The following is a 144,179-nucleotide window of genomic DNA, read 5'->3' on the forward strand; positions in this document are numbered from 1 at the left end:
TTACAGTAACGGTCAGTCAGTTTGAGATTCTCTAAGTGCCCCTCTGCATAGTCATTATTTTACTTGGTTTCCTTATTCAATTGCACTTATTCTCATGTGCTTTCTTGATTTAAAATATTGCACTGTGAAAAAAAAACATTTTCCTTTTAGCACTTTGCCTCATTCAGTCTCGTTTTGAGATCAAAAAATCCGCGTGGGGTCATTTACAGCTTTGTCACCATTCCAAGCAAATTAATTTTAGAGGCTGCCTGCCGAGCAAGCTTCTGACAAATTTGACCATGAGCAAGGCAAAGAGGAGTCAAAAATTTAATCTGCCAGAATAACGAAATAAAACACCTGTGTGGGTGTCCAAGGTCTTAAATCACAACCCTTTGTTAAGGAATGCTAGAATTAATGTTAACCTTAATTTTAAAGGCCTACTCCCACACACTGGCTAGAGGCATTTCAGTTTGATATTTTTTCTTGTATTTAATATAAAAATATCTCGCTGTTCCTCTTTTATTGCACGTACTATTGTTTAATATATTGGAAAGGTCTCGTGCACATTTGGTTGTTGCAGGTGGTCTTTGAGTTAAAATCAATGTTTTGATTCCTTTATATTTTGTTTCACGAGTCCTTACATCGACTCAGTTCTGACATAATCGAAAATAACACTGAGTTTACATTCCCTGATGAGTCTTTTAGAACCTGATTGTGTAAGAAGAGGTGCATTGAGTACAGGTAAGTAGGCAGCTATTGTTCTAAAATGATTATTTGTGGGATGGAATTTGTATATCAAACAGAAAATCTATCACATGCATAAAGAAAAGCTGTCGCACCTGTATGATTGATCTTTTGACACAAACTGAAAAAGTAGAAATCAAACCCTCTATTATCTCACTTTAGTCTCTCCAAAGTTCACTCTTTTTTTTTTTTACACGCTGCAGTGAAAGCAGGGCAAATAATAATCATATCCAAAGCCCAGATGGTTTGCTGCAGATAAAAAAAAACCAAACTCTTGAATAATACACGTTAAGAAGTGGATATATGGAGACATTTCCACCAAATGATAATGAACAGTGAAGCCTTCAAATTCAATAAGATGCTCAAAATGAATTGTTTGGTAGTCAAATATTTCTACAGACAAAAATAATTTTCTTTTCTTTTATTAATCTTTTTATTATCAGCAAATCCCACGAGAAAACATAATTGACGAGCACACAAGCCATTCCGTGCTGCAGATCAAAGTGATAGAAAATCACTGAAAAAGAAAGCACGTTATAATTGTGTCACACCATGTTACATATCCTCAATTGAAAGGGTTTTTTTTTTTGTATATAATGAGAGAAAGTCTAAGGGAACAAACAGTGTGTAACATGATAAAATGTGAAAAAATGTGAAACCACCACATCGTCCTGTGTGCTGCCAAGTTGCAGAAACACCAAAGACTTGTTAACAAATCTTGAAGTTTGGAGAAGAATAAATATTCCACTCCCGTACTGACTTGCTGGGAGCCTATTGATATCTCAGAATCTTACATTTGTGATTGTTTATATCCCTACATGTCAGAAGTACAACAATGTTGCTCATTGATCTGTTTGTACAAGTTTTTGGACAACAATTGAGTTCTGTGACACAGAGGAATACGATTTTTTCACCTTTCCTGTTGGATCTTTTTTTTTTTTTTTAGTTTTCAGTTTATTTTCTCATTTTGGCCAAAAATCTTTTTTCCATTCTAGTAAATTCGTATTGCATTGCATCATGTGTATGTCATCTGTAAATACGGACTGATCGCAAATGACCATGATGACAGGAAGTCGCCTCACGTGTGAAGGGGATATTTATCTGTGTGCAAGCAAGAATAAATGCCTTTTATCGCTTTGACTAATGGGAACGGAATCTACCGGCAGCCCTTTAAATGTCACTAATTATCTACCGTCGTTGCAACTTGTATTTAACTCACACAAAAACAGTCGTACCTCGAGAAATGACTGTTGGCAGTGACTTCCTGCACCAAGGAACAAACAAGGAAGACATTTAACCTGCAACCTGCATCATCTGCACTAACATCCACTTATCACCCCGACCGGATACTTCAGTTGGAAATCATTTTCTTCCTTTTGTTGCTTGGATTCATTATTTAGCAACTCAGTGCCATTTTTTTTTTGTTGTTTACAGCTTTAACAATGAAGTCTTAACTCTCTTGGTTTTTAAATAAATGTGAGACATCATACATTATGCAGCAGTAACTGGATCTCTACAGCTGTTCGACATCACCCCGGACACCGAGACCTCCACATAATTAATATGAAATCCTCCTTCCATTATGAATGAGGGCCATGTGTGCCTCATTAAATCTTGGTTTTCTATCTAAACAAAAAACAAAAAACAGAACACCCACACACAGATAGCACAGATACACAGCATGTCAGGTATAATGTGAAACATGTCGTGCCCTGTCGTAGCTGTTGACAGGTACTGAGAGAGGGAAGGTGGGAACTCAATGGGACTTATAACATCAGGAACAGCCACTGCATTCACAGTGGAGGACTCGTTCTTGGACGTTAATTATTACTCGCTAACTACGCGACTTAAAGACGCCGATTTGATCCTAGCTAGAGCGTAGCGAGATATTCGAGGGAACGATGTCAAATCATGTAGCACACCTTGACGTATCACAGTGAAGATAAAACAGTCCATTAGATGCAACGCCATTCACGTCAGGTCTGTCATCCTCCCTGCTGTTCTATATTTGCTCTCTACCCAGCTGCTTTATTTGTGGTAGGCACGAGTCTGTCACACGGAGTGCACCAGGACATATTGTTCATTGTCTGTCTTTCCATCTGGAAGAGCAAATTTCGATATCACTGGTGGGACCTTCACTGACAGAAGCCAGACAATTTGGGGGATGATTCAAAGCACAGCTGTTTGATTCCTCTGGAGTGGCTGACTGAGCTGTGGGAATGCAGCTCCTGCTCTCGTAACCCTCCATCTGTCATCCCATGAGGAACCACTTCAGAGAGATGTCCGTGGTCCCGCTGCGAGTCCGGTTGCCCTGCTTTTCCTGGTTCCCTTCCCTCTGGCCCCAGGGCCACATCTGAAGCTGTCAGGCCAACCCCCTCAGTGGCACAGGGCCAGTCGCACTGCTGGGATCGCAGCTGAAAATAGTCCACCAATTCATCATACGGGCTCGCCAACAGCATTTGTGCTGCATATGCACTTTTCTTAATTTTTGGGATCTGTTTCAGAGTGACCGGAGAGACCGCTGACAACTTCAGTTATTCCATTATTCGATGCCATAGCTGCTAGACCACCGTCAGGACACTTACTATAAAAGCTTCTGCATCTGTAGATGCCGGTGGTCTTAACTAACAAGTACATCAGGATAGAGCCATTAGCATCTGCAGTCAGGGTGATGGGTGATATTTGAGCAGGGCCTAAATCTTATGCTCAAGGTCGGGAATTTAGGACAACCTCAATAGCCTTCCAGACAGCTGCATCAGCCTGACACTAGCCTTTTTCTCACCTCCTGCGCCACAAACTACCTGGCTTTACCTGCATCAGCATTAATTCATCCAAGCTTGGGACTCAACGTATAATCAATCAACTCACATGAATTAAGAGGGGGAAAATGTTTTTAAAAAGTACATAAAGAGAACATAATTTGACATGGTTTTAGCTAAAAATAAAATCCTTAAGGATTTATGAAACTAGTCTGTTCCTACATCAAGAGATCTGTTGTGTGTACAATATGTAAGGTCTAATACTGTCATCACAGACTCCATTACTTCTCTCAAGTTAATGAGCTGTCTGCCTCGAAACAACAGCTGGCCTACTGATATGTCTGGAAAGAAGCAAATACGGGAAGGGATGAAGACGTCCAACCAAGCGGAGTCAGGTTATTCACATACACACAGAACATATACACAAAAGGTTGGAACAACACACTTTCCAGGAACAGAAGGTCAAGACCAAGTCTTTATTCTGCAGAGGTCCAGTATGTTTGCATGAGCATGAATGTAAGAGAGTAGCAAGGATGAACCGCCTTGAACAGACAGAAACCTAGAGCATCCAAGACTCAAGGTTGGTGATAGATGGAAAAAGGAGAGGATATATGTGGAAAGAGAGGGAGCAAGGACAGGAACACAGATATGTGTAAAAATAACAGTTACAACTGAAAGACCACAGTTTTACAGTCTTAAAAGTACTGTTAGACTGTAGATACAGCGAATGATCTACAGTAAATAAGCCATAAAAACATAAAATAAAGACTGATAATGAATTTTGCATTTGTAAATGATTAGTCTCCTTTCAAGAATGAGAGAGACTTCAGGAACACCACAAGACAGAAAGACAACTGATGACTAAACAAAAAATAAAATACATATGTGATTAATAAGATTCGAACCCTCCAGGGATGTTTGAGATGATTCACACCGAGTATTACCCTATGCTACTAAAGTGACTATTGCTAAATCATCATCTGTCAGTGTGTTACCTATTATTTGAATGGTTTTAGTTTTCTTGCCTCTTGGAGAGACTCAAACTGCGACACCCGGTACATCTTTTCGATATATACCACATTAGTCTGTTGAGAATGTATCAGATCAGCAGCTAAGACACAAAAGCCCTGTGTGTGTTAAGTATAAAAGCCCAAAGCTCTTTTGTCTCTAGGCTGGTTTGTACTGCAGTAGGTGGATTTTCAGCACTGAATTGGCAGGATTGTGTTATTAAGATTTGGCAACCCTGGTGAAAAGAGGCAGCCAAAACAACACAGATGTAGTACAAATCTATCTGCAGGACTTTTTGAGACAATGCAAGATTTAGAAGAAAAAAAAAAGGCTGAAGAATCCAAAGATGTGTACTTCAGAAGAAAACATCTAAGAGTAGAAGTTACCAGAAAGTCTGAAAGAAAAATCATAGGGTTTTAAGGTGGAGGATTGTGAATCGTATCCATCCATTCATGGTAGCTTGAAGAAATTTTTAAAAAGTATATATTTTTTTAAAAATTAGCAAACTCTTGTTTTTTCTGTCATAATAAATTCTGTAACATCTTGCTCGACTGTTTCAGAATTTCTTCTGCAATTTGGAAATAAAGTAGTAATTATTACAATAACAAATACTACATTTTGTCATTCTAACTAAAGTGGCCAATACATTTAAAAAAAAGGCCCGATGACGAAAATGCAATATAATTGTGCGCCAGGCTGGAACTGTGCTCAAATTCTAATAAACATTTATTCAGAAGTTGGTGTTATTTCAACCTTGTACATTAAAAAGGAGGACACCTTGTTTATATTCTTCTTTATTCATGCCTCAGCTCTCCTATTGAATGTTGAAAGCACTCATGTGAACTGATTCAGATGTGAATGAGTCATTGTAAAGTGTATTGCCACTATGTCTCACTGTATTATCATTATTTCTATCATTCTGTTTTCAACTGTTCATATTATTTCTATTATTATTATAAGGCCATCTCAAAGTGACATCAAAATACATATTTGTGTCACTCGTAGGATTGCAATAGGAGTGGAAGTCCATCACGTCGTCTACACTACTCTACTCAAATGTTTGCAGCGTTAATACCATGAAACAAGTACAGTAAGTACTGCAACCCACAGAAAAACAGATGTAGAATCAATGAGTATGAAGTGCAACTATATTAATATTTCATGATGTTTAAAGATAAATAAGCCAGAGAACCTACACTCTTATTATATATTATGAAACCATTTGCACTCAAAACTTGTGTCGGCTGCACCCCACCCCTCCTAGTATCATCCGGGATGGACTATAGTATAAAAACATGCATTGCAATTTAAAAACACCTCGGATGAAGTACAGTAAATGAATAAATAAATAAAAAATGTATTTTTTGTGATGTCAGAAAATCAGTTTATTATTGAAATTACCTTCTAGAGTACCCCCACCCTAAGCAAATACAGTGGCTACATGTATTATACTTAACAAGTGCAACACACCTGTGTGGGCAAATTTTGTGCTGATGCTAATGCACTTTCATTGATGTGGAAAAAGGATCATCATAATACAGACAAAAGCACTGTGTGATCTCACGCCAGAGAGTAAGGTATGTGGATCTGTGCTACGAGGGAAAGGTCATCCAGTCTTTATTAAGGTGTCATCCAGATTTTTATCAGAATAGAGAGCACTAAAGGCTTCTACTGTGAAAAGATTGGACTGGATGGTGTAGGGGGCATCAATAGGCAGGCTGGGTGAAAAATTGCACAATAGACTTCTTGTGAAAAGGGGATGGCAATGGTGAAGGCTGTAGTAAGGACGCCTTCCAAATGGTATCGGTAATATAATGATACATTAATGAGGCTTGATAGAATCATAATAGCCTATTCAATGTTGCCGCCTTATTAATCTCAGACTTTGCACAAGATAAAACCCAAACCTTTGTGGTGCTCATTAATTTGACCTTTTATTTCTAGTGTCACTCAATCAAGAACATTTACTGTCTGTGTCTAAAGTTGTTCAGCTGGTGAGATCGCAACAAGGAAATGTTGTGCTATAGAATTTGCTATCTGAAATGTACATGCTTTTATAATCAACAGTCACCAATTTTGTAAAGAATTTTAAATAATTGCCAAATCTGTTGAGGTGACCAAATTACACAAGAAAAGCTACACAAACTTGCACACAAAATTTGCCTTTTTAAAAAAAACTCTGTTGTAATTGTTGTTTGAGTGGGTAGCAGGCTTCAGGGAAGTAAAAGACACAGCAATCACAGTACCTTTTTTAATCCTTGACATTTCCTCAACTTGCTATTGTCACAGAAGTCAACCCCCCCCCCCATCATGGCGAGATACAGTGCTTTCATGTTACGTTGACACTTTTGTCATTTTTGAGACAAACCATAGTATTTCATCCCAGAACCAAACTTTTCTTGTTAAAATGACATACAAACTTTGAAAAGGTTTGTCAGGATAATGAGTTGGAATGTTATTGTACCAAGAAACTTTAACTTTTAAGTCAAAGAGAAACAAAATGCCGGTGAGATTTTGAATTTGTATGATAGTTTGCAATCTGTACAGGGTAAATAGTCGATGGTTAGATCTTCAAACGAGACAGCAAATGCTCAGATTGCGAACTAAAAATGCACAAATTATGCAAGGCAACAATAATCTTCAGCATCTAAATAGATGCAGAAACTCTCCAACAACTTTTTACCATAAAAACCAGGAGGACAAAGCTGAACTAATAATTTTAGACCAAATTACAAAGTTTCCACAAGATTGACAGTCAAAATTATGATCTCATGCTAAACCTAATTAGACCTCAATCATAGCATTTCTATTTCTAGAGATTTGTGAGGATTTTGGAAGGCACAGCCAGAATATTTCATGCCAATAGAAGCCGCAAACCAAACAACACTTTGCTGTGTGGTTCCAGCTGGCATCAAATAATGGTGTATTTTGTCATGTCACACTGTAAAGTACAAAATAAGGAAACTTTAATAACGTGGAGTTGCCACTATTCCACTTTATGCACTGCAGTAATATTTTGTCAGAGCTTCGGACAAATATTTCATTCAATTCTTGTTTCTCCCTTGTTTGGCCCTGACTTTCCAGCCTTGTTACCTAACTTTGTTTTGACCCCTATTCTGATCCTGTCTGATCTCCAGACCCTGCCTTTTGCCTGCCCCTTGTCTGATCTGTCTGCCTGGTTCGACCAGTTCATGTGTCTAACCCTGCCTGAATCCTTGACCTGTTTGTCTGCCTCTCGTCTAATTTGGCTGCCTGTTGGACCGATTCACCTGCTACCTGAACCTTGTTTGCCTGATTAAACTTTCCGAGACTCTCGACCCACCTGTTTGTCTGCCGTGCTTTTGGGTTCTCGCTGCCAGTCTTTCTGGGTCCGTGACAGAACAATCTGGCGGGGAACTGTCGACTAAGCAGGGTATATAAAGGGTGTAGACTGATTAAGGAGTGGCTGCAGGTGAGTGGAGAGAAGGCAGGTGAAAGGAATAAGCTGATAGCAAAAAGGTCAGGGCAGGACGGCGTCTGAAATTACAGCATATGTTAGATGAAGGGGAAACGAGAAATGAATGGAAAAAATGAATAGAAACATGTCATGAATGGAAGTTTTTGTCTTTGTCTTTTTATTTTACAAAAGAACAGGTTTTAAGAAAGAAATCAGAACGCATTTGAGCAGGACGGTCACGGACCATGGAGCAGTTCATTACATTTTAGGAGTGACTTCAATCATCATCCGGTTACAGAGGAGAAATATCATTTTTGGATGTGAGACACAGGCAATTACAAGATGCAAACTCCAGGTATAATGCCTGTAAAAAAGTTAAAATGATGGCATCCCTGAACCTACTGTACCACTGATCAAAGTTTGCTCTGGTAAAATCCAGAATGTTTAAAGGTATAATGTTCGAGATAACAAAAACGCTGTTATATAGAATCAGTTAAGTGTCATATTTGACATCTTCAAATGGTTCATTTAGAAGAAAACTGTACATTACAAAGGGTAAATTATCATGAGACTGTTACTTTTAGATGTAATGACATAATGGGGTAGTGTAACTTCCTCCTTTGGGAGGTTTGCAATCACCGAGTTTCTGCCTTGATTTGTTCATTTTTATAAACCAGTTGATGGATTACTGTGGAACTGGGTTGAAGGATGGGGGCATTTGCCAAGAACAAAACCATCAAATTCTGGAGTGCATCCAAGAAAAAAAAATGGTGGATCCATTCTTTCAGTGGCTTTGACTACTTTTGAGTTTGTTTTCTTTGCTTCAAGGAGTCAAATGTACGTGAAATAAGTACACTAGCTAGGAATAAAATGCCACGAGTGACCTGCAGAAGGTAGGAGTCTGGGCTTGAAGCTGGGTCCGTGCAACTCAAACTAAATCATATCAAGGATCATCAAACTGACACAAACTGAAACATGGATCTTTGTTTGACAAACTTTTGTCTCAGGGTCCACATCTGCTGTGAATTTTTAAGTTTTTAGAAGTTGTATTAAACTACAGAAAGTGCACTCAGTAAGTTACAGGGAACATCAATGATTCCCTGTTTTGCTGGAGAGCCTTGGGAACACCTGAAGTTCCCCCTTGGGGGTCTTTGGATTCCACTTTGAAAACCACTGATTGGTGTATGTTTTATTTAGGACACAGCGAGGGATGTTATGGTCCAGAAGCTTGACACAGATTCAGTCTCTGTTGGATTTCTGTCACATCTGCTGTGGATGCAGAATTCATTCGAGGAATCTTCTTGGGTTTTTTTGTTACCTAGTGATGTAGGTACATGGGACATAAGATACTAGAAAATGGTTTGAAATCAGGAACCAGATCTAAAGTAATTATTGTCAAAGCAGCTTTTATTGCCATAATATATGAGACAAAACTACGGCACTAGCATACGCTTAAAGTTGGAGCACACACATATGTTTGGGTGACGATTAATAGCTGTTTTTAATTTATTTATATGCCTGCATATGTAATATATTATGTGACATGCTTCACATTAAGTGCTTTCACATTTAAATATGTGAATTAGTAGAATTCCATAATTCAACATCTCACTCTGTCATGGTAATAAAGTGGGTAAATGACAGGGGAAAGGTAAGCCCCAGAGCTTTTGCCCCTTGGAAGAAAATTACACAAGAAAATTACACAATTTTCTTGTGTAATTTATATTAAATTTTTCCACTTATTACTAATAATCATGAGCAAAAAGGTAAGCAGCTGTGGTTCAGCGAGAAGATGCGTGATGAATGACGACTGTCTGTTCTAACCTTTACGCAATTACAGTGTGCAGAACATCAGCCATTAGAACCGGTTAACCCCCATAAAACCCTGTTTCTCTAAGTGCCCTTTTCATAAATGGCGCTTAGCGATGGCATCAGCCTGCGCATTTTTGCCAGCCATAAATTCAAATACTATAAGTTGTAGTATATAAGCTCTGCATGGGGGAAGCACTGATCCTATGTGGGATCTGCATCGAGCTCTTAAAGAGACTTGATCTGACCTTATGGTTCAGGATTGATCTGTGGTAAAAGGATTTTTTATAGTTATCTCAAATTTGACTGAGTCAAGCCATCTGTATCATATTTTCAAAATGAGACCGCTGTATTCCTCCACCTTTTAACTGTTACCGCCTCATTCTGTTATTTGGACGTCGTATTGACCCAGACGATATTTAAAACTTGAGAGTGGCTCTGCCATCAGCACAAACCAAGAAGGGACTCAATCACTGCTTTCAAAGCGATATCGGGTTAGGCTTTAGTCTTTTTTTTCCCCTTTTTCTATGCACCGATGCTGTGCAGATAATCCATCTGTAGACGTCCCCATCATCCTGGCGTTCGTTTGATATTCACATCACAAGAGATGAGTTTAGATATGCATGGGTGATCCTTTAAATATTTTGAAATATTCTTTTAAACCCCACCACCCCACCCCAGACTTTTTTTTGTAAACCCAAAGCAAGATGAAATATTCATGCTGTAATATTGAGTCAGAAATACACACCTCCAATGTACGTACAGTATATGTGGGATGATGATGATGATGATGATGATGCTTCTTTGCATCATTCGCAGGCAGGCCTTGGGAGTATTTTACAACCGTGCCAGGAAAAATCTACCGCAACAATAAATCAGATGGGTTACCCAACAATTGTTGTCTGTGCTCTCTTACGAGGGATTGAAGGATTTCACTCGGGGAACGTCTTCTCGTTGGACCAGACAGTTTTAACCCTTATAATAGACAAGCGATCAGAACGCTGAATGTTGCTTTAATGGGTGTGATTGGGGCTCACGGCACACGCTTCCTCCCCAGCTGTAAATTAACTTCAGCGTGCAACTCAAGGACATAAGGGCTCGACACGTGATGAGTTACCCCGAGAGTGACGTCTGAAGCAAACGGTGAGTGTGAAAAGCAACATCTGTCTATCGTTATAACCTGCTGGGACCCCTTCTTCATCCTCAGCTGCATATTTCTGCATTTAAATGTGATGTTGTCTAAATAGTATTAACACCCTTGCGCCCTGGTGAAGTGTGGCCTGTGGTGTCTTTGTAATAAACAGTAATGGCACTTAATAATGCTATTTGCATTTATAGGAAGTCGTAAGACCTCAGCCAAGGTCATCATGGGATATGATATTGCTTGAGAGAAATTTCCCTGGCGAAGTCTAGCATAAACAACACAGTTTCATACCTTAGTCTCTTTGTTCACTATAGTGCAACACAATGGTGTAGGTTTACTTCCAGACTTAGCTTCTCTCAGCCATAGCTGGAAAACATGATTCAAACATCAATGAGCATCCATTTTTTGTCTATTCTCTTTGTGTTTCCTGAAATGGGAAAAAAAATGCAGCAAGGCGGAAAAAGCCTCCTGGACACAGAGCGACTTGACACCAGGAGTATGAGAGGAATTCAGTTCAGCCGAGTCTGATATCATCCATCGGTATCGCTGTGTAGGACTTTTTACCTCATTCCGAAAGGTGATTCCAAATATTCCGCCGTGATCACCGTGAATGGAAAAGCACGGGAATTCACCCATTCACGCTTTGAAGATATACTGTACACGAAAATGTGCATGCCATGAGAGGAAATATGTGACAAGAGAGTGATGATGACTAACACACTTCACCGCTTTTAACCTTTCTATTTAACACAGAATGGAATGCAATAAATGTTGCATACGAATGCTGAAAGTCATTTGATTCCCTGTGTTTTGGTAAACAAATTTGTTTTGTTCGATAAAGTTCTGTCTGAATGACTCTTTTCAAGGGTTAAAATGTGCCAACGCTGCCAAAAACTTAATTGTGCTGCTACGTTGCCCTGGGGGGTAAAAAATATGCAGCTGGACCCCAATTAACCGTCTTTTCTTTAACATTATTAGCATGTCACGTTATGTTAGTAGAAGGTATTGCCTGTGAATTTGTGTATTGAGGGAATTTTTTTGCAAATGGCGTCCTCATTAGGGCTATAAACAAGAATTTCCTCTGATCGTGACTACTGAATATATCTGAACCAATTAGCAAATTATTTACAGCTACACTCTAATAATGATCAGATTCTGCAATAGTACATTCCAAACAACAAATCTTACCCGGATATTAACGTCATCGCCGCTTACCTTTATAAATGATTGGAATAATTATCCGGTTGTCTTCCAGGCAGCATAAAGCAAATTAAAACAAACTGCAATCTTTCCGCTGAGATAATGGCCTCCTTTAAAATCCTTTTAGAGCCAACGGCCTCCCAAAAAGTAAATAGATGTGGAAAATCTGGGGTCACAGTGGTGCAATGTTAGAGACTGTTGCATTCCGGGAAATCAACCGCTGCCAAAGCTACACTGAAAACCAGTGGTGCTCATCTTGTCAGCTAACAACAGCTCACTCTTCTAATTTTTTTCTTCATCGTCATCAAACAGCCTAACGGCTTTCTCTCAGAATCATCCTCCACATATCAGCAAAGAGTCTGACGTAAAATATCTGATTGCAAGGCTGCACAAGTTTGTTCGTGATTGTGTTGTGATGAATTCAGTTTCTACTGAAAGACCATTAGTTCAGATGATGTCAGCCACTGAAAGCTACAACGAATAACCTAAAACCACAGAATGAGAAAGATGCTTCGGATTTGTTATAATTGTTTTACAATTTGTTAAAGTGGTAGAACATTATCCTTCGTTTTTAGTCATTAATGATATTTGTGGCTTTTGTTCTTGTTTTTGTTTTCTTTGTTTTTCTCCAGAAGATGATAGTGGACTTTTTGGTACCGTTTTACAACTGATTTAAAAACTAAAACAGAACTCAACTTCATCTCTGCCACTTTTATTCTCTTAAATGTTTTCCATTTATGGTGTCTCCAATATCTTGCTCTACTTTTAATGCAACAAAAGGAATTATTATGAGAAAGATGTAGAGATTTATCTTTCTGGGGTTTTCTTCGGGATATATAAACTAGATCATTTTGTACAGTTGTTCATATGAGGGTACTGAAGAGCTCATTGTTTTTTATGAACCTCTGCATCACAGATAGCAGTGCTTATAAACGCTACTCTGTGCTCGGCCTACTCTGACAGCAGGGTGACACAGGTTGTATTTCAAATTGCTTCTCGGGGACAGAGCAGGTGGAGTGAGTAGTGTAATGTTTCTCTCTTTTGGAGGTGATGAAGCATTGTTGCATTCACTCCTGCATACCAGGAGCATCACAACACTATTTTTCACTTCAAACAAAAGAAAGAATGAATGTCTGGCTGTCTTCATTACACCCTACTTTTATCCTGCAACAGGTTATTCACCGGCAATGTCTCTCCTCTGGAGTGAAGCGGCATTTATTTGATTTGCAGCAGTTAAACTTGGGATATGAGGAAGCCGTAGCCCTTTCCAACTAATTTATCTGAAGTCTGTGATAAATAAGCACCGAACCCAGCCGTGCCGTCTACTTCTTCGTTCCCCTCCTTAGCCATTTAGGAAGGGCAGAAATGTTATTGCTATGTCAGTTTTATCTCACATTACCTGAGCTGCAGGATGCCACCGCTGTGGCAGAGTCTCATCTCTGGTTCTGGGAGGCCGGCCAGTTTTCAGCAGTATAGAGCCGCTAATGTCTGCTGCGCTTAGACACATTTACTTTTCTTAAAGGGTTGTCTCAGTCTGCATTGCATCACTGCATGAATCCCATCAGACTCACTATTTGTCTGGGACGGTTACATATTATGGCATAGCTGTGAACAATTTTTTTTTTTACATATATCAGATGCAATTCTGCAACCTAAAGAGAGGCTATGACAGGAAATTATGAGAGCAAAAAAAAATAAAATCAAAATAAATTCTAGAAGGAGGCTAAAAATTGCTAAACTTACCTTCTATGAAACAAATACTTCCAAGAAAACATTGTGAAAACCAACAATTGGAAAAAATTTACACCGCTACATAACAAGCTCTCAGCAGCTGTAGCAATGAGCTGCAGTCTGCAGGCTGGAGGAGGATAATTAATGTCAAAACAGCGCGGTGGTACAAACAGGCTTTGGCTTCGCTCTGGGGCCTGACATGGCTATACAACGCACCAGCAGGCTTCATAGCCCTTCCAGTATTTTTCGCTGGAGACACATTCCAGAAGACTGCACTGTTACATCCCTCCTCTGACTTGGCCCCCCCTAATGAGGTTGGTGACTGTCAACAGATTTCTTAGCCGTATTTCTACACTATAGCCAAGGTGTTTGCTCCTTACCCGCTTATAACCTGCTTCCCCTCTGGGGTTGCCACAGACTTTTACATTGGCTGCACCGATTAATTAAATGGAGTGGGGGTGGTGGGGCCTTCTGCGGCTCACTTTTAATTTTTTGAAGACTGGCCTTGAGAAGTGGTTTTGGCAATTGTAATAATTGGGATCTCTGCTGGCCTTGTTAGCAAGGCTAAAATAGGGTGGCGAATGAGCTCCGGTGCCATAATTAAATATCTGGAGAAGCAGCAGTGGGTTGGGTGTTTTTTTTTTAATATCACATGCTGATTCTGGACATGTTTGACATCAAGATACACCTTTTTCTTTGCAAACCTGTCTCAGTTGTCATTCATTACAGACCAGTCTACAGCCTTCTAGTCACACTCAGACCCTGAATACTGAGAGAATATTAAACTACTTCTAAATGCCAGAATGAAAACTGTACTACAGGGCTTTTGTAATCCATATTGACTGCTTTAGATCTGAATTGTATCCATATCTTTATAGTAATTTATGTTACACAGTCGATTCCATCCATGATTTAAGAGCACACTGTCCTCTGTTTCAGTTATACGAAACCAACCGAGCAACTGGCAATTAAATTTGAAGTGCTTGGCAATATAAGAACAGACTTTTTTTTTTTTGCTTCAAGTGACCACGAACTGTACAAATATAAATATAAAAAGAAAAATCCAATTAGTCCATATGAGCAGATGCGTCCAGTCTCATATCGCGTGGGCACACCAAATTCAATCTCATGAAACCAGGATGCAGTCTGTGTCAAGGTTTGTGTTCACCGTTAAAAACAGATCTATCACAAAAAGAGTTCAACCCAGTTTGTGTTTTTCTTTTTTGCTTTTTTCATGCCTCTCTGGGGAAAAGTCTACCGGGACCCTGAGATAATATTTTTGCATCTTTCCTGCAACAAAAAAAATAAAAAATGGTGGAGTATTCTTTTTTTTCTTTTTCTTTTGTAAATCAGCATTGTGCACCAGAAGCATTTTAAAAATACCAGAGAAGATGCATGGAAAAAAAATAAAGAAAAACATCTGCTGGCTAACAATTTATCTCTAAAGTGCAATGCAACCCTTAACTTAAGCGGTGATAATGATTGATCTGTTAATTTCAAAGAAAAGGGCGGAATAGCAGCCAGATTTCCCCCCTCTGGAGTTCAAGGAGACTTGAACAGAGCACCAAGAGAGTGGATATTAGAGAGGAGATTGGGCAGACATTCACCAGTATGTTATTATATACTTATATAATTATTTCATGACTCCGGCCTGAATGATTAACTGTCGTGCATCACTATAATCATTCCCATGTTCAGATTTCAAAAACTCCAAACCAGTTTGGCATTTAGAACGGGAATATAAAAAACATCTTGAGTTCACCGATTTGGCAGAAATGTCAATGTTACATTTTTGACTCATTTTATTCAAAGCCACATTTCAATCAAAATGTTTGGTGGGATTTTTGTTATTTGCTTGAAAAATTTTCTTTTCTTTCTTTTTTTTAAAAAAACTCTTCAGCAGCCTAAGCTTTTATGGCCAAATATAGACATGACAACAACAAAAAAACAATATATTTTTTGTTTCCGTGGAAATCTGAAGTATTCAATAATTGCATGGTGACAAAATCTTGCATTTAAACAGTTTGCTTTAAATTATTTTCATTGCATCTCAACTGTTGTGCGTGACAGTGAATAAGGGTTACATCTGATGGAGTATAGCAACTTAAAAATTGTATACTCAGAATTAAATGAATCTGAAAGTACACCACCAAACTAAGCAAGTGGCCCATGTTTTCACAAACACAGTGTGAAAGGAAGTTTTAAGATTTCTGCTGGTCCAATCAGAACCTTAAAATTCTCTCAGTTTTTCTGAGGCTCAACAACAAATGGATGAAAAGACACAACAGATCTGTAAAGACAATCTAAAATACTTAAATATTAGAGAACACAAGCATCGCCAAACACAATTGGAACCATTTGTGGTCCAAAAAGTTATGCTGAATTTATTTCTCTCATCATCTGATGATGGATGTAAGAGCTTTAAAAGTACCTTTCTGGCAGTTGCCATGTAAGAGGCGCTTTCTTTGATTTAGTTGATAACCTTCATGTTCCAGACAGCATCCGTAAAAGCAGTCGGAAGCATGAGTTGCATATTTGCTCCTAAACCAATACCAAAACTAGAAGGGTGGAGGGAGGATGGGGGGTCGAGGGGTGGGGGTGTTGGCGGCAGATGGTGTGAGGTGCGAGATTAGACTGGCATTGACACATGGCAGGAGGCTGCGCTGGTGTGAAGTTTCGGGTGAGAGTGAAGTTCAGGGATCTTCTCCGTGGGAATTAGCGCTAGCGTTGAGGAGGAGTGGATTTACATACATGTCTGCGCTCAGCTTCAGACAGTGTTTATACAGCACCTCGGGGGAGGAATGTTAAATGCAATATTTTTTTTTCTCTTAAAAGAATCTTAGCAGTCAGCACAGAGTACTATATGGTTTTTTTATTCACCGTCTCTCCCTATGGACTGAACTGAGTGCCAGAAGTTTATATATAACAGGATGAATTACTAAGTAATCACTGACCAGCTCTATTTTGCATACGGCTGCACAGGGAAAAATAGACTCCCTTTTTTGTTATTGCGACCATAAAGTAAATGATACTGCTGCTGGAGTCCATGAATTACATCCCCAGCCCATAACTTCATGAAATATGATTTGTTTTATACATTCAGGAGCACATCGGAACAACTGGGGGTTTTTTTGTTTTTTTTACTAGGGCAATTAAGGGTAAAGAACCTTGCTCAAGGGTATAGGTATGAGTGGCTCTTGGATTCATCTCCCCCAGTGTTAAATCACTAGGTTATTGACCCCGTGTAATACCCCTTGCTGACATAGTCGAAAAAAGGGACTTTAATTATATATTCAAGAGAAATGGTGGGGGAAAATAATGGGATACCCCTGTAGCAAGGAGATCTCAAAGTCAAAGTGAGCTTAAAAAGAATATGGAATTAAAAGCATCACACTGAGAGCTCCGCCAATCCTTCTGTGGGCAGGTGTTAAATAATTATACACGAGGAATTTGACCAGATGGACGCTGACTGTAATATTTTATTTTATTTATTTATTTATTTATTAACTTGAGTACTAGTTTCAGCTGTGTAGGACAAATTCAGCCAGAGGATGGCGACTGATGCAAGAAATATGACGGAAACACAGGGTTTTTCCAAAATATGTAATTCTTTAGACAACCAACAGAGGGCAGCAGAGTACAACTTTTAGCAGAGAACTTCTGTTTGGGGAGGGGGGCTGCTTTTTAATTCAATGAATCAATCTGTGACAGTCACCGACCTCTGAGGAGACATCTGAGATTATCTTTTCTCTACAATTCACCTTTATATTCCCATTATATTCGAAGGATAAGGTGATGTTTGACCGAGAAGACTGCTAAACATCACTTATCTCACTGCAGACAGCAGGGAGGGCCGATACACATCGACTAATCAAGTCTCCCTTCCTGTCAGAGCAGACAAATCCTTTCATCAGAAAAATGGTCGACATTAAACCTCAGGAAAGAAAAAGAGGAAAAAGTTAATTATCATCTGAAGTAATTGCATTAAATGTAGAACATTGGTGAAATAATTTGTCTCAGTTGTATTTTTGAGTCTTATTGGAGTTCTTATTTGTTTGGTGGTATTTTATTAAGTTTATTTCACGCCATATTTCATCTGATTTTTCATCACACAATGTCCCCGCTACAAGGTTTATTCAGAGATAGGGATGCTTCTGCCATCTTTTGGAGTCTACTGCTGTGTTCACATCAACCGGTGCGCACATTTTCATTGCAGTCACTCTGGGAACATTTGATTTGACTCATGCCAATCCTGCAAGCAACACTGCATTCAAAACAAAAATGTGTCAGCACAAAATTAAAAGTAAGATTCGCAGTAAAATTTGCCCTTTTTGAATGTAATAGGCCAATAATGTAATAACTTCCCTATAACGTTAACCAATAATGTAATAATGTCTGACTAAGGGTTAGGATTTTTTTTTACCAGGCTAATAATGTAATGACCAACTAACAACTTAATAAATTAGAATGTTAGTAGCCAAAAAATATGATGTTATCAGTATAGAGAAAGGGCATAGAGCAAGTTAAGGATTGAGTTAGAGGAGGTTAACATTAGGTACAGAAGGATTAAGGGTATGGTTAAAGAAAGTTAGGGTTAGGCGTTAAGATTATAGAATTTTAGGGTAGGGGTTAGTATTTAGGCTCAAGTTAGGTTTTAGGGCTGGAGAAGAATAACCCTCTGCAAGGTGACACTGCCAATCGCTGCAATGCATATCGCTAAATACTTGTCCATTAAAATCTTGTAGCTTTTATTGATCTTGTTTGTTTAGAGGAAAAGTGCACATTGTTTGCCAAACATTTAGAAACTTCATTAAATGGTGTATGCTTGGATTCAAAATTCAACTTTCGATTGGTACAAACATCTTGGACGCCTCTGTCGATTAGTAAGTGAAATGAACCTGCTCTTAATTCTTCATTTAAAACTGATATGCAGATATGATTAGAAAACGAATCCAGCCAATAATAGCTGTGGAAGAGTTATAACTGATAAATTTTTGTAATCAACCAAATATTCAGTATGTGCACTGGAGCGGTAAATAAGCAGACACAAACATGGTTAGAGTATTCTATACAACAACAAAAAAAGATTAGATAGGAGGTTTTGAGGAGCGGGGTGAGGGGGGACTTCATCAGATCCTCATCTAAACACAAAGAGACGAGACAAAAACTCGATTACCGGGAAACGCAGGTTCTCCCTGCCTTGTGACAGTGACAGTGTTTTGGAGGGAGGGGGCTGTGACTACGAGATGATACCATCAAAGTCCTCCTTCCTTTTGCCTGATGAGGAAGAGATGCCACACGCCCCCGGGGGTACGGTGATGTCATTCTCCTGTTAGACGTGATGACAGGAAGTCTGTCTGCAGCTGGGAGTCGGGCGGAGATGAACGATTGGACGGTGGATTCATCAGCTGCAGTGAAGCTGGTCAAACGGTGATAATGGACAGAGGATGCATCAGCCTTTTCCCGGACGCTGGAGTTGATCTGTGATAAGATATATATCCTGAGATCTGTGCTGTCTTTAGTGAATAGACATTGCTTTTCATTAGTGCTGGTGTGATTTCATTTGGAATTCATATCGCTGCGTCTGAAGATTCCCTTCAGTGCGTCTGAGGGGGGTGGGGGGTTGGGGGTTGGTGGGGTTGTTCATCACCGATGCCCCACCCTTGATCCTCTGAGACACAAAAGACAAGCAACTCATTCAGAGTATTTTTGGAAGCTCATGCAAATGAATGTGTGTGTGTGTGTGTGTGTGTGTGTGTGTGTGTGTGTGTGTGTGTGTGTGTGTGTGTGTGTGTGTGTGTGTGTGTGTGTGTGTGTGTGTGTGTGTCCATTGAGGACTTTGTTGCACAGATAGATTTATCAGCAAGGTCTTTTGTGACCGTCCCTTTAGTACTTTAATACCTTTCGCTCCAGCGCAGGGACCGAGACTTTCATACGTGGTCCTGAATCATCAAACCTCACACCGGTGACAGGCACACACACACACGCACACACACACACACACACACACACACACGCACACGCACACGCACACGCACACACACACTCCTTGAACCAAACTAAAAGATAAGATATGCTAATGCTTCTCCAATATGTAACTACATTCAAATTCCAGATAGTTTTTTGAAATGCAAGGAGACTGGAAATACATTTCCTGACTTCTTGTGTCTCCATGGCAACTAAAAAAAAAAGCCATCTCTTTTAGTGCTGGTAAATTTTTATTCCCTCATTTTCTGTCTTTTCTGTTCGAAATAGTTTTTATTGATGATTCAAGTTAAATTCACTTCGAACAATGAGCTGCTAATGATGTGAAGGACTAAACTGATTTTACCAATGCAGGACATGATTGTACTTGTTAGGAAAAAAGAGGACTAATGAATCAGATGTATGCAGCAGGATGGTGAAAAGAAGACACCATGAGGTGAGGTCATTAAAAGAGCGCTAGCAGTAAAGGGCGAGGGAGGGTTTGGGGGGGGGGAGGGTCTTGTTGGAGTGTCTGGCTCCCCGCCGACACCAACATGTCCCACTCTGTTCTCTGTCAAAGTGACATCAAGCAGACCTGAATCACTACCACTGGTCTCCTGACGGCGCCTCTGTGAACCCCCCCCCCCATAGATCAGATCATGTGTCCACATCAGACGTGTAACAAGATCCAGGATGTGTCTTCCTGCAAACATGGACACAGGAATTAAGGGGCTGTTGCACGAGAGCTCGCTGCAGACACCAACTCACCCAAACAAAGTCTTGACGATGAGCCCAGCTCTGAACATATAAAATCATAAATTTGGAAAACTGTAACTTCATGGGATCTCCATGTGGAAGTATTTGAAGACCAGGTCTTATTTGTACAGTGGTACCTCTACTTAAGAAATTAATTGGTTCTGGAAGAAATTTCGTAAGTAGAAAATTTCGTAAGTAGAGACGCGTTTTCCATGCAAATGCCCTAATCTGTTCCAAGCCCCCCCAAAATTCCGACATAAATGTTTTGTAAAGCATAAAAATGCATCAAAACATTTAACAAGTACATGTTACGATTAGATTATTACACAATAAATGAGAGTTGTGCATAACGTAAAAAACAAAGAATAGAATAAATAATAATAATGACGGTCATTTACCTTTTAACTGCTGTCCTCATTGTTTTTTTGCCCTCTTTGGTTCATGCGCTCCTGTCTCACCATGAAAAACAGAGTCAATTCCAGTCCTCCTTCTGAACTTCTCCAAACACCAATGCGATGCCTTAAACTCCGTAAACTTCCTTTTGCTTTAATAACGTGGTGATTGTAGATGCATTACGGCCATATTCTATGGTGAGATCAACCAAACGCATCCCTTTTTCATGCTTTTCTATGGTCTCTTCCTTTGTTTGTACGGACAAACAAACTCTTCTCTTCGTCTTTTCTTTTCCTCTTTTCTCCGTCACTTTCTTGGGGTCCATAGTGAATACTCTAAAAGTTAATAAATTTACTTAAAACTATCAGAACCCGTCACGGGTCGAGGGCCAAATTGACGAAGACGCTGCATAGACACCGACCTAGCTCCACACAGAGGTCCCTCTTAGCCAATGGGATGCCAGGAAGATGCCAGGTAATACCCAATGGCAGAGCAGCTATAAGAATGTTGTGTTCAGGAACCTTTGGGAGCTGAGAGTATCAGCCCATACTGTATTTTTACCTTTCGTATCCTGAAATTTCTCTCGTAACAAGAGGCAATATTTTCCTGTTGAGGCGTTTTGTAACTTGAAAATTTCGTATGAAGAGACATTCGTAAGTAGAGGTACCACTGTATTTTATAAACATATATAGCCCAGAAATAATTATTTGATATCCTCCCATGTACTCCAGAATGAAATGTGTTCTTCCCTCCCTTCTTTTTTTTTTTCAAATCATGTAGGGCAACAAACAACATGATCTCCTCTACAGAGGTAATATGTTGCACACTTGGACGTAAATAAACGGACTTCCAGGCGTGCATGAGTTTTTACGTTCTTTTTACTTGAAATATGCTGAAACACACAGACACATGCACATCAGCCTCTTCTCTGTGCGCCGCAGGCTGTCCATATACACAATATGGAATAGCTAATCACCCCGCAACTACTTGAAACATTCCCAATATTCTGTACATTCATGCCAGTTGTATTTTGTTCAGAAGGCAACACATTCATACGCAAATTATACATCCACATCCTTACTTTAATGTACTTTTGCCTACCTGAAACACACAGACACATGCACATCAGCCTCTTCTCTGTGCGCCGCAGGCTGTCCATATACACAATATGGAATAGCTGCACGCGCCTTCCTAAGGACCCCTAAGGCCACCTGGCTGCCCAAAGTGCCTGTGTGAACTCTGCTCATTGTACCCATGCATTCGTGACTAAAATACTAAATTTGACATTGCACCTGAACAGAATATGAGCCCACAAAATCATAAACTGAAATAATAAAAATTACAAAAATAATACAGGGTGATAGGGGGTGCTTAGTGTCTTAACATGTGTCCCACACTCTCCCCTCCAAAATGAATGTCGTCTCGACATTAGAAATTGTCCAGAGTCTTCTGTCGTTAACATATGAGTTGCAGATGTAGGTTTTCTGGGAGGCAGTCTTTTGAGATACGTCCTGTACATCAACCGTCTTCAACATGACACATATCTCCCTTTTTGCGTCATGTGTCAGCAACAGACACCACTGGCCAGGTGATATCTGAAATGCTACTCCGCCACTTATGCGGGTCATGTATCTCATACTGAAGGGTTCTGAACCCGCTTCTACCCCACAACCCATTACACAGACCCACATGCATAACTGTGCTTCACAAACATTCCAGTTTCTTCTATGTGTTAGTAGTCTGAACTCTGGTACTTTCCTTCCCAATAAAGATAAATCACTGCAACAATTTCCGTCTAACTGTAACTATAAATGCTCCTATGAATTATTTTTCTTTCTCTTTTACAACAATAAATTCAACACGTGACTATGAACTTCTTTCCTTAATTTTGAACTGTAACTATCACTTGTGTCTGTATGCGACAGATGGCTGACCTAATGTGTCATATGTAAGTACCTCTGGTGGATTTCTTTTTCTGAAAGGATACCTTCGTGGAGGTGGTTGCAGCGACTCAGGGTCCCTTTCATCTGCCTCATCAGATGATGACGCCTGCTCAGAATGTGGCTTGCTTGCTTCATCAGATGACGCCTCTAGCTCTACCCTTGCCGGATCTCTGCTCTCCACCTCTGGCTCCATTCTGTCTTCATCCTCCTCAGGACACTCCTCTTTGTCACCACCTTGCTCCACTTCTTTTTCAGCTGTTAGTGGCTGGAATTCCTCCGCCTCCACTCTCAGCTGGCTTCTGGTCTGGTTGAATGGCTCTGGTGGTCGTGCGATGATGACTCTCCAGTCACTTTCATCCTCCGAACTATTATCCAGATCTCTCTCCTGTTTTGCCTGTCTTTTCTTCTTCGTGTCCGTCATCAGGTTTCTCTTTTTCAGTGTCTTTTTCTCCTGCTTGTCTTCTTCAACAGGCAAGAAGTCACATGGCAGTAACAAATTCCTGTGCAGAACTCTGGTCCTTCCTAGGCCTGTCTCAGGTTGTACTTCATACACGGGGCTGTCCTTGTGCTTCCTCTTGGTCACGACATGAACTTTCTCCTCCCAGTACGATCTGAGCTTTCCTGGTCCTCCTTTGTCTCTGAAGTTCCGCACAAGTACTCTACAACCTGGCTGTAGTTCTGCTCCATATGTCTTCTGGTCATAGTGCTTCTTGGCTCTACTTTGTGCCTTCTCTACACTCTCTGATGCTAGTCTGTATGCTTCTTGCATCCGCCTTCTCCACCTGCTGGCGTAATCTTTCTGAGAAGCGCTCCGGTCACATGGCTTTAGCCCAAACATTATATCGATAGGAAGTCGGGGATTTCTACCATAGAGGAGGTAATATGGGGCATACCCTGTCGCCTCACTGCGTGTACAGTTATATGCATGAACAACTTTGGCTAGGGAGCTCTTCCAATCTGATTTAGCTTCTACAGTCAGGTTTCTAAGCATGGAAAGGAGTGTTCGATTGAATCTCTCTGCTTGACCATTTCCAGCTGCGTGGTAGGGTGTTGTGCGTGAACCTTGGATTCCACTGTATTCTTCCAGCTTTGAAAACAGTTTGTTTTCAAACTCTTTGCCCTGATCGTGATGTAACTTGGCCGGAAATCCAAACTTGAGCACAAAATCCCCAAAGATCTTTTCAGCTGCAGTTTTTGCTGACTTGTTGGTACATGCATATGCCTGAGCAAAGCGCGTGAAGTGGTCTATCACCACCAAGATGTACTCATATCCTCCTTTACAACTTTCCAGATGCAGGAAATCTATTGAAACCATCTCAAAGGGGTATGTGGTCACTATATTAACCAGTGGTGCCCTAGTTGGCTTGTTCGGACGCTTCCGTTTCAGGCAGCTACACACCTTGGTCACATAATGGTCCACATCTCTCTGCATGTGAGGCCAATAGAATCGATCACGAATCAAGCTGAGTGTCCGCTCCACTCCGAGGTGGCCCATTTCCTCATGCAGTTCTCGGTAGATTAGCTGGTGGAATGTTTTAGGTAGCAACAGTTGAACTCGAGCCAATGACTTTCTGTACAGGACACCTTCTTCGTTGACAAACAGCTTGTTTCTCTCTCTTACAAGAACAGAGATGTCATCCCGCCAGTCTCTTCCTCCCAGACGAGGCCATTGTCCTTTCATGACATACTCTCTTACTTTGCCAATGACTGGATCATTGATTTGTGCTTTCTTTAGGGTCTCCATGGAGATTTCTGCCACTGGGGATGCCACTCGTTCCTGTACTACGTCAGCACATGCTGCATTGATAGTGGCTGGACACATCCAGGGCTCATGTTCAAGGGACTGGAGTTGGAGTGACTGTGTAATAGTTGTTATCACTTCTGGCTCCATTTCACCTATGCATGTGTGCATGTATCGCTCCATGTCAAGCGGCATTCGTGACAAGCCATCCGCATCTCCATTCACTTTCCCCGGCCGATATTTAATTGAGAACTGAAAGTCTGCAAGCTCAGCAATCCACCTGTGTGTTGTGGCGTTCAGCTTCGCTGTGGTCAGGACATAAGTCAGGGGATTATTGTCGGTGTACACCGTAAAGGACGGTGCATAATACAAATAATCGCGAAACCTTTCACAGATTGCCCACTTCATTGCTAAAAACTCTAGCTTGCCAGAATGGAGGTGGTAATTCTTTTCTGGGGCAGTTAGTGTTCTTGACCCATACCCGATGACAACCAGCTTGCCTTCTTGCTTCTGGTACAAAACTGCACCAAGTCCTTCCTGAGAGGCATCACAATGCAACACAAATGACTTCTCAAAGTCGGGGTAACCTAAGAGTGGTGGACACAACAGGTACTCCAAAAGCTCGCAAAGCACCTCCTGGTGTTGTCCCGTCCAGGTGATCGGCTGACTAGAGGATAGCTGATCTGACTTTTTATGTTTCCCCTTACTCTTCCTGGTACTTGATTGTTGAGCCCCGCCCCCCAGAGTTTTCTCCATGGCTAACAAACTGTACAGTGGCTTGGCAATGCGTGAAAAGTTCGGTATATATTGGCGGTAATATGACAGGAACCCTAACATTTTCCTCAACTCGCCGACTGTCTTGGGTTTGCGGTCTTTGAGTGCTTGTACGGGTGCTATCTCAGCAGGGTCCATGCAGTAACCGTCTTTAGATACAATCTTCCCTAGGAATTTCACCTTGTCTTTAATCACTTCACATTTCTTTGCTGTCAGTTTTACTCCATGTGCTTGATAGCGACGTAACACCTCTCTCATATCACTTAAATGGTTCTCAAACGTTCTGCTGTGGACGAGATTGTCATCCAAATAAGGCTGTGATGTCTCATCTCGCAACCCTGCAAGGCACTCCTCCATACTGCGCTGGAATTCTGCTGGAGCCGAGGACAGGCCAAAAGGGATCCGCACCCACTCATATAAACCCCAAGGTGTTATGAAGGCTGTAAGTGGTCTGCTACTCTCCTCCAGGAAACCCTGATGATATGCCTTTCCCTGGTCCAGTACAGAAAACCATACACTTCCACTCAAGCTGTTGAGCATATCCTGCACTCGGGGGATGGGGTGGCGATCTGGGATGGATTTCTGGTTCAGTTCACGATAATCCACACATAGACGTAAACTCCCATCTTTCTTACGAACACAGACTATTGGTGATGAGTATGGGGACCGGGACTTTTGAATCCATCCTCTGTTCAGTAGATCCTCCAAATACTCCTTCACCTCCTTGTGTAGCGGCTTAGGTACTGAGGTGTAAGTGCGTCTTACTGGAGTTGTGTCACTAAGCCTAATCTTCAACTGTAAGGATGGAATGCATCCTACATCATTCTCATCTCTTGAAAATGCAGCACATTCTTCTCTGAGCATTTGCCTCACCTTCTGTTGCTGGTCTACATTCAAGTGATCAACTGACACAGGAGGGTCCCATGAATCATGTGCGCAGTCTAGCTGTCTACATTCTTCTTTGAGCTTTTCAGGGGTACTAGTTATGTTAGCTGTAGGCTCGCCCCCCGTGTATGTTTTGGTCGTGTTTTCAATAGTACTCGCTGGTCTTACATCTACCGGGTAAATAGCCTTAACTTGCTGGAGCTGTCCTAACACTGTGCGAGGGGTGAGGGTGATGTCATGGTTGCTGTCATTAGTGACCGGGATAGTCACCCGAGACCAGTTTCCTTTCTGCAGGCATATAGCGGTTTCATGAATGTCCAACCCCTCTGGCCAGTTTGGAACCTCATCTGGTTCAAAAAGGACTTCTTGTTTTGTGGAGAGGGGACCTGTCCTCACACTACACTTAACCTCCTTAGTCTGTCCTGCAGGGATTACTGTTGCTAGCCTCCCCACCTTTACCACACCCTCTCTGTCATTCTGGTCACAGCCCTGCACGATGTGGATCAGCACCTTTGCTTTTTTACAGTCAATGGAGAAAGCGTCTCTTACTAGAGCAGATGTAACTTCTGGGTGCTTCTCCATTCCTTTCATCACCATATTCTCAATCACATTATAGCCGATAATTGGTGGCTCTGCTACACCAGGTTCATTAGAGACTAGCACTGGTACCGTTATCTCTGACTGTGGGCTTCCATTGGATTTAAGCTTGAACTTCAGCTCAACCCAACCCGAAAAGGGGATGACGGTCTGGTTTGCTGCTCTGCCAACAAGGGTCTCATCTTCCCTCAAGAGCTCATTCAACCTACGTAACCGAACGTGTGGGAAACAGGACTTTCTCCAGCTTTCATTAATGATTGTGACCTGTGAACCCGTATCCCACAGCGCTTGAGTGGCTACTCCCTCAAAAAAACAATCTACCATGCACTTTTTACCGATAAGGGCATTCAGCTTAGCTTGGCGATGTAAAGAGAGATGACTGGCATAGGTAGCACCCACAATCTGTTCAGCCCTCTCACTTTTCTCTAACTCCGCCTCTAGCTGCCTAATTCTATCACAGAGAAGCTCATGCCCCTTGTCATCTGGTTCAGCTTGTCTTGAGGCTGAAGAATTTGGGGGCCCACCTGTCTGAATTACCACCTTCATGCCGTCAGGTTTCCCAGGCAGCCTCCTTTGTCCTCTGCAGCCCCTTGAGAAGTGCCCAGACAGTCCACATTTGAAACAGTGTTCACACTGGTCACCTATTCCCTGTTCCTGGCACACTTTACATCCTTTCTTAACACTCGTTCTCGCTTGGTGGCTGGACCCTGGAGTGTTAGTTATACTTTTCCTTATTTCAGCCATTTCTTCTCTCAACAACCTGATAGTCTCACAAAAGTCAGAGTCTCTTGAACTGGCAACAGCAGGTGTTTTGCGACTTTTAAGCTTAACTTCAGCGGCCTGTTCCTGAACACCCACCCTGGCTTCAGCTGTATACTGACTCTGCTGACTGGTCTGTCTTTCTGTCTGCATTTCATTTACTTTAGGGACTCTGCTGCTTGCACTTTTCTTTTGTTTCGATTGTCTTTCCGATTCAACACTAGCTGCTTCATTCATTCTGTCAATGAGTACTTCATCTGTCACTCTCTGATCATCCAGGTAAGGCTTGAGCTGAAACTTAATATGATCACTTAACAACCCAGTACTTACTGACCTCAAGAATTTCTTCTGTATGAGCTCAGGACTGTACTGTTCATCAGATCCCACTTCTCTTGAAGCAAGCAACAGTCTCTCTTTTAACTCAATTGCTCTGAAGAGAAAGTTCTGAGGGGACTCACGACTGTCTTGCGTTATGTTTACTAACTTGTGATACAGGTCTGTTGAGCTGTCCTCTTTGAAATGTCCCTTTAATATTGTCTTCAATTGGGGGAGGGTCAGGTCACTTTTTATCTCCAGCATATCACGAATACTCAAACCTGGACTAATTGACTTGATCACAGCTTCCACAACCTCAGCCTCACTGTGTCCTTTATTCAGACCTCTCTCAATCTGATGCATCAGGTTTGTATAGGAGAGTCTGTCTTTTTGTCCCTTCTCCCCAATTTGACCACATATCTTGAATTCTCGTCTTATTGTTACTTCCGGGACGCGATTCACGGCTGCAGGAGTCATATTCTGTGGGGCTGAAACTTGGCTTGATGATGCATTGTTCACTTTTTCACTCAGCCGCCTCACTTCATCCTGCAATGCTAGACTGTTTAGCTGGAGCTGTGAGTACTTTTCTGCTAAACTACTTTCGTCAGTTGTGTTTTCAGCGGTTGGTGCTGTGCTCTCTGTATTTACTTCACTGGTCCTATTGTCTGTAACTTGCTCAACATATTTCAGTAAAGTCTCCAGATGATGTATTGCAATATCCGGTTCTTCATCATTAATTACATTGTCCATATTATCTGTAATTTTCCTGATTAACGCTCGCCTCGTGATGACATTTCCACTCGGGATTTTAACCTCTGCACATACCACTTTGAGCTGGTCCAGGTGCAGCATCCATAGTTTCTCGGACACGGTCTCTGCTAACGCCTCCAGATCCATTGCGTTGTGTGTCCGCGCTCCCGATGCTGCGCACCCGTCGTCAATTAAGGTACTCCCGCTTCTCGTCTTTTTTCACATTGACCGCGACGTTAACCATCCCAGCGGTGCCTCCAATTTTTGTTGCACACTTGGACGTAAATAAACGGACTTCCAGGCGTGCATGAGTTTTTACGTTCTTTTTACTTGAAATATGCTGAAACACACAGACACATGCACATCAGCCTCTTCTCTGTGCGCCGCAGGCTGTCCATATACACAATATGGAATAGCTAATCACCCCGCAACTACTTGAAACATTCCCAATATTCTGTACATTCATGCCAGTTGTATTTTGTTCAGAAGGCAACACATTCATACGCAAATTATACATCCACATCCTTACTTTAATGTACTTTTGCCTACCTGAAACACACAGACACATGCACATCAGCCTCTTCTCTGTGCGCCGCAGGCTGTCCATATACACAATATGGAATAGCTGCACGCGCCTTCCTAAGGACCCCTAAGGCCACCTGGCTGCCCAAAGTGCCTGTGTGAACTCTGCTCATTGTACCCATGCATTCGTGACTAAAATACTAAATTTGACATTGCACCTGAACAGAATATGAGCCCACAAAATCATAAACTGAAATAATAAAAATTACAAAAATAATACAGGGTGATAGGGGGTGCTTAGTGTCTTAACATGTGTCCCACAAATAACTGAGACTTACGCTGCTATCAAAGCTGTTTTAAATCAGTTAAAAAACACCAATTTTTATGAAATGGAGACAACTCTCTAATTTGCATTTTTTTCCCCCCTCTGTTCTCATTGCCCCCGCTGACTGCTTCAAGCAGGTTGGAAACTGATAGCAGTGGCATGTGGCGATGTTTCCGATTTCCAGACAAGGATCGTGGTTCTGAAAAGGTAGACACAGAGCTAATGATATAATTAAATTCCTTTCCTTGTCTCTTGTCACATTTAATAATGCCACAATAAAGCAGAGTTCATTATCTAGTAATATCTCATGCAAATGTATTCATATAGCTGCTATTCTTAATTAGGCAATAATCCTATATTCTGTCTTCACACCATATAAAATTCACTTATAATCACGGCAGATTATGGGAGATTTCATTTTGATTAATTGGGAAAACTGACTCACGTTCTGCGTATTAAAGAGAAACAAAAAACCGTGAAGACAGAAGAAAATGTGAAGAATTATTTCTATTGATTTCTATTGTTTCTCTTTAATTAGCTCCAGGTTTGACTCTTGATTCCATCGGATTGTGGATCTAAAGTTATTGATTTGTTGTGTCGACTCCTTTAAAGCCACTCTGCGGGGTTATTAACAATTCCTCACGGTCCCCCTGTGGGCAGCGTTTGCCCTTCTTCTAAAACATGTAACCACCCCCTCAAATGACTCCCAAAGAAGACTTAATTGTAACAGACAAAATAACACCCCCTGTAATCCCTTGGGCCACATTCTATTACCTTCGTCTGCACCTCCCACACTTGGTGCACCGTTCACATCTTATGTGGGAATGATAATTCAGCCTCCAGGTGCAGGTCAGAGCGTGAGAAATACAATCCTATTGCAAAAATAAATAAATAAATAAACGCTGCTGTATGACATTCTCCTTATCAACAAACGGATGATGTTGTTTATCCTCAATAGGCAATCCCACAATAATGAATTAATATACAAACACCGCCGTGTGTAAAATGTGTGTTCCTGAAGATCTGATACAGCCGTGCCTGTCAACATATCTTCCTAAGTATGAGTGGAAAGGCAATTATTTGCATGATCACACAGCCATTGTGTTACAACCAACCACACAGAAATTTAATTATCTAATGGTAAATTCTTTCAGAGTAGTGGGGGGTGTGTGTGTGTGTGTGGATGGAGGACTCGGCCTCATCTTCTCACGGCGCAGCGGGGTTAGTTGAATTGTCGAGGCTTGTGGGTAAAGATAAGCGGTTCCACGTGAAAGTGTCTGGAAGCATCTTGACTCTGTGGTCTTTATCCTGAGGATGTTCACAGCTTCTCTAGCGCTGACTACACACACACACACACACACACACACACACACACACACACACATGCACATCTCCTCCTTTGTTAAGTGATTGACGGCTTTTTACCACCAGTCTCATATCTCAGCTCAGATTTCCTACAGCTGTAATATTTGGATTGCTATGGAAACAGTTTTCCTACTGTTACACCCCCCCCCTCACACACACACACACACTGCTGAACCCACCTCTAAACAGACACTGGGGTATCTCCCAGCTTTTATTAGGTGAAGTGGATGCTCCTTGTCGCTTTCATAAAGAGTAAATGATTCCACGAAAGCCAGAAGATGAAGCTCTGCCAGCAGAGCGGTGCCCTCATCTCTGGGGAGGGAGGTGGGGAAGGGGGGGTGGGGGGCACACACAAACCAGTCTGCTCCAGGAAAAAAACGCCCTCTCCCAACCTGCTGCTGATATTAATTACGAATCGAGAGCTGTGGCGGCGCCTGGGGTGCTTCCTGTGTGAAGCTGGGACGGCCTACGAGGATGCTCGACAGGAGCCAAAGGGGAGCTGCTGATGTTTCTCACACATTTTTTTGCAGCAGACGCTGGGTCCTGTAGAACACTGCTTTGTATAATAGTCAGATTATTTTTTCTAGGAGCATGGCCAATGGAGGTCTGACAAAAAAAAAAAAAAAACCCTACGTGCAGCAGATGATAGTCGTCCTCCTCGGCCACATAGCATGTGATCAGTCAGTGATTCTCATGGGTCGACCCCCCATCGTTCCTGTAACATAACCTACATCATGCTAGAAGATTTAAAAGAAAGCAAAGCGGTATCATTCAGCACCCCCGGTGTCTGGAAGTAAAAATTACACATTGATAAATTATGTTTTTACAAAAGCAGATACCGAACCGATGTAACCCGAATGCTTTTATTGTTATCATTATTATTATCCTCTATGTAGGGACTCAGTGGTATAATAGGATTGTGGGATTGGATCCGCTACTTCTTCATTACTATAATAATAGCCAAACAATGTGGGAAACACTTACTTGTATGAGTGAGCCGAGACAGAAGCCAGATCCACATCTGTGGGTGTATTTGGTTTAGGATTAATAATGAAATATTGGAAAGTATAGCTTACTATCCCATAATATGTCACAGTGTATCTAGTTTTGTTGAAATTTTACGCAATAGTTTAACAAATCGGGAGTAATTTTTAAGAAATGACATTTTATAAATGGGAAGATGAATAAAAATTATATATATATGACCAAGATTTATGATTAAAGTTAGCCATGGCTAATCCCGCCCTAATGTTAGCTCTGCACAGAAATATTCTAATGGCCTGATTGTGTATTATTTTATAACTAAGATCCACTGATTGAACACCGTTTAACCGGATTGAGTCTTGTGTTGGGTTTATTGTGCGTTTTCCCCCTTTGTGTCGTTCACTTCCCTGCACAGGCTGCATTACACCGAAACAACCCACCAACTGTGCCAGAAGAAAAAAAAACAACTGATGGAGTGACTGATTCATATCACTAGACCCCCCCCTCCCCAGCCTTAAAGGGTTTTCTTCATTGATATGAGAAACACATGTTAACTATATGGCATTACACTAGAAAATCCAATATAATACATTGAATCCCCCCAACCGTCGTACTCCATGAAAATAAATACCAGCAGCGAGTGTGAAAGGATATAAAACATAATTCTCTCAATGAAAATGAATGTACATGTAAAGTACTTTGAATTCTGCTTTAGATAAATAAAACACTGAAGCTTTCTTAGGGGCTTTTTGGCGGGACAATCCATCTTAATTTTTGATGAAAGCCTATGGGCTGACTGGTATAGAGAAGCAAACAGCACACTGCCTGCATATTTACTTCCAGCTCATTTATTCTCATTATGCTGCCCTGCAGACGTCAATGAGGGGATTTCTACCCCACAGTGATATTCCTCGATACAGACGAATAGTGAGACAGTGATGGGGGGGGGGACACACACACACAGATCAAGACAGAAAAAAAACAACAAAAAAACACAAGACGGAAGAGGGACGATGGGGGGGTGCATTACTTCATTCATGCTCTGTCAGTGAACTTTGACACCTCTGACAACGTAGGGTCTGTTTTCAAAGCTCACTTTGACGGCACCAGCTCATTCTTTTCCCCCTCGCTCAGTCTCCATTGGAAATTTCAAATTCTGTGCCACATAATGAGACCCAGCCTGTCTAGCTGGGGAGGTGCCATGATTTCATATGTTAGTTTTACTTCCGTCTAGAAATTATGATTTATGGCAGCAACATGTCACCCAAGAACCGGACGTGTGCCATATCTGAGATTGTACTCTTTTTTTTTTGCGTAGGATCAGAGTTTTTGGCCGGAACTTCTTCAGAGTTAGCCGAGACGTGAGCCTGAGCCCTTTCTATCACATTTACCCCTTATAGATGAGCTAGTTCCTGTTTGAAAATGAGGAAGCAGATGTTCCGACCAGATCTAATTCGATTTGATCGAGGCACTCGCTACACCATGCACCTCACCAAGATATCTCGTTACACCTCTCTCTCAGTCAAGTCATTGTCGAAATCCATTCAGTGCAGTTATGATACTCTAAATCAGGTTATTTGGAGTCAAGTCAGTCTGTTCATTTCCCTTCTTTGTGTAACAAAGAGGTCTCAGTCTTTCCTTTGTGGTGCATGTTGAATGAAGGCGAGCCGAGCCGCAGACAGAGCGGGGTGATGTCCCGGTTCAGAATGCTGCGTCAAACAACCCTGTCCTGTTTTGACCTGCACATAGGAAGGATGGATCCAAAATCTTCTTAATTCTATGGCGTATTTGTGGAAATTTAACGTAATTCAGACTGTTTAGATTGAAAGTCTAGATGTACATAGATTAAAATTTCCTTCTTAGACCAATAATTGTATTAATGTAAATCAAGATGACATCCTTGGAGGTTGCACTCATGTGTGTCCAGTCTTCTGATATTAAATACAGCATTTTCTTAACCTGTTCATTCTTAACCCTTTTACTTGGTGCGGGTGACTGAAAGCAAACCGATATAAATCCACACTCCACGTCAGCGCTGACAGGCAATGAGCCTCTGAGCATAAATGGAAATGGTGATGGTGGAGACCCCCCACCAACACGTCATTTCCAGGTTTTTTGAGATCTGGTCCATTTCTGTTGGCGGCGCTGAGGTTATTTGACAAATTGATTTCTAGCTGACCTTTACTGCAGGCTCCTCCGATGAAGAGTTTTTAATGATCTTGTGCTGTCAGAGGTGCTGAAATCACAGATCCCTACAGAGGCTATTAGTCTGCCATTCACAGTCCAGCATCATGATGACAGCAGGGAAGTGTTGATACACAACGGACTGACACAACAGAACGGACACTTGTTAATGTAACGCAATCCACAGCAGAAGTCGTGTCAGGAATACTACGTTCGTATAAGTCAGGTGGTTTCTAGAGACTTCAGAAGGGTCTTGATTCAAACTTACAGTCAGATTTAAAGATGAGATGTAATATTTGTATAAATTATAGAGCCAGAGCAAAATTTTCTTTGTTTCTATAGGTGAACATGATGATTACTCCACTCAGTTATGTCTCTCTAAAACCTGACAATACCTAAGCTTTTGTGTGGCTCTTCATTCATTTATGTCAAGGCTGAATGTTAAGGAACTGAACAAAAGCCAGGAAGCTTAACATCTGGTTGAGTAAATCAAAAATGCATTATGCAAGTAAAAAAGGTTGACTCATCCTGACCAGGAGTCTGAGTTTGTGAATGGAGGTTCTGAATGGTTGTGTGAATACACTGAAAACCTGTAACCATGTGGGTTTTGACATTTTTTTCCCCCAATGCTTGAATAGATCATTTTCATTGGAACATTCAGAAAGTCTGACGGCGAAAATATTGATCAGCTGTGCCTGGGAAATGATAAGATCACACTTTCTGGTACTGTGCAGGCTATCCGAGGATCAGAGCAGTTATCATTAACTAATTATTTGGTAATAATTTGTACTAGTATTAATAGTATTATAGCACAAATTCTGTTGTGACAATCAGGTTCACTGAGAAAATTTTACTGTTCTAGAAGAACCTCATCAAATTACCCCCCGTCCCCCCACCTGCTGTACAACATCACAACAATTGATCCTGATCAGACAGCGGAATCAATACTTTTTTTTAATAAAAGTATTGATTCTATCCCCAAAATAAATTAGTAAATAAAAGCATTTAAAAAATGAATGATGGATGCAAAATACAGATGTTAGGGAATATAAGAGATCAAAAGACCTTCATCTGCATGTCCCAAAGTCAGCATTAATAAACACAAACAACTTTAATGTGTTATTTACGCTGAACTGGTGTTATTTCTCCTTTCATATCTGAACAACATCCCCTCAGTGTCGTCCCCCCCCCCCCTCTCCTCCTCCTTTTCCTCTCATTTAAACCTGCTCATTCTGAAGCTTGGGAATAATGCCGCTGTCACTGTTCATTGGGATGGGGGGGTCACGTTAACCCGGTCACAACGTGGGGAAGTTGCTCGCGGTTTTTCTGCGTTGCCATGGGATTTTGTAAAACCTATTGACCGCGATAGGGTCCCTTCTTTTCTTTGAGTCTGTCTTTGTGGAGGAGGAGGAGGAGGAGGAGGAGGAGGAGGAGGAAGAAACCGCTATTACTTTTTCTTCCAGTGTGTGTGTGTGTGTGTGTGTGGGGGGGGGTGTTGTAGCATCCGAGGGAGGAGGGAGGTGCTCCGGTTCAACCTAACTGCGAGGCAAAGCGGCGTTCCGTTAACAGTTAACCCTCCTTCCTCTGCGCTCTGCGTCTTCCGACGGTGGAGGAAAACTCAACTTTCTGAACGGCTGCCCGCAAGAGAAGGTGAGTGTTTTAGCAATGTCACCGTCTGCAATGTCGTCCGTTGGGGAGGGAGAATAATGTCACAATTTCACAATTTCCTTCCTTCCTGCTGAGGGGTTGGTAGTTGTTGCACTTGTTTGATGGATTTTGCGCGTGGATCCGTAACCTCAGCGCGCACCTGTCTGCGCGCTCCGAGCTGTACTCGGTGTCAGGTAATTAAATATTAGAATTAAAAGAAAGGGTTGTGAAGAGAGAGGAATTTGAATGCAGTCATGACTCCCTTTTTAACATTTTAGTTTTTTTTTTGCATGAGTGGAATAATAAGTAGACTTTCAGTTTTATCATAACCAGTGCTGAGGAGGATGGACCGGCGGAGGAGAGCTCTGCCAGGTTTAATCTACATGCAGAGGCGCAATTACCTGTTCTGTAGCTATAATTAGCATGACTGTCACGCTGAGTTTCCTTATCAATATGAGTGCATTCCACATTATTTACCTCTGCATTGTCCATTACGCAGTAATGATCCCAGCCAACTCGTCGCTGCCCCTCATGCTGAATACTGATCAGCAGGACTGAATCATACTCAGTTATCTAACCAGCTGAACAGCCTTATCTCCTGCTCTGATGGCAAAAAAAGTGCGTTTCATCACGCATGCGGTGAGGCATAGTTGTTTGGCTGGTGGGAGGGGGGCGGGGGCGGGGAAGGGGGGGGGGTGCACATCTGCGTGGATGACCCCGCTGATTGTTTAAGCGCAGCCGCATTTTACGCGCAGATTTTATTATAGGGAAACTACACGTGCTCCCTCTGCAGAAATATTCTCGAGGTGTGAAAAAGGTAAGTGGAGTCATGCGGTATTAGAGGAAGCCAAGAAAGGTTATGTTAATCCGTGGAATCTGACACCGGTGACAAAAGCAACGAAAGCGCATATTAAATCAACACAAACTGTTGACAGCGTCATAAATTCTTTTACCGCTTTTTATTTTTTTTTTCTGTCGCAGGAGTCAAAGCATGCGTGACGCAAGATCAGAATGACTGATGAGGTTCCAATGAGTGCGATTAATATCACATTACACTGACATTTAAATATGGAGACTGGTGCTCTGTTTGTTACTTTTAGTAATTGATGGGGGGGGGGGGTGTGTGGAAGAGTTGTGCGCGCTTGGCGTGTTGCCGAACGCAAATGCCATATCTCACATGGTTAACAGAGTGATTCCCTCAATATGAATATTCACGAGTATGCAGATGTTTTACAGGGTGTGTGGAAGCGCTGCAAGTTCTAATGTTCTCAGCGTTCTGTTTCATTACAGATCAGGCCTTTGAGGGGAATCCCTAGGAATTGAAATGTTTCACATAACCTACCCTCAGCTTGATATTTGTATTCCTTTTGATGCTTTCCCGTTTTATTTCCCAACACATTCAGCTTGGCCTATTTCTTTTCTTTTTTTTTTAATCTGCAATGTAATTTGTTAAATTTAATATTCCTGCAATCACACTGATTCACCCCCCCCCCCACCACCACTCTTAAATGGTGCCAGTACCAACTCCACGGCTGTGATGTTAAACATGTAGACCTTCTGAAGGTCAGGCTGCTATTAGGGAATGTAATCATCTCGAGTTGCTCTTGAAGAATTGCAGCTCCTATTTATATTGCCTTGAGTTTATCCCATCAGGCCCCAGCTATAAGCACGTCGCTTCTCTGATGCTCATGTCCAGAATTATCCTACATCAGGTGAGTTGCCTGAATTTAATTTCTAGGCCAGAAACAAGAGCCTCTAATGGCACTTGTCATCACATGTGGTCCCCAGCCTCTCTGTATTCAGGGCAGTGGTGCTTTGTGTCCAGAAGTAGGTCGAATGCTTCTCACCAAACAATCTGAACGAGAGCCAGTAATGGGACAAGTAAAGTGTCCACCATGTCCCAGCTGGTCCATGTCAGCCGGCCCCCCTCTCACCACTTAATATGCAACTCCGACCCGGTGCATTTCATGGATCTTTATCATCCTGTTGATCATTTAGACCGCAAAAAATGCAGGAAACTGAATGTGCTTTGTTGTTGTTGAAAGTCTCTTTAAGTCTCTTATAACTCAGTGGTCGTCTCACATGTTGAGAAACATTCAGGTTCGGTTTGTCAAACTCTTAAAGCATCTCATGCTTTCATAGGTCTTAATAATATAAATTGGATTGTACAAGTATGGCATACCACATCCCTTATGTTCAGATATTCCTTTTAACGGGGTGCACATGCACCAACCCTCAGAGAAAGCAACAGAGACCAAGAATGTGTGATAGATGTTGCAGGACAGAAAACAGAATGACAGTTTGAATTCAAAGGCTGCAGCCGTCAGAGATGTGTGATGTCAGCAGAGAAGGGTGTTCAATCGGAAAGGGTTAAGATAGAAAATAGGCCCGACAAACGGAGAGAAAAAGAGATGGTCTTGGTTATTTATTTTGACTAATGGGGACAGTGCCAGCACTAACTGATGCATTCACCGTACTCAACATTGTACGCCCTTCTGTGATCTACAACAAGAGCGCACGATGTTGAATATCAATGAGGACTTACGCCTCACGCTATCTGGCTCATTGCTGCACCCCGACTGAAACTTAGTCGCACAGATGAGCGATAAAAGCATCTTCGCTTACACCTTGCTGTGGTTTTTCTCCCAGCCCCCTCCCTCTACAAACTGTAAATACATTCAGCGGGGAGGAAGTGAAGTGAAGATGTGATGAGAAAAGACAGGGATGGGATTCTACCTTTACCTCTGTTTCCAGCTGTGTGTTTCCACTTGCATCAGACGTGTTCGGACTCAGAGTGTTTGTGTGCACTCTATTATCTAGTAGGAGTGAGGTTGTGGTGTGAGAGTGAGGCTGTAGAAGCATCCGTTTGTTTGTGGCCAGAGGGTTTCCACCTGGCCTTTAACAAAAGCAGAATGAAAGACTTGTGGAAGTGTGGCCGTGGCTGCTCCCTGCCCAAGTGATGCGTCGGTGCATGTTGAGCTATAGAAGAGTAGAAATCAAAGTCTCCTCTTTGACTGAAGTGGTTCCGATTCATTCATGGTTGAGTATTTGTGCATTTATGCAGTTGTTAAATGCTTTGTATCCCTTATCAATATCAGCAATTACATTTACAGGCTATAGTTTGGTGCGTCGCATGGAAATTCGACCATCATGATAAGAAAAAGCAGCCGACCAATAATGAGCGTGAACAAATCAAGTCAAAGTCAAAGTCAGCTTTATTGTCAAGTGGACCATATATGCACAACATACAGCACAGATGAAATTGCAGTCCTCTCTGACCCACGGTAAACAGGCAGTACAAAAGGCAGTACAACACAGACAGCACAACAGGCAGTACAACATAGTACCACACAGTCAGAACAACACATTCAGGATAACACAATCAGAACAACACAGTCAGAACAACACAGTCAGAACAACACAGGCAGGATAACACAGTCAGAACAACACAATCAGAACAACACAGGCAGGACCACACAGGCAGTACAACAGGCAGTACAACACAAAGTATGAGATGAAACATGAGGGATGGTAAACATCTCTAAACAATGCTACATGAGTGCTACATGAATAAAATCTTTAAATTGTTTTTGATTTGAAATCCTGAAAAGAAGGTCATCTCTAGGAAGACTCTGCCCATTCAGGTACGCCTTGATGGGTGCAGAGTGTAGTTCTAACCTGTGATAATGGTAAACGCTTTGCCACATTTGAACATCTTTCCTCAGAAAGCCTGGCAGACGTGGCTGGAAGGTGTGAAGCCCGGCGAGCAGACAGGGCCGTAATTGAGGTTCAGCTTGGGCTGCAGCACTACAAGCAATTACGGTGACGACTCGTGCTCCGGGCGCCGCAGGCAGAGTCGATAGCGCTGTGGCGTCGTCATACCTTAGCCCTTCCTCTTTCATGTCTGTCGCCGTTGACGAGCCGGAAAAGGCGCACTCCAGCCCAAGCGAAGCTCTGGAAATGTGTTTGGTTATATGAAATATTCATTTCCTCTCCTGCCGTCTGGCAGTATGCATATTTAGTCACCAAGATTTCATTTCATGATACCTGTGACTGGTTCAGAGGAGACTGGAAATGATTCCCTTCCTTGCAGCTTCAGCCAGGGGGTGAGGGGGGTGGATGAAGAGGAGGGGGTGGTGCGCTTGAGGATAAGAGGTGTTGATCATCAGAATCAAGGTCCATTTCTTATTTAACAGGCCACTGCATCACTAGGGCCACCAGGTGAACATGATCAATGGCTCCTCGCTCTGCACGGACAATTAATCAGTGAAGTTAATACTGAAGGACAAACCGGTGGTGGGGTCAGTGTTATCTCATATCTTCAGTGCTTCTCTTCCCAGAAGGATGGGAATGAGAGAGGCCAGTGGCCTTCTGTGATGTTCAACACACACACACACACACACACACACACACACACACACACACACACACACACACACACACATCCCTTTGCCTGAAGAGATACCGAGTTATTTTCCATTCCCTGCGGAGCTGAGATTCTTTTCTCCCTGCAGGAACATTTTTATTAAGATACATAAGTTACAGGTCAGGCAAACCTTTATCTTTAAAAATGAAAAACAAATCCAAGCAACATCATTCATTTACACATATTTATGTTTTGTATAATTATTCTTCTATCCATTCCCTTTGTGTAGATGTTTTTTTTTAAAATGAGAATCCATTAAAATCTGAGCAAATACGGTGATATGTTCAGTTTTTCTGTCTTGTGAGGCGCCCACGCAGTAATTTTTATGTCTAATTAATCAATTTGCATTATAGTCAAACCAACAGAGAGACCCGGTAACTGGATGCTTTATGAGAAGACATCCAATCCCTCTGTGCGTTACTGTCAGCTTCAGACTTATTTTCCAGCCGTATCGTCCTGATTCTCACTCAGATTTATCGCCGGGTACGATCCTGTAAGTTCGGGTGTTTGTGTGGAAAAACTCCAGTGAAAAGGGCAACGTAACCATATGGTCCTCCGAGGAACAACAAACAAGACAGCTACGCCTCAAAGAGTAAGAAGTTATTGCTCTTAAGTCACCGGTATAAAAGGATGATTTCCATTTCAATTGCAGGGCTCAATTTAAGATAAGTCATGCATACAGAGGTACAACGAAGAAAGAACATAGGAATAAAAGTGACAAATGCAGAGAATGGAACAGAAGAGTGCAATATCACAGGCTTTGTGTCCCATGAAGGGTATTGTGTGTGTAGTTGTGTGGATAAGGTTGCAAGAGGACCCCAGGGACATGAAAGTGAAGGGCATCGAAAATAAGGGAGGAGACGAGTGACAGGCAGGGGACATAGAGGACGTACCGGGACACGCTTGAAATGCATGTCGTACTATAATTCTGATGCTGATTAACTGCTAATTTGATGGAATTGTCCATCTTGATTTTCTCATTCCACAAATTGCACACGTTGTCTCAATAGCAGTCTAAGATCCCCCTAAATGAAGTAACAGGATGTCCAATTTGATAACTGGAGTGGCGAAATATTTATTGTTCCTGTCTGACACATAACTTATCTCATATACTGATAAATCCATTGGACTTTCTTTAATTACTTCTTTAAGTACTTTGTTTTATCTCTAGAAAAATGGCTTTGTATCAGAGTTCACCAAGAACAATTCTAAAGTATTGATTTTCTACTGGTATAAACCCGACCGAGTTCACTTAATATTTAGTGCTGGTTAGTATTAAAGGGAACACTATTGGTTACCTCCACCAAGGAGGGCATTTGATTGGTTTGGTTTATTTATTTGATCGTGATGATTATGGAAAAAAAATAATGATTTGATTGGCAAGAAATTTTCTCCAAAGACGGACCTTAAAATATCCTGGAAGTGATTGATATGTGGTCTGTTAAGGATTATTTAACAGTATGACCAAATATGATATCATATATTAGGTCATATAGTGATGTACTGAACTGTAAAGGGGACAAGTTACAAGTTAGCTTGTACTGATAGGGACTTGAATACTTCCATGAAAGTTGTTGAGACACTTGACACACTGCACATGTGAAAGTCTTTGTGGACTGATGGCACCAGTTCCCAATCCTGTTGGGACCAGTATGGTGGACTGACAGGCCCACATTCCCATCCGCTGAGCTAAGCTGCTGAGAAATTCTGATGTGTCAAAAGACCAACGGCACAAGTGAAACTCGCTAAGCCTTGTGTAATTATCATGAAGCTCAAATATAAAGATAGACAGATGGACAGATGGATGGACAGACAGAGGCAGACAGACAGACCTGTATGCAGTAATATGGTCTAACAGTCTGTCTGGGGGAAGTTTAGTAATATGTGTCGGAGTGGTACTCTATGTCCTGAGGCTTCCTTTGGGACCTCATTATGCAGTGCTGGGCTCTGTTGGGTTCTGTAAGTGGACTTCTGGGAGCCCTAAGCCAGCGCAGCTCCATGTATGTTGATTTGGTGCGAACATGCACGCCCCGCTGTCTGCTTTGCATAGCAAGACTATATTTACTGGCCCAGTGAGGCCTGGACTAAAACAAGGCACTATCATCCAAATTGAATATTAGAGAGCAGATCAAGCATGATTGCAATCATGAAATAAAGAGGATGTGCTTCTGAGCGAGCAGTATAGTAAAAATAAAGTAGAGCATTTTGTTCCAAAATGTCACTTAGCTTTGATCGTAGCTGGAGAGTGTGCCTCCGACAAATGACCTCGTCCTTATGGGGATAGACTCTTCAGCGTGGCCCTGCAGCGTGCTCTGTTATTGGCCATTAGATACACCATTGGTGTATTTCGCCGCAAGTGTGCAGAGGCTCTTTTGATGTGTAGGAACTTAAATATTTTCCCCCTCAACCAGACATTTCTGAGGTTTTTAATGTAGCTAGAGTTTGTGAAAGTCTTTATACTCCCTTTTTGTTTATTTGACATAGTGCCAGAACTCAGCATGTCTATTTCTCAATGTATTCACTCCCAGACAGACCAAATGTCGAGTCAAACAATCTTGCCAAACTGGTAAGAATCCAAATTAATTCATCAGCTTGGGGGAGCTCCACTCTCCAGTTTTACAAGTGTGACCCACACACCACCAGCCCTGAACTACGGACCTCTTTGACCTCATTATTCCTTTTTTTTTGGGCAGAAAGCGAGACAACTTGCAGAGCACGTTTTTACAGCCTCGTATCGGATTGCAAACAATCTCACATTGTTACACTTTCTGCGGTTTATGGCAAAGTTGTAATGAGCACCGAGGGACGGTTTTTTTGCTTGCAAAACGAGAGTCGCAAAGTATGATTCCAGTTAGACCGAACGATTATGACGTTGAGGTTTGGAAATAGCTTGGTGGTAAATTACTAAGCAAGTCACAAATTGACTCAGTCTCACCCACACGAGGGCAGTGGTCGGGGTAAATGGGGTTTAATTGCATTAGCTAATCAGTGTAATGCAGGCTTTCCGGAAAAACAACTACTAGAGTAATTCTGAGTGGAGTGCTTACTGTGAAATGCCAGCCGGTTTAGCTGTCACTATAATTTGGATTATTCCCCTTTCAGAAAACATCATGTTAGCAGTGTAACCTAGATGACAGTGTAGTGTAGACCTTCTGTTGGTTTTCCAGTATCAATATCGTTTACGGTTGTAAAGTGTTTGTCGAAGATCTCCAAGGGTTGTCTAACTTTAGCATCTGTGCTTTCATTTATAGAGTCACATTTATTCAGACAAGACATAAAATACAGAATATCTGTTATAAAGACAGTAAAACAAACTTTACACAATCCCCAAGGTAAGAACTCCCTCAAGGGAGTTTAGTATGAAGATAATGATGGTATTGTTCCACCTCAGACAATGTGTGATTAACAACTTAATGCTAATTTCCTGTGTCTGAATATTGCACATATAAAAAGAGAGAAGATGTTTGTTTCAGATTAATATGATGTTATAAATACAAATAGTATTTAAATAAGAATAGAGCCCTGCATCTCAGTAATAACTTAAGGAATTTAGACAGTTCTCATTTGTAGAACTGTGACTCTTCTTTTTTTTTTGCTTTTATGCTTTTCAGCAAACTATTTTCAAAACTACTTAATTTTAAAGCCTTTTTCAAACAATACAGCTAAAGAGCAGGTATTATATAAAACAACAAATAGTGACTTTTCTTTAGCATATAATATAAAATAGCTTCTGCAAGCGTTTGTTGGCTTTTCTTGGATTCTCAGGTAAATGTGGTTTGAGTTCATCACAATTTCCCTCAGTTCAGGATCCAGTCAGGTCAAACAAAATTCCCATCAGTCTGAGCAGGAGTTTTCAAGCCTTATAAGGAGTCTTTATCAAAATTCTGTACGAACAAACCCTTCACCATTTCAGTGTGAGAGCTTTGCCAATTTGAAATGACTTAAAGGCTTTGAGAAACAAAAACAGATCAATAGAGGTGATCCCGGAGAAATCCTTCTTTGATATCCTGAGCTTCAGCCTGGAAATGCTCCCATCAGTTCCCATTCTGACTTCTTTGTGACTTACTGCTGACCCTTTCCCGTTTCCTGTGGCGTGTCACCAGCAAAAAAAAAAAAAAGAGGCCGTCTGTCATGTTCCTGGCAAGGACGTCTCCAACTCCTTGAGATACTGCAGTTTGTTGTTTTAAACGTTTACATTTGCATTTAAATTGACTTCGCGCTGCCGTGATTTATTTTCTTGAGTGAGTGAGAGTTTTGGCGGGGGGCTTTGCCACTAATTCTCTTACATCCTTACCGAGCGCGATAACATAAGCGGGATTATTATTTGGTGAGTCTAACTTTGAGTCATAGTTTTCTAAAGCCGCACAGCCACCGCAGACCACTTGTGTCTCTCAAAACTGCAGCTTAAACTCTTGTCAGTTCTGCTTAATGACTTTTTCTCATGAATTAATTGTAGTGAGAGGGAAAAAAAAAAGTGTTTTCTTATTTCAGAGAAAATTGAACTCAAAGAGTGCAAAATGGAATACCTTTTTTTTGCATTTTAAACAAGTTACTTCTAGTTTTAGCACCCAAGGTTCAGCTGACTAAATAGTTCCATCTTGGTGTTCTCTTGAAAAACTGAAAAACTCTTTGACACTGCAGATTAACATGCTTTTACACTGATTTACATCAACCCAGAGCTCTGGGGTCACCAAAGGGACAAAAGGACACCTGTTTAGTTGAATGCTTCCTCTTGGAAAATGCATTTATTGAAGTTATTTAAAGAGATGCTGGTGTCACGTCTGTGATTTATCAACCTTGCAATGACAGAGTAACAAGGAAGTGCCAGCTCAGCGGGGGGTCATGATAATGTGAGGGGCCTTGGTCCTCATGGGATGACAGGTTGACGCAGGGCGTTGCCAGATATTTCTTGGGGAGGCACGTATAATTGACACTATTAGCCTTGAGGTCTGTCAGTTTTCTGACAGCTGATGAATTCGCGTGTGCCCTCCCTCCACCATAGATAACAATTTTGTACCTCCTGTTTCTAAATCATTTTACACCTCGGTAATCCCTTCCTTACCGGTGCTTGGACCAGCTGAGGCCACAGTTTACACCACATGTCATGGATTTGCGGTTAATCTTTTCAAAGTGTGAAGCGGGTGAAGCACCGGCCAACATATGCCCCTGACGAAGGTCTGTACATGAGTCTTAGCCTCCTGGGGTGCATATCCTTGTCTTCTCATTGAACCTGTGCTGTATGGGGGCCCCCAGACTCAGCTATATGGTGTAACTCACCTGCTGCGGAAACATTAGGATTCGTATCTCAGAACTGGGAGCCATCCCCCGGTTCCCCATTTGCAGGGGAGCTGAAGTTACAGATGACTTTGCTCCTTCCTCCTGTGGTTCGCCTGGTTGAAATGGAGTGGAAAAGTTTGAAGGTTACAAGCAGGTCTTCCTCTACTTGACTGTGTCAGATGTCTTTACTGAAAAGCTGGGGGCCTCTTTAATACTTGAGCCCCTTCTTTTTTTATGCGCCACCTGCAGAGAGATGGGATTTTAGCTGGGGTCGAAAGTGTGCCAGAATCGCTGCTATTAACCCTAAGCATTGTGCCTTTTTATGAAGAGCAGTCCACCGGCAGACAGTTCTTTTTTTTCTTTTAAGAACAGACTGCATTCTCTTCGCTGAACAGGGACGAGCTCTGCTGGCTCTCAAAGAAACGTCATGCACATTTTGCAACAGTGATCACCTTTTCATCCGTGCTCTGACCTCAATTTTCAACAGTTTAGAGGAAAAGAAGCTACTCCTACTTTGGGTTGGTCTGCATATTGAAGTAAACAACAGCCTTCATCTCATTCGTTACAGGAGTACAAACTAAAGACCTATTCAAACAGAGTGGGAAACAATAAGTTGTCTGCAGTGTGTGTGTGGGAGTGTGTCTTAACTTCACAAAGACAGACTGAGGCTTCTTTCGTAAGCTGACAGAGGAACGTTAGGATCACAATGACAAGAGGAGGAATCTCTGGCAATCACAGCAGCACTATTTTGATCTGCTACATCGGGAAGATGTAAAGCACTACAGGGAACGCCGTCTGCGCTGCTTGTGTGGAACCACTTTATACTCTTTATGTTTGAGCGCTTCAAAATCTGTACAATTCTGATGTTTCATCGGAATATGCTGCAGTTGTCTCTCAAAAAAGTCATGTAAAATTTATACAATTTATACAATACGTAGCTCAGGTCTGTTTGAGGTATTAAACGTCTTTCTCGATAAGTCTAATTCATACACATTGACGGCTGATGTTTTTGGTCTGATTTGAATTATCCATGTGTTTTCTAACATAACTGAAAGAGTCAGTCAAAGGAAAAGCATAAAATGCTTCCTAAGATCTTAGCCCTGCTGCATCATTAGATGACTGCACATTGACTACGCTGGAAAGACAGAAGAATAAAGACCCTGCAGTGTGAGTAATAGATATTTATGTACCGTCTATGAGGTGATTCATATCGTAAATGGCTAGAGATTGAATGTATTGTCAGTGAAGTCACGTCTGTCTCTCCCTTTTTCTTTGAATTGCTGGGGGGCTGCAGAACTGACTAAGCCAATCATGAGAGCTCACACTTAAAAAGACCCCACGCTGGTTACAACAGCAAACAGATGTGGATTTGTATTGCTCAATAAGTGGTGAAAATGCTATCAAAATGTTCTTTCTTGACACACAGCCTCAGATTTATAAGTTCCTGCTGCTGTGTTAAAGCAGGAAGCGCAGTCGTTAAACCGATGGCACGGCTTTGCTTCTCTGTCTGCGCCGGTAAACAACTTGGAATTAGAGAGCTGGGATTGGTCACTGGTGTATGCAGATTTCTTATTGTGTTTTCATGTGGTGTCGGAAAAAATCAGAAGAATTAACTCCCAACTGGGAAGATTGAGATGAACGCTGCGTCCAGTTGAGACAACTCAACTGGCACACTGGTTTGAATTGGTTTAATGCTTCTGACATAAGCAGAAGTATGGGAAGTATGTATTTTACTATTCACGTGTGGTATAATCTTTACGTTGTTACGTCAGCTTGAGTTAGAAAATTAGAAAATAATATAAAGGTCCTGTAGTGGAGGTTATATGTTTGATTCCTTTTGCAGATTTTTCTCTTCCTTGCTGTCGCCCATGTTTCTTATAGGTTTTTCATGCAATTAAAAGGCAGATGAATATAAATGAAATCGTCAGTCTTTTTTATTAATGATTTTTAAAAGTTGTTGTTTTTTTGGGGGTGAATGTTCCAGAGCAGCAAGTCTGGGATGAAATTCTTTTCTGAAATAAAGCTTGAAAATTCTGTTGGTGCACCCTGAGCAATAAAATTCAGCGTAGCTTCTTTGTATCATTCATATTGGTCCCACACTCACACAAAAGCACATCGAATCGAAAAGATTTCCCCAACTTGGATTTGGGTCAGAGTGGAAAGCATCTTTTGAATCCTGCAGATTCATTTGTAGATGCTTGGCTCTTTGGACAGATTGCTTACTTTTATAACAGAAGATGTAGGGCTGGAGGCTCAAACAGCACTGTAAAACATTCTCATGAAAGATAGGGAGAAGCAGAAAAAAAAACAAAAAAACAAGTCCGATCACACTGTATGTGCTCCAGTGCATGAAATACATGTTGTTCCGGCCCGCTTGGATCCTGCCTTGTAAATGCTACTATGTGCAAGACATGTTGGGGGTTGAATCCTTTCCCCGCCTGGTGCACAGAATGCAGAGCACAGCAAGTCCACAGCCATCATCATTAGAGATCTACTGCTGTGGACACTAATGGCTGTCCCCATTCTGCTGCCTCAACACATTCAGAGGGCTCATCTGAGACTTGAGGGTGTGAACACGTGAATTAATTCAAAAGAGATGAATTCACTGTCCCTTTTCCTTTTTTCTTGAGAAGGATGGAGGCCATAGAAAGCTAGCAGTGAAGAGGCATCACAAGTGCAATGATGTCGTCCTCTTTTAACCTCCTCGAATCAACAAAGGGGGGCTAATTGGGAAGTTTTTTCTCGTTAATCTTCATTTGAAGGCTGGAGTAGATGCTGCTGTTTATTTGTTTCAGTTTCGAGAGTATAGGGAGCGGGGAGGGGAGGCAAACAGTGGTGCCAACTGGGGGATGGGACTGATAATATTGATGTGGTATGGATGTGCTATTCCTGGATGCTAAATTGCATTTTAAGATATTAAATAACCATCTTCAAAAGCAGATAAAATTCAGCATTATAAGGTCTCGGCGTGCACACGTGGTTGCATATTTCAGTAAAATGAAGATTTATGTCCCTTATCTCTCAAGAAAGTGTTGAATACAATATTTAAAAATCAATACGAGGTCACGAAAAGGCACATTCATCAAGTTTGTTTATTTCTTCAGTCGTGGTGTAAAGCAGTACATGACATTTTCCTTCCAATTACATGCAAAGGCGGACCTAGTCTAACCTCCCCCCAGTCTATAGTTTTTGTGGCAGCGGTATGGATTTTCAGCCACCAAAATGAGCTCTTTACAGAAGAGCCTGCAGTCATTGTGTCCAGCTCTTTCCCTGGATTTTGGCACAATCATTCCCTCCTTCAAATGTACACTTCTGAAATCAATAAGCTTTCACAGTAATTTAACTCTGTGCCCCTGAGACCTTGCAGTAAATTCGCCAAATATCATATGTAGGATTAAATCAATGCCGTTCCCCGTTACTCCAGCCACCGTAACAGGCTGATTAATTGACGTCATGGCATGTAATTTATGTTTTTTTCATGGTCTTATGTCTTTATTTTATCCTATTTCAGCTACAATAAATGTAGTAGATGCACAAAGTCTTTTAGATTTCTCAGGAATATCTAATGGATAACTGAATCCAGTGTCATTCTTCTTTTCCAAATAGGGCATCATTGAAGATGTTTAGACCAGTGGCTGTTTAGTATCCTCCCTGAACAACACTCTCATTCCAGGAAATCAAACCCTCACATTGAGTAAAGGCTGCAAACAAATAGATTATCCCAGCTCCAAATATTTATGTATTCACATTGCCTTTAATTCCCGACAAATAAAGGTAATTTCATTACTCTTTTGAAAGGCTAATCCAGAAATGCACAATCATACTGACAGGAGGCTACATGGCTCGCTCAAGGGTGAACATAAGATGATATTCATCGTCATACATGTATGGATATCAGTCCTCTGTGATGGCAGACCTCTTATTAACAATTTTTAATTTTTCCACATTTATCCCAAAATATCTCCAGAATTACGTATTGACATGTTTACTAAAGTGGTATAATGTAGTTCACTTGCATTTTGATTTATTTTCAACATCCTCAGTCAGAGTTCCTGGTACAGCAGGAGTAAGGAATATGGAGGATGCAGTCATCAAAATGCAACTGTTAAAATCTTCTAAGTTGAAAGTGAAGACGCCTGAAAGTGAACCGCCTCTTCCAGACTGACCACACATTCAGCTGTGACCGCAGCATGAGATTAGATCACGGATCAATCAAAGCTTCTGCTAATGGTGCCAACAGCAGGAAGGACTTTGGCCCAATTCTATCACAGGCTTCCTAAAGAAATAACAAGGTCCATCCAATAAGCACTTTTACCTAGATGGAATCTAACAGCATCGTTTCAGGTAAAGTGAAAATTGTGACTATTAAGGGTCTGTTCAAGACTTTTGGCCTCAGAAAAGTTAATTTATGAGGCACAGACTGGGTCTGTTAACAATATTTCAGTAAGGAAACCTGTTTTCACCTGCAGAATGTGTGTTTGTCATCATCTAGTCTTCTAGAAACTCTTAGATGAGATTAAAAGACAGAATTTGATAAGTCTTCATTATAAGTGATATTTTTTTCTATAGTAAATATATAAAAGGTAGGAATTGTTTCAAATTAAACAAAAAACAAAATGTTTTCCAAGAAAATCAACTGTGGAAAGCTTTCTCTATGCTGCCCCAACCTCATGTCCAAAACAGAGCAATTCCTAAACCTCCCTTTAATAGAGTCTTTCAGGGAGGCACAGGAAGAGGAACAAATGCCTCTATTCATTCCCGTCCAAAATGCAAATGCCTCCGGCTCTTAACACGTTTATAAGGGTTCCCATGTCACGACATAGCATAGTCTTGCCTAATGGCCGTTGTGGCTGGGGATTGCATGAAAGAGCCAGACACATTAGAGAACATGGCAAATATGACAACAAGACGGCTTGTTTCCCGGGGAACAGGCCCTCTCATCCCCCCACTATTTTCCTCTGGAAGATTCACATAAGCTGTTATGTCACACTGAACATTGCTGGTTTTTCTTCACAATGACTGCAGCCACTGATCACAAGCCTTGGCATTTAAAACATCTATAAAAAGTTACTGACATTGCACGGTTTTGTGTTTGTAACAGCCCACACGCCAGTGGAGTCGTTGTCTTTTGCGGACAAGAAAGTGACTGATGGCACAGGTGCTGATGCACTGAGCTGATGCACATTACAGGGGCGATTATTGAATTCCGGTAACTATGTGTGCTCTAATGTAAGTGAGGGTCACATTGGAGACACGTTCTGCAAGCAAATGATTGAAGGGAAGGTAGGTTTTTAAAGATTCTACCGGCAAGTAATTATTCCTTATCTGCATGGATGCTGAGCAGAGCCAGACCAGAGACTCCAAGCCCCTTTTGGGCTGACATTACGTCAACTGGTCAATATGTATTTCTTACGTGACATTCTGGTCAACACGTTTGATGTTACACTGACCACTTTGAACGATTAGTTTAATAGGAAACATTCTCTTAATCCATTTTCAATATGTCATTGACTGTTCCAAAGTGGCTGTTTCCCAGATTGACATTATTGAGCTGTTCTTAAGACGAGATGTAATCTCTCGACTAGACTCTCAACAGTTCTATAGATGATTTAGCATAAATGGACAGAGAAAAAACAGAGAGACAAGCTTCCAATATTGAAACTTTTTTTTACGGCACCAAATTACCCAATGGGATGAGTCTTACCCTGTCTTTTCCAGAGCAATGGCAAAAGTACAATTAATGTTGCATAAATTTTAATTGCCACCTGTGTCAGGTTCCACAATAATCCAATCAATAAACCATTGTAATCCAATGTTCCTGTTAAAAGTGATGGAGAGTTTTCTACATACACGTAAATGCAGGACAGGAAGGAAGTAAACAATCCTTGGTGACTAATAGTAGCGCAAGAGAGTTTCCCACTATGTCTAAATAACCCAACCATTATAACTGTTCAAATATTTATCTATGCTATCATTAACAAATGGAATGCTATTGTGCCACAATAACAATGAATTACAATTACTGAGGCAATGCTTTTTGAAATCCTTTTTGATAACCCACGTTTGTTGTCATTGTCCTGCAGCGCTTTTCGCACACAATACCGAGTGTGTACAACATAGTTCACATCACATCACTGAGGTTGATTTTACTCTGAGGCTTGAAAAGAAAAAAAAAAAGGCATGGTTGCTGATACCTCTTAGCCTGAAGGAGCTAATCACTTTGTATTGTCTGTATTTGTGTAGCCTGTTGTGAAGCTCCCAGTGCTGTACGTGTAAGAATGAGTACACCTGATTGCCCTGCAACCACATGGAGCTAGCAATGTCAGCCGCACACATGGATCGCCATCGGCAAAACATGTTACCACGATGTGATCCAAAAAATAAAACAGCTCTTCTTCCTTCTTTTTCCATCTTTTTTTCCAAGGCTGTGGGCACAGATAGCATGGCTCAGCCTGTCCCGCTGAAGGTTCGATTTTATGATTAAACAAATTCAATTTGATCCCACTGAGTGCAGATGCTAGACCGCAGCACAGACGCTAAGTGCTGCTGCTGCATTAGTACTTGAATTGGTACTGAAAAGCTGAGGATGCCAGTCTCCTTTTGCACTAACCACTTGATACCTCTTGACACCTGAATTAACTCCCCCTTGCTCATTTGACATACAGAACTTTAGCTCTCAACTTCCCACATGCAGCGTATAATAAGACTAAACGCATATTTTGCTCAGCTTTACATCATTGCATTTTTTTTTTAATTTTATGGTGTGATTAAATAAAAACATATTTTTAAAAAATGGCGTTTGAACACTAGCCAATGTCACTGTTCATGCACATCGATTTTGGTCACAAATTGCATTGATTGGCCTACAGAAGTGTCCTCTAATGCTCCAACGCTCAGCCTCACTCTACTGTTTAGTATTGACTTATAGCACGCAGCATATAAAGCATATGAAAAAACTGTTGTTACAGGCTAGTAGCCTGTAATGTTGAGTAATTATAGAACGTTCTCAGATTTTCTGACAGATGCTACAGAACATTCTTTTTGCTGTACTTTTTAAAATTGAGGACATTGTTTTAAGTCATTAATAAAAAATACAAAATCGTTTCTATCAGGAAGAGGAAGACAGAATTGACTGGACTTGCTTCAGGTAGGTTTCAACCTGTCCAGAGCAAATTAAGTTGATTCATTTTTATTTTCTTGATTTACCTCAACCTTGCTGATAAAACCATCTATAGCTGATTAGTTTGGAAAGTGCTTTGTTTCATTTCTCTCAATGTTCTTTTTCATTTGTATCGCATTAAAAGAATATTCTGATATCGCTAGAAGAGGCGCTCTTTTATTGCCACGTTCAATGTGTTCCCGCGTCATAAAGCAGCACGACCTATGAACGTGCCCTGACATCTGCAATAAATTACGAGGGGAAAAAAATACAAAAGTTAGTTAGTTCTCCTCTATGTGACTTTTAATACAGCAAACAGCAGACCTCCACCCACACAGAAGACACAAAGCCATATTCTGTCTGATGGGGCTTTTGATGTTTGCTTGACAAAGACACCAACTCCAAAAGCCCCATTCACTGGACCTTTTTCTTTTTTAACATCCCATGTGTCCTTTCAAGTCGTGCAAAGATAACTTTATGGGAGTGCCCGGTGTTTCAGTTTGAAGCAGGCATTTGTTTCATTTATTCAAGCGTTCTTTCAAGTGGAAGCTCACAGGCCGTTTTAAGTTCTTGATTTGACGGTCCTCGTCCCTCGCAAGGGTTTGATGTCGGCCAGATATTTCAGGATCCCCCAATGTTATCCCCTGATTATATTTAAAAATGGATTTTAGCATTTCCATTTTTTTTATGATTGGTCATTTAATATTACACCCTGTGAGAAAAACGTACCCATACCGCGCCTGGAATCACCAGCTGCTGCTGCGTGCTCATCCATAAATTTCTCAGGTAACCTGTAATTTATTAAGCGGTCCTGAGGTTGTAGGCAAATGTAAGGTTCAACAAACCCCTCCAGACGTAATGAATAGCTTATATTGATTTAAAATCTTATGAGACACCGCTGGCCTGAATGTCCCACATTGCTCTTGGTTATCCTGGAACATACGTGTCATAAAAAAAGTAACGGGACACAGATGAGCACAATCCACCATGTAAAGCCAGATGTTACATTTGCATTGTGGTACTGATTCTAGTGTTCATCATGGACTTCTGTGCATGGGCTACACTTGACATCAGCTAATTTGCTGTTGAGGTCATGAGATTAAAAGACCTGCAGGTTTCCCACTGCTTCAGAGTAAAAAAATAAAACAAAATCAGAAACGATGGTTCTGTTGCTTTATATTCCTTCCTAAATTCACACATTTTGATATGTCCCATTCTTACTGAGGCGACACAACATTATCAGCCCACACGCTGATTGGTTAGCGCTCTCTTTATGTGCTCAGTCAATGACTCAGAGACCCAAGCTGGGGAAAGCCAGCCGACCAGCGTATTGACAGACCTGTCTGTGTGAAAACACCTCACCACCAACACCCCACCCAACCCCCCAATCCCACTGCGAGCATACAGACAGTTTTAATTTGTTTCAAATATTGCTCTACCCCCTCATCTCTAGCTGTGCGCCCATTTGAGACGGATCCCACCAACGTTTTTCCACAGCAGGATTAACTGCGTAGGGCTAACGGCCGCTCTGCTTCACTGGTCCTGAAGGGCTGACCCCGAGATGTGTGTGTGTGTGTGCGTGAAGAGGTGGCCAGCAGGCCACTCCTTAAAAGGCCATTAGACCCTTAGTGCCTATTATCAGTGGGCATGCAACTGAATTATCGGCCATGCTTTCCCTTGTTATTGGACTATAGGCGGAAAGAATCTTGTTTTCTGGAAATAATTAATCCCACATAATAATATTGAGGAGACTCGCTGGTGCCTTTGAGTGTTTCCTGATGAACCCTTTCCTAAGAGGGCGGTCGCTGATGGAAATGATCTTCTTCTCCTTCAGCTTCCTGCCGAAAGAACCTTTCAATCATATTACAACCGAGCCGCGAGAGAGAGAGAGAGAGAGAGAGAGAGAGAGAGAGAGAGATGGGGGGATTTGATTTGATTCATGCATCTTGTAAGACCAGCTGTGTGTATTTGTGTGTGTGTGTATGTGTGTGTTTTTGTACTACATGTGTGTGCTGATCCCTCCAAACATTTGGAAAGCCGTGTGTTTTCCTCAGTGTATGTGAAAACAGCAGCCAAGTCCGGTTACCATGCCTACACTTTTTTTTTTTTTTTTACAAAGAGACGCCGCATTTTCTTAATGAATTCATTTTCAACCTATGTTTGCCTCTACAGTCTGTCAGCTGTGTACACACTCTAAACGACTGTAGAGCAGAGTTGTTTTTTCACTTTTTTTTTTTTTTATTGCTAAAAGTGACCTGAGGGAAATAGCTTATTGATTCTCGGGGGGGAGGAAACATGATTAAACTCAGGTTTAAGTGGACACTTATTCTGAAAGGGTTGACACAAGAGAAGATAAGAAAGTCAGAGCTGTGCTGCTTTCGTCCAGGTTCACATCCTCCACTTCCTCTATGATTCATTCATTGCCTCATTCATTTCTGACAAAGTGGCTCTCAGATTTATACTGTCTTCAAACATCTATTTAATAGTGGAGCTATTAAATATATTATTAAATATATTAAATATATTTAATACAGTGGTACCTCTACTTACGAAATTAATTGGTTCTGGAAGAAATTACGTAAGTAGAAAATTTCGTAAGTAGAGACGCGTTTTCCATGCAAATGCCCTAATCAGTTCCAAGCCCCCAAAATTCCGACATAAATGTTTTATAAAGCATAAAAATGCATCAAAACATGTAACAAATACATGTTACGATTAGATTATTACACAATAAATGAGAGTTGTGCATAACGTAAAAAACAAAGGATAGAGTAAAGAATAAAAGTGAACCTTTTAACTGCTGTCCTCATTGTTTTTTGCCCTCTTTGGTTAATGCCCTCTTGCCCCACCATGACCAACAGAGTGAATTCCAGTCCTCCTTTTGAACTTCTCCAACCACCCACGCCATGCCTTAAACTCCATGCATTACGGCCATATTCTTTGGAGAGATCAACCAAACGCATCCCTTTCTCATGCTCTTCTATTATCTCTTGCTTTGTTTGTACGGACAAAAAAAACTCTTTTGTTCGTCTTTTCTTTTCCCAGGATGCTAGGTAATAGCCAATGGCAGAGCAGCTATAAGAATGCTGCATTCAGGAACCTGTGGGAGCTGTGGTTATCAGCCCATACTGTATTTTTACATTTCGTAAGTTGAAATTTATTTCGTAACTAGAAGCGATATTTTCCTGTTGAGGCGTTTCGTAAGTAGAAAATTTCGTATGTAGAGACATTCGTAAGTAGAGGTACCACTGTACACCCTTTATCACCAAACTATTGTCGTTGTGAACAGGGGTTATTAGTCTCAAATATTACTTTAGGACACATCCTGTCATTTTTACACTTGAATTGTGTCAAATTAGAATATGGAAATATGCCGCTATTAGTAATGCAGTCATGTGTAACAGGATTAGTGTAGCTGTGAGTGTTTGTTTGCTTGCTGACTGTTGCTGTTGTGCTGCCAGAGACGGAACAGACGTTGTTGTGCACATTGTGTTCAATAGGTGTGCTAATCAGGACCACAGATCCACTGATCAGTGCCATGATCTCTGAGCGCACCATCTGCGATGCAGTAACCGCCAGCAGTCTGGGTGAGTGAGCTGGATCTGTCTCTGACCGTCTTTACAGGGCTGCCCGATGGTCAGACCTGCCTTCGGTGTGCGCTTTTCAGCAGTCAGAAAAGACCTGGAACCACTTAAAAACCTCTGAAGTACAATATTAAAACATTTTGTAGTCCAGATTTAACATAACGTGTGCGCATGCCCCCTACCCCCTACCCCCACCCCCCACTGGTGTTTTTCGATTTGTTTGATTTATGTGTTGTAAGATATTTGTTGCTGGATCAGTTACTCTGCGGTGCGCCGCTCCGGATAAATCAGTTGTCAACGGGGATCTGGAAATAATTCTCCATGCATAATGAAGAGCTGAGTATAAATGTTGGGTATTTTTTCATTGTCGGAGCTTCGTCTGTGTTTCATTTACACTCTCGAGGTTATAAACAAAGCCAGTCACACCAACGAAATTAAGTTTTTTAAAAGATCAAATTCCTGAAGGGGGTTGCAAAAAAAAAGATTAGAATGCATGAAAGTCGCCGCAGCAACGCGGCTCCACAAATGCATCAACCCTGGACAACTTTACATCGACGCCTACGTGATTACTATGTAGATACATACACCTGTCGCCATGGCAACTTATTAGAAAAACCATACAGAGAACTGCACTGGTTTCCATTTGGATTCAGAGCTCAGAGAATACAGCACCTGGTATCAGCCTGAGGCAGGTTGTCGCACGTCTATCTGCAAGCGCCAGGTTTGAGGCTTATTGACCTTCTTTTTTTTCTTGACAGACTGACTAGCAGATGATTTTTGGTCAAATGGGACGTGTGCCCAAAGTTCAATTAAAAGCCACACACTGTGTCTACTCTACATACAGTATTTGCCAAATGTTCTATCGGTCTGAGATAAATCTTCTTGCTGCCTCAGCATCTGGGTGTCTCAGATACAGATGGCGTAAAAAAAAAAAAAAAGTCACTTAAGAAATTTTACTTTTTACTTAAAAGGTATTTCAGGTTTCATATAAGCAGACTCTGCTACGGTTAGAGGTTTGAGTGGGGTCGTGACCTCACTCATCTTGGTCTCACACAAGAAGGTGGTTGTGGTGATGGTGGTGGTGGAGGGGTAGCATTATTTTAATTCCACTGACACGACACGGCTGGAGACCTCTGTCTAGTTGTGGTCAGATAACATTTTAGCAATCGCTGCTTGAAGGAGATAAGAGACGCGTCATAAATTAAAGATGTTGTAAATACTGTTACGGTGGATTATCTCCTTTTTTAAAAAAAAAAAAAAATTGACGTTCTAAATGTGTCCGACTCAAGTGAGCTCAATACCATTAAAATCGTATCAAACCGGGGAAAATGAGACATGATGCATCAAGATGCGGAATGACGCGCGGATGACGGCAGAACTAGAACCACGGTTACGTTTATGAGCCTATCCAGTCGCACCATTTTTTTTTTTTTTTCTGATTTCCTTTATAGTGTCTCAACAATTGGTTCAAAGTGTGAATAAATGTTTTTGCCTCGGTAAGTCATGTCCAGATCACTGAATCCACCAGACTGGAAGTGTGAATGAGCTAGTGGAGTAGCGGGGGGCAGTGCCAAGAACAATGCCAGGTTTGTCTGCCAGTGTGCACGAACACTAAGCTTTTCGGAACTGGCAGCCCGCCCTGGTACCCACCCATCCCCCCCCCACCCCCGTCAGCTTCCAGAGCTGTCCGGCCCCCGGAGCACTAAGTATTTGTGCAAAGTTCATAAGGCTTCCCTCTGTTTGTGTGGCCATAATGGCAGCTTCCATCCTGTTGTAGCTCAAAGAGCGCTTATGGGCGCTGAGGGCCTTGTGCTGGCGCTGCAGAGGCGTGTGAGTGTTCTCAGTTACTGACTTTGGCTCAGTGTTTCTCCTCGTGAAAAGACCAAGTGCCCCCCCCCCCACCCCCAACCCCGTCTGATAGCTCTGAATCTGAGCCTCCAGAATCAGCGCTCCCTTCTTTATGTTCTCCATCTGCCTTTTAAAAACCTAATTTGTTAAATAAAGACCTCAAGCGGGAAGAAACAAAAAAAAAAAGAAAAGAAAAGTCATTCTCTTGACTTGTGTCCACTCATTTCGAGATCGCCGGTTGGAATTTTTTTTCTCCTAGTGAGATTATATATTAACTTGTTCATAGTAGACTGCTAAATGGGATTATATATATCTATAGAGTGATAAACGTTACCATTTTCACCTCCACCGTTCCCCCGCTGTCAGCATTTGTGAAGCCTGAGTGATAATAACCTTGTTATATTCGCGGCTGCAGGTTTCCTGTTGAAGCAGTCGTGCCTTTTGGTTGGTTTTCCAACCTGAGTTATACCACCCCCCCACCCGCCCCCATCAGCATAATTCAACCATGACCCTCCTCCCCTCCACCCCCCTTTCATTTTCTGCCTTTCCCCCAGTTAAAGCCCAAGTCTCAAGACTAGGGTCCACACCCCATACATCATCCAGACTGGTACTGCTGCTTCCCCCTCCCCCCTCATGTGTCATGGGAGAGAGACTGCGGGGCCCTTTTTTTTTTTTGTCTCAGAGGAAGGCTCTTATCGACTGTCTCAGCACTCTCTGAGCATCGAGCCCCACCCGGACATGTCACCCACATTCCCCTCAAGTCAATCTAGTCATGGAGTTCTAACCCCGATTGGGAAAGAGAGGTCTGATTGATTTTTAGTTCTGTATTAGAAGCACATATTTTACCATCAACCACCATTCAAAAGGATGCTTCAAAAGCTGTGACAGCAGTGGACTAATACCGACAGACAGCGGTATTAGCAAATAAGGAGATTTCCACGTGCTGCAGGAGCAAAACTTAACAGATTTCTACACAGCAGGCGATCCACGCCGCTCCCCACTGTAATCACTTTTGTCCCCGCGATTGATAAATTCAAATAAAAGCTTTTCACTGCACCTTCAGGTGCAGCAAAAAAAAATCTTTCACGACACAGAAGGGAGGAGGAGGCGGGTGGGGTGGGGGGGTTACAGATGGAACTTGCATTCCTCCACTCTCCTTTTTGTAGAGCACCAGTGAATAGCCTTTACATCGGGCTTTACGAGGATGATTGTCAGTGGCTTAATGAGCGTCTTTGCCAAGCTTGAGGCTTTGGCAACATATGTGACTACGGCGCCTCTGTTCCCCCCAGTCTCCTGCCTGTTCGACACAACACACACACACACACACACACACACACACAAAACTGGATCAGCACTTTCCATTTTTCTGCAAAATAATTTGATGTACTGTATGCATTGAACCTGAGGTTTTATTTCTTATATATATATATATATATATATATATATATATATATATATATATATATATATATATTTTTTTTTTTTTTTTTTAAATTGTGGATGTGATTACACGGATTGGAATGGTTCCACGTCAAGTGGGGACCAGAACTGAAGATGATGAAGTAGCTTCCTGTAAGTATCCCATAGTAGTTTTAGATGTGTGAAGCTGTGACAGCAGATTTCAGGTAGGTTTTGATCTTTTTGTGTTTGTGTGTGTGTGCAGGAGATGATCAGAGAGACATTTTAGTAGACTTTCATTCAGCGGAAAAAAAGGAGGTACACTGTGAAAAATACATGATATTATATATTATATATTCTTTTCTTGTGTTTTGCAAACGTGACATATTTGATGTGCTCTAGCGTGTAATCTTCTATCAGACAGCAAACATCATCATTTATAGAGTTTTGTACAAGCAAGCCAAAACAAATCAGTTGTATTATTAAAAACATCACTTTTCATTACATTGTTCTCATAAAAAAAGAAAAGGATTTTCATGGGACTTTCTGAAAATTGCCCATTTAACTTCATCCAAATCACGTTGCTGGAGGTGCTTAAAGCCTTGAAACTGTTTCAACACAGATTTATCATTGGAGTTTTAATGCAGGGCTGTTTCCTTCCACACTGAATGACTCTAGGCGAGTGTGGTTTTGTTGGTTTTTGTTGTTCCGTTCCTGGATCTGTTTCCCTCTTGCATTATTTTTCCGACCCAAGTTTGTTTAATTGCTCAGATTTTTAGCAGATTTGGTCTTTTTCTCCCTCGATTTCTCCTCTTCTAGAGTGTATTAGTTGCTACTTATTGTTGAATGTTCTGATATGACAAGTGGGAGTCTGTACAGGGTGTTTAGCATTGGATTAAATGGCAGCTTTTCCACTGTTATGTCCACAGAGGTTCTTCCTTGTCATATTTAAAATACTGAGCTCCTTCTGTTTGCTTTCGCCTCGACGCAGCCTCGCTTCAACCCCGGTTGAGTGATGGAGATCTGCAGGAACTGAGCCACACACACACACACACACACACACACACACACACACACACACACACACACACATATCCAACAGCTTTGTCAAACTGCTTACCCTCAGCGACACTGTCCAGATGCTGGGCTCTGGCAAGGAACAGGAAATTCAAATTGTCGAATGGCGGTCGGCGGAGAATCTCTCATTTCATGAGCTGAAATTATGTTTTTCGACAGCATTTATATTGAACACCTGCAGGGATTAAAAAAAAAAGGATGAAGCAGCAAAGGTATTTCTGTAAAAGCGTTGTTCTGCCACTGCTCCGTGTGTGCTGTAGGGACATCAGAAATTTCTTGGTTGTTGGCAGAAATAAATTGCTTTGGGGTGTGATGGAGGTAAGGATTTGGGATATAAGAGCCATCGATCATGTCTCGCTGTTGCGCGGTTTCGTCTGGGGAAATTGCCAACATCAGTCAGAAGAAGTGAATGAATGTGGAGAGGAGCACGCTGTGTTGGTTCTCACAAAATAATATTCCAGTCCCTCAAGTCCAACTTGTGAATGTATCTCTCTGCTGGCTACTCCGTGAGGATCACAAGCCAATATGATTATTGTCCCTGGCAAAGGGAGGGGGGGCACACCTGTGGGACTTCAAAAAGGAGCAGATCAGAGAGAAATGGGAAAGAAAAAAGAATGTGTTGCACAAAGGTGCAGCACTTCTTTTAAAGCCTTTTTTTTTTGTTTTTTTGCTTTAAACATTATTAACAGGTTCAAAGTAGGGACTCTTGACAGCATCTGAGGTAGTTTTTTTTTTACCCCACACGGTGCAAACATTCTCTCATTTGATTAATCATCATGTTACCTCCTGATAAGTAATGTGGATTCATTCCATGTGGAAATTATGCAGCACATCGGAATTGAAAGTCATAATCTGAAACAATAAAAAAAATTAAAAAATGAAGACACTGCCGTCTGTTTAAACTGGTAATTCTTTTATGTGCCTGAGCAAAGTTTCATGCTCTGCATTGATTTACAGCTTTCTCTCTCTCACACACACACACACACACACACACACACACACACACACATACACACAAAAGAGCCACTAATTAGAGGCTGAGGAAAGCCTTCGGGCTCTTTGTTACCCGAAAGAACGAAAAGCCTTCATAAAAATGCACATTACTGACAAGATGAAAACCCCCAGCGGTTGAAAACCTCTTCAGCTTTTTATTCCCTTTTTTTTTTTTTCAAATGAACATCAGAAATGCACTCGTTGCGCAAACGTCCACAGCTGGTCGCCATCATCCTTCTGAGATGTAGCTAAGGCTCTCCGGGGTCACGGGGGTCACCCATCGTTTTTTGACAACCCCAGTGCAGCCGCTATTCATCCTCATTCCTCCACACCTGAGAGCTGCTCCTCACTCCTCGCTCCACCTTCCACCTCCTCCTGTCATCTCTACTCCCTACCCTCGTCTCCATTCCCCCACTTCCCGTCACCCCACTGAAGCTAAACAGACCCCTTAAACATTAATAGCGTGTAATTTCAAGTGTCACGCTTTCTGAAGTGCTGTAAAATTGAGTTACATCTCAATTAGACAAGCTTATTACTTAATATTACTTTTGCATACTAATCAGGGTTGTTTCAGGGTTTTTTCCCCTGCTATTAATGTATTAATAATAGATGAATTTCACGGCTAAACTTGTAATAGAACACCGATCAAGTGGATCATTACCGAAAGTGGGAATGCGATCTATTTTACTATAAGATCAAGTTAAAAAAAAACAAAAAACTTTTTGAGTGCAGCAAGAATTTAATTGAGTGCCACATAAAATGTTTATGTAGCATTTATACTAGCTTTGTTTTTTTTGCCGGGTTGTAGACGGGGCTAAATGAGCAACAGAGTTGCCGAAAAGAACAAAACAACGACTGGAAAAAAAAAAAAAAAACCCACATTAGAAATGCAAGTCAATTTCCGCTCACTGTTAATCAGCTCGGTCGTTGTTTTAATTGTTGGTGAATGGAAATCAGTGTGGAGGCATTAACAGAGCTGGGAGAGGAGAGTGTGGAGCTGCTGTCTCCTCGTCTCAGGTCTTTAGCAAAGAGAATATTTTAATCCGGTCTGACAAGACGAGGATCTTCTAAATCCTATTACAAGCTCACACATTAAACTACAGTCGGCCCACTCATTTCAGTCTGTTGTTTTTGCGGGGCAAAGAAACAGATGGCGCCAGCTCAAGAACTTACTGTAGTGAACTGTGAATCGCGCTTTGACCCCCCCCACCTTGAGGACGGTCAAAAAAGGTCAAAATGATTATAGAAAAAAGCTTTTTTTCCATTTTATTTTTTTTTAAAATTTGGGTTATTTACTTGTTATTTACATTGCATTTCTGAATGTGTATCTGGTGTAATGCTACACCATATGGCTGAACTTCAGGTGTCAAGAAACAGATAGTGTTTGCCAACTGTACTGTAGGAGTCGTGCCAAATTTGGTGGAAGCTACAGAGTGATCTGAGCACACAAGAGATTTAGAGAATGTGAAAGACCAAAACACACCGGCAAGCCAGCCGAGGTATAGCCGGCTGATGAAAGAGGTACAAAGTCGATATTTCTTAACAGTCCATCAGTCCCGCCACGGAAAAAACCACAGCAGATTCCTCTGAGGGGTCTGTTTTTTTCTTTTCTCGGATACTAAGAGCTTTTAAATGTGAAGAAAAGGTTCAACTAAGAAAGGAAGACCTCGGTCGCGGGCAGGACCGGGTTATGAACCGGATATCGCAGCTAAGGACGCTGTTATCCTGACAAACGACTGGGAAATAGTACAAAGTACGTAAAGCACTCGAGAAATCGTCTCATAAATCCGACCGTCAAAGAAAATGATTCTCAGCCAATATTTGGGACAGCTGTCTGGGCTTTTATTGTGATGAAATCATTTGATGATGATTAAAATTGGGTTAGTGTGTCTTTGCATTAGTAGGTGTAGATTAGTGCTTTGGTGTTTTTGACAAGAGGAACTAAGTTTTTTGGAGTGTTCTACATCTGTCAATCAGTAAAAAAGGCAAATCCCGCTCGGCCCACCTTGTTTCATTTCCTGCTCGGTGCCACCTCCACCACGGAGCCCCTGCCCCTCCAAGCCTCGGCCGAGTAAGGTTTGGGGTTCATACTGAGCTTCCAACCGTGAGCAGCTTTTAACCTCCTGCCAGCTTCGTCCACCCAGGCGGGTGTGATCGCTGCTCGCGGGGGGGGGGGGGGGGGGGTTAAGAACAGCCTGGAGTCAGTAAATCAGGCGAACTTGAGATGGAGGGGGGCCCTCTCGTGCGCGTCGTATAGGTCTGGTGGGCGCAGTACCCCAACGACTTCAATGTAGACATCACTCGCAGTGGTCGATGCCTTACAGCGGACCCTCCCTCGGCCAGATGGCACAGCCAGCCCTCTGTAAATGTTTCGCAAGGGGAGAAAAAATTAAATCAGAAGGAAAATTATCAAGCACAGTGTGAACAGAGTGTAATCCATCTAAAGTAGGGGTAGGGTGGGGAAGGACATTGGGCCGCGCAATAGGACAATGAGAATACATTGTCTTGAGGGGATTGTAACCACTCCCCCCCCCCTGTTAACAAGGCCACTCTTACCAACAAACCACCAGACAATTAGCTCCAAGCCCTCACCTTTTGATTTTAATCTGTGTGCAGCAACATAAATCTTTGCGTCTGGGGGGAAAAAGTAAAACAAAGCGAAACCCTGAGACGTTTTCCAGATGACTTGTGACGCCGACACACAAGTCTTCAGTTTGAAGTAAAGTCAATAGGCGCGAATTGTGATGGAGTGGGGCCTGGCATGGATTATGTGCCTCGCACGCAGGTTTGTCGGCCATGCAATAGGTGGGTGAGTGGGGGCAGGGGTCAGGAGTTGTTTCAGCGAGGGCCGGTATCGAGTTAATACCTTCAACGCAAAGGCACGGTTGAAAAGTTCAGAGTGCACATTCGTTTGGAAAAAGATCTGCGCCAAATGCATGGAAGTGACTTTTTTATTCCCTGGTCGGTTATTCAATTACATCCCACGGATGAGGGTTTGACCCCCAGTGATGCCTTTTGAGCTAGAAAGGGTAGCGGACAAGGTCAGAAAAGAGGTGAGGTCAGACTATTTCTGCACAGCTGGATGAACACGGGTTAGTTATTGCACATTTTTCACAACATGCACGCATTTTTTTGGGGCATCAGTCGGACATCCTAGCGCGACCGGATGCAGTAATTAGAATTACTGAACCATCGGGGCGATCTTTTGCATGTTAAAAACCAGTTCTGTCTCCAACGAGCGAAAGCAAATCTCCCAGCAGACCCCTCAACAGCCTCATGATTTCTCTAATGCCTTGGCTATTATTTTTCCTTTTTTTTTGTTTTTTTTGTTATCATGGTGCATGTTCACTGCTCAGGTAATTACCCCAACATGACCTACAGAGCTGGGTTCACAGCCTACATGGAGCGCTAATGAAATAACACCCCGGAGGGGTTTGCAGAACCCCTGCTTGCAAGACACTGGATTCCCATACATCACTCCGCTCGGTCCACCTTCTTCTTGACACTTCGAACCGACCCTGTGCTCATTATAGTCTCGACACAGGTCTGTTAGCTGGAAAACGATCCGACGCTTGGAGCTCTGCAGCTTGTCAGGATGTGAGTGCGGACGGCTTACTCTCTCTGACTGTTAACTACGTGTGCTGCTCACACCCAGCAGCTCTCAGACTGCATTATTTGGTGCAATAAGAGCTAAATGTGTAGCCGCGGTTGTTAATCTCTGTTAGTCATTGTTATCAGAAATATGCAGGCACGGAATCAAAACAACGGCGTGATTAAGTAGGATGAATCAGAACTTTGATGATAATTTTGATTTAAATCTTATTTTGTTTTTTTTTCTTCCTGTAACACGGAACATCTGCAGCGCATTAATAAATCTACTTCCTCCTTCATTTTGTTTGTACATTCTTATTGTCTGGTGAATATACAGTTTCTGCTACACAAACACACACACCTTCCACAGGCATCAAACTACAAAACAAATCAACATCCCATGGGGGAAAAAGGGGATGATAGAAAGCTTTAATGTGGAGATTTTTAAAATCTGAACTAGTGCAAACCGGGGTCGCTTGTTTGATGCAAATCAAAAATGTGTAGCGTTTCCTGGTTACGCCTGGCTGAGCAGAGAGAGAACAGTCTGGCTTTGGAGTCACGAGGGATTTTCCTGTGTTTTGGGTTTGCCTTTTCTGTCTTGTTGGAGCGTGGGTGGATTTGGCGGGGCCTTCACTGTACGTCTGTGTTGCTTTTGCAGGTAACCGCACCCCCACCCCCCATCTTCAGCACGCCCAAGAGATGAACTGAAGAAAGAGAAAGACAAAGAGAGAGAGAGACAGAGAGATATAATTTCTTAAGGACGTCTGAGTAAACACTGTGAAGCCATGAGGCTGCAGAGGAGCCGTGGATTGGTCGCCGTGCTGGGCGTGGTCACCTGTATTTGTGCCTTTCATGCAACAGTAGCTCTTGACATCCCGCTGGAGGGTGAGTGATGATTTGATTTTTGATTTTTTCATTTTTTTATTTTTTTTTCCGGAAGCAGTCCATTTGACCATCTGATTGGCTCCCACACCCTGTCAACTTCACAAAAGACTGATGTCAATCAAAAGAAACAAAAGAAAAAGAAAGCAAGAATGAACAATCTTGTGAATATTTGCTTGTAAATCGTAATTACATGAATTTCCATGTGCTGTTTTATAGAGTAAGGAAAGTAAGAACCTATCATTTAAAAACAAACAAACTGCAATGTTGCCTGACGATAAGATGATGCAATGGTCAGAAAGCTTCAGTGAAGTGGGTTTCAGTGGGTTTTTGAGAAACATTTTAGCTGTCATAACCCAAGTTCCCTCACTCATGAAATGAATTCACTTCACTGAAGGAAAAACAAAAAAAGATCTACTCACTCAATACTTAAACAAAAGAAATTTCAAGCTCAGACAATGCATGCTGGGAAGGCTGTTAATATTCCGATCATGTTTGTTTAGCGGTAGCACAGCAGTAGAGTCCATGCAGATTCTGGCTACTGGAATGGCCGTAAAAAAAAAAGAGTATATGAAGCCGGATTGGATTTAGATCAGTAACACTTGTGCTTTCAAAGCACATTAGGTTTGATTTAAAAAAAAAATCAGTTGTTCCATCTCAAAGTTCTTTTTGATGTTTTGCAGTCTGACAACTTATTAGGGCAAAATCTGGCGATGTGACTGCGGCTTCCACTTAGCAGAAGGTCAGCAGTTTCGATCCTGAACCCATGCAGTTTAAATGTCAAAGCAGAGCCTCGATACGCTCCCCCCGGTGTGCCGCAATGTTGGCCCGCAAAGTATGAGTCACTTAACTTTTTAGATGATAGACATTCAGCTGTCTGACAGACGTGTTATGAGCCACTTAAAGACAGTCATTGATGAAGCCAGAAGGTGCCATGAGGTGATGTGGAAGAACTCTTATGTAAAGAGAAAGTGTTCTTACCAGAAAAACCCCCCCAAAAAATACCTTTTAGTAATTTAAAAGAGAACAAATCACACCATAGAAGAGCGAATGCATGAATGGGAATGAACTTGCAGCGATTATCTGAATCATGTTCCTTTGCTTTTCTTTTTTTTTTTTTCCGTCTCTAATCTCATGTATCTCAGTTTCCTTGGAAACACAAATCAAAACCTCATCCTCTAAATAATTCAGACGTATTTCTCAAGGTACTTCAAATAAAAGCGTGTTTAGATTGCTGTGGATGAATGTCTCTCTAATGCCCTCTTGTGTTTGAATTACTCATTTGTGTATAAACTGGTTTATATAGAGGATGCTTGTGACATGACAGCATTATTACCAAACTGAGTGTTCTTTTTGTTTGTTTTTTGTTTATACCCCCCCCCCCTTCCCGCCACCGTGGATTTAGTAGTTTTATCTCGTGTAAACAGTAAGTTCACTCTGCCGTACCTTAGTTGGTATAAGTCTCATCCTCAGCCGTCTTGTGTTCATCTCCTCCTATTAGATTTACTTAAAGCCACATGTGTTACATCTAAATTTCATGTAATATTAATATTTTAGTTCTAGGTTTCATAACATGTCCTCATTTTCTGTCATTCAATGCTGTTAATATTCATAGTTTTGTTTTGTTTTTTCATGCTTTTGCACACATCACAGCCGTGTTTCATCCCGAGGTCATACTGGACGAAATAAGAATTAATATGCCAAAACAAGCACAACCAATCACATGAGAAACATTCAAATTTGACTAAATTATGTTTTGGGATACAATGCATGCAGACATTGTATGGTGGTGCCCATTCTCGGGGATCAGGACCCCCAAAGGGTCTCTATATGTTAATCTGTGTGGTTGCAAAATTTGTTTAAACTAATTTCTACTTTTTTTGCCTTCAAAATGGAAGAATCCAGAAAATAAAATTGATTTCACATGTGATGAGAAGCCACAAGTGGGCCTTGCTTTGTTTTTGGGGCGTCACAAGCCATGACAGTTGGGAACCACTGCCCTGGTATCTTAAAATATAAGATATTTATGCATTTGGGTTCTTGTCTGTTTGCTGTCCAGTCGAGCAGATGCCCACCATCACAGCCGAGTCGCCCAGCTCTCTCATCGCTTTCCCTTTCGACGAAAGTTTCCCCGTGACGTGCGAAGCCAAAGGGAATCCCGAGCCGCAGTGAGTACAGAGCTTGAACAACGTGTTTGTGTTTTGGATGTTTTTAGTTTGAACCTTGGAGGAAATCAGAGCTGGTCGCAGGTCAAGGTGGAGAATTTCAAATCGGTGTCGTTTTTTTGTTATGTAGATACAGATGGACCAAGTATGGAGAGGAATTCTTCCCCTTCCTAGACCCCCGGTTGATGAAAGAAGAGAATTCTGGGACTTTTGTGATACCTAATAATGAGAACCTGACAGAGTACCAGGGAATCTATCGCTGCTACGCCTTTAACAAACTGGGGGTCGCCATGTCCAAGGAGATTGAGTTCATTGTGCCCAGTAAGTGCCATACATTTGTTCGTGTGTGTGTGTGTGTGTGTGTGTTGCAGTTCTTTCAGAATGATTCAGGACCAGCAGCTGTGTGTGATGACTGCACCTCTCCATTGTTAGCTGTTCAGTATATTGATGGAGGCAGAAAGTCGTTGAGCTCACAGAAGCTCTTCTATAGCTCTGTATTGAAGAAAGCATCCCATAGAATCCACCGTCTCCATCATTTCCTTTGGCTTTTTATTTGTTTCTGGAGCACTGCAGACATTCTCACAGAATATCCATTCCCAGTTGAGGTTTCGACTAAATGCGACTGGGCTTAACGTCGAGCAGAGGTGACTAACAACGCACAATAGCAAAAGTGATATCTGTCTGAAAGAAAAACAACTACAACACTCACACACCACACACACACACACACACACACACACACACACACACACACACACACACACACACACACACACACACACACACACACACACACACACATAAAAACCACCATCACAATTGAATCTAACCTGCTGAATGTCAGAGCTCAGAGATGTCCTTCTTCTTACTAAATTCAAGAATGGTATTACTGCCATCTGGTGGAGAGTAAGAGAACTGCATGTTGAATTTGATTAATTTTTACTTCTGCCTTCATTTGTCTACCTTAATTTTTTTTTCAGATGTTCCAAAGTTTCCTAAAGAGACACTTGATCCTGTGGTGGTGGAGGAAGGCCAGCCTTTCACCTTGAACTGTAATCCACCTCAAGGAATTCCTCCCCTGCAGATCTACTGGATGACCATTAGTAAGTGGTATCTTCTCAGTTAGTAAAGCTCTGTCTCTCTTCCACTGTGAAGAAAACAACTGCAGGTTAAAGGTCATGCTTTAAATGATGCAATCTATCACTTTTTTTCCACTCAGACCTGCAGCACATAGAGCAGGATGAGAGAGTATCCATGGGCTTGAATGGAGATCTTTACTTCTCTCACGCTGTGGAGAAAGACAGCAGAAGGGATTACTGCTGCTTCGCCGCCTTCCCAAAAATACGAACCATAGTTCAGAAAACCGCCATGTCCGTCATCGTCAAGACGAGTAGGTGTCACTCCAGTTTTCTTCACCTGTCTTCCTCCCTCCCTACACACTGCTCATTTCCAGCCTGTTCACTTGACATCCGTATTCATAGTTGCATTTCAAAAGTATCACTGCATCTTGTTGACATGCATTTCTTGAGTTTTGTGTTCTCAATTTTATCTTCCTGATGATTTTTTTTAATCAGCTTTTCAGATCATCTCATGTTAAGTTTTTTTTTTTTGTCTCATCCACCACCATTTCAGAAAAAAATGACATGAATCCTCAAACTGGTGAGTGTTCAGACTGTGAAACACCCTTACCTCGAACCTCTACAAATGTCTGTGTGCTCAAAGATTTTTGTGTGAATATAAATGCATAAAATATAAGTGTGGCTATATCTGAGTTCTGCTGCACCTCCTCAGCCAATGCCATCCTGGAGCGAAGACCCACCTTTCTGACGCCCTCTGGTGTCAGAACAGAGACGCTGATAATCAAAGGAGAGGACTTGAAATTGGAGTGTATAGCTGAGGGATTGTAAGTGATACTGACTTTTAAAATTTCTCAGAGGTGGTAGGAGGTTTTATTGAGATAAAATAAATCTAAATTTGATTCATTTCAGCTTTTTATAATTGAGAATTACTCATTTTTGTGTATGAGTGTGTCAGGACCTGTCCACATATATAAACACATGTGAAACATAGAGACTATGAGTGGAAAAACTAATTTCCCCGAAGGGATCATTAAAGTACATTTCTTTCTTTCTTCTTTCTCTCCTGTTTTCAACCACATCTAACTTTTCCCCCCTTTTTACTGTCAGTCCAACTCCGCTGGTCGAATGGGTAAAGATGGGCCATCAACTTCCAGTTAAAGCAAAACTGGAGAATCATGGGAAATTGCTAATCATACCAAGAGTCGAGCAAGAAGACGGCGGGAAGTACATGTGCAAGGCAAAGAACATGCTTGGAGAAACTTCGCATTACTTCATAGTGACGGTGGAAGGTAAATACAGCACAGTATATAATACATGCACGATTCTGCATATTGCATACGTCTCTGTGTCTTTCTTATAATGACGCTCATCAGCTGATAGTATCGTCCCGATTGTCTCACCAGAGCCCCCAGAGTGGGTTTTGGAGCCCGAGAGTCAGCTCAGCATGATCGGGTCAGATTTGTCCATCAGGTGCTCTGCCAGCGGAACGCCTCAGCCCGTCATCAGATGGAAAGTGAACGGTACACCTCTGCAGGGTGGGTGCCTCACTTCATACTCGCCTCTTTACTGCAAATCTTTGGTCCTGAGGACTTTAAAAGACCATTTTAAAAAGACAAAAACGTTTTTATGCTTCTTTTTTTTTTGAATGCAGTGTCATGTATTTTGTATAACATGGAGAGAGTGTGTAAAAGTGGGAAAAGGAAAGGTATTATTGCACCAGATTCTGGAGGCTTGTTGTTTGTGAATTCTCCTATTAGTGAATATTAAAGTATTATGAGTGGAAAAAACTATATCATACATTATTAAAGGGGAGCTCTAGAGAGAGCTATCTATTTATATCTAGAGCTCTAGCTGTAGATATAAAATTCCTGAAGTGATGTCAGTTTTGTTTGGGGGGGGCTGAAGATCACAACTTTAAAAATTGAATGAAAAAAACATCCCCCCATCTTCAACCAAAGTATCTCCGCTTTATTTGCCTTTTGTGAGCTATTGACCAATCGCTGGTCTGAAATGTACCATGTGACCTTTTAGTACCTGCGTAATTATCAACTATTATTATCAACTGTTTTTGTCCATTTTCACATCCAGCGGTGAATGACTGAGTCTATCTTTGGTTCATTACAGATGCTCCTGCGCCCCAAAGGAAGGTGGTAGGCGACACCTTAATATTACACAAGGCCGAAGCGTCCGACAGTGCGGTCTATCAGTGCGAGGCCTCCAACAGACACGGGACGCTCCTTTCCAACGCCAACATCATGATTATGAGTGAGTGCAACAAGTTTGTAGCTCAGGGTTTTTGTTTTTTTACCAGTTAATTTCACATTTTTTTTATCAAGCGCCAACTCGTACTTGTCAGTCTTCGCCTGCGAGTCCTTTTTGAGTCTTCTGGCTGGAGCCGGAGAGATGGTTTTCGATGTTTGGCGTGCGCCCATAAAGCAGTTGGGATCCCGAGGAAAGGAAGCGCCTTGCCTGTCTTCCAAGCGCCGCTCTTTTCATTCAAAGTCGCGATTCTCCCTGAGGAGCAACAAGCACAGTTCTCTGTCATTTATATGCTAACAAGTTCCCACTCAATTCCATACTGGCGTCCGGGGCCATGAGACAAACATGTGCTGCTTTTGCAAGTGCAGATTAAATTTAACAAAAACAAAAAAAAGACAGAAAGAAACAGAAGAAGACAGCGTGTTACTTTTTTCCGTCACTCTGCACAAACATGGGGGGAGGTGGGGGATTGTTCCTGGTGACACAGGAGTTAATAAAGCTGGACAGTCTCTTGAATGCCGAGTCCCAGCTGCTGCCTTTGTAAACAATTAGGAGAAACAGACCATTTTAATGGGATGCTTTGGCTACAACCGATAAGGTGCTCACGCTGAGCTAACTCATTATTCCATTGTTTTCTTCTTTGATTTAATATTCAATGACACGTTCCCGACAACCTGACAGCTGAATTATTTCTCCACACAAAAAAAATCCCGACAATTAATGCATAGCGAAAGCGATGTAAGCCTCACCACCCCCCCCACCCTCCCACCCCTGGTGATTATCTTGCCTCCATTTCTTGATTTCTTATAGTTTTATATTTTATAGCTGCAAAGAAATTAAAATTTGCATCAACCTTCAGCTCTTCTTCTTTTTTTTTTAATTGCATTTAAGTTTGAAACTAAAGTTGTCATGGGGCCGCATCTGGCTTCTCTATGGAGGGAATTAAAAAGCAACCTCTTCTCTTTAAACAGGCTTAAAAATGATGATTAGGTTCTCCTTCCTCGTCTTTTTGCAGATCTGCCCCCCATGATTTTGACCGCGGAGGGGTTGGATTACTCGACTGTGGAGGGCAAAGGAGCGATAATGCACTGCGCAGTCTTCAGCTCTCCTCCATCCAGCATCACTTGGTGAGTTTGCAGCTGTTTCCAGCCCACCAGCAGAGAGCAGTAGATCTGTACCGGTTGATCCACGTCGCCATTCAACACTCAGATGCAGTGTGTCTCATAATTGTTCCTTTAAAACACAGTAAAGCAGGCCTGCCATGAAACAACAACATTCGATTTATGCTGTCTTTGCTGACAAAATACAGTGTTCATCCAATTACACAGCTGCCTAGTTTATTTTAATTTTTTTTTTTAATTTTTAAAATTATTTATTTATTTATTTTTAAAAAAATGTTTAGTGTTTTTTTTTTTTAATCCAATTTGGAAGATTTTTAGGACTTTAATGTATTCATTTATTTTTTTTCAAGGAGCAAAGATGACTCCTCTGAACCTATAAACGGGCCCAGATTTTCAATTCACGACAACGGTTCCCTCGAGATCTACAAGGTGGAGAAAGACGACAAGGGGCAGTACACGTGTTTAGCGACAAACATAAAGGGATCATCAGCCATCGAAGCGACGCTCCACGTGAAAGGTAAATGGTTTCTCCTTGTGAAAAAGTGTCCTGGTTTGCTGAAATGTAACTAATATTGGTGGTGCGTATGGAAGATACCACCAGGATAGTGACGCCCCCAGAGGACCTGCGGACCTTAATGGGTACCACGGCCCGGTTCTCATGCCTCGCAGAGTACGACAGGTCCTTCGGCGATGACTTTGAGCTCACGTGGAAAAAAGATGACGTGGAGATAGCGTTAAACTACACCGAAAATTCAGGGTAGGATACCACATCGCTTTTTTTTTTCTTTCTTTTTCGCAGCTTCTCTTTTTTCGTCAATCAATATCGTATCTTTTGTCAGCAGATACTTTGTGGAGAACGGCATCCTCCACATTATCAATGTGAGTCACGGAGACCAAGGCGTCTACACCTGTGTGGTCAAGACTCCGCTGGACCGAGACTCGGCCTCGGCGTTGCTCCTGGTGTTGGGTGAGCAGAAACTGATATCCGAACCCGAAGTTCTGTAAGCGAGACAAAACATCACAGACCATTGGTGCTTCACTGTTGTTTGAGGCACCCGTGAACGGATCAATACACGAGGAAACCAAAGCAGAAGCAAGAACGCGCAGACTGCGGCTTTATTAGTGCACTGCCTCGCCTGTAAATCACCCCTTCTGAGATATTTGAGACATTTCAAAAATCTAAAGTAAACACTGGCGATACTACGCAGCCATGCGGCTCGTTCCATCTCCTCTGGCGCTCGCAAGGATTTCGATTGGACACGTGTTCCCTTGGCCATTTTTTTTTTTTTTTTTGTGATGAAGAGATTGATGTGTGGGATTTTTCCGAAAGCCTTGTTGTTTACGATGTTTTTCAGATGTCCCCGATGCACCTGAGTACTTGGTGTTGTCTGAGCACAAGAGCAAGAGCGTCAAGCTGAAATGGAGCCCAGGCGACGAACACAACAGCTCCACAACAGGTGACGATGAGCATCATGCAGAATACTGTTCACTGGATCAGTGTAGTTAATGGGATTAATATATTTCCAGGTATTAATCTCTATATTGATGTTTTTCTGAAGTCATTTTATTTTATTTTTTATTAATTTTATATACTGATTATAATCCCCGCAGGGAAATTAGTGGGGATTATAATCAGTATATAATTTTTTTTTTAAAAATTAAAAAAAAAATAGTGCAATGTTTCATATTGTGCAATGTGAAAAAGTTATTAATTCATCCAAACGTAAATTATTATTTGTCTCCACCATTAACGTGCAAGCCATAGTTGGTGGTATTTTATGCATGGCTGGTGCCAGTGGTTAGATAAATAATCATTCCACAATAAAACAAAACAAAACAAAACAAAACGTAATAGCATCACTCTTTTATGCCTCACTGTCCGTCAACAGAGTTTATTATCGAGTTTGAGGAAAGCCAGTGGGAGCCTGGAAACTGGAAGGAGCTGCTGCGAGTACCGGGAAACCATAACTCTGCCGTCCTTAAGCTCCACGGACACGTCGACTATCGCTTCCGAGTATCTGCTGTTAACGCCGTAGGGAGGGGGGCCTCCAGCCAGACCACGGAGAGATACAAAACCCCACCGGCAGGTCTCAAGCCTCCTCCTTTCATTGTTGCTTATACTTTTTTTGATAAGGTCCTCCAGGCCATTGAGCTTTTCCACACCGGCGCTCTGAACTATAAAACACTCAGACCTGCCTCATAATTGATTCCATTTTTGTGGAGAAAAACCTGCTTTCTTGTCTGTTCACCTGAGGTTTCTTCCACTAACAATACTGACAAAATCCATACCCTGTCTTTTTTTCTACAAGCTCCTGACAAGAACCCTGAAAATATCAAAATCGAAGGTCGTTTGCCACACGAGATGGATATCAACTGGGAGGTGAGTGAATGCGTTTCTTCAAATTCCTAGCGTTTGGCTCATTCTTCATATCTGCCCATAGTTTTGGGGGAAGTCAAAGAATTTCCTGATAATGGTAATGAGGTTTTAGCAATATGTCATAGTCATTTCACCAATAGAAAATGAAAAATAGGAACAGCCCACCTTTGATATGTTATTCTGGGATTCAGATCTTTGGAAAAAAGCATTGTCTGGGGGTCACTCCCAATGGGGTTTGCATACAAAGCTGCTCCTTTTCCATGATTAGAAACAGAAAAAGAGAGCCATGAAAGGGATTTTTCTTCTCTTTTAACCTGTACAGTCATATATTCAGTTTTATAGTAGGAAAGATAAATTTACTTATTATCTGATAGTCTTGTCATGGTAACGTTGATCCATGAATCTATGAATTCATGAGCTCTCCTCCCCCAACTGTTAATGATTTGCTTTTGTGACTACTGGTATCTCCTTCTTTTTTCTCTCTCATGGCCTGTCTTTTTTGTGTGAGGAGATAAATCTTTTCATCTGTGTGGCGTCTTAGCAAGTCCAATATCACAGATGAGCTGTGCTCCAAGACCAGGCCAATTGTTTCCATTGTTTTAACAGATAGTGGGATAAAACCACTGTCAGTGTTTCAAGCACACTTCAGTGAGCTTGCTTGTCATTGTAATACCACAAAGGCAGTGACATTGAGTGTTGAAATACAAGAGGCATCTTCAGCAACAGTAAAAGTCTCTATGAATCTATTAACATGATTGGTCTTCCTTTTTATGGTCTCGCAAAAGGAGGGGCAAATTGGGTTACCCTTGTCCGTCCGTCCATTGCCGTCGTAATCTCTGCCCTTGGACACAGATTTGTCTTAGTTATTTTGATTCTTCTCTCCTTTTCCTTTTCTTCCATTAATCAGCCGTTGTTACCCATTGAGCATAACGGGCCTGGTCTGGAATATAAGGTGAGTTACAGGCGGCAGGACATGGAGGAGGATTGGAATGAGCACATGGTGAAGAGACACTCGTTTCTGGTGAAGAACACTCCCACCTTTGTGCCATATGAGATCAAGATACAAGCCAAGAACCATCAAGGCTGGGGCCCGGAGCCCAGGATAGTGACTGGCTTCTCGGGAGAGGACTGTGAGTATTGAGACTTTTTGGTAAGAACTTTTAAGCCAGAGTGTAAACCTATGTCAAGACAGGCTACCCAATAAAGCCACGGTTCCATGTCTCGTGAAGTTCATTATATGCCATTAATAAAGGTGGAAAACAGTGAGAGAAAAAAAAAAAAAGAAATGCCAAAAATAACACAACCGCTTTGATTTTTCAGATGTGTTCACTCATCCTGACATCATCTAATCTAATCATTTACCATACTGTAATTAGCTCAATTGCCTACATCCCATAAATCCACCTGTAATGTCATTTTACTGCCAAAGAACAACAAGCTTTTTTGTTCCTTTATCTGCTTAACTCTGATGTTTTTGGCGACAGTATTCAAGGTGAAGCTTGTAATAGCCTTGAAATATTTCAATTTTGGAGTCTGATTAAAAGTTTCAGTTTCAAAGTTTGTTACAACAGCATTTACAGCATCTCATTAAAAAAGAAAAAAAAAACCAGGCAGAACAGATCTTTATATTTCTTGTGTCCAGCCTTCTTTTGGATTTGCCCCCAGCACGTCACTTCAGGTCACAACTCTTCCCACTGTTGCAGCTCGTATGTGTGGTGTTTAGTATATAGCAGTATTTACATCCTTAGCTGTGATTTATCATTTACAGTATATTCTGTAAATATAGGTAGAGGTAGCATCAGCGTCAGCCCCTATCCCACATCCCTGGAAATAGCTGATCAGAGTTATTAATATTTGCCTTTCCTTGGCTCATTGTCAACTAACTGTGTGTGTGTGTGATGTGTGTTTGCCATTGCAGTTCCCTCTGCTGCACCTGATGATGTAGGTGTGGAGGTGATAAACAGCTCGGTAGTCAAGGTTAGCTGGATGAGAGTACACAAGGACACGTTACATGGACATCTGGGAGGATACAGGGTAATACCTCAAAAATAGACCTTTGCTTTTTGACGCAACTTAAAAAGGAAGGGCACTGACCTCATTCTAAACGTGCTTTGTCTCACCCCTAATGTAACCCCCTCCCCCCTCACATTCATATATGAACAAAGTTTAAGGTTGCCTCTGGGTTTATATTTTATATTGTAGATAAGCTGGTGGCGTCTGAGCCGTCTGACGGACTCAAAGAAAAGCCACGGAAACAAAGAAACGCTAACGCTCCCGGGGGATAGGAACCATGCAGTGTTGTCGGGTCTGAAGCCGTATTCAGGCTACAGCCTCATCGTCATGACCTTCAACAGTCGAGGCAACGGCCCGGGCAGCCATCCCGTCAACTTCAGAACCCCAGAGGGAGGTAGGATTGTGGGGGGAAAAAAAAAACCCAGCATGAGGGGTATTGATCCACAACTACTGAAGAGAAAATCGAATAATAAGCATCAGAACTGGGTTGGGGGAATTCAACTATACTTACTGTGTGTGTATTACCTGCCTTTGACCCTGCAGTCCCAGAAGAAAATCCCGTTTTCAGTGTCACGGATGTACAAAAGCACACTGTCTCTCTCGTCTGGGCCCCACCGCTGGAGCCTAATGGGATCGTCATTGGTTACTTCCTGGAGTATCAGCTCGGTACGTATCCCCAAAAGCTTCACGTCTGTCTTCAAGAGATATGAGATGCGAGATGAGTTCCTCAAAATGTTTCAAATTCTGCATGTTTTTTTTTTTTTTTGTAAAAGAAAGAAAAATATTTAGCTTGTCTGTGAATGCCAAACCCCCAACTTTAGAGGGGAAGTCGTTGTGTTGCCACAGGGGTCAAGGTGAGATCAGAGTGTGTGTGTGTGTGTATAGAAAAGTTTACAGGGTGATGTCTGGTCAGGCTACTGCTAACCAAGGCCAGTGCATCACACTCAGTTAAGGTCCAGTATTACCCCCCCCCCCGGTCCTGTCCACAGGGGCCCTCATCACCACGGTTTATAGTCCCAGCAGAAGCCATCAGTGAACACTTCCCATGTGCGATCACACTTTGCTGTCCTTCAAACAAAAGTCATAACCGAGCTAATGACTAACTTGCAACATCTTAGTGTCGCATTTCCCGCCTAATTGACTTTGATTTGGTGACTGAGCAAGAGGGGGCCAAGTGTCATGTGGAATTTCAGGAGCAAACACTTTCATTGTACCACGGTAATAAAGCTGATGGACTCTTCAGAGTGTGACTTTTTTTTTTTTTTTTTTTGAAGTACCCTTAGAGGAAGTCATGTGCGAAATGTTGAGGGGGGTAATGTAGCCAGATGTCAGTGGATCATCAGCGACAAAAGCAATATCTTAAGTTGGAAGGCAGCTGTTTTTTGGGGGGTGGGGGCTACTCACATCTTTTACAGCAACCTTAAAAGCTTCACGGGAAGGCCAGTCGTAACGGAACATTCACACAACTAGTAATCATTTTATAAAGTTTGGTGATAGGTTAGAGTGACAATTGAAATAATGTGTTTATTTCTACTTTACTATAGCTTGATTGTTTATTTTGGAAAGTTGTAATATTAAGGGTGAAATATTTAAATATTTGCTTCAAGTTTCATTAACTGATGGGTTGTATTAAAATTTGTGAACAGTGCTACAACAAACAACCAAATTCATGAGTTTGCTTTTGAAGGTGACTTTGTGTTCATTTCTGGGGGTGAAATTCACATCAGTCATAATCAATTACAGATATTGTTTTTGTAAAATTATCATCAGCTAAAAGTATTCCAGCTAAACGTATCCTTGTGTTCCCCTCACAATTGAGTGGAGACCACGGTCACACTGCCATTAAAGAGCTCCTAACCCACTCTAAAGCCTGGGGCACTGTCGGCCAGTACAGGCTAAACATTTATTTATCCTGCCTCTCAGGAAAGTAGCCACACACTTGACAAGGCAAGATAAGCGTGTCACAAAGGTGAAGCTGAGAGCTCACAGTCGATCCATTGTGTCCTAATAAAATATATATCCTCTTTGGCTCACAGTATTTTACTGTTTCACACTTGAAAATATATGTTTTCCAGCATTGCGGACGAGCTACAGCTAATGTTGAAGTTAATGTAGAATGACTTATTATGAATGGAATTGGAATTGTGATACAAGTAAAAGTTAAAGATAACCTTAACTTTATTTATTTATTTATTTATTTATTTATTTTAACTTGATCCGAGTCCATACTACGACGGTTGCGGTGATGTCAAATTTCACTGCCGTCGATTCTTGAACCAAACAAGATCAACCATATTCAGTCCAGCTGGGCTCAAAAGATATTTGGAGAAGCTGTCGCCCGAGAGCAGCAGAGGAGGCGAAGTCTGCAGCCGGTTCTCCCCATAAAGATCATTGGACACCAGCTGTCAAGGCCTGAATGTTTCCAGAAATGTGAACAAGTGTCCAGACAGTGTAGAAACATGATTCCGGTGTCTTCCACTCAGCAGCACTCTGGATGGCATAATTTATCGAGCGTGTTTTTATTCCAACCCAAAAAAAAAGACAAAAAGCCTTGGATGTCTGATAACAGTAGGGGGTGTCCAAGAAAAAAAAAAAGAGGAGCAGACCAACACATTTTTGACATTGTTTTTGTTGCCCTGCTAACAGAGAGACATGGCGCCCTTTTTTTTTAAGCAAAGGTCACCGCAACACCCGCTGTGCTTGTTTTTCGATGCGCGGGAGCATAAATGCCACATCCCTGCCTACTAGGATGCTTTCTGTAGTGAAAATTATATCTCATCACAGCGTAGAAAATGGAGACAACACAAATAAAGCCCAGTTATGAATGCTGCTGGGAATTTTTTTTGTTTGTTCATTAAATGTTTGTTTTGTTGATGTCAAATTATATTTTATAGGGGTTTGTCAAACCAAAGAAAAAGTGTGTTTGTTTTCTTTGTTGAAACTGTCAAAGCAAGCATAGAAGCCAAAAATTACATGTGCTTTTCTTTGGCCTCCTTGGAGTTTTCTTGTGATTGTAGATGGAAGTATTTTGAACGGTTTCAGTTGTAATTTCAGCCAAAATTGCAGTGAAATTTTCTGAGTCTTGCAAGTTTAAATATTTCCAATATTGACATTACGTATTATTTGGATCCAGATCATGCGTTGATGTTTGGTAAGATCTTATGATACTTCAATAAAAATAACGTCCCTATAAGATTATCAGTTTAAAGGTGAAAAACCTATAAGTGCCCTTGACTCACAAAGGTAAAAGAATAATTTTAAAAACTCTGGATCAAAGAAAATAACACATTCTTTGTGCTTTTTTTTTCTCCCAAGTTAATGACACAGAAGAAGTGGGACCGCTTCAGAGTGTAGACATCAAGCCCGACACCACCAACTGGATCCTCCGTGACTTGGAGCCATTGAGCAAATACAAGTTCTACCTGCGTACCTGTACCATAGTGGGCTGCAGTCCCGCCGTGAGCGAGGAGTGCACCACCACACTGCGAACAAGTGAGTGATGGGGGGGGGGGGGTCGAGATAGGACTTGACTAATAGGGGGTACCATATGGCTTGTACGATGGAGACAATGAGAACCCACGTTTGCAGCTTTGAGGCGCAGAATCGCTGAGCGGAGTTGACGTAGGCGGCGATGCCATTTCACTATTTTTCAAAAATTGGCATTGAACTAGCGGAACATGATATACGCTAGGGCAGCCAAGCTTTTCATATCTCCATGTAAGTAATTTTTGTGGATAAACAATTCCATATGGGTGTACTGGAGGTTTTCATTTGTCACTGTCATGAGAGAGCAAGTGCCTATTGATTGCACAGAGAGCGTGGAGCTATGAAACAATCAGCTAAGAAAGAGAATTGCTTTGAGCAGGAAGGGGAAACGAAAGCTTTTTTCATACTGAAATTATGTAATCATGAAAGACTTGGTGGGGTAAGTAATCATAATGAGCCGGCTTCTAGCATGTAATCTTTTTCTTTTCAATTTCATATGATTCGTCGAGGATTGCGCTCCATATTTCAGCTGGCTTCAGATTCAAGTCGAGCTGGTGTGAGATTGTGGGTGGCGGAATGAATGATTGGATGAGGAATGAAATGGGGAAACTGTACGTTGGATTCACCTGAGCGTCGGTGAAATGGACTGCTGTTAGAGATACTGTCAGTATAAATAATTGGGTGGTACTTTTAATTCAAAATACAGCCTGGAGCTCTTTTGCATGTCATTGAAGTTATTTCATGCAAAAGCAAGACGGAACTCTGCCGTGGCAGTTCTGTTTCCTTGCTATTTCGTTGTACCTAAACGCACCATTCCCTTGATGGAGTGTTCCTTATATTGTGACCCCTTGAGCAGGAGAACCTACCTCTAGAATTTAGAATCCCATTGGAATCATTTCATTTTGATATTCAGATGAAGTAAGATCGGTGATGGTGGTTTTATTCAGGATTTATTTCAGCATCTTTTAATTTTTAGTCAACACAAAGCTGCAGATCTTCCATCTTCCTATATATATAAATATTATGTATAACCACATCCATGATGACTTGGATGCAAATCATGCTGCAGGATCTGCATCACGACAAATCCTCCTGTAAATGCACGGAAAACCGATTTATAGCTTTTTGAGTAATCCTACTGACACACTCACACACACATAAAAAAAAAGCAGAAAAAATGACACACAGTCACTAAAAGGAACAAGAAGCCACTTTAATGTTCAAGCCAATTTCAGGTGTTCAATACTCAAGTGATTACTTAGTGGTACCTGGAAGACTCCTTACAATCAGGAATAATTGGCTCCGGTGTTTTTTTCTTTATTTATTTTTTATCAAGCTGAAAAGAGAGACGGCCAATTTCTCAAAATACATTGACTCGCAATTTAGAGGTGCTGTTACATGTGTGGGACACGCAAGTCTTGAACATATAATTACTCATGGCAGCTGCATGATTCCTAAGTGTGCGTTTATGTGTGTGTGTGCGCGCGCGTGCGTGTGTGTGTGTTTCCGTTAATTGTCCTCTGCTTGCTTTGAGTGTTGATGTTGCAGTTTGTACCCTTAATGTGTGTCAATGTGTTAATTTCTGCTTGCACTGTGTGTCCCTTTTTTTGTCTTTTTCTTTTGTGTCTTTTTTTTCTTTTCTTGCAGCTCCCACTTTGGCTTCCACTGTCGGCCTCAGTATGTTGATCTGATGTGCATGTAGAAAAAATGTGACACATCATACTTTAGAACAAACATTCGTAATAGACATGATTTGAAAATGAGATATTCTACATTTTCTGCATGATGTGCTTAACAATCTTGATTGTTGTTTTAGATCGTGGCGGCATGCTGTAGATTTAGGAATCTGGATGTAGCCTCTTAAATCATCAGGTTTTTGTCTAACAGTGTGACTCTTTCTGCCTGCATACACAAAATAATGCCGACCGCTCAGCTCCTGCAGATAATGAACCCTGTCTGCTGTTTGCCCTTTCCATCAACAGAGAGCACTCTAATGCCTCTTTTCATAATAAAAACTTCCTAGATCGGCTTCCCCTTGAGTATCAATGCTAATGAACAACCTAATTATAAACTCATATAAATCCTGGATCTTAACTGATTATAAATGATTATTGACTTCTATCCTAGCAACATCAGACTGAGTACGATTCGAGCTGAGTAAATAAGAGCATCAGACAAGGCAGTTATTGGTCTTTTCTTCAATCTAATCATCTGCAAAGGAAGATTAATGAAGTATGGGTTCATAAACTTGAATTCCAAACTGTAGTTTTCCATCTCTAGATTCTGTGTCTGACATGTAGTCCTCAAGTTTAGGTACTAATTCTAGAATTTAGTTTGAGAAACAGCATGTGTGCTAATATTAGAATGTAACATCTCAAGCTCAATTCAAATGATAAAACATAAGGTTTCTTTCTTTTCAGGCAAGTCAGCTCGAAGCACTCCAAAGTCCCCAGTGACCAAACCCACTCGCGCCACCATAGGTAGACCTGCAGCACATTCTGAGACAACATGCATCAAACCACAAAGACAAGAGCAAAATAAATACGGAAAAATAGGAAATAAAGCACTTGGGGTTTTTTTGTAGCTATGGCGCGACACGACACGATGACTTGTGTTGTAGCACAAATTAAATGGATGACACAAAAATGGAAGTAAAAAAAAAAAGCTTCCATTTTTTTTTTCCGACTAATTGGCTATTGCAGGGGTTTATTTGTATGTATTCTCGTATCCATTGGAAACGTGACGGAATGTAAAGTAACAGCTCAATTTTATTGTCTGACAAGCGCATACTGGTTTTAATTTCTCTGCTACACCACGGGGGAAATCTACCATACGAGATCTATATCCAGTGCAGACAGTGTAGCTGTAGAGTGCAGTCACTTGAAGGGGACAAATATGTCTAATTGTCAGTGATTGATTTGTTGGGGCCTGGTCCCCCCCCTGAACACGGCAGTGTATTGACCCAACAGTCACCTGACATTTCCATGTAATCTTCAAATGGGTAAACAGCAACACTACTCCGGGACGAGAGGTTGTCTGAGGCGGGATCTGAGGCGAGGGGACGAGAGAGGAAGCGGAACATTCCTCCTGGGCTTCAAGCGGGAAGGGGTGTGAGTTCATACTGGGAGGGTGATATATTTGCGGGACACTGAGATAAGTGGATAAGTGGAATCTGTTGAAATAGCCTATATCAGAATATTTTCTGGCCTGAACTTAGGAAATAAGCCCCCTGGCTTTGAAGGGGTGACTACCAGGGCGTCGGCTCCCCGCTGAGTGAGCAGCTGCTTTCTGCAGCATTTAATAGCACACTGAGAAACCACAGCAGCCTGCCTTGGGATATTTTTAGTTCAGAGTCCTATGTCAGTCGAAGACATCGTGCAGTTCCAATCACTGGAATTAGCATAGTAGCAGACTAATCCATCAACATTAGCCAGAGAGTGTCATTTGAAGTGGTCACGATGGGGCGCACAGACGCAGGTGTCCGTGTGTGTGCTGAATTTTCACCTGGGCGAATCACGCACCTGAGCTTGAGACCCAGCAGAAGATTTGCATGTTTGCCACAGGGGGGGGGGTGGGGGAGGTGGGGGGGAATGAAGTGGATTTTACTTTGTTGACTTGCTCAGACAGCTGCTGTCACAACGTACTTTCCCTGTACTAATGACGCTCATCAGTCACCACATTATTAGATTTTTTATTTTTCACAGTCACGCATCGCAGGGCAGCTGACGTTACATGTCTGAAATAGATGACGGAAGAACTTCACTTTTGGTTTCAAGGGAAATGTATAACCATTCAATCCAATTAATAAGTGTAGAAATTAAGCCTTTATAACGATAGCAAAAAAGTATTATTTCTTATCTCTCTCTCTCTCTCTCTCTCTCTCTCTCTCTCTCTCTCTATATATATATATATATATATGTATATATATATATATATATATATATTATATATATAGAAATAGATATATAACAGTAGCCCGCCTGTGATCTCATTTCCATATCCACAATCCTCACATATCCATTTTCATTGTTGTTGAGGGACTAACCTGATGTCCCCCCACTGTCAGATGTAATTGATCCTCTTTACGCTGCGTGAGGAGAGCAAGGAGCACTCTTGTGTCTTTTATGGAAGGTGAAGAGCAACATCTTTCAAGGAAATAATGACAACCCTCCTGCCCTCCGTGATGGCTTTGATTCGTCGTGTCCTTTACAAACCCTTCTCTGACATGTCATTTTTCTCATCGTCTCCTCATTTCTCCATTAGTCTCCATCCTGTTGAACGCAAGCTTAACTTTTAGCGACAGCTTTTGCAAATAACAGCCAGATGTCCAGAGGGGAGCAGAGAGTGATTAATGTTGCGTGTACGAACAAGCGTATAGCTCATATTTTCTGTCTTTGTTTCTGGACGTCGTATTGGAATAGAGCACAGACGAGACGTGCGTCGTGTGTGAAATGGTCCTTCACATCTTTTCAGTTCTATATGCACTTCATTGAACTCCAGTATACTTCCTCTCACGAGTACTAACCCATCCTGATCATTCACCCTCCGGACAGACGAGGCCTTTAGCACTTCCAAGGCTTTCCACATCATCGTCCGCCTGGAACCCAGTACATCTTGCACCTCAATCCTAACAGCGTGGATGATAATTCTAGCATATTTGAATATGTTATTTGAGTTTCAAGGTGAGAGGCGGAACCAAAAAAACCCCCCGAGCCCTCCTTCAGGGAAACTGCAAAGAAAGAAAACTTTCTCGAGCGGTGACTTGAACCACCGTGTCACTAGAATCTCATTTAGGTTGCACGACTTGATGAGATGAATTACATTTGTACAGCGTTCCTTACTTGATTAATTAGACAAGCTGGATTAGCTGTTTAATATTAATATTGGACAGCTTCCATCAGCAGCGCTGCCCAGCCACCTCCTTGCCTTTTGTATCAGATAGGCTTTGTTGACGGTAAACATTCAATCAATGTCCCGACGAAAAGGCCAGGGCATGTCAAAGTCACCGAGTTTTGTTCTCCCCCAGGTCTGGCCAGCATTCACGGAGGAATATCCACCCAGGGCTGGTTTATCGGCCTGATGTGTGCCATCGCTCTCCTCACGCTCATTGTGTTGATCGCCTGCTTTGTCAACAGAAATAAAGGAGGGAAATATTCAGGTAGGTGCTCACTTACAAGCGCACACGCATGGTCCCGCATGAATACTAATTGCTGCTCTGAACATCATTATATTCCCATTTCATTGTTTGTTGCTATAAAAGAAATCATAAATCATTCTAAAACTCATTATAGGAATATGTAAGCTGATATGTGTTTTTTTATTTTTTTATTTATATATTTCATTCGAAGCTGAAAATTATTGTAATGCAAATTTAGGCAGAGAAAGGCATGTGTATTGAACTATTTGTGCGCGGCAAATGTGAATTTTGCATTATTTTTTGACATGCAGCAGCAATCTAAATAAAGTTCAGCCCACAGCGAGACAAAATGCAAATGCTGGACATGGGGAAGGCTGCACCGGGAATGATGACATAAGCTTTGTGGTATCTCAATGTTATTCCACCTATTGGGGACATGAGAGTCTTTATAGCCTTATTATTCACGGCTAATGGCCATCAGGTTGTTGTCTGGGCAGCGATCGCTCCACTCGTCAGCAGAAAAAGAGCGAGACGCAGCTCCGGTCTTTGTTTTCTCATTAACTTCTCATTATAGTGAAGCTTCAACAACCTTTACATTCAGCTGCCTGAGATGCATTGTCCACATATAAGATTGTACATTTTCTTTTGTGTGTGTGTTTTTTTAATGAATCTAACATTTATGGAAAAACTGAAGAGTAAATACTCTTTGTTTTTATAAGAAGTGTAAAAACTTCATAAAGCTAAATTTGCATACATGTAATATACAGGCCCTGTAAGCCTTGTCGCTTATCTAAGTTGTAAGAACAACAAATTTTAGCGACTTTTAGTTGATCAATTGGAATCAAAATTGACTTATATGAAAAGTAAAGGCTTCTAAATTATGCTTCTTATATCAAAATAAGTCATTCAGAACAGCAATGTCAGATTTTGCTTGCTTTACTTGTCTTTAAATGTTTCAACCATCACATATTATAGCTTCACCTGTGACAAATACAGGTGTGTGTATAGAAAGAAGCCCATTAGTGCAACGTGACCTCTCACAACATACAAAAGATTCAAGCAAACCAATGTGCTGATCATCAAGAGCCCTGAAGACCTCGTCTTCCACTGAGGTAGCAGACATCCTCAATGGATAAGGAAAAGATTTGAAGAAACTGGTGGAGTTCATGACAATCCCAAACCTGTTTGAATCCACATTGTCTCAAGATTCACCCAGAATAAAAGTTTTTGTGGATGAAATAAATCATGGTTGGGGTTTAGAGATGAGAAAACAGCAGAGTGCCCATTACATTCCAAACCACAAGAAACAGGATGGCGCTTCCTTCTTATACGTCCACATCAAAGTTTCTGAAAGCGGAGAAGGTCAAGGTGCTCCAGGATTGGCCGGCTCAGTCACCAGACATGAACGTTATTGAGCATGTCTGGGGTAAGATGAAGGAGCAGGCAAGGGACATGAAACCAGAGAATCCTGATGAACTCTGGGAGTCCTGCAAGATTGCTTTTTTTTGATATACCAGATGACTTTGTCAATAAGTTATTTGAATCATTGCTGAGACATGTGGACGCAGTCCTCCAAGCTCATGGGAGTCTTACATGATATTAATTCTACTTCCAAAGTAACCGTGACTTTATGTTCGGTTGTTGTAACGTGTTTGCGTATTCAAATTAAAAGTATAATTTCTACCATACATTATTTTTTTATATGCAACAACATTTTTTGTCCCAATATATTGATAAAACTCACTGGATGAGACAAGACTTTATTTTGATGTACTGGAGGAAGCAAAATCCAGAGGCCTTTGCTTTTCATATAAGGTTTTCATATAAGTTCATTTCTGACTCAAATTGATCAACTACAAGTTTGGTATTATTTGTTGTTCCTACAACTTGGATTAGCAACAAGACTTTAGTCAGGAACTGTATTAAGAAACCGTTTATTCGACATTATGCAACCATTTCCAAGACTTGCACTGATCTTTCATTCATTGAATTAATGCAGGGAATAAGGGACTCAAACTTAACCAATCAATAGAAACAGTCAGGGACACACACTGATCTTCATTTACTTCTATCTCATGTGGAAATCACTGCTATCCTCTCTTCCTTTTGTGAACAGTCAAAGAAAAAGAGGACCTCCACCCAGATGTGGAGTCCCAAGGCATGAATGATGACACATTTTGTGAATACAGGTAAGCGTATCCCTTGGAGCTCTATTTCACCTCTTTGCTGTAATTCACATGCAACCATACAGCATATGAGCTTCTCTTCTTTCCAGCAGTCAATTCCATCTTCTTTCTCCTCACTAACTCTTTTCTGCGTTTTCTCCTTTCACCAAAAAAAAAGACGACCCGGCACGCACCAGGTTCACGCGGAACATGACTCCTCTTCCGCTCAAGACATTTGACGAATCCCGAGTAACTGGAATGCATGTGAGAAACAGCTGTAGCATCCCTGAGCTGTTTACACATCAGTGTTGTCAGAGTAGTAGCACATCCCCCTTAGAGCACATAATGGGCTTAGATGCAGTGTTATGCCGGTGATTGTGACAGACATTGCATCATAAAGGGAGCCGCAGGGCCATTCAGACTTTTGTCATTTTCCGTTCAGATGCAGCTAAATGCGGGCTGCCCAAGCACACGGCAGGAGGCTAAAACCAATCAGTGTAATTGAAAGCAGCTCATCTCCAGGGCAGTAATACCTGGGTACATTTCATTAATCCTTTAGAGGTACAATTCATAACGGTCTCCCACAGTTTGAATCTCAGTGTAATTCTCCAATCAGTGGGATCTGCACAGCACAACAAATTCTGATGTGGCGAAGTCAAAGGTGTCTCAGTGTGACAGGAGTAAAACTCCAATACCAGCGATGAAAATAATTCTAGTTTGTGATGTGAAGTTCCTCTAAAGTTATTTTTTTATTGTAACTGCTCGCTATTTTCCAAACTAGCTTTTACTTTTGTCTAGATGTCAGTAGAGTGAAAACGCTTTGCAAATAAATACCTGCAATCAATAACATCAACAGCATGTCAGTTAGACTTGAAAATGTAATTTCCAGAAATAATTTTAGAAGGTGCAAATAAAATTATCAAATTTAAAAAAAATACGAGTTCAACATTTTGCTAATTTGACTTGTATAAAGTTTCTTGTAGAGAGTCAGATTCCATACCGCTCTATGTTGTTAACATGAAGCTAGATCCAGCAGTATGCTATGTAAACTGGGTACATTCTATCTTTACATATGGGATTCCTTTAGCATCGTAAAATGCTAGATTTTGAGCAGCTGCTAGGAGGATTTTCCTACCAAGCTTTGTGCTTGTCCCTTTATCTATAGTATCTGTCTTGGGCTAATGTGCTAACACACTGCTAGTGGATGCTTCATACTGTACAGATATGAGATTTAAATAACTCCTTAACCTTATCCTTATTATTAGGGCATTTTGTATTTGGCTGCATTGTGAAAATGAAACCACAAGACATTTGCAGTTCAATGCAAATGCTGGCTAACATTAGCTCTATCCATTTGTGTAGTTTTGTGCAGTTATGACTTCATCAAATTGAAAAAAACAAACAAAAAAACAAAAACAAACCTTTATTAGCCCCCAAGGGGCAATCAGAAATTCAAGTTATAACTTATATGTAAGTTATGACCAGCAACCCATTTTAATTGACTAATGCCTAAAACTTGAGTGAGCAAAAATGAATCTAACCTGACTGGATTTAATTTGGTGCAAGAGCCCAACAGTTCTGGTATGAAATATAGTTATGAGCTTAATCACATGAAAACACTCAGAGTGTTCACAGCATGTGCTGTAATGTCCACTCAATATCTCCTTTCTATCATCAAAATCAGATGTATCGACACATGTCGACACATTGCATAAGGATTAATACTGTCCCAACAGGTGTTTCTGTGTGATTGTCTCCCATTGGTCAACCAGAGGTAAATCCTCATTGTAGGGGCTGATCGTAGAGGCAGTGGTAGATCAAGTCTGCATCCCCCTCCGTTCTTTCCAATCATGCATAGAGTGTGAAGCCATGGGTGAAATGAGGTGATTCTAAATCCTCTGTGCCTCTTGCAGCGACAATGATGAGAAGCCACTGAAGGGCAGCCAACACTCGCTGAGCAGAGATATCAAGGCAGGGGACAGCGGGGACAGTCTGGTGGACTACGGCGATGAGGACGTTCAGTTCAACGAGGACGGCTCCTTTATCGGCGAGTACGCCGGGCGAAAGGAAAAGAGGGTGTCCGCTGAGATCAAAACCAACGTCCAGACCCCGGCGTGAAGGGGCGGAACACAACATCCAGGTTGTTCTCCGGACAACCTTTCTATTAAAACTGCTGGGAGAAACACACAAAAGAGGAAAACAGACATTATCCATTACAAGCACAAGATGCCCTGTGTCAAATGTAATGCGTCATTGCCAACTGTACACTGCCACCCTCCTTTTTTAAAGCTCTGATTTGTCAGGTTGCAACAGAATGACCATTACTAAATACTGTGTATATTTAGTGTATATTGTATGTGCAGTGTGTCTTTTTTTATTATTATTACACAAATGATTTTAGGGAGCTTGGAGTGTTTTTTTTATTATTTTTTTTATTTGCATTACTTCTATTGCAACACTGTTTGTACAAATGCCCCACCCTCCATTGCACATCATTATATCCAGCTTTGCCTTTCAGTGTCATCCAGTAGCAGATCACAGCTTAGTGGGGGATATTGACTTGATATTTTTTGAATTGCAACATACATTACTGACCTTTTATATTTTAAATGGGCTATATTAAATATGATGTAAGATGTGTATAAAGGCTGCATATTAACTTATTTTTTACAGCGGTTTCGAGGAAAAATTACAGACAGTATCCTTACATATCGTAAAGATTGATTATTAGGTCATACATCTACTTGTGGTGTTAGAAAAAAAAGTAATTGAGTTATTGTCTCTTATAAAATCTAAATTTTTCATCGGTCTTACTGTTATTACAGCCCATTCTAGATCGTTGTTATAACTGATATCAGAGATTTTCAAAATAAAATAGTGTCTACATTGGACCATTTTTCTGATTATGATTAAATGATTGATATAGAAATCAATTGGTGTTGTTATATCTGTGATAGCTTGCATTAAATTTCAAGTAAGGTTCAATCAAGTATATAGACAACAGGACACCCTGCACTAATTCAGAACAGAACTATTTACAATGGAGTTTTGAGAGGCCTGTACTTTTTTTTCTTTCTGAAAGTTAGATGACAGAATTGATGCCAAATGTTGCCTGTACTGTAAATAAGATATAACTAGCAGTTAGCTTAGCAGAAATGGAACAGGAAACACCTTGTCAGAATCCGTCCAGAGGCAACTGCCTGTCAAAAATGTGGCGGTGAGCTACGTGACACAGCTGTAACTTATATTTAGTGTACAGACTGCTCTGTAAATCGTTTAAGTGCTATACACAAACCATCCAACTGTTCAAAAACAGTATCCCACTGATTTATTGTGGTACTTCAAAAGAAGTAATAAAAAGTAAAGCACAGGTATCTTAACTTTCTGTCTTGCGTTGGACAAGCTCCTAAATGGCAAATACTTCCCATAATTCCTCTTTCTTTGATGAGAAATATTAGCTCTCTTTCAAATGTGACACTCCCCAGTATGTAAGACATTGATAGCCTCAAAATCAAAGTGAAGATCACAAGACATCAGTATGACATCATCAGTTTATTTTACTTAACAATGCTCTTTTAAATATGGGACGTGACAGTATATCACATTATTTACACTCAGAGTTATACTCTCAGTAACCCATACGTGTAATGATTCCCTTTGCATGAGCAGCCCTTTAAGACAAAAATAAATAATTTTTTCTTTGTAATCAGATTACTATATTCTGAGTGGTATGTCTGACATCTTCATATTGTACCATAATTATTCTGTAATTTCAATATCCTGCCATTCAAAAACACAATCATTATGTGCTACATTAACATCTGCAACATGTTCACAGCATTTGCAATGTTTTGTGAAGTCAGTCACTGCATGTTCAGAAAGTTAATTGGTGTTCTTTTTTTTTTTTTTTTTTTGATGTCATTAAATTGGTTTACTTTCTTACATCCCGACAATGGTTTTGTTTGGTCTCAGCCATCACGGGCAGAAGATTATTAATGTTCTCGATATGTGCGGCGCTGTTTGTATTGCCCCCTAAGGTGACGATGAGACTGAATAAATCTCTACCTTTACCTCCAGTTGGCAGTAAAATGTGACTTGAAAGAAAACAGTTCCTTGTGACATGTCTTCATTCCATCCGAATAAAATGGAAGATATTTGACAAATTGTTCCCATTCATGGTATGACTTTAACAAATGTCACACCAGGGTCAAGCCTCTGTCGGAGTCTCACACTGTGTTTGATTGCCTTTGGCTGCAGAGGAGAATCATGAGAAATCAAATGAGTGGGCTCAGACAGGCACTGGATCATGGAGGGAGAGCCGTAATCACGTCTGATGGTTGATAGCAGGGAGTGGGAAGTGTCAGTTTAAGGGTTCTCACTGTCACATCTGCCTCAGACACTGTGTCATCACTCAGCCAGGTTTGCCTTATCTGCAGCGGTTATATGCTCCGGCTTTCACAAATACGACCTTCAGGTGTTGATAAGAGACCGTCTGGTAGCCATATTGAAGATCCTCTTCGGTAACGATGCAAGCAGCTGGATGCGTTTGGATGCAGGTGGGGTTATTCATTCGTTTTGACATATAAGATAATTAGATTTAGTGTTTGATACTCAACCTTATCAGCCTGATTGATTTTTTTGGGGGAATATAAGGAATCCCCAACTCTAGTTTGCAACCACCTTGTTTCAAATCTGATCCCTCTCCCTCTTTTAAAGTAATGTTGAAGTTTGTGCACTCTTTCCACTTATCTTGTGCCAAGATAATTAATTCATGCATGTGTTTTGTCCTTAACTAAAACCTGAATATTTAATCATTGTAATAACAACCACCTCCTATTCATGCCTGACCTTAAGCGTCTTCTGATGACTTACAAATTGAAAATCACCTTTATACCTATCTGACCTCATTAAAAGTTATGTCCCTCATAACTCTGCCCACCCCAGGGTGAAAAAGTAGTCCCTTAAGGCTGCTTGGCCAATTCCCATCAAGTTTCCGAACAATTTCCCTGCCGACTTTTGACAACCTGACCTTTAAATCCAAATTTGAAAGATGAACTTAAAAAATGTGGACAGAATTTGAAGGTAGCTCCAAAAACACAGTGGTCATCACTTTACTAGTGTAACCAACCGCTGGTACTCAATACACCCTTTGGTCTATTCATCTTAGCTGAAGCTATGGTGTTCAGATAATAGAGGGAGCAACTGCTAGCAATGGAGCCCCACTTCGAATGGGATCGATAACCTACCCAAAAACACTGCTGGACACCGGACTAGCACAGGGTACCTCCTCAGGGCCTGGTGGGGGAGGAGTTGAGGACAGGGGATGCATATGGAGGCGATTTACGTCCTGTTGAGGGTGATGACACCGGGAGCTTGACGCCATGGCAGGAAGGAACAGGAACGAGAGATTCTGGATACACAAACCAAGAAAAGTTTGATCCGTTGTATGTCCAATCAATCAGTAGATGTCTCTGCAACCCTTTTCAAATGTTACTGACATTGGCTTGAGTCTCAATGATCCTCTGAATCCAAGAACATATATTTCATGTCAGTGCCAACAACAACAAACAAGCTGTAAACTTCTGATAAACACAGCATTCTTTTAACTTTGGTTACTCTTTGTTTAGGCTCTCTCAAGCTGAGCCCCCACCCCCTCTATCTCACTTCCTTCCTCCCCATCCTCTCCTGTCTCTTCCTTTCCACCTGTTCTCTTTTTACCCTTTTTTTTTGGACCACCAGCCATCCAAAAATCTCTCACTTTCCATCTGGCTGTATGCTCTTCGCTCAAAGAAACGTTGGATTTGGATCATTGCTCAGCTGTGTTTTATGTTTTGTATATAAATATGGTATAGTTGTATTTTTCAGTATTTTATGCTCTTTTAAGATGGTACATGAAGTGATTTTTCTCTTTTTGGTCATTGTGGTTGAACAGACACCACTTGGCGACTGTTGATATGCATAATTTTGACCTAGAGAGGGAAAGAGAGAATTCTCTCTAGCAGATACATTACTTGGACTAATTCCTCTTAAACTAATATTAACTTAGTTAACATGTAACTTCAGCAAACAGTAAACTAACATTAAAACAAATCCAAGGTAGGTTCAAGGTAGGTTCACTTTGATTGGCATTATTTTACTTCCATACGTGTTAGTATATTTTACAATTTTGCAAAAACACAAAATTGATGTTTGCCTTCATTAATTTTCCTTCAATTTGATGGGAAAATGAGGATACAGAAACTGATTTGTGATGTAGAACAAGGCTCTAAAATGTGTGTGTTCAGTGCCCTGCACTTGTACGAGGTCTTAAATGGCCGTTGACCTGCTAGCTCATGAATCCCATCGATGCTTTGGTCTCATTCCGTCTCTTAACACCACTGACATGTATTAGAGGCAGATGGAGAGAGTTCAAGTTTAATTAGTGTGCACTGGCTTATGTGACAAAAATGTTTTGAGCCAATTTGGACAAGAAAAAATGTGTTAAATGATAAAATATCTTAGATACTGACCATGTTTCCTCAAACAGAATTATAATTTATGACCAATACTTGGGTTTGTACGATGATATTTACTCTGCATTTTTATTTATGCAGTATCACACTATTGTAACTTCAATCAAAGAAGAACCCCCCCTCCCCCTCTGTTAAGTAGAATAAGTTCTATTTGACAGCAACATATTTTATCTATACTCCTATATGACACAAGGAGCAAAAGGAGCAACACATATGGAGCTTAAACTGACATACAGCCATCACATACAGTATATTTAACCAGTACCCTACACATTATATCTTGCAGATATAAATATGTGACCCCAGTCCATTACAATGCCAATGACACAGTCTAAAAAAATGCTCTATTATGTGTTGCTATCACTAATGGAATTCACACTTGGGAGTAGAAGCCAGCTTCTCTCTGGGCATTGCCATTCGTTGAGTGATGAATAGAGGAGCGGTAGGGTCAATGACTCAAAGCACATGGTGGACTTTTAAGAGTCCAATGACATTAGAGAACTTGTTTTCTGACGGAGTGCTCCAGGAGTGTTTCTTCAAAATTAGAGTTATAAATAATCAAAGAGTCACATGAACATCAGAAATGCCTCTAAGGTGTGTGAGTCTCTTTCTCTCATATTAAGGGGAGACACACTCACACACACACCACCGATGCCCAGTGGCTAGTGGACCTGAGGACCGACCACAGCAGCCTCCTAATACAAGAACCAGTAACCATCTCAATGGCAGACATCCAAGAAACAGTGTCAAAGATGAAGAGTTGGTCAGCAGCAGGCCCCGATATGATCCATACATACTGGCTAAAGAAACTGACAGCACTCCATGAGCGCCTAGGTGCGTCCCATCCAGCTGCTAGGGGATGGGACGCACCAAGAGTGGTTGACTGAAGGCAGGACAGTCTTGATCACGGAAGACCGACAGAACGGATCCAACTACCATCCAACTACCAGCCAATAACCTGTCTCTGTACAACATGGAAGCTTCTGTCAGGCATCACGGCGGCTAAGTTGAGTAGACACAGAAAGGAGTCGGTAGTAACACCAGGGGAGCCAAGCACCAACTACTGGTGGACAAAGCAGTCCACAGAGTGTAAGAACAAGCAGACCAACCTGTGTACCACCTGTATAGACTATCAGAAAGCCTAGGATTCAATGCCACACACATGGATACTAGAATGGCAATATTTTTCTGTTGAGGCGTTTCGTAACTTGAAAATTTCGTATGAAGAGACATTCATAAGTAGAGGAACCAGTGTGTGTGTGTGTGTGTGTGTGTATATATATATATATATATATATATATATATATATATATATATAAATATATATAAATATATATATAAAGAGGTAATAAGTAAAGAGGAAAAATGGATTCCTTCCCCTGTCATAAATATATTCTTATGATTTTCCAAAATGCTGTAAAGCCGACATCATAAAAATAAAAGGAAGCAATGGATCCAATTTTCATTTCACAGTGTAGGCGTCTGAATGCCTTTGCCTTATACAGGATGACTTCATATTCCTTGGTAAAGTCGACGTATTGCAATCTGTTTCCTCATTTTGACAGACATGTTAAACTACTTTCTGGTCTACTGCCATCTCCATCAAAATTTATACGTGAAAATTCAACTCCAGCATGTGTGATTCACACAGCCAGGTAATGAGGAACCCTGTGTTACAGCAGTGGTGGAGGCTCTGCTCTCCAAAGATTTTCTCGCTCCAGCAGAGGCACGACTTTCCTTTTTTTTTTTTTTTTTTAACATATTCCAGCGACATCTGAGGGTCTGATCTCCAGTTTTCACACCAGCACCTCAAATGAATTGGTCCCCCAGATCTCCACAGCTGTCAGCAACTCGTGCTGAATGAGAGTCTCATTCATCAACACATTTTTTTTTCCTGCTCTGCTCAACTTTGGGGGGAAAAAAAAGAATTGTACTAAAACTTTGGTGAGACTTTTTTTTTTCATTTCTCTTTTGGCCTACTGAAAATTCATGTGGCACTTTTGTTCTTGTCAATCTGCTGTAATTCTCAGGTTAGGAAGATCCACCTCCCCATTAATTGAATGGAGCTACTAGGTACCCACAGATAAAGCATGTTTTAAAACCAAGTAAGGAAAAATCTTTTATTATTGATTTTCTGTTCTCCACAGGTGTGGAATTGCCAACTTGAGAGATATAAAAATGTGTCAGGATGTGAGTGAACCATTGGAAACACATTTGACCACTTCTTTAAAAACATTTTTGAATAAAATATGTTCTCTGGGCGGCATGGTTGCACATTGGGTACTGCTGGTCACCACACTGCAAGACCGTTCCCAGTCTGAGTCCAGCTCTGTGCGGAGTTTGCATGTTCTCCCATATCTGCGTGGGGTCTATCCACATCCCTCCCCCAAAAACATGTGCTTCAGGTGAATTGAACTTTCCAAATTGTTCCAAATTTCCCTGATTTCATGATTAACTTACCCAGGTTTTCCACTGAACCTTCTTTGTAAAACGGGCCCATTGTGAGTGTGAATGGTCATTTATCTCTCTATGTCAACCTGCTATAAATTGGCAACTTGTCCTGGGTGTACTCCGCCTCACGCCCAGAGTCAGCAAGGATGGTCTCCAGGCTCCTTGTATGTGAACAAATGAAAAAGAAAGAATTTATCCGAAGTAAAGGTATTTTGGTGGGAGGGATCATTTACTCCATAAATGTAGCCTTGGTTTGGCCAAGTTAACAGCAGCCTGGACTCAGTCAGTCCATTAGATTGTCACTGGGAATTGCTTGAAAACTACTTGAAAATAATGATAAGGAAAGTAAAGAAAAAAATTGCTTTCCAGTCTATATTCTAATAAATTACAGTGTGCTGGTTGATTTAACCTTATTCCACAGAAGCAAATATTTGACACATTAGTAACTAAAATTTAAGAGGTCTATGATTTTTAAATTTGTACATAAGCAAGGCATGGAGGAAACCATTTACCTTGTGGCGGAAAGGGTCATCCACAGTCATTCAATCTCTCTGAGTCTTCATAGCTCATTTAAACAGATACTTGCATACACTTCAACAGATGAGGAGCAGATTGACCATTCAAAAATTTACCTAACATTCGTTGCATGATGTCTGAGTGCTGACATCTTTTGACCCTTGTCGAGAAGCAGTTGTGAGGGTAATGATTATTACACAGCAATGTCAAGCGCTCATGGGTCTTGATGATGTGTAATTCAGACTCTTGAGCAGCGCCGCGCTTTCTTTCTTGGGAGGTGATAATTTACTGAAGAGGTGTGAGAAGCCCAGAGCGCGCGAATAACCCAGCATGGGAAAGTGAATGCCTGCAGAAACTGACGTATCTAGCACAGACAGGTGCTCACTGTGGGCTCGGCTGCCACGGATTTGGGAATGTGGGCTACAGGAAACACATGGCAGGGCAAAGGTAGGAAAGGACTCAAGGGAGGCAGACAGATGGGCCTGCATTAGACATCTCAGATAGCACTGCTTCCCGCTGGATGCAGTCAGACACCGTCAGGTCAGAGGGTGAAGCACTGGCCTCTACTGATCCAGCTGCTTCCATGTTAAATCTCGCTTGTCTGTGCTTATGTTTCGTTCTGTGCTTAACTAATGAAAGAAAAGGAGGGGCAGGAGATTTTTTTTGTTGCCGCACTTTAAATATGTAATCACTTTGAGGCTCTTGTAAACAGGAATTCAACATATCAGTTTATAAAGTTGAATATTTTCAATTTAATAAACATTTAAGGAGTAATGAAGAAAGTAGTACTAAATAAAGTAACAATTACTATTATTTTATTCTTATTATATTATTATATAATATGATAATAATAAATAATAACAACAACAATAATAATAATAATAATAATTATTATTATTATAATTATGATTATGAAAAATAATAATTAGTAATAAAGCAGTGATAATGCAGTCACATTTATTTGGTTTCGGTTATCACTACATTCTGTGACAGTATAAATAATTGGCTGTTAGCATGGCAAGAAAAATATACTATAGATAGTATTTTAATGATAAGGGACCGAATGACAAAAAATTTGAAAAGGTCAAACCTACAGAGAATAATCCCATGGTTCTGCAGCGCCTCTGGGCTTTGTGGAGCTTAACTGTTTCTGTTCACCATCACTGCTCTCAGAGCAACTTTCCTGTTATGCTGGGCCTTAGCGATAAAAACCATTTCAGGCATAGAAATCAAAATGTTTTGAAGACTAAGCTCCACAGAAATGAGATAGATACACAAGAACCCTGTTGTAATACTCATTACAAGTAATGGATGGATTAGCGGACAATTAAATGCTGTCAAAAGTTCATAAAATGATTAAACACTATAGAATTCCTCCACAGTAAATACTTTCCATTCTTGTGAATTGATACACGGGAAAAAAAGGAGTAATCCAGGAAATGCCTGAGGCTTGTATTCAATAACAATGCAATTTCAGAGCTTCTTGTATTATTTATTGAAGCGCTGTTGAGGGCACTGAACAAATAGTGTTTATTGTCCAAATGGCTCCTTACGAATCCCACTTCACTGAATTTTGGTCTGACAATTACCCTGGACATCGCGTCCTCTGGAAAGAACAAACAGACTTCCCAATCTTACAGAGTATGGGAATGAAAATGCTAGTATACTGTATCTGTTGTCGTAAACGTTTTAGTGCGTAGCAGTTTAATAACGGGGCCATCTGGGAAAGTGTAATGCAGATAGCCAGATTAAAATTTTATTGCGGCACGGACAAGAATACTATGAAAATATATGGTCTAATGGTGCGAGACTTGATTTGGAAACATTACGCTTTGTTAGAACGATGCGCCGAATGAGCAGGTATGGCAAGGTGAGTTTCAAGTGTACAGATCTAACTGTACTAAACAGTGTTTGGCTTTTTAAACAACAAATCAATCCAGCATACTTATCAGCAGCCAATTTTATCTCATCAAATTAATGTAGTTACAGAAGGCTTCATAATTTTACTGGTGCATGTTATCCTGCAAAACCTGCTGTGCTGTAATCAATCAGATGAAGCTCTTCTCTTTCTGGCACTCTACTTGGTATGAGGCAAGGAGGCGAGGTGGTTCCCCTGGGTGCCAGTCTTATCTGAGGGTAAGACTAATGACTCTCTGGCTTGAGTGGCCCGAGTCTTGCTATAACCCTAGCTCACAGCTGCTGCAGTGTTGGCGAATAGGCTACTCTGCTCTCGTCCAATCAGGGGAGAAATTCTGTTATCAGCTGCGAGTTCGCCGCCTCGCCGACGTCTGCAGGCTCCGGAGGCAGAAACAGGTCTAACAGAGATTCAGGCTACATTTTTCACAGCAGTTACTGCAAACCAGGCTCTGAGCCCAGCTTCTAACGGAAGAACCAAGAAAAGTAAAGCAAATAGATCTAATAGTAAGCAAAGGAATAATAACTGAGATCTTGTCTTTGCTGATTCTTATCAAAAATGATGATAATAAATCTGCACGAAGCACATGGGGTATTGGACCTAGCCCCATGTGTCCTGTGCTCTCTTTGTTTCAGAGTATGTCCTTTGGCGGTGGCATCCTTTCCAGCTGACATTAACATGCCACTCTGGCTTTATAGTTCATCCATGACACACACATTAAAAATCCAATGTCTCCCTCTTAAAAATTTGTCATGCACAGCATGTTCTTCTTCAATATTTTTTTTCCTGCCTGCCAGAGCAAATGATGCATTCATTACCAAAGGATGTTAGCCGGGTACATACGGCTTGGATTTGAGACAACTTTATTTATGATTTTTTTTTAAAATGTCAAGTCTTTGTCCGTGTACCACACTCTGTATGTCATCCTGAACGATGTGAGAACATGCAGCCATTATGATACGCAATGTAGGTAACTGGTAATTCTATTCAGTTTAAATATTACATTTTTTGTCAGCATCTGTCTCCACTTACATGACAGAACGAGTAAATAATAACTATTTTATAACAGTAAAGAGATGTCATGGTGAACATTATTATGCATTTATAGCTAAATACGAAATAATATTTTGTATATTATATATTGTATATTTCTGCTCTGTTCTATGGTAAGACCACAGAAAGGTAATGCATATTTGGATGGAAACCAAGTCTGCAAATTTAACAACATGATACATAATTTCTCCCCATCCTCTGGGACAACACAATATTTACTTTATCCATACTGAGACCAAATTATGAAATGATAGTCTTTCAAAATTATCCATTTAGACAAAAAATTTGGCGTTTTTTCCGATAAGTCTGGATGTCTGTACTATCCTCTCTCTTTTTTGCCTGCAACACCTATCAGAAAATATTTCCTGTGAAGCACCAGTTGGTATTGTAATTTCAGATTCTAAGATGTCTCAATGAGAGACTGTTCTAGTCAGGTTTATTTCAGGCACATGCAGCAAATGTTACCTAAAACAAACCGTAAACCTCTGCAAAGATCAAATTTTCTAGTTTGTCTATCTTTTGTGCACATTTGTTTAGATTATGTAGAAAGTTTGAATTTGCAAAACCTAAACACATAGATTAAAAAACTAAAACACTGTGAACACTGTGTCTTCAGTGTACAATTATTTTTGCAGACAGCGGGTACAAACCAGAAGACCCATCAGCATTTGTCTTTTGTTGCTGTGTCTGAATCCTGGTTAGAATCCAGTGAGTAGCTTGTTTCTGACTAAAATTATGCAAATAAGAACCCCAGAACAAGTATATTCTGATAATATTTGATGAATCCAATTTGGAACACTCTTATGAAGAAACTTCCAAAAATAAGATGTTTAATTTGAATGAGTCAAAGTCAACATTATCAATGTCCTTGAAATTACCATATAAGGCAAACTGCTCCTCTTTCCTGGCAAGTTTTATTCTCAGCGCTATTAGTACTGAGTGACAGAGGATCTAATCAATTCCCAGATGATTTTACCGCAAATAATATATCTCTCTCACTCTGGTAAACCCTGCATTGCCTTTGGAAAATATTTCCCCTTGTTTTAGTTAGTGAAAATTAATAATAATAATAATAACAATAATTTTTTTTTTTTTAGTTTAAAAATGTGTCAGCCGGAAAACTTGACCACACAAAGATTCATAGATTGGTGATTTATGTAGTAAAATGGGTCCAGTGATCTTGGAAAGGGCTATTTTTCATAGAATATTGTCTTTTAGTCATTTTTGGATGCTGGGATATAAATTAAAGAACTTCTACCCAAATTCTAGATTGAAAAATTAATTTGACAAATACAAGTTTTGGGTAAATAAATTTGAAATATGGCAATGAAGACTTGAGATCGTGGTATGACAATATTTTCCTGTTTATCTAACTATTTATATGCACTTTGTGTGAACATACATTTGCATTTCAGGATCACACGGCTTTGAAACACCATTTCCTCCTCAGAAAAATGTGTGAGCCTACCTTTGCACCTCAGTGGATGGAATAATATTTTTTTAAGGGGCCTAATATTCAAGTAGTGCTGCAGGAAAGATGATTTCAAGGTGTAATGACCTCGCTGACATTGATCATCTCTGCATGGGAGGACACAGAAGAAGGTAACATGTGGAGTTTATCTGATGCTGGAGAAGATTATCTGATTTCATTGTCTAATTGACCGGAATCCAGCTGCTTCTGCTTTGGTTAGCTCACGTAACCTAAATTGATCTTGGCCTTTAAATCAATACAAGACTTTGTATTTATTTTCATGTGTTGAAGATGTTCAAGAAATGGCAAAAGGTTAATCTCTAAAAGTCTTAACTTGACTGATTGCAAGATGTGGTTTTCTAACCTCATCAGAGCAATTATCTATGACTTGTGGTCTTCCTATCAATTCTCAGGATATTAAAGAAGTTGCAAACTTAAAAAAAAAAAAATGGTACAAAACAAAATATCACAATGTCCGCTTTGATGCAAAAATCAAATAAAACACTTTCCTCCAAGAAAGATGAAGTTCCATCTCATTGGTAAAGTAATGATGTATGCCACGGGTCTGGCAGGGAGAGATGATAATGATGATAGTCATTTAACATATTTACTGGCCTACAATGGATTACCATCTGCAATTTTATGGTTGGTTTAGAATCACTTTATCCTCTCTTTTATGGCAGAGATTTTAAAATCAAATGTGCATCAGCCTTCCTTTTATCATGTCATGTTTGCTGAGCCAGCGAAGGCCAGTTTATTGTCACTTTAAAAGACTATTTCATTAAGTCTCCATACAAATGCTTTTATTCAAAGTCTCTTTTCAAATGGAGGCCTTCTGGCTTAGACTTCATGATTACCGAGCCTTTGACTTTTTACTGAACTGTCTTTACAAGGCCATGAGTCAGGTAATGATTTAAGAATGCAAGGCCATAAAATCACCTGATACTATTTCTGACATCCTGCATCAAACGGATTTGCAAAAGGGAAATTTCTTTAGGTTGAGTGTGAAAAAAGATTGTTACATTTATAAAATCAGTGACAACCTGTAATTGTATTGGATGCATCTGGTTCATGTTATATTTGGGCTGAGCCAATCACATTATTTTGGTTTGGCGTCCGAATGAGTTTCTCCCTGCCAACGTATTCAAAGATTTCAACAGAGGGGTGAACGAGTAAAACTAGCACATCGATAGGAAGCGGGAAACGTGACGCCACGCGATCTCGCCAGAGCTGCAGTCTCAAACATTTTGCTTCCATCTCAGGACATGGTTATAAGTGCTACCTAGTAGAAGCCTGTAAATAATAAATGTGTGTGCGAGCATATAGGGTTGTGTGAGGGTCTGAAGGTCAGCTGACTGATGGGATGTCGTCAGTGGGAAGAGAAGAGCAGATATGCCAGAGTGCATAAAAGGAAAAAAGTAAAGCAAAATGTTTGGAGCTTTCAGTAGAGAAAGAAAGGTGAAAACTCAGTTGAAAATAACTCTCATGACTACTTTTTTTGAAAGAATGCAGGATGTTGTGAAACATACAGACTAAATGCACAGGTAATGAGAAGAAATGGGTAACAGGTGGAGCAGGGAGGAGGAGACGATCAGGGACAGGTGGGGATGATCAGAGGGAAAAAGAAGAAAGGAAACCTAATGGAGGTAGATGTGAGGAGGATGCAATAATAAACTTAAGGATGCTAGCGTTCACACAGAAGGAAAAGGAAAAACATAAAAATAACCAAAAGGATACCGATCACAATAAAATGTGGCAGGGACTGTAAGGCATAGGAAACTAATGTTACAAAATAATACAAGAAATGGTCGCCATGTCTTTGAACCCTACAAACCTTTAATCCTCCGGAGCTGAATACATTTCTAAAACATTTGGAAGAATTTTGAAGATCTGAATAAGTCAAATTGTATTAAAGACTTCCTGACACCTAAAAAATTGATGCCAACTCAGCCACAGCAGCGTGACGTCAAGGCAAACCCAATATATCCATAATATCACACTTTCTGAAGTGCAATGGATGCCTGTGGGGAAACACATGGCATCGCTGCTGGAATTCAGATGCCCTACCTGTGATCCTGGCAAATATGTTTTACTTTGCCAGCTAGTGAAAATTGAGTTTGGGGCTTTGGGTGTTCCGTTGGAAAGCTGATTCAGGTAGGAGTCAAAGTCTTCTTTGTACAGATCCCTGCTGTATCCTTTAAAGGCTTTAGCTGTAGGACACTACCTTGAAATGATCAGAGCATGTTCTTCTCTTCAGGTAAACATACGTAATGGAAGAAAACATGTATGGTCATGTCTTGAATTGCCATGAATTGGTCTGAGGATGACATTTTATTATCACAGATGAAGAAATAATAAAGCAGGAACAGTAACAGAGTTAAAGTGTGTGTCTGTAGTGCTCCTTCTCCTTGGTTACCCTTGGTAACATCCCTATAGGTGTATATCAAGCCATACAATCTACCAGAGAACAACACAGATACAAGATGAAAAGAAAAACTGACAAATCATAATGTAGCATTGCTCTAAGCGGGGTCCAACATCTGCAAGTGCTCCAGAGACAAAGGTCCAGGTATTTCAGTCCCTGTTACCAGATGTCGCAGCTTTTTTGTGGGAGCAAACTTCATCTATTATTATCTGTTTGGTTTCGTGGATGCATCGGTGATTCAGGCTCACAAGATAGGGCTTAAAAAATAACTCATTTTAGGTTTTTCATTATCAAGAGTACTCAGTCAATGATGGTGAAGCTAAAAAATACAGAGGCTTCTTCAACAGCCTCCTTAGGTATGATACATATTCATTACAGACTTTGTGTTATTATCTGTAATATACAGTAAATACATACATGCTATAAATTACAGTGTGGTGGAGCCTATGGCATCACATACACTGTGATTTTGTAATTTGTCTGACAGAAAGAAAGCTCTACTGCAGCTTGAAAGCTGGACCAAGCTGTAGTTTTTGCCAACAATGGTTATTACCGACAAAACTGCAGTTAATGAGCACAGATGCAGGTACTATTACTATTGTACTTTTTCTTTTTGCAATATGGGATTTACGGAGCTGCACCCAGTCATATTTATTTTGTATGAGTTACTATAGTACAGTCAATATATGGTATAGTATATAATATAATTATAGTAAGTACTATAATAGAAATACAGTAATTACTATATTACAGTACAGTATTTTCCGCACTATAAGGCGCATCTAAAAGCCTTTAATTTTCTCAAAAACCAATAGTGCACCTTATAATCCAGTGCGCCTTATACTGTAAGTGAAAACCGTTTTAAAATAGGCCATTCATTGAAGGTGCGCCTTATAATCAGATACGGCTTATAATCAGTGCGCCTTATATATGAAAAAAGTTTTAAAATAGGCCATTCATTGAAGGTGCGCCTTATAATCAGATACGGCTTATAATCGGTGCGCCTTATATATGAAAAAAGTTTTAAAATAGGCCATTCATTGAAGGCGCACCTCATAGTGCAGTGCGCCTTATAGTGTGGACATACTGCACTTGCTATAATTAATATATCATAGTAGGTCATACAAAAGGCATGTGACTGGGTGCAGCTTCATAAATCACAATATTGCAAAAGGAAAAAGTAAATAGTGACAGTCCCTGCATCTATCCCTACAATATAAGGCCTTTATTCATATTATAAATCATGGTATTGGACTGCAGAGGAAGTTGTCCCCATCAGTGTTTTAGTATCTTTGGTTCTATTCCAACTTTTCTTATAAACTTTGAGTACAATAAATTTACATTTTAAATTCCATAGATTTAAAATATATAAATAAGGATATATAGATATACATACAGTATATAAATAGCTAAAACCTGCAAAACACATGATAAAACGTTTTATTGGCACATTATAACCATTACAGCCTTGTTTATTCATTAAACCTAACAGCTGACTAATCTTTGTTTTTATTCAATTTGCCTGGAAAAAAATAAGAGGCTTTTTTTAAAAGCAGCTTCAGGCCTCAGACGCTACCTTAGAATGCAGAATTAGTCACATTAATGAAGCTCTTTGAATGGTCTCTTTAGTTCTACACAGAATAACATAATGAATGTAGAATCCCTTGTTCAGCTTTGCGGTCGCTTTGCATTATGGTCTCCAGTCTGTGGAGATCTTTCTATTTCTGTCCCTTAAATTGGGAAACGCTGCAGCGAAGCATCTGCTGTTGTTGTCTGTAATTTTATACATGGTGTGCAGAGAACAATTTCTATGGTTTAATATGTTTTTGTAAATGCCAGACTTTCATAGGTGAGAGCTGAGACAAAGAACTTTCAAATGTTTGGAAATTATAGCTAGGTGAAAGCTCTCAGGATTCTTCAGCAGAGAACATTTGGGGATTTTTTTGTACTGCAAGTGTTCACTGTGGTAAATGTAGGATTTATTTATGCTGCTTTTTCTTCTCCATTGTTTTTCTTCAAGACATATTGTCAAACAAGTCACTCACGCCGCAGCCTCGGGTAAAATTAAGGCGGCTCGTATCACTGTCATGCTAATTTGTTTAAATTGTAATTTGAGGGAAAATAATCATTTGACAATTTTATGCCTGGTGTATTTGAAGATAATGATATTGTTACAAATAGCATAACCACTTTTCATTAAAATGATAATTTTTGTTTCATTGTGCATTTTTCAGCGCATGAAAAGACAGGACAGCAATGTAGGTCATTTTAAACTGTGCATTTAAATGACAAAGCCGCGTTGGGACAATGCAATGACTCTATTCAGTTTTGTCTAATTTAAGTCAAGTCTTTTATCAGCTTTCGATATGATGAATGAGGGAGCGGCCCAGGCGCCGTGCTCTACTGTATGCCAATGCGCCAATAGCGTGACAAATGGCTGTGGACTCGGTGGCTACGAAGCACAGTAAACAGAGAGGGATCTGTGACTGCTTTCCACAGGGCTTCCTTGAACATCATTCATCTCCTTCATGACTTGATGAAACTGTTGGGAACGCACAATAAGGATGCTGGGGGAAAAAAAGGGGGGGAAAAAAGAGTTCATGCTCTATGCTAGAGGATGTTTTTTTTATTTTTTTTTATGCCTCAGTTCAGAAATATTGCCTTTGTGAACAGTGGTTTACTGCCTTGCATGCATATGGAGCTGTGAAGTGTTGTGAATAGTAATTACACTGGTTTGAGGACGTGTATATGAGAATTTAGAAATTAGCGCGCACTTGTATTCTGTTTGTTTTCTGTGAATTTCTACTTCTATTGCAACCAACCGAAGATGTTAAAAAAAAAAAAGTCCAAATGTACAAATTACATGATTTAGGAATCCCATATATGACAATGGCATGAAAGGATCTGCTCCACCTCTGATCGTCTCTGCACGAGTGTGTCGTTCCTTACGTAGCCCCTCCTTGAAAGAACTCCACTTGTGTGAGAAATATACAGTATATCTTTGTAGACACACCAACTGCATGGCATCACCATAGTACGATTACATAAAAACATTCTAACTCCATACAATCTTCCAGATCAGCCTCAACATGTAAGCATGTGTTTCCTCCAAAATTACCAACTTTTCCTCAAAAGTTTCATTAAACCCCTGTCAAAAGCTTTTGAGAAATCTTACCTAGACACACACACACACACACACACACACACACACACACACACACACACACACACACACACACACACACACACACACACACACCAGTCAGATCTCAGCTCAAAGTAGTAAAAAGTAGATATTTTCTTTTTCAGTGCACAACAGGGCTGAGTCTTTTAAACCTTTCACAACCAAGAGTGTCGATTAAGACATCACTTCACGTTAAAAAAAGGTCCTCAGAGCATAAACCAGTCTTCAGATCTCACTCATGTTGTTTGGCATTCATAGCAAAGCAAATATTCTGGCTGTCAACTGTAGTCTGTTGGGACAGAAAGCGATGGACCAAGAAGTGTTGACGATCATGAAACATTTTGATTTTAATTACACTCGTTGTAATATCCTCAGATTTTTTCTAAATAATTTTTGACATTTTCCATTTATTATTATAAAATTAAATGAAAGAAAGTTCACATAAAAAAAATCTTCAATTTGAGATCAAGAAACAACAAAATAGCAATACAGTTTTGTCTCACATAAGTAAGTCAGGCAAACTCCGATTAAGTTTTTTTATGGATGAGTTTAGTTTGATCAAAACCATTGTTGCTAAGCAACATCTTCCCAAAAACTTCCAGCATTGTACAAAGCTTGTAATACAAAACGAAACATATAAGTGTTGTGCTCTCTCTCCACAACAACTGCCCTCCAAATGAAAGGCTTGCCAGGAGGCTTCATTCAGCTCAGCTGGTAGTAGAGATGCTGTTCAATCTCCTCAACTAGTTCACCAGCGCTGGGGCCGAAACACTCTGTGAAGCCAATTTCGAATTGCAGAGCTGTGATTCCAATTCTGGCTTTCGCTCGATGGGAGAGTAGCCCCAAATTTAGCTCTTCGCAGACTCAACAGACCCCCATGTGATGGCAACTAATGCTTTACCCTTTTCATTTCCCAACTTTTTGTTTCACTCTCTCCATACCATTTGAGTGAACACTGCTGCATTATATATAGCGCAGAAAACACAATTTATCAAATCAAATGACACGTAGAATATCTCTACAAGAATAATGCATAATTATAAGTATAATTGCATCCTTGCCTTAAGAGGAGGCATAAAAGAAAATAATACTTTCCTAAATGCCCATTAAACGGGTGTATTCACCAGATAATCGCTGCCTGCAGGTTGAAAGAAATGGGGTTAATTAGAAGGCCATTGGAGACCGGAAAAATATAAAATAACAGAACTTTCAGAAAGTTATATCCTGGTGTGCAACCCATGTGTAATAGCAAGTTCGCAAACTTCCGAAAGGTGTTAAATTAACTTGTCTGATAATTAATTTGAAGCTTTAAAAATTGAATTCTGCAACAGTGTGTGGCATAACTGACAAACATGGAAAGCAAATTCTGTCACCTGATAAGCGAGTTGTCTTTTTTCTTTTATCAAGTTCAAGGACAAAACCTTCAGTCTTTAGTCATTTGTTAAAATGATCAGTTTGGGCACATTTGCTGAGCTAGTGCTGCAAGCAGTGGGATGGAAAGACACCCAATCATTTTCTTGAGGTTAAAAGGGGATCTTGATTGTGTGACATTTCAGTTCCAATTGTAAGATTTGCACATCTGTAACATACGTACAGGCTTTTTAGATTAAAAACAAAGAAGAGTGAATTTTTCCCTGTTAAATCTGACACTGAGCTAATGATAGACATGACTGAGGATGTGTGGGAAAAGCTCTGACGCAGACTGGTTCAAAACCGCACAACTGAAAAGAATTAGATACTGTACATGCAGCTTGGGTGAACTAGTTGCTTCCAAATTTTCCCCAGGTATGAGTATGTGCGTGAGTGGTTGTTCATCTTTTGTGTGGTTACGCGATGCACTGGTAGATAGAACTGTGTGATAGAATACATGTTCTATCAGACTACCGCCTCTACAGGCACAAAGTAGAATTACAATTTGGGACAGAAGAGGAAGAGCTAGCCGAAAAGCTTAAATCACGAGATATATTAGGAAAACGGGTTTTTCTTTTACATTTATAATTTTTTAATTTTTTAATTTAATTTTATATACTGTTTTGATCCCCGAAGGGAAATTAAGAATGCACACTCTAGCTACTGATTCAAACGCATGCATATATATATTAGTGTGTACAGGCCCCTGTAGCACACACACACATACACAAGGGGGCCTGCAGGCATGCAGGGGAGGTAGAGTGGCAGGCAGCTCCATCTTGGTGCGCCTTAAATGAGCAATTTGTAAAGGGGACGGCACCTTGCTCAAGGGCGCCTCGGCAGTGCTCCAGAGGTGAGCTGACACCTCCCACTGTCAGCTCACCTCCGGGTATTTTTTTTTTTTGGGCGGGAGCGGGAATCGAACCGCCGATCTTGAAATCATAGGACGACCCGCTCTACCGCCTGCTTTACCACTGAGCCACTGCCGCCCCAATTCTTATAGATAAGAATAACAATACTATTTATTGTTATTATTATTATTATTATTATTATTATTGTTATCTCAGCCAGAGAGGCCACACTGAGATGGTTTGGACATGTCCAGGGGAGAGATAGTGAATATATTGGTAGAAGGATGCTGAGTTTTGAACTGCCAGGCAGGAGGCCTAGAGGAAGACCAAAGAGGAGGTTTATGGATGTAATGAGGGAGGACATGAAGATAGTTGGTGTGAGAGAAGAGGATGTGGAGGACAGAGTTAGATGAAGCCAATTGATTCGCTGTGGCGACCCCTGAAGGGAAAAGCCGAAAGGAGAAGGTTATTATTATTATTAATATTTAAATTTATATATTTTTTTACTATTTATAAAATTAAATATTTATTTTTACTTTCATATGCTTGCCATTGCTTAGCATTTTTCCTTCCTGTTTCTCTTGCACCTGCATTTGTACAGAATTTGCGAATATCAGTTCTCTTTCTCCCCTTGAGAAATTAAAAATATAAAACAGTATTACATATAAATATATTCAACGAATGTACGGCACAAGACACCGTTCCTGAGCATCTAAATAAACAATGCATTGCGGAATAGCATGTCTCTTTTTGAACACAAGAGAGCACAGCTTCCCAACAGTGTCATTTTTCATTTTCCTTATCTTCTGCACCTTGAAGGCTGCCACAGAGGAGAGCTCCGCAGCGTTGCACTCCAAGACGGTTTCAGCGGTCTCCAGAGGAAAAGTCTTCGTTTAGTATTGAACAGTCCAGTAACCGATGCTGTGAGCTGTGTCTGAGGCTACCGCCTCATCTCTGGAACTTCCAACTGGAGCTTTTCCATTGTGTAGGCACCATATTAGCATATCTCCGTAGTTTCTTGACTTGCTTTGCTCGTAAATGTCTTCTTGAAATTCTTGAGCATCTGTTGACAGTCAATTTGAGAACTTAAGTAAATACAAAAAAAATGAAGAGGAGGACCATTCATCAGGTCCGTAGACTATTTTTATGATGACTGGCACAAGGGAAATGGGAAACGCCCTATATGCTGTGGGGTGTGATTTTGCTTTTACTGACAATTTTCACAGTTTGGAGTTCTGCACATCTAAGCTTGAAAGACTTGATAAAAACAGAAAAAGGAATTGCCACTGTCGTCTGCAAAATGAGATTTGTGATATATACAGTGTGTCTAATGCTTCCTGACACTGTTTCATCATAGTGTAAACTATTTATACCCACATGGTTTTTATTCTACAAAAGCTGGTTTCAGATCTTCCCTGACAATTTTTATCAGGAGAGGATGTTTATTGCAGCTTTTATATTTCAGCTGTGTCTTGAAAAAAAAAAAAAAAAAAAAAGCCCCACTGGCTTTCTGCATTTTAATCTTCGCTGCTCATTCTTTGTTCATTTGTTTTTTGGCATGTGGAGGAAAAGTATTCTTAATTTGTTTTCATAAGAAAGGACAGGAGTACAACACATTGTCAGATCTTTTAAAGAACCAATTTATTTAATGGACAATGGACGACTAACGCAATTATGCAGCCACTTTTTGGAAAGACAACGAGAAAGCTGTTTTGTCAGGTGTAGGAACTCCTCACTTCTTTTTACTCCAACTTTAATCATTCCTCCTGCTATGCACTCCGGGATTTTTTTTTTCTGTTTTAAGTATGTCAGATCCTCACAACGACAAATGCGAGAGCTTTGTTGTTAAATCTCTAATGTGTTGTATAAAACAGCAGTGAAACTAAGTAAAAACAGCCAGATTAATCAAGAACAGTTTGGCCTTTGGGATCAGGTGTAAGACCTTCCATTTTTACACACAAAACTCTCCGCAAAATGTTGCTCATTAGTCATGTTGTCAGTCCAAAGAGTCTTCTCAATGGAGTCCTTGTTGGTTTGAAAGAGGTCTGTACACTCAGTGTGGCCTACAGCTGTTACGTCAGTCACAAAAACTTCAATCACAACCTGCAGTTTATCTAGAAATTAATTGGAAATTACCAGTAAAGTGAATCAACAAGCTGTGTATAGACGCAACATTTACAATTTTTTGTTATGTATAAGTTTAGAAGTAAAAATAATGTTAAATAATATTAGCGTTCCACTAAGTATCCTCATATCATCCCTCATTGATACCAATGAAATATGTGCCTAACATTTTCTAATACTACAACTAACTTCCCACACACCATTTGAGCCTCATACAAGCAATTTCTTATAGGGATTTGTGTTATTGAAACTGTCAAACCCACACTTTCAACAACGGTGGCAACACTGAACCCACCTGGGACACCGTCTTGGAATTGCTCAGAACGTGTTTATGGTATTTGCAGGGTGTGCAGGGACTGGGTGTCAAAACATAATGCTTACCATCACATCATGCAGACTGAACTTTCACACCTGGTCTCAAACACATCATTATACGGGGAAAAAAGACGAGAAGAAGTGCATATAGAAATGAGGTGAAGGAGGTTTTGAATATGTCGCCACCGTTCCATGAAGGTGTAGGTAATGATAACCTGAGATTATATTGACACAAAACACACCCAGCAGTGACTTGATGTTGAAAACTGCCTTAAGTGTCCTTAGATTGATGCTCTTTTTTGTTCACTTGCTTGTTTCTGTTTGAATCTGTTGCTACAGTACAAAGGTAAAATCCAGGGCAATTTTTTTTCCACCACAGAGCTGCAAAACCAGAACGATATTATACTATTATTAGAAAGGATTACTCTCCTTTCTTTATAATTATTTGTTTTATTTTGGTATTATTTTTGTTGTCGTTAATAATTTAACGTTAAAAAAAAACTGATGACTTGCCCCAGAATCCTGACATTGGTGTTCCACTTTTATCAACTGTTTAAAGCAGTGGTCCCCAACCACCAGCCCGCGGACCGGTACCGGTCCGTGGGTCATTTGGTACCGGGCCGCTCAGAAAAAAAACATATTTACATTACTTCCGTTTTATTTATTTCGGAGTCTGAAAGACGTTAAATTTGAAAAGTGACGTCTGTGTGGAATGACCCACTGACAAATTCATGCATCTGTCCCGCTTGATGGGTCTCGTTCACATGACAGGTTATCAACACACACACAATGAAGCGCCCATAAACGCACCAGTGTTCTGGATTGAAGTCAAAGCAGATTATCCAGAGATCGCCCAAAAAGTATCGAAAACCCTGCTTCCATTTCCAACCTCCTGTCTTTGTGAAGCGATTTTCTGCTGTGACCGAAAATCAAACCAAACTGGAGTAGAGCAGACATATGGAACACACTTCAGGTGTCATTGTCTCCCGTTACCCCTAGATCAGCGGTCCCCATCCACTAATTCTCATTTTTGTAATTACTATTATTTGATTGACTTGTTCACCTTTCTATTGGAAATGATCAATATTTTGTTGAATGCACTGATTGTAAGTCGTGAAATTTCAAAATAAACCTCATCAGTGCAGTCACTTGAATCGAGTTTTTAATATAATTATTTCTTATAATTATTTTGTTTACAGAGACGAAATAGAGATGTTGATTATCAATTTATGAAAAAACGTTTGTTTATTGTCTGTTGATGTCTACATTTTACATAAAACCACTGTGGACTATTTATTATTAGACTACAGCTGTCCTGGCGTTAACGATTATCGAGCAAATGAAGACCGGTCCGTGAAAATATTGTCTTAGATGAAACCGGTCCGTGGCGCAAAAAAGGTTGGGGACCGCTGGTTTAAAGCACTTTCGTGTCTCACCTAAGTCTGAGACTCACGGAACGTAGCGCACTTCCTGATGCCGTCAGCCCATAGAATGCGCGTACGGTATCACGTCACTACCTACCAAAAATCCGCGATGAGGTGAAGTTGCGAATGTTGATGCCCAAATGCGAGAGGGCGCACTGTATCTCCGAATGTTTGTAAGTTTTGGGCTACTTGCGCTGACTCTTAATAAGAATTACCAATTTGAAATATTAAAAGGTTGAGACTAATCGTGTAGAAATATACAAAGAATTTTCTTATTCGTCAGTATTGAATTAAAAAATAAGTATTCCATTCATTTCTTTTTTCACAAATTCCACTCAATTTTGTGAAATCATTGTCCTTTTAATTTTACAACATTCATCTTGCGTCTGTACTTATCCATCCATGCCAGATATTGAACACAACGCCAGATGTTGTCGTGATTACATATTGACCCTGCTCATGATGTTATGAATTGGAATAGTGAGGTGAATTGTAAGCAGACCGGTACTGAAAGCATCATTATTGCTGCAATTACATGACAATCACAACTTCATCCGAGTTTAATTGGCATGATCGACCTCATCTCATCAGCGCAGTGGGTGGTAACTAAAAGTCATTTCAATGTTCAATTGTGCAAATATTTCCCTTGTTATATGTGGGGCCCGAGGATATTTAAGCCGACTTTATCATTCCAAAACAATGCAGCATTTCCCTTCAGTTTTTTTTTTTTTTTTTTGCAGTCTATCCGTCAGAGAGCACAATAGTCTTCATTTATAGGGCTGCATGAAATCAAGCCCAAGGTGAGTTCTCACAGTTTGAGACGGCCTGACCCTCATCAATGATTTGTAGCTGCTACACAGGCACCCTTTTTCCTCCGCACTCCCGCTTTGTTTGGAGACCTTGGGTTGGCATGCAGGGCTGGAGGAACCTCCGACGTGGTGACAGCAGGAGTGATGGGCTGCTCGGCCATGAGGTGAATTAATGAGACATGCATGGGCAATGAGATTACAATGCTGAACCAGGTAAAGCAGGAAAGGAGGATTACCATGTATTTGCTGTCAAACACTCCTTTTCACACAGCTTGAAACAAACATGTACAAGAACTGGACCAACATGACGCCAACACAAAAAGGAGTCATGGTAATAGAGTCAGATTCCTGGATATTAAAGGGAGATGCCAATGTGTCTGTTCATCTTCATCTTTAGTAAAAAGTGCTATCAAACTGTAAATCAGGACGATGGCATACTCCAAATTTACAAAATGTAAATTAGATGCCAGTCTTCTACATCGCTGCACACTGAGACACATCGCATGATGAATGGCTGTGTGCAGAGACAATGGCCATGACCTTTACATATTGCATCATCAACGCATTAATAATGCATGCTGTAGCACTTTGCTCAGCGCCATTACTATGTTTCATATTGTGAGTCGAGAAACAACAGTTCGGTCTCCTGCTTTTGCTTTCCAGCTTTGTCTGTCAACCAGACCTTAAGGGCCTGTTTAAAAATTAATGAGCAGTGCTAACACTGTAAATAACTGCTGGTAATGCACTGTGGGTTATTTGAAATGTAAAACCCACTGTCATGCTTTGATTATCTATGTATCTGCCCTTAGCGCACATTCCATACGGAAGCGGCGTTCCACACAGCCTGTTTTTTTTGCTTGCCGACTTACTTAAGCTCACTGTCACTCGTGAACAACGTTGTGAACCGATCCCTCGCGTTGAGAAGCCGTGGGGGTTACAGCGATAGCATTTTGAGGACACTTCGTGTATGCACATAATGTGATGTAATTCTGAAGAGGTTTATAATTTCTCAGACTCTGAGGATTTACTCGAGCAATGCTGTGCAGGCTGCAAATCTGTCACATGAAAATTGTTTTTTCAGGAGACTCAAATAGACATTCCTTAATTCTACAGACAACACATAACTACAGCATAATTCGCTCACTTTTATAACATTGCTCGTACCGGAAAAAGCTTTATTCGGGCACATGTTCAGCGAAGCAGCGCATGCAGAGGATAGACAAATAGGTGTAGGACTCTGCAATCAATCAGAGTGTCAGTGCTCATTAGTTTTGTTCTGGATGTACCCTTAAACAAGCCCAACCTTGTGTCTTTCTAATTGTGTGTCTAGATACTGATACTAGCTTCTGCCCTGTGAATAATTAATTTGGGTAAATTGGGCTGCTACAATTTGAATACCTATTGTACTCCTCTGATGGTCACACTCATTCTGGATCAGATCGGCCATCTATTTTCAGCCACTTATCAATTTTTCACAAGCTGTCATTTATCCTCAGGACACGAATGTTATCACCAATCCTGGATACTGGGTTTTTTTCACCTGTCGCTATGTCATTCCATTCCATGGAATGTCTTTCCATTCTGAAAGACATGGTTGTATATATTCCTACTTACAGGTCTTTTACTTATTTCTGCACCCAACCTTGTTTCCTTGAAAAACTGGGTTGCTGTTAGTTTTCAGAATTAATATTTCACCCACCAGGGAGTTTCCGAGCATACCAACCCTGCATAACAATCATCCTGTAGCTCTTTTATTCCCCTCTGTTTCAACCGGTTGGCTACATTCCACCATCGGTCACAGTTGACCCTTCCCACAATGCTACATGAATGAATTTCGGGTAGCATCTGATTAAGAACTTGCTTGATGAGCCTGGGCTCTGCCTCCCACCCATATGCAGTTCTGTAAAAATGAGTGAGGCTTGCTCCAGATGGTCATACCCTTTATAAGTCTCTCTCTTTCCTGTAATGGAGAGAGTTTGCTCCTACTCCCCAGACTGAGCGCTGGGATCAGGCCAGGCGGCTGGTGTTAATGAGGTTTTCCCCTCCTCTGTCATGCTGGGGTTTCTTGCTTCATGTACACCTTGCTTCTGTTTTATCTGTCTTTTTTTATTTTTTTTATTCTACATAGGGAAGCAGTTTGGCCCCATGGATCCAGCATCTTCTGTCCAACCCATGAACACTTTGGTAATGGCTGACATGCTGACCTAATTGTACACAGAGCTATTTTTTTTATAGTTCATCTGAAGAACAAGTTGTCTGAGAATTATGTTTCAAATATGTACACTGCAAAATAGTCTTTGCTAAAATAATAACTCTGGATCTCATGTGCTATCACACCTGCTGTATTTGAGGTCAGTGTAAAGGTGATCGGTCTTAGATGTGTTGCTGTGCAACACAGAAAACACATCAGGGAACAGTTCTTGCAGTGTGCTATTTTTCCAGAGATGCCTTACTGATACTTTGCTAGTGGAATGGCATATTAAACAAGATTTAAATTTAAAGGTATAATCTAATGTACTTATGCTGGATTTTGTGTTTTTGTGCAAGACGATAGATATAAAATAGATAAAGGGAGAGGTGGAGACAAAAGGAGTTTATTAAATATAATATAATATAATATAATGGAAGTATAACCACATCAAGGAAGTTATGTGTTTGGCTTTGTTTGTCTGTTTTTTAATTTATTTTTTCACACAATTACACAAAAACTAACAGATGGATTTGCATGAGGTTCACACCAAAGATGGATGCAGGCATATCCTAGAAGTGGCAAAATTTTTGTATTGATTTGGATCTATATCTGAGAATTTTTAAAAAAGGTTGGGTTCTTTTTTACCATTTGTGAGATTTTCAGCCAACTTAGTCATTAGTGGAGGGTTGTGCTTTTTGAGTGCTCTTGTTCATTCATTCCTATTCTGTAATCACTTACATCAATTGTACGACCAGTCTTCCCTCTGGCAAAACCTAGATTATTTTATATTTTGCCATCTATGAATTTGCGAACATTTTACACTCACTAGAATCTTCTTTGTTGTAGAAACGAATAATGGCCATTCTGGGCGATCACAGTTTCTACAGTTAGTCACTATGTCGTGCCTGTGGTCAGATAAAGAAAAAAGCATGTTTGCTTCCTCCCCTCACACATGAAGACCCTCTCCCTGAAGAGACAATTAGAGGAAGAAACCTGTGCTGCTTCAGCAAGCAAATAAAATTTCAGCGATATAATAAGACAGAAATGTGAATTAAGGCAATAGCAGAGGCCACCACAGACACTTTACCAAGCGGTTTTCTGATTAAAGCTGCAACAGCCACATATGACAAATGGCGGAAAACTTTCAAACAATTGAAGTCATTATGTGCCTTTGCAGTATCACAGCTATTTATAGAAAAAGGCATTCATGTGATCATATTTTATATTGGGGTAATGTGAACTAAAGGCTGGTAACAGCATGAAGCTAAAGTATGACAATGGTTTGTCGCCATGGGTTTTGTGTGCAAAGGAAAGACTCCTCCCTAGGTCCCCTGCGAAGCAATTTGTTGAGGCAGCACATAAATTACACAGCCAGACATTGTGAGTCACTTATTACAGACAGGTCAGATCGTGATTGAAAGGTCTAGATATAAAAAGCAACTCTAATTTGTCTCTTTCTTCTGAAATGTTACTCACACTGAGTGGGAGGAAATGCTCTGAATCATTACCAACAGTCACTGAACAGCATGTATGAGTCTGGATGTGTGTGCCTCATTAGTGACTTCTGAAAAGCAGGAGTCTGGTAATAGTAAACACAAAAATAAAAAAAAGGCTTTGTAGAGTCTGAACTCATCAGAGAAAGACAGCTATTATTTTTTGTCAAGAAGAAGGTGGCCTTTGTCAAGGAACTTCAATGGATGACGAAGCGTAAAGACGTTTCAATTGTTGACCAATTGTCATTGCAATCAGGGGGAACTGAGAGATGAAGTAAATTAGACGGTTCATTACATCGATATGTGATAATTGGTGACAAAAAGTCATTGGTCTCATCAAATCTTTGCTGCTTAGAATCTTCAGAAAGACTGAGAGCGGCTGTGAGGTTGTGGTTGTGGTGGCCGATGACCCTGCTGAAGATGATAAATGAGGATGTCGGTGGATGCTGACTAAGAGGTGATGGGAGGGTTGAGGGTTTACCAAACAGCATCATAAATTAACTATAGAGTGGAGGGAGTCATATTTAAAAAGTCAGCAACAAGATTAAACGGCAATGGTTTGTTTCAATATAGGCTTTACTATTTAATAGCATAAAATTACTACTCACTGTGTTAATATGTTTTGTAGAATTTGATGGACCCTTCTCCTGGTGCCCAGCTATACTATATCCAACAATTAAGAATGTGTGAGTGGTATACTGTTAATATTCTCATTATTGTTTTTTCTTGTACATTTCAAATCCTTTTTCTAAACAATGGGGATAAAATATGATAATACTACATATACCTCTCTCAGCCTATCTGAATTCCTTAAATCTTACCTCAGTTCAAACTCAGAGTTGACCAAAGCAACTTAAAAAAGCTGCTCTATGATAGAAAACTCTTGAGTTTCCCTCTCAGGGTTAATTAACTCGGAGCTCAGGAATAAATTCAGGGGTTGATAACCCTGCTTCCCAGCATACCCCCCCGGTGCTCTGTTTAATGCAATCCTCTAAATGAATGGCATGTCCTTGGTGAATAGCTGTTTGATAGCCATTTGTGCTTACCATGCTTACTTTTTACTACTACAAGAGAGATGACAAAACAAGATAGTTTATGTGAAATATTCACTCAACTCTCCCACAGTTTTTGAGTGGATGGTTGGTTTTACAACTCATTTAAAAGCAGGTGTTTTTTTTATGGTAGGAACATTTTTTTCTTTTATTTTGCAGCACAAGATTTTACTGCACCAGACTCTAGTTAACTTATATCCTCAGGTTTGATTGACATACAAGAAATTCACTCAGAAGACATGTGAACTAACTTGTCGTAAGGTTTTTGTCCAAAAATTATTGAGTAGCGTTCCCACTTTGCCATTTTTTTTTCTTAGCGTTTTCCCTGACCCCCAGTTTTGTTTTTTTCCTGCTTTTAGCTCTTTGACAAAAAAACCCCTGAAGATCTTCTTACGGGCAGTTCGCTCCTGTTGATGAAATAATACCAACTGTGAAAAAGTATTCCTGACAAAATCTGGATCATGTGGGATTGACTGATCAATATACACAATATATGTTCAATGAGACAGCACACAATGAAGTTTAGGTTATATCAGAGTTGAAACAATCATAAAATATTACGCTAAAATGTTAAAGTCTTGAACAATACAGGTCTTGGTTCTTGATGTCTTCAGTTTGACCCCACTGTAAATGAAAATATGACATCCTATTTTCTTTTTCAGTCTGTTGATGAGGTTCAGCTGAACTTCGAGACTAAATCCTCTATTATCTGTAGGTGACTCAATGATAAACTAATTGTCTGGAGCACTGCTTGAACAAACGTTGACACAGGGTGTGTCTCACACACACAACACCTCAACCAGCACATTCACACAAATACACAAGCGTCGTTGTGATGTTGGTTGTATCGCAATCACTTAGGTTTGTAGCTGAAGGATGAGTGGAGCAAACATTGCAAAATGAATTCTCACACATTGTCTATCTTGCATGATTGCATTTATTTATGATATTAGCAGCAGACCTTCAAATGTTTAGAAGTGACTGTAGTATTTACATTTCGAGTGCCCCCCCCCCGTGACCCAAGGTACTTACTGAATGTACCTTCATCTCTTGAATTATTTTCACATTTCCTCAGATTCATCTTTACAAGAAGTGTCAGGGTCAGTACAGTCAATACTCAACATATTTCCCACAATTCCTTTGAAGTAGTCAAGTCTACATAGTTCAGAATTTTTATTTGTGTCATGTATTGGCCTCATATCATAATCTTGAAGACCTCAACAGAGCAGGGCATTCAATAGGTATCGTCTGGTGTCTCTTTATTTAGATGACCCATTGCTCTACGTACTCCTTAGATTATGCTTCTTTTCAATTTCCTTCCGCTTTTTCTAACAAAATTATCAACCTCGATAGTTCAGACAACTTTAAAAATGTAAACTCAGCTCCTCGTTTAAATTAATCAAACTTGACTAATGCTTATATTCACCAGCCTAACGAGAGTTACACTGGCACTACGTACTGTACATGAAACAAAGAGTGTATTTTCAGGACCTATGGTGGGAGAAAGACAAATTAATGAACCTCTTGTGCACAGAATGCATTTGATCAAAGCCAAACTAGCCAAATACAGAACATTCCTAGTACTGAGACTAGTGACATGGACCTACATCCCTGCTCATCGAGTCCATATTTTTTGATCATGTCCAAAACTAACAGGATATTGAAAAATCTTGTTTACGCTTATGTCAGTAGTCCAAAATATATAGACATTACAACCAGTCCAATCTTTGCTATTTCTGGAGACCCTTCGAACACCCTGAATTCTGGAAACGGAAATTGACTGTTCTATTCTTTTTGCTCTTATTGCCCACAGATGTGCTCTCGCCTATAAGCCTCCCACATACTTTTGCTTTTGGCAAACCAAGCTTGTGTTCTTAAACTGGAAAGAAAAAAAAAATCAAATTCCATTTGAAACCCAGAAAGATTCTACACTACATGGCAATCTATATTTCTTTTCAATATGTTAAGACCCAAATATGACGCAATGTCCCAATCAATGAAGTGAAAACAAAAACAAAAAAGTCTTGTGTGATATGGACCAATGAAAACTTGCAGTTTTCTCTTGGTTAAAAAAGGCATCTATCATACTTCTATTGACTTTACAACTGACAGGCGATAAAACATTTTAAAAGCCACTTTGTCACCCGAATGATTTGAAACCATCTGATATTACTGATCTGTGTGCCACTTGCTTAGGCTCTTCAATATCAAGAGGTTGGTATAGTGGCATCCCACCGGATTATGCAGTAATTACATGAAATGGATACTTTAATTATGTAGACGCTTCTGATAACAGCATATTTACCCTTGGTGTAGTTTATATTCCTGGATCCTAAACATATTCTCCACAGATCATGAAAATGAAATCTGCCTTTGCCACTTCCTCTCTCTTTTGGGGTGTGAGGATTGCACAAGGGAGTTGATTATATTGATAATGATTTGCACACTGCTGGTGTGTACCTTCCCTTGGGATTTGTCCTGACATGAATGGTCCCTGGAGTGAGAATCTGTAACGATAATGACTTCTCGTTCCCGTTCTGCTGCTGTACTGGTAAGAATGAGGGCAGGAACCAAAGCTCTTCTTTTAAAATATCCAGACAAAGATAGATCCCCCAAAAAATGTGTTTTCTTTCTCATTACTTAGTCTTTGATTTGACAGCCTTTTAGGAAATTAATCAATTCAAATTTGTCCTATACATAAAATCTTTCAAACCTTGAGTTTTAGTAAGATAATCACTTTCTCATCACTTGCATAAACTTTCATTTTAGAAGTTCATGTGAGGAAAGGGATTTTCAAGGCCATGTGTGTCTTTAATTATGTTGACTGCTTTTTAATTACTTTTATCTGTGTTTCTATGTGATGTGTTTTATTTTTGTGTGTGTTTTCAGAAATTATTTTCTTGCCTAGAACTCAATTAAAAAATACATGAAGCTGAAAGTTATTACTTCGGTTGGATAGAGGATAAGTACAAATAAATGAATCAACTTTAAGCTTAGGGGCTGGATTCTCTCAAAGTAGATGAGGTGCAGTGCCCTCATTTTGGTTTGTGTCCATGGCTGAAGGATTTTCAAACACAGTGCTGTGAAATATTTATCTCAGGCAAATTGAAAATGGTTGGAATATTTGTTGAATGGTAATTGATTTTGCCTTGAATATTTCTTTGGCTCCAATAATTCAACATTTCACTTTTGAGGTATTTATCTGAAATTTGTATATTTGAATATCCCACAATGATTTGTTTTATTATTATTAAAGTGACCTTTTTAAAGAAGATCAGTCATGTACAAATAAACAAGACAGGATGCTACCGTATTTGCAAAACTCATCAAAGTGATAATGTGTCATATGCTGAGTTCAATGTGACCAAAGTCATTGAAGGTTTCAATATATCTGCACGCACATATGTATTTTCTCAGATACGGTGGTGGTGAGGGAGACGTAGCTTGAAACAGTTTGATATAAGGAGTGGTCTGAATCTCCCTTTCCATCATAGGTGCGGGGGGGGGGGTGGTGGGGGGGAGGGACACACACACACACACACACACACACACACACACACACACACACACACACACACACACACACACACACACACACACACACACACATACACACAGAGACGCACTTTGGAGTTCTCGGCTGGACGTGCATCAGTCCTTTAATCCAGTGCAGGCTGTGTTGGCTTGGCGCTCCGCCCGACATCCTCTCTCTTCTGCCTCCAGTTGCGTTCTCCGCTCCTGAACAGGTAAGGCATCAGCCAAAACTTACTGTGCTGTGCAATAGTGTGCGATCTTTTGTACAGTTCTGTATCCCGTCTGCCTGCACAGTGCAGCGCGCACATATTCTCTGCCTTTCCTTGACGCGCGTTGGTGCAGGTAGCTTGTGACTCTGTTGGATGACATGAGCGACTTTGACGCTACACATCACTATGGAATCCCCCTTTTTTTTTAAAGCGCATTTTTAAAAGTTGAACGGTTATTAATCCGTACATGTGTGAAACAATCGTGAGCTTTGGCGCATTCCTCCAGGCTGCAGCGCGCAGAGCGGTCTTGCATTTCTGGTTAATCGTGACGAGAGGTTTCCGATAACGCAAGGGTCGCTCAGTTTGGATAAGATACGAGTGGTACACTTATTTATAAGGTGGCTGACTTAAAAGTGAAAGCGCATTTTCGTTTCAACATTCCATTCCTGTACGGTCGGCTTGACGCGGAGTAGACACCTGCAGCTGGAGATCAGAGAACGGAGGCTTTCTGCAAATGTTTTTTTATTTTTTTATTCTTCTTTTCTTTTCAGTGGATTATTCCGGCATTTGTTTTTGCGTTAAGGAAACAATGATGTGAAATCCATTTTTATGTCAGCGCGCTCTGCGCTCCAATCCAAACAGAAATCAAAAAACATCGCGTATGCGAGCATAAATTGGATAAAAGCTTTTCCATAGTGGATCTCATAATTGAACCCAACGAGACATTTTTTTTTGCGTGCGCACACGTGTGCGTGCGCAGGTGCGTGTGCGCGCCCGTGTTTCCTTGGATGCACATCATTTCTCGGATGTTTATCTCAGGTGAAGTGCAGTATTATCCTGCGACTCAGTCGCCCTCCTTCAGATTTCCTGATCTATACGGTGGCTTAGTTGTGTTGAGACACAAAACACACATCACCCCTTCCCCACCTAGGAAGTACAACATAATAAATATGCCATTAGCTGTGTTCATTGAAACGCATTCCCCTCCTGCAAATTATCTTCAATAATCACACTCCTCTGTCACTTACTCCAGTGGAATGATGATTAATACTCCACTTTGAGGCTTAATTTCTAAGCACTGACTTAATAAACCTGACACGTTCACACGGCCCTGTCTATTAGTCACAGAAGGGTCATCTAGAGAATACATATGGGCCCCTTCACTTCCTCCTCACTACAGTAAATACAGAGGCTTCCCGTTTTCCACACAAAAAAATATTAGCAATCTAACATTAGGAATGTGGTTTACATACAAACACTTTCTACCCCAACATAAAGTTGTCTGTTTGTAGATGTTTACCTCATTAGTGCTTGCAAAATGAACTCGCACAATCCTTCCCCAATTTGGGGTCTAGGAACTACAGACTCCAGGCACGCTTCAGGGTGTTTCTGGGGAATCTTGTCAGTTTCTTTAATCCACCGTGATTTAACTCACAAATGTAAACAGAGAGAGATTCATTTGAAAGGTTCAGTTGTGTCTATGTACACAGAAAATGCTGCTCTGCCAGTCATCATGATGAAACTCTGTGATTTTATGCTGTATACTGTGTATACTTCGGTAGGCTGAAGTCAAATCACCTCGGATGTGTCCATAAGCTCACGTTTCATGATATTAACCTCGTTTTTTTTTTTTGGGTTATCACCTCACGCTGCCTGGGTTCTCCAGGTTCTTGCTCAAGCAGTGGCAGACCGAAGCGGTAAGGTAGCACAGGCTGAAAGCTAATCTTGGCTCTGGTAATAGAGATAACAGTGATGTATGGAGCGGATGGGGTAGTTTAACACCTGGAGCTGACTGTTGTCTAGCGAGGTCAGGTATACGATACAGAGTACTGAAGCAGTACTTTGTATCACAGACCTGCCAGCCTGCCGGCCAGCTCCTCTCCTGCCTGTGATTTGGCAGTCTTAATAGCTGCAGGTGGATCCAAACAGAGACTGTCTCTGTATTAACAGCCCTGCTGAAGCCTTGATGTATGCTGTGTTGCTGCTCAGGCATCTGTCAATCGCTTCTGCTCTCCAAGTAAAATATTTCCTTGGATAACAGCCAGACCGGCAACCAGTGGGGGCTGTGACATGGTTATAGTGCAATTTACGTCAGACCTCGACTGTAGCTTTGAGCGATATAATTATATGACTACATGACAGAAATACAAATTTTACGACTGTACATGGGAACATAAAGCTCAGCATGGACACTGGTGGCTATGGGGGGCGCCATAATGACATCCTGGTGCTGCTCAGGTCAAATGCAGAGAAGAACCCCACCCCCCCACCCCTTGTGGGATTAATCAGGTATCATTTGTGCGCTCTGTGCCTTCTAAGCATGATCTAATGATGAAAGCTGATTGGTTTTATAGAAGGTAGTTGCTTTCAGCAGGAAAAGTTCATTTTCCAGCTCTGCAAAGTCAGTGACAAGTTTGAGTGGAGTGACAAGTGGAGACAGAAGACAGAAAATAATGGACTTATGAATGGAAAATGCTTCGTTGGCTTTTTTTTTTTTCTTCCCCCACACAATCTGTTGGACATAACGTGACAGAGGGGGTGTTGAATAATCTAATAAATGTCTAGAGTGATATAATGACGAGCATATTTCAGTACCACATGAAATATGAAATGTTTCTTGTGCTCACCAGGATGGGATTAAGTTCATGCGCGCACACACTCCCAGGCATACCACACACATTCCCACACACACACACACACACCCATACACACTGCAGTGTATTATGAGGTGAGATTAACGGGGTAGTCAGGTATCTCAGGTCTAAGGACAGGCTTCTCAGTGTCACGAGGGTGGCTCACTTTTAACCCAACCAGATCACCATGGCAGTTTACGTTTGCATTTGTTACCGGAATAAAATCAGCCACAGCTAGGACCGCCTGGCTGCTGTGATGTTTTTCTTAGGATTTCTTTCTTTATAGATTCCCATCTGTGGGCGTCATATACGGTATTATATGCGTACTGATGAATCAATAATGTCACAGAAGACATGTAATTACTCCAGAGCAATGCAAACTGTAATCTGGTGAGTTTTCAGAAGATCTCATGTCAACTAATTTTGTGATGCAGTTGTCAAAGTTTTCACCTTATGTGTCCATACGCTGAAAGAAGGATGACCTACAGACGACTTTGGATTGGGGTTTATTCCCTCCACTGATGAAGGCATGTGATTGGTTCGGTTTCTTTGTGTCTTTTTGCAGGATTACAATTGGATGAAGACTGAATCCAATCTTTTTTTCTCCATTTATCACACATGAACTACCTAATGGATTTGAATTTAACTCTGTAGAACAGTTGGGCATCGAGCAAGGACAAACCTATTACATTTTAGAGTGGCTCTGGATAAAGGAGCGGATATTTTTCTACTTTGTTTTTTACACAAGTTAAAGCCGTCAGTTCTGCTTAAACTACTTGATTACCATGAAACCTGGTGGAAAAGTTGGCATTGGCCCAACAAAGGAACCCCTGGGTTTTGGATTATATCCAGAATGTTTTACCTCAGCAGAGGTTTAAAGTGTTTTACCATCGGCCCATTTTGTTGGGCTGACATTGACAAAGGAATCCCTTTTAAAATGTGATAAATTAATTGAAATCACGGCCTAAAAATAGAATCTGAATTTAATTTAGCCTCCAAAAGCTTTATTTATGTCCATCCTTTATTATAGGACGTGTTTGGATGCTTGTCCTTGGTATTCTACTTAACATGCACTGCAAAATGTTTTTAGTGGTAAGATGAGTATTATAAATTTACACAAACTGTTAGGATTCCTCTCTCTTATGTTGCCTTTTGCTGTCATATTTTATTTTCAACTCTTCATGCATCTCCATTACAGCAACCTGTTCCACTTGAGTCAAGTAGGTAGCACTTGTTTGTGCATGAAAAGCATCAAACGATGTGCCAAACATCCCATTTTTAATGGGGACAGCGCCTGAAGTCACAGCCTGGGTTACCCGAGTAATTAACCACTGGGATCATACTCATTATCTCTCATTTGGGTCTTCATTTTTGTCGAGCGAGCTCCGGCAAAGAAAGCCTTGGCATGATGAACTTGCTTCATTGTACATCCCTCGGGTTTCATCAACAGGATGTTCTATAAAGTCACCTAAAAGACTGATAAAGTGGGTCACCAAATCTAATTCCGCTGCTGTTGATACACTTGGCAACTCGCCCTTTAAAGTATGTGTGCGGGAGATGCTTCAGCTGTTTTTGTGTGTCTGAACTATATTCTCTACTTATCACCGTCTGGTTATTTAAAGGAACACCTGTTGGCGATGAAGCAGAGAGTGAATCGGATGATGCAACATGTAAAACCCATGACTATTGGAGGTTCTTTACATTGCTTTTATCCATCAACTTGTCCTAGATATGAGACAGTGGTTTGAAGGCAGGCACGAGGGATCACTGAGACTAAATAGAGGACGTCGTGACGAGACAATGACAGACAGGTGTCGCAGGGAGGTGCAGACAATCGGAACCAGGTGGATACAATCAATCACTCACAGAGGAGGGAAAATCAAATGACATGAGCATTGGAAAATAAAAGCACAAAGCAGGAGAAAAACGAAGCAGGAAATACTCAAACACAAAGCCCAGAAATGTGACAATGACAAAAAAAAAAAGTAAAAATGTGTTCAGAGGATACAAACCATTATTTTATCTTTAAGAATATCTAATAGGAAACAATAATAATCAAAAGTCAACCACTGTTATGCTTCATATCAGACCAAACTTTTCTTATTCCTAAAATATTTAATAATATCTAAGTAAGTTATTCTGTGAGTGAGCTGATTTATGATATAAAAAACAAACAAATCTAACCCTATTGGTTTATCATGTAGCCCCGGTCTTATTATTTGTTGCTGTGTGTTCCTGCCACATACCGTATCCAGCAGGAAGAACGGGACAGATATTGATCTGCGTGACCGGATCACACCTAAGAAGCCCCCGCAGGCTTTGGATTAAAAGTAATTTTTCTTTATTAGAAATGACTCTTTGTCCAAGGAGTCTCTGGTTACTTAATGAAAGAATGCACACCAGAGACAGCATATGTTATTTGATGTTGTCATTTCATCTGATTGTTGTCAGTTTGCGATGAGCCCACAGAGGTTCTATGATTATTAAGGTTTGATTATTGCTTGTCATCTGCAGGCCAACATGTTCGAAGGTGTCATATTAATGGAATGGACCAGTTTCATAACTTGGATTAAAGATCTCATCAGAAAAACACAGCATGGAACACTCTAATGAGGCAGAAGAAAAAATAATAGATCTGACATCTTAGATTGCCTCTTATTTCTGATATTTGATTAGATAATTCATAATGGAATCGTCTGCAAGGTACATAAACATCTTTAAAGGTAATATCTGAAGGAATATTCTGCTATGAGTATTATGCATACTGTCACATTTGAGATCATAACTGATAACCGCGTTTTCTAATTCAGATCATAACTTGCATGACTTAACAAAAAAGACTTTCTGACACATTATGATCAATAATAATTGAATTCTACAGAACCACTAAATGCTAGAAGGTGAAAAAACAAACTAACAGTGAAGTTCTTGGTACCAGCATCACCGGTCCCAAATTAGCCTTGGCCAATTTTACACTTTGCCATTTATCAACATTTCCTACCAACAGAGATAAATGGAGTGTTTTCTCCTCTGTGGCCGAAGCGGTGAGGTGAGATTCAGAAGGAAGATGGAGGTGGGGTGTAATGTTGCACGAGGCCTGGTAAACTGGACAGATTGGTGACCTTCAGACTGACAGAATCTTGATGACGGCTGTGCACCCAGAATAATGTGAAATTATCTCTGTTACGAAAGCTCAAAGAAATCTTTTAAGCCCACGTGTAAACATCTGAATGAACCAAAGAACCTGACAAACTACGGGAACAGTCGGTCGGCGCCACAATTCTACTTCCTGGGCGGTCAAACTCTGCACTACAATCCGTAACTGTTCCCACCTTGGTTTGATTTGTTATTTGCTTTTCTCAGATGGATCTGTACCTTTGGGTGGTCTGGCTTTGTCTCCTAGTCTTTGACTGAAGGAGCCCTGCTTATGAATAAATCAGAGCCCTCACTTTCTCTGCTTTGAAGGATAGCGAATGGAATTACCATGTATTGTACCATAGTGAACAGGCAGCTTCTTTCATCTTTTTGCCCTCTCTTGCGCTAAAAATAGCTCATCACAGCAAAGTGCTGTCTATGCATTGAATCTGTACGTACGATTCCATAAATAATTCCAATATGTTTGTTTCTGCAATCAATGATTAATACAAACCTGGATGTGAACCCATCAGTTACTGGATTGGAACTTTGCAAGAAAATCAATCATAATTGCTTATCCTTCATGTAAGATGGGCACCTTAACTCACTGGTCACCCATGATTTAACCCTAATCCTCTTAGCCATGCAACATATTTGTCTCATGGAAGCAGAGGATTATTTTTCTGTCAGATATTTCCCAAGAAATATATCATCTGTCGACAGGGTGATTTTTTTGATGAATGTTTGTCAAGCAGCAGATTGTAACTGTAACAGCCTTCATGTTTGTTTGGATATTTTTGCACGTCTGCAGTAGCGCCAATATTCCAGATTTTCATAGTAATATCTAAGTGTGCAGCTTCGGTCCGGCACGGGATTACCAAAGCAATATTGAGAGTAAACAACTGCATGCTCCCAAAATAATTTCAGAGGAAAAAAAAATAGTGCTATCTGCAGCCTTAATAAAGTACAGATTCTTGGTATCAGCACAGACCAGCAGTGAGCCACGGCCGTGTTTGGAAATTTACAAACAGGCTTTTCAATCAGACTTTGAGGTGTGGAGGGAAAAGATGGCTGAGGATAATTCCTCAGAAAGGAGCTGGGCTTAGTTACCTCTAACAAATCCTAACAAATCCAAAGCGTCACTAACACATTAATGGTGGTGCACATTTTCAAAAGAATCCACCTGCAAAACACTGATAGAAAGCCACCTGTATGAACCTGTCACACTTTCAAACTCTTTGCAAACTCATATGTAGATGATATTTGTTACAGAGAGCAAATTAAAACAGTAAAACGATAAAACTTTTTGATTTTCGTTCCTAGTTATCCGAATTCATCTTGAAGGAGGTTAGAAAGAAACAGGATAGTCGGGATTGGAGCATTGGCTGGTAAAAAACTGCATAAAAATTTATCTCAACTGAGGATATAGTGTACTTAGTGCAGAAGGCTGTGCAGTCTTCACTGTAGCTTTCTGCAATACAGTTTGAATTTTACTATCTGCAATGGTGGAATTTATTCCTTTTCTCCATATAACTTTCTTGCTGGTATATGCAGCTAATAGTTACCCATGCAGAATGCAATTCCGAGTACATTTACAGGAGCAATTTGACTTCACAGCAGCAGCTACGAACCATTTTCAGAAATATTTTTTCTTTCCATAAGTCGCACGGTTGTCACATGAAGTGAGGAATGAAATGTCTGCCATGAAGCAGAGTCTAATTCAGAAGGACACGACTTTGCATTAAGTCTTATTTTTTATGGATCACCGGTTCTTGCAATTCAAAGCCGAGATGAGAACAATGTCATTCTACCCTGACAGAGAGACGTTTTTCCTATCAATGACACATTGTGTTTCTTTCGAGAAAGCACTTGTGTTGTTTCACTGCTGCTCACCACCCTTAATGTCACTTCACACGTCTGTCTAGATGCTCTCTTGTTCTTCTCTAATAACAAAGCTTATATTTTTACCATCAAAATCCTGTCATTTCTGATTCAACAGGTCCTTTGGTTTCAGAGGTAGACAAAAGCCAGTGACCTTAAATTCTGATGCGAGAGGATTTTTGACAGCCGTACCGGCAGCCAGCTCGCTTATTAAGCTAACATAAACTTCAGTTGGTGGAAAAATCTCTGTCAGTCTGACATTCTCATGTCACAAGGATACTTGTGTGTTACATGGTCATCTAATTGTGCGCATATAAAATAATTGTATTGCATATTTTGAAGTATCATCTTCATTGCAAAATGTTAGATCATATCCACAAAGTAAAAACTGTCTATATCATGCCATGTGTGCTAATTCCTTTTAACATGGGGTTGATTTGCTCATGCATTGTAAAAATATAAGTAAATTTGCAACTAAAAAGAGGCAATCATTGATATGTGTCTCCCTTCATAAATATAAAGGAATTTAGAACTAAGACCACGTAGACTTAAAATCTGGCCTTCAGCCATGGAGAAGTATTGAAGCCGACCCTTCCTCAAGAACGACCATTCAAAGAAAACAAGAAAGTAATGTGGAGCTCTGGCCAAAAAAATCAAATTTTAATCCCAATTTTCCTGCAATGAAGTTTTTTCTTGTTCTTTTTCACTTGTTTTTGCTTGTTTCTTTTTTTTTTTGCTACATTTGTCTCAGATGAGGATTTCCAGAGCAGACACCAATGTAATATGTCCCCACAAAAAGGTATGCACACATCAAGAGAAGCTTGATATTCTGGGGATTTTTGCTATTATCTTTTTTTTTTTTGGTAATGTCACATATGCATTTAAGAAAAATAACATTAACAGAGACAGCTTAATTAACTACTTTCTAACTGCCTGCCTAATCTGAAATATGCCCTTGGCAGAAGTTCCTTAGTATTTCATGCTTGTATAATTTGAAACCATATGAAAATTTGCAGAAGGGCTTTTTGTCTCCACTACTGTCATTTGTTACACATAAATTACCTCGTAGTAGATGAATCCCACCTTCTCAAGTTAAATATTATATATATATATATATATATATATATATATATATATATATATATATATATATATATATATATATATATATATATATATATATATATATATATATATATATATATATATATATATATATATATATATATATATGGGGAAGTGTCTGCTTGGGCTAGGGTAATTTATGAATGTTTTATTCATCTACATTTAGATGCCTAAATGAAGACAGGTAAACTGAATCCTGCATGGTGTGAAGATTTTTAATGTGAACATTGCACTGAGCATATGTACAGTTTTGTATATGCAACCACTGCTGAGCTGACGTGACCCCAAACAGAAGGGGTCAGACTTCTCTTGTTTCATCCTATAATGCCTGTAACCTCAGACTGAAGCTGATGGTTGCTTTGTGCTATAATTTTCCAGGACCCAAATACATGTAAATCTTAAAAACATCTATATTTACAGTATGTACTTAACTCAGACTGTGTTAACCTTACATCATCTGTCATTGGCCGGTTAAATCCAGAACTTGGATCAAATACAATTTACTGACTGCAGGAAGTAAACATTGCATTATATGAAATTAATAGCAGACCCAAAAATAGACCTTAATCAGGTCCATCATTGGTATCTAAACTGATCTTTTACATGCATGAGCAGCCTACCATCCTCATCTAATGTGTTGTCCTTGCTCAGATGAATATATCCTGCCATTGTGAGGGCAAAATAAGAAATAAATCAGAATCCTCTATTGATCCCCTAGGGAAAATTGCTTTTTGTTACAGTTGCTCCATTGCAGAACATAAGCACAAAGTAAGTGTAAAAATACAATAGATAATTTATAATTAATAAAAAAGTGCAAATGAAATTATAGATAAATAAGAAAATAAATAGAATGTTATGTTAAAGCACATATATACACATTTACTGCCACTTCATACCTCATCACTCAAGTCAAAGTGAGGTATTGTACAGTTTGATGACCACAGGCAGGAAAGATTTCCTATGGTGTTCAGTATTGTATTTAGGAAGCATTATGCTACTCCTGAACAAACTCCTTTGTCCCATCAGTGTTCTGTACTCATTGCTCAGGATTTCCTTTAGTTTGGAAAATGTCCTCCTCTCCATCACTGTAGTAATTGAGTCTAACTGAGCTCCAGCCCTGTGGATCAGTCTGTCCAGTCCGTTGGGGTCCCCCACCCTCAGACCACTGCCCCACTACACCACAGCATAGAGGAGCGCATTGGCCTCCACAGACTGATAGAACATCCTTAGCATGGTGCTTCAGAAGTTGAAAGACTTCAGCCTCCTCAGGAGGCCCTTCTTGGCATCGGTGTGCCTCCCCCAGTCTAGTTTACTGTCAATGTTGACCCTCAAGTACTTGTAGTCCTCAACAATATCCACATTGACCCCTGAGAGTAGACTTGGGTTACCTGTCCCTTCATCTTCTTGAAGTTCACCACAAGTTCCTTCCTTTTTGCCGAGTTGGAGCTGGCTTTCCCCACTCCACATGACAAAACTTGTCCACAATAGGCCTCTCCTCTGTCTTGTCACCTTTACAGTTTGAGTCTATCAAAAGATTTTCTGCTTGCTCAGCCTTTGAACTACATCTTAGCTTTTCAAGTGTCCCCTAGCAACCTGTTTATGTGGTTTGGAGCCTGCTGGTGAGACTGGAGACAAAAGAACCTCCAACGCACAGAAGTTACCTTGACATAAAATTTCTCCAGTTAATGTTAATACAAAAGCGCCACATGCAGAATAGGGACCCATCTAGCAATAAGAAAGGAGGCTACCAGATCAACCGGCTTTCATTGGCAATGTTGCTTTGCCCATTCTTTGCTGTTGCCAAGCAATCTTCGAGAATTCAAGAGCACATCACAAGTTGGCTTTTTGCCTAGAGAGTAAACAACCCATATTTATATGATAAAATCTATGTTGGATACTTTCTGATCTCAACATAGTGCCTGGAACACATATCTTATAAGTACTGGAACCATTTTGATACGATCAGAATATTGAGTTGAGATATTTCTCCGATATGACTGATGTTATATTTCCAATGCCCCCCACATCGCATATCTGATGTCAGCTCACATTATCATACCGCACCATCCTAATGCTTCGGCTCATGTTTGTTAATTTCCGGGAAGCTATAGATGGTGGGTATCTGTGGATGGATACTGTTAAATGTGACTAATAGAGATGTTTTGGATGTTCCAGGATGTGATTGAAATCTGATCAAGATCAGAGCAAATGCTCACTGGTTTTATAGCAAAATTATACAGAAAAATAGAGGTGTGGTATCCTGTTTGGTGCTAGGAAAAAAGTGAGTGGAAATTACTGACTGGCACCTCCATCCATCATCCTCCCGATTTAGGTCTGATCCGATGACGAACAGTACGTGTGTGATGTTTCAGGAATCCGTGTGGTTTTTCTGGCTTGACGCTTGAAACGGAGCTGTTAATTACATGAATATAGATGTTTTCCGACTCAAGCCTCTTCTGATTGATTCTGATCAACACTGATCATTTAGATTCTAAATGACAGCAATAACTGCTGAAAATGTGTTTATGTGCATCTCTTGTAGGAGATAAATAATCTAATAACTAAGGATGCAAATGCGTCCTCTTGTCCAGAGAGCTTGACTTTGTATGATATTTTATGATATTTAGTGTTTTAATTCTTTTTTTTTTGGTACTGTAATCTAATTCTGTGATGTGGTAGCATCACCTTAGCATTGACTGTAATGTCAGAACCCCACTCAGTGCAGCTCTACAGGACGAATGTAATTGAGAGAGAACCCTTGGGAGTTTGATGGGGAGATTGAGATTCTCATAATGATATCTCTATCTGTTGTGCATCATTCTTTTCAGAGAAGCCTGAAACCTGCTGCACAAGTCAGATTCTCTGCCCATTCTCTGCTCATGCAGTATCAGTCAGCTGCTTCTCCCTCCGAACTCTTTCAGCACGTGTGTAACACGACACGCAACACTGGAAAAATGAATGAATGCAGACGGCATAATGAGAGCTTCCTCGCTATTAAGCAGAATTTCCAGCACTCCTTGCTTGTAATCTACAGAGTAGCATAAATGGTGAACCTTGGCAGCCAGCAGCATGATTAATGCACTGCACACTAAATGGATTTGCAATGAACCAATCCTGAGATGAGCTGCTTACACCCGCAATAAACTGATACCTTGACAGAAGTGCAGCTCGTACCGCTTTTTCATTTGCATGGCAAATAGCCGTGGTAGACTACATGTGAATAGGTGTGACTAGAATGAGTCATCACTTAGAAGCAGGCCTCTGGTTCCTAATGAACATTGTTAGGTCAATGCTGCATGCTGCTCCATTCTCTGGACACGCTCTTCTGGTCAAAGGTGTGTTTGTCCACCATTGGACGCCTGTCCCTGCAGCCTGGCTTTGTTGATTTTGTCTCCTCTGGCACTGCCAGTTATCTCGCCCCAACCCTGACCCGCAACATTTCCTCCTAACGACAGTCAATAGCCCTAGCCCCAGTCCATATCTCAGCTTGGTTTCACAACAAATCATTTTTCCAAGACAACTCATATCCTTTGCACGGCGCAAAATAGCTTCTGACATCTGTGATTATTCTAAACCTCTAAACCGTCTTTCCCCATTGCACTTATGCAGTTTTGATAGATTAGGCTTTATCTTCACGGCCACACTGCACCTCCTTTTTCTTTGCAATGGATTGTTTGTTTGACTGTCCAGAATAAGCTCTTTCAAGCAGAAATTCTTCAATGCGCTTCATCCAAGTATCAGGCTGGCAAAGAAACAGGCCGCAAGGTCTAATGGATTAAGACTGTGGCCATCATTCAATCCCACCACCAATCGTGCATTGTGATTTCATTACCCACAGGAATGTTCTTACATTTTGTCTCGAAGCAAAATTGAGGTAAACCGTAATAGTCATTTCCTCTAAGTGGAAAATGTGTCCTGAAGATACAAGGATATGACTGTGTGTATACTTTGATGATGTACCTTCATCAACGGATGTCAGGCTTTACCTGGACAAACAATAACTGGAACTGGATTACAATTTTTGTGGTCGAATTCAAGCCTCAAGTGAGTGAGCACCCTAATTGGAACCATCATATTTTCCTTGAAGATATGTTGTTGAAGTCCACCTGTATCTTTATGATTGGATTAGATGGGGGGGGGGGGTTCCTTGAAAGGTGTTTTGGTTGGGGTAGGGTAGCCAGGCCTAGACCGTGCCTGTGATGAGTGAACCTGTCCTCTATGGTGGTGGAGGATGGATGGCCTCACAGTATAAGGTCCAAGAGAAATGTGCCCACTACTCCGTTAGGGAATAGGGAGGAGATGATTCATTTTCAGCATCACTTCACCCAGGATGATCTCATTACTTTGTTCGAGTGGACAGACCCAGTGATGAGAATTGAACAGGTCCTCAGAGCCTCCATCCTGAGAGGCATTTCATAGAAGGCATCACAACCTCCTCTGCTTTTTGTGTATTGGAAGAATCTGTGCTAATTGTATGTGTATACTGTTATACTGTGTGTATATATATATATATATATATATATATATATATATATATATATATATATATATATATATATAAAATCCCCACCTATATATTTGAATAAACTCACTTGAAAACCTCACGCTGTCACGTTTTCGACATCTTCCCTTAAGTTCGGGCTACTAGTCGAGTTGGCTCGACTAGCGGCCCGTCTCTCAATTACGGAGCCGTTTTGTGGTGTATATTCTTTGATTGTGACGGACCTCAAGTTGTCGTGTGGGGAACCCCGATGCTTTATTCAACTGGACCAAACTCACAAAGCCATTGACTACCATGCTGGCCGGACCATAACACCAAAGTGGTCTTCGTCCGTCCCACACACACGGAGCCGTAACGGCTTCGTCGGACACACTGGTTGTTTTCTTGTGATGGCGAAGAAAAAAAAGAAAACAAAACGAAATCTGATATTATTGTTTTATTATGGAATTTCCCCGGGTTCCGTAGTATATATATATATATATATACATACACAGTATATACTACTATATCTTTGAATCCTATCTTTTTGTTGCTGAGAATATTAATAACCCATGTTCATAAATATTGAACAAATTTTTTACTCTCTACTTATGATGCATTACTCTCAGGCAAAAACATTCAGTCACTGACACTTGTGCACATTCATGAATATCAATTATAATTCACATGGGCGGCTCTGACAGTGTTCCTATACAGTAGTTCTATTATTTATCTCCTCTACTACTACATGCATCATTAGATTATACTGTATGAGCATAGCCATGAACACGGATACAGTGTTTGGATTATGAGTCACCAGTAGTGGATGATTTAAGTAAAAGTTTGGGAAAAAATGCTCACATGACAACATACCTTTATGGAAAAAGTCATTAATATTATTAGTTACTCCTACTGAGGATCCAAATGGAGATGATTAACAAGAAGTCCCACATTTTTTTATTTTTATGTGATGCAGCCGAGATCTTTGAAGACAGAAAGTGAGGGAAAACGAAACCCGGGCACAACTAGCAGTGACGCTAACTGCCCATATTAATTTATAAAATATGTTGCTATCCTGTGTTGATGTGTCGATGAGTATGGCAATCCTTTCAAGTCATCTGGGCTCAAATCCCATTTGATATGGAAGTGGCTTAAATCCAACAGCTGAACAGATTAGATCTCGGACGACAGTGAAGATAGTGCTACTGGAGCTTTATTTTCGATCTAATGCATCACGTTTTATCTAAGTATAATTCCTTGATGAATCGTATTTCATGTTATTGCTGTCGTTTTGTGTCTCTGTGTGTGTGTGTGTGTGTGTGTTTTATTGGAAAATACAGAAGTGTCTCTGTTTCCAAATCATTTTTTGTTTCATTTTGGAAATAGAAATACATGTTAAATCCATCCATTGCACTTTTACTGTAAGAAACTACAAATTCATTTCCGCTCCTCACCACAAGAGACGCTATGTTTAACATGGACTTCCATACATTTTTAGTAACCATGGCAATCATCATTACAGTCACGACCTATATGGACATTGATTGCCATCCTTGCTTCCTGGTGGTTCGTGGCTCCAGTTACAACCTTTAATCAATAACATTAATAATGCTATGAATTTATATTTTTAATGAAAGCCAACCTAACCTTTCACATGGTGAGATTGGATATACTGTACGTTATGTACAGCTGTCCAATAAGTTTAGTGATGCAAAACTTTGATTAATTTAGATGTAGGGAAGTGATGTTGTTTCATAAAAACTACTGAAGTACCAGAAACTACAGAGTTTATATTATTGCATAATTTAGCCTTGTATGAGTTATTGCAAGCTGTTTGGGCTCATACAACTTACTGAAAATTGCCAAATCTTTTTCATTCAAATTCAGTCCCCAAACATTTAAACTTTACTCTCAAGGTTGAGTTGTGTGTAATTAGCCAAGAAGTATTTATTTCCTTCTGCTTTAAAAGTTATTTTCCATCTGTGTTAACACAGGATACATTCAGGCACAGCACTGAGTGTAGGTCACCGGTTTGGAACTGCTTGGAGCACAAGACACAATTACTGTACGAACATAAAACTAAAGGAGCTGCTTCGAATGATGAAAATACCATTTATGCCATGAAAGGAGAGCTGTTGCATAGCCTGTGTAGACAGCTGGATTACCATCAGACAGATGTAAGATGACTTAAAAATGCAGATGAAATGTCTCCTGTGCTCAGCAAAGCCTTAATGAAATTAGTGGAACTCATTTCTTTTTAGTGATAGCATTTCTAGGAAACAAAGAAATCTCTGGTCAACAACTCAAGATAAAATTTAGTAGAGCTTATTTCTAAAATGTTTGCCCTTTTTAAGTCTACAGGTGCAACATCCACCTTAGTTTTGCTAAGGTGGATCAGAAAGTACTCATTGGAGTTAATCTATCACACCATCACTGTGATTTTCATTCATCTACATTTAGAAAGAAGTTGTGTGTTGATAGTGGTGTGCGTATATCTCATGTATGCTGCTCAACAGTTGCTATATTCAGCTGTAACTGCGTGTCGTGCTGTAAGTCATTAAGTGAAGTGGCAGGATTTGCTATTATGGTGACAGGTTGCTTTGGTATGTTGGTTTAAGTGCATGAAGTAAACAAGCTCCTCATATCTCTTTCTTTCATTCATCATTGTGGCATTTGTGCAGACGTATGCATTTTCTTGACCTGCTGTGCATGTAAATATAATCTCGCCAAAATGCATTTCCAAAAAATAAGCAACGTTGTTTGCTGACTATAAGTTACCAGAATTTAGCGTGAAAGCCAAACAACTGAATCAGAGAGGGATGAGATACAGATGAAAGGTGACCTTGCAGCTCAGAGGAGCCAGATGGTTACAGGTTGGAATGTTTTTATTGTATTCCATCACAGACTGCATTTCATTCAGTGATTGCTATGCATTTCCCTAAATTGATTGCTATGTTTTTTCTTCTTCTTTGAATTAGTTTATATTGCACTCTGTGAAGTTCTCCTGGAGGAAAATGAGCAGAGACAGAGTCAGCTGTTGTTTGCAGGTGGGATCGCTCAGGTAGCTGAAGTGTGTCGACTTTGTCATGGTTGACCTTAATGCATGTATGGCTTGATAGGAATGACATGCTCTCTACTGACATCACCTTTGATGTCTTTAAAGAGACATGAAGGAGAAGGCAGGACTCAGCCACCCCTGTGCTGATTTTGTTTAGGTGAGAATGCCCCCCACCCCCCCACCCCCCATTTAAAGGGACACATCACCATTTTCTCAACTGATCTTTGCGTTTTGGTTTTAGTCAAGTGGAACTGGTCATCGTTGGCATCAAGATATCTTTTCACAGGTTTTGAACATTCAGGTTTTGAATTATTATTTGACATAAACAGTTTATTTGTTATTTATGTTATTATTTAGTCATTATTTATGTTTATTGTTTATGTTTACACTGTATGTTTGCCATTTTGCTCATTGCTTGCAGCCACAAAGAGGTAAATTTTTCGAGCTCACTGAAAAAAAATCTGACTCCTTGTTAGTGGCACTTGATTTACTTAAGCGGATTTAAATGTGGTATTAAATCCTGCTGAATTGATTTTATAATGTGCTGCCCTTGTTTAAAACAAGTTAATTTCGCTCAGTTAAATGTAATTATGAAATATATGTGCAACTTATTCTCCACAGTATTGTCCAATATGCATATGTGCAAACACGTTGCTGTGGAGGTGAGGAGTTTTACTATTCATTTTGGTTGGAAACTTTGTATCATGGTGGAGTGGCTGAAGGTGATGGACATTTGGCCAAACTTTAAGCTTAAAAGTTTGCAAATATTAAGAACCATTAGAATTTCTCAGACTGACTTTGGTCCTTTTCTGCTCCATTCTTATTGTGCATCATTTTTTATGCAATGACTGTAAAGATTACCAGATGTGTGATATTTAAGGTTACTTTTCATTACAGGTTGTTTTGGTTCAATCGCGTGTCAAAAAGTAATCTTGATACCAGATGGATGTTCATCATATTAGAATTCTGAAATAAAAACTTTTGCACATGGCTCTTAGAGACTCTAGGCCATCCTGTTTACTTGCTCAGCCACATAAACACGTTCTCACCAGCAACTGGTGCTTCAATTCAACGGTTGTGAGAAATAGCAATTTTCATACATAAAGCCAATGATGTGATTGCAGATGTCCAAAGGAGAGTTCGTATTTGATTATGCACATATTGGTCTGCATGAGCCAGATGGGAGAGGAGGAATAACATCAAATGAGAAAGCGCTTTAGCTTTGTAATATCGCTGGTGTTTCCGAGATTAAAACGAATCTATCATCTGACAACGTCTGTAACAGGACTTACCTTCAGTGCAAATCATGTGCTGCCTGGGAAGACACAGCATTGGCTTACACATAACACACCTCGAGTTATATAAGCATGGCAATCATCTGTTATGCCCTTCTTCCTCTCAGCATGCCAGAAGACTCCCTCTGTGCTGTTTCTACATGTCCACACTTTCTCAACGGTCTTAGAGGAAATTACCGGTAATCGACAAGTTCGGTTCCCAAACAACCTTTGTTAATTTTTTTCTTTTTTCTTTTTAGTGCCCCCTGTCATTGCCGTGAGGTTTTAATACTTCATTTCCCAGGTCACATCTGTCTTTCAAAGATCCCAGACTGAACCATCTGTTACATGTCCTTGGCTTCCTTGTTGGTTTTGGAGACTTTTGGGCAGTTTGGTGTCTCACGATCAGATTTTGTTCCTGGAAAAATGAAGAGATGGAAAGTTCTAATGGTTCTGTCAACATGAAAAATTGGGGGAGTTCACCAAAAAATAAACAGAAAATACATTTCAGACCCTGACAAGGCATGAAAAGGTCTTCACTTTGAATGACTAGTCTGCAATTGAGAAGTGAGTTGTTATGGCCGGGTCCAAAAGTTTATTAAACAATAAATACTAAAATGGGGTGCGGAAGTAGGTATCTGTGAGGGTGCATGAAGCTGTTGGATAATGTGAGGTACATGTTGTCAGAGCAAACAGAAGGCAGAAATGCAAAAACAACAGGCAGCATGGCTTTAGGAGCCACGTCCGCAACAACTGCTACTGCAAATGTGAATGCAGCCACGTGGTGAGTGGGCAGGCAGGGTCAAGAAGCCTGGGAACACTAGCAAGGTTTTCTCCATTGATGCCACCTCTGCTCCACCCAGCTGCAGACCTGCAAGACACAGAGCAAACACACAGGAACCTAGATAAACCAAAGCCCTGGGGCCCTCACAGGGTCAAGTGACCGTAGTGCTTGGCCTGAATGTTTGCTATGTAGGCAAAGATATGGGAAAGGGATCTACATTATCAACGTGTGTTCATTTCAGACCCAACCAGTCAAAGCAATAACGAGCCAACCTTAGGTCTTGGACCTGCTCGAGGTCTTTCTCATGTTCTTGCTCACAAAGGCTGTTTGGATCGGCATCGATTAAAGAGTCAGCCTAGACTAACTCATCTTGTACAGTGCCTTGATATAACTTGGCTTTTTCTAGATAAATTGAATTGAATATACCAGTTACAACAGCCCAACATGCAGCATATGGACATCGTCCAATTCACAGACTTGCTCATTATACAGTGCTATCGGACACATCAGTGATAATCTAGTTTCCTGGATTTATACCAAATAGGATAGCCACGATTAAGCCATCAGTTCAAAAAAATTTGTGTGCTTCAAACAGCAAATATGAAAGAATTTAAGAAGCTAGACAAGGCTGAATAAAGGATTGAAAACATCATCTGAGATTAAAACTTTCCTGGCTGAGGCGTTGTAATACTGAACTCCTGTCCAGCAGACAACACCGTTTCTGACCCTTTACCTTGTGATCTGGGCTCAGACGGCACCCCATCAACTCCCCGCCTGAGCTCTGGGCACAAACAGACGGCGACTGTGAGCCCTGATAGCAGGAGTTAGTTTGAGCAGCGGCCTATCAGAGACAGACTGGCTGTCTGAGCTGGATGAGATTTGAAGACCTGGCCCTCCATTAATCATATTCAAATCAGCATCCCACTGAATGCCTCCCCACAGCTTACCTCGCTCCTCACTCTAGCTTATCTTAATATAGACAAATGAAGCCACAGTCTTGTTTGTCATTTCTATTGCCATTGAACTCATGCCTCCATCGGTCATTATTGATGATGTCAAAATCTCTGATTACTCAAAGATGAGCTGTGAGTTTGTTTACCAAGTGTTCATCATATGTAAAAAGTACCAATTAAGTCTAGTATGTACTGATTTACATACAGTATCTCTTTTAAATTCCAGTGTCAACATCTTTTTCTTATGAGTATTGTGCATTATTCCTCATAAATTACCTAAATTAATGAAGAGAAGAGAAGCTATATCTTAACATCAACAGCGACTTAATATTTTTTTCTCTTATTTTTTTCCCGACACGCTGTTGCACCACTTGTTTCCCTTCCTCAGTTCAGCGTTGGTTAGAAATGACAAGCAGTTTTGATAGATCTGTCTCACATTTACAGCTGCTCAGAGAACTCTTAATTCTGCAGAGAGCTTACTGAGATCTATGCGGTTTTAGAAAGATAAGAATTTCATTATGCTCTCAAGGATTATAAATGTTGAATGGGAATTTGTCTCAGATGCTTTGTCTCTGTCTGCATTTTAATGATATTCTGCACAACACAGAGCTTCAACAAAAGTATTTGCCTCCTGTTCTTATTCGAAGAACTGCTCTGAATAAAAATAAAACCCAAACACTTTTGTGGTTTGCATTCAGCTCTGACCTCAAGTACTTAGTTGAATGTATTCTACACTACATGGGTTACTCTATCAAAGCAAATTTATTGTAAGGTATTAATTGGCAAATGTCCAACTTGAACCTACCTTCTCACCCAAAATCATCGCCCCAACCCACAACCCTACACAGAACAAATTATTTATTGCACTGTATGAAAGTATCAGTGCTATTTGCTGATTAATTTGTCATTATAATAGAGAATCCATCCATTAATTTTCTTGAAGAAGAGATAGCACACAGGGCTTTTGGGGAATCATTTGCATTTAATGCGTTTATATCCATAAAATCTTTAAGTGACCTTTCTAATAATGTATTTACATGCAATCAGTGGATTGACAATACTATAGGGCCATTTATGTTCCCAAGTCCATTCATCAACAGTCTGTCCATCAACATACATATGAACATCGGCACATTTCAATACCCAGTAATTGTTAAGCGGCAAAACCGGAGGTGGCAACGTACTTCGACATTACACCCATTGAGACTTGAGGATGAAGGGGTTTTTTTGCGTCACATTTTCCACGCACTTGCAGAGTTGTAGCTACACCAATTGAAGCCTCATCTGTATCTTCCTCTATCCGTCTGTATTCATATCCATCTTTGATGTACAGCAGGAAAGTGTATTTGGAGCCACAACTGTCCTCCTGTTATCAAAGGCATTAGGCTGTGATTTCCGACTGAACAGATGAAACGTGCTCTCATCATTCAGGCTGAAGCTGACTCCACTATGATTCACTACAACTTTGGTTGGCCTCAACGCTGGGCATGGATTATCTGGTAATATGAGCCATTTACAGATCCAGTTTTCCACCTACTGACCTGCTTGTGAATCTCCAGTTCTTACTTTTTATTGGTGTCATGTCAAATATTTCTCCATACGGACTTGTTTCTTTGGCTTCCTTGTTTGCTCTTGTATAAAGTAGGCCAATCGCCACAGCAGCTCCATCAGTCATTTTGTGTGTGCTACACAGCTGCTTCTGAGCAATCACGTGAGGTGGAGCATTCATTGCTCCCTTAGGCATGGGAATCTTTATGAAACCCTGCAGTGATGCCCCATTATTTTCTCATCCTGTAGTGTGTGCATGTTTGAGATCCCAGAGATATGGATATTTCGCTTGTCTGTGAAAAAGAAAGAAAGAAAGAAAGCAATTTCAAAAAGATGCCAATGTCTTCTGTCAGGTTTTCTTCAAGTATTTCTGCTGTTATTGAACTGTTTTGTAAAGCAGAAACTAATAACAAAAAATAGTTTGCAATACTTCCATCCATCTATTGATATTGACAATATGTTGCATTTTCATTTAAGACAGGAACGAGGGATGACTAAGATTTGAAATATATTTATTCCAGAATAATGCCCACAACTGAAGGAAATAGCTACCTCTTTAGCCACTAAATGCTGCGCTGTCATAGTTATTTCCAATGATGTGTACTCTGTGGAAAAAAA

The 144,179-nt window shown here is 40.6% G+C and overlaps 1 protein-coding gene across 2 annotated transcripts; it reads left to right on the top strand.

The window, feature by feature from the left end:
• The first annotated feature begins 35,579 nt into the window (after window positions 1-35,579).
• Window positions 35,580-91,844, top strand: chl1b (cell adhesion molecule L1-like b). Of its 2 annotated transcripts, XM_068315430.1 has the most exons (27): window positions 35,580-35,717; window positions 65,726-65,952; window positions 68,009-68,117; window positions 68,245-68,435; window positions 69,095-69,217; window positions 69,334-69,504; window positions 69,747-69,773; window positions 69,906-70,017; window positions 70,301-70,482; window positions 70,597-70,728; window positions 71,318-71,458; window positions 72,468-72,579; window positions 72,924-73,090; window positions 73,165-73,330; window positions 73,416-73,540; window positions 73,929-74,030; window positions 74,463-74,660; window positions 74,883-74,953; window positions 75,858-76,080; window positions 76,869-76,984; window positions 77,153-77,357; window positions 77,507-77,629; window positions 80,279-80,455; window positions 85,476-85,607; window positions 87,703-87,775; window positions 87,930-88,015; window positions 89,665-89,803. In XM_068315430.1, the coding sequence occupies exons 2-26, from the start codon at window positions 65,853-65,855 to the stop codon at window positions 87,988-87,990; spliced, it is 3,339 nt and encodes a 1,112-aa protein (XP_068171531.1). In that variant the 5' UTR covers window positions 35,580-35,717; window positions 65,726-65,852; the 3' UTR covers window positions 87,991-88,015; window positions 89,665-89,803. The 2 variants fall into 2 exon arrangements, with proteins under 2 accessions (XP_068171531.1, XP_068171530.1); XM_068315429.1 differs by lacking the exon at window positions 87,930-88,015 and having other exon boundaries at window positions 89,665-91,844.
• The last annotated feature ends 52,335 nt before the right edge of the window (window positions 91,845-144,179 follow it).

The sequence above is a fragment of the Antennarius striatus genome, chromosome 5 (assembly GCF_040054535.1).
Source record: "Antennarius striatus isolate MH-2024 chromosome 5, ASM4005453v1, whole genome shotgun sequence".
NCBI classification, from domain to species: Eukaryota; Metazoa; Chordata; class Actinopteri; order Lophiiformes; family Antennariidae; genus Antennarius; species Antennarius striatus.

What these genes read in the sequence shown, in the direction of transcription:
- chl1b (XM_068315429.1), top strand. Translation starts at nt 65,853, where the DNA reads ATGAGGCTGCAGAGGAGCCGTGGATTGGTCGCCGTGCTGGGCGTGGTC. An exon ending in CCTCCATCCAGCATCACTTG is followed by an intron (nt 72,580 to 72,923) that starts GTGAGTTTGCAG and finishes TTTTTTTTCAAG; the next exon opens with GAGCAAAGATGACTCCTCTG. An exon ending in GGCGTTGCTCCTGGTGTTGG is followed by an intron (nt 73,541 to 73,928) that starts GTGAGCAGAAAC and finishes GATGTTTTTCAG; the next exon opens with ATGTCCCCGATGCACCTGAG.